The 144179-nt window shown below is 45.9% G+C and overlaps 1 protein-coding gene across 1 annotated transcript; it reads left to right on the forward strand.

The window, feature by feature from the left end:
• The first annotated feature begins 25196 nt into the window (after positions 1-25196).
• BRINP1 (BMP/retinoic acid inducible neural specific 1) lies at positions 25197-112522 on the forward strand. The gene is made up of 8 exons (XM_005527198.3): positions 25197-25555; positions 52829-53096; positions 85156-85346; positions 90646-90815; positions 92090-92195; positions 98901-99137; positions 104474-104696; positions 110138-112522. Exons 2-8 carry the CDS (start codon positions 52879-52881, stop codon positions 111276-111278), a joined length of 2286 nt encoding a protein of 761 aa, XP_005527255.1. The 5' UTR covers positions 25197-25555; positions 52829-52878; the 3' UTR covers positions 111279-112522.
• Positions 112523-144179: the final 31657 nt, after the last annotated feature.

The raw sequence follows: 144179 nt of genomic DNA on the forward strand, positions 1-144179 counted from the left end.
TGTTCCTGTTGATTCAGCCTCCATTAAATGGCTCTCATCATTGCCCAGGGTGAGCTGCTGGCACTGCCACCCCACTGCCATCAGGACAAGGAAGGGAAGGAAAGCAGAGACACCCAGTCCATCCCTCTCCCCAAACCTCATCCCTGAGCTTGTCCCGATCTGAAGGAGCTGTTCTGGGAGGTGCTGGGAGCCCTGTGGCTGAGCCATAAATCTCACTCAGTCAGAGGGGAAGATTTATGCTCCCAGCCTGGGAACGACGCCCGTGGCATTCGCGCACACACTCCAACACACACATGCATTCCCGCCCGGCAAACCCAGCAGCTCTGCCAGAACCGAGACTGAGGAGAAGGTGCAGTCCCAGGGACAGCTAAATTGCTTTCATGACTTTCCAGCAGCATTTGGAAGACAAATTGGGGGCTTGTGTTTTAAATGTATCCCAAATTTGCATTTTGATTGGCTAACAGGCCATGCAGCTTCCACGGTAAAGTACTGATCTGTCAAAGGCATCTGACAGTTTTCAACAATTGCTGAAATGGCTTTAAAACAGACCCGGGAGAGCTGGGGAGAGAAAAAAAAAAAGAAAATCAAAAAAACTCTGCCTGATGAGTGAGTTCTTTCATCTGCTAAAAGCTCTCCAAGCCCACAAGCCTGAGGCTGACTTTAAATAGAGTCAATGGAGAAATATCTTCTAGACAGGGAGATGATGAAGCTCTCCAATAGCTGTTCTCCCTTTCATCCCCTCTGTCCCTTTCTCTCCTACACCTATTTACCTTTGCTCTCTTCCTCCCTCCAGAAAAAGTCCTGTCCAGGCTGGTGCTGGGTGCCCCCACTTCTCATGGAAGTCAGAGACGAGTCTCACACTCAGGATCCCATGGGATTGAACCTCAGGATGGTCCTGTAACCACAGGGTCACAGGATCTTGTCCAGTTGTGAGTGACATGGATGGTTTAGGGTAATTTCTGTAATAATCAAAGGATTTGTCCACTTATGGTGTCTTTAAATGAGCCACAAGGGATTTTGCCAGTGGGTTGCTGTTCAGACACAACCTGTTTTTGGATTCAACCAAGAAACAAGATATTTTCTAAGGACATGTCCTAGGGAGGAATGAACAGCCCTGAAATAGCCCTTGGCAGTGAGAGATGGAGTCAGTTCCATTTACAAGAATGATGGATACTGAAAACTGGAGTTTCAAGCTATCAAGTCTCCAAACTGTTTCTGGCTCCAGAGATTAAAGATTTCACCCACTCCTTTTTCACGTGAAAGAAGTGAGCTCATCTTTGGGTGCCTTTTTATGGATCAGCCCGCTGACCTCTGCAGAGCCTTTGGGCCATCCCCATGCCGAGTGACATAATAATGATGGATAAGCATCATTTTACCATTTTGGGGGAGAGACAGAGAAAAACATCGATGTTTCCCAGGCCTGTCCCAAACTGTGGAGCCCGGCTCTGCATTGACCTGCCCCCTTTCCCAGAGCAGGGAGCAGCTTCTCCACCCTGCAGCACATTCCTGTCCCTGCCCTGCAGCTCAGCCCCAGTATCCCAGCACTTCTATCCTTTTGACCTCCTCAGCATTGCACAATCAGCCCATGAGCCTGTTCCTCCTTCTGCTTCAGCTCAGCCATGCAGCCTTAGGCAAAACTCAGCTGTGAAGAAATGATTTCGCCTTGAGGCTGCAAACCTTTGGAGACAGACATGTAGGCTCTGCAACCTCTAAAAGAAACATTAACCTGCTTGGTTTGCTTCTGCTGCTCTGAGGGGAGCTGACCTTGGCTGGACAACAGGTGACCACCAAGCCTCTCTACCACTCCTTTTCTCAGCAGGGTGGAGAAAGGGGGAAAATAAGATGGAAAAAGTCATGTCAAGGCAAAGGCAGTTTAATTAAACAAAAGCAAATGCCCCAAGCAGCAGCAAAGAAAAAGAAAAGATTTATTCTTTACTTTCCATCAGCAGAAAGTAGGGATTCAATACATGTAAAGGGTTCTCTGCAAGGCAAATATCATAGCAAATGCTTTCTCTAAGCTTTTATTGCTGAGCAGATGTCATATAATACAGACTATCCATTTGGTCCATTTGGGTCAGCTGTCCTGACTGTGATCCTCCCAAGATCTTGCCCATCCCCATCCTGCTGCTGTGGGGGAAATGTTGGAGAGGCTGCCTTGGTGCTCAGCAGAACCAACTCACCGGTGTGTTACCATCACCTTCCCAGTTAGCAGTACACAGCCCAGCACTGTGAGGGCTGCTGTGGGGAAAATGAACTCCATCTCAGCCAAACCGCACAAAACCCACACACTCCTACTGGTTTCAGGTGGGGTGGGCTCCCTCTGCAGGGTTCCTTGCACAAATCCTGCTGGATGCTTCTCTGTGTCATAATGTCTCAGGTTATCATGACATGCTGGCATGTGGAAAGAAGGTTGGCACTGAACCCACGTGGGCTGGGAGAGACCAGTGGATTAGCCATGATGAGGTAATTGGCTGTAGGACATCTCAAGGTGTGAATTACAGGCTGAGAGGACAACACATCGTTGGCAGCATGGTGTGAGCCCCAAGCGCTGCAGGACTTGGGCCCTCTGTGGTCGGTGTTCTCCTTCCATGCTTGTTCCAGGAGAGATATCCCAGGGTAAGGAGATAAATGAGCCTGGTGTGGAGGTGCAGAGGAGCAAGAGCTGCAGCCAAGGGCTCCATCCTAGAGCAGATATCCCCAAAGCAGCTGATTCCAGCCCAGCTCTGCATGATGACGTGTGGCTTTCCCAGCTTGTGTAAGCCTGGTATGAACAATGACTGATGAATCTCTGCAGCACTTGTCCTTGCATGCTCTGGATGAGGCCTGGGCAAATCACCCCAATCATCTACTTCTCCTACACATAGTTCTGGCTTCTCTGCATCTCCCTGGGCAGCTCTGCTCCTTTCCTGTTCAATAAATAGTCCTATCTTCCCTTTTCCACTCCTTCCCCTGGTGTTCTTTACTATCTAACTGAGGCTTACTATCTAATTAGGGACTTGCCCATCTATTTAATCCCTAGCTAAGGCCGTTGCAGTTCCATTCTTGAGAGAGGAAGGTGTTTTTCTCACTGCTTTCCCCCTTTCCCCAGGCCTCCCTCCAGAAGGATTTTGCTTTGACCCCAGCTAATAGAATAATCCAGATCAGTAACTGGGGAAAGCAGCCTCAGGACAAAGTTCAAGTGAGTCTTCTTCTCACCAGGCCCTCTGTGACAGTTCTTATTCAGCATTTAGCAGGTATTTATTATTAAATTCCCATCTCTGTGAGAGATGGATGATCTTGGGGCACATAGATGTTTTCCACTTGGGAGCAAACTGGACATCTCTGTAGGTAAAACACAAAGACGAGGAGGAGGTTGGCAGGAGAGCACGGTGTGACTCCTTTGTGCAACTCAGCAATTACAAATGGATCGTTCTTTTCTTGTTCTTTCCCATCCTCCCCTCGTGGCCTGCTATGGTCATTGTTAGCAATTTGTGTCATGGCATCCTGGGCTCCCAGATTCCTCAAATCCATCCATTATCCCCCCCAGAAACAAATCCCATCAAATCACCAGCTTATAAACTGCATTTCAGACATGTTACATGAGCACTGATTGCAAATCTGAAGACATTTCCATTTTGCCTGAGGCCAGGTTTTTTAATTTAAAAAAAAGAGTCCCATCAGGGTCTCTGCAAAGGCTCCTTAGATATTCCAACCAGCAGAGTTTATTTAAAAATTCAATAAGGCAATTTTCATGGCAGCAAGGAAATAGAAGCAGTGCTGGTATCTGCACACCCAGTGACGAGGAAGAGGCAGCCAGGATTTCATCTCCCAAATCCACTCAAGCCAGACTTTGCTGCTGCCTCATTCCAACAGCCAAAAACTGAGGAACCCTTCCTGCTTGACAATTAAATTTTCTCCAACAGCAGAACAAGGATTAAGGAGTGACGAGCAGGAATGGCCTTTTTAGAACAACCTGCTGCCCATCCCGTAGCTAACATAGAACAAGTGTTATCAGACCTGTTTGTGGACTCCACCAGAACATATCTTCCTCTCAAGGATCCTGGGATTTCCCCTCAGGCACCCCAGCAGATGGTCAAAGTCCTGTGTTTGGTGTGGTCAGTGTTAACAAGGTCCCAGTGCAATGCCTGCTCTCAGAGCAGCTCCTCTCAGGGTAGAAGGGAGCAGGAGACACAACCCCACAGTGGTGGTGAATTCTTCCCACAGCAACTGCAGCCTCCTTCCCCTGTGAATGGCAAGAGAGCAAAAAGCAGCTAGCAGCTGCCCCAGCCCCTTTACTCCTAGCTCAATCCTCGGGTATCTCTGCCCCTCCAAGAGAAACCTTCAGGTAAGAGGAGCACAGCCAAGAGCCCTCCTTCCCTGAGCTTGGCCACTTCTTTTGTCTCTCCTAAGTACCCAGTCCCTATTATCTCCTAGCCAGGCATATGGGAGAAAACTCCCTGAGAGAAAGAAACAGGAGGAAGAATCCAAAACCCCAACAGAAAGAGAGGGGTTAACTTTGCATAGACATAACCCTGGGGAGAGGACAGAAGGTAAGTAGGATGCATATCAAAAGTGGTTGTTCTCTGCTTTCTGTGAGCCATAAGGACTCCTTGGGAAGCAGAGACAAAACTGACTTGCTGTTTATAGAGCAGAGGTGAAAAAACATCCCTGACTGCTCTCGACCAGTAGCAAAGGCATTTCCTGCTGCCTTATGGCCATTGCTGTCTTCCAATCTGTCCTCAGCCGGGCACAGATAACCATGCCATCCCCTTTCCTTGGCATGGCATCAGGACACAGCTAAGTCCACACCCTGGAGGTTTGGAAGGTTCCCATCTCATGGAGAAAAGAGGCAGCCAGAAATTATCAGTGCTTAGAGGAGAACAGAGACTTCTGTCAGCCATCCAGTCCCTGGGAACCTCAGCCCCAAAACTCACCCCACCCCAGGAGCAGAGGCACCTCTGTGGCTTCCCCCACCTTGAGCATTCAGGTCTCAGCTCTCTGCCAGAGGAGCCAAAGGACTTTCTGAGCCTGCTGCTAAGGAGATCATTAAGGCAAACACATGAACCTTTCCAGTCAGAAGGATGAGGTGGAGTTTTAATTAAGGTAATTATACTCAGTCAGATGGACTATTTGCAGAGGCATTTAAAGTCTCTAGGAGGGTTTAAAGGCAATAGTGCTGATAGAACACAGGAAAGCTTCTGTTTGTGTGGACCCCTGGGCTGGGGCTGCCAGCACTGCTGGTGTCCTGCTTGAGAAACCTGGGGTTGCATTGAGGAGTCAGGTGATGCTTTGCCATTGGCAAAGTCAAAGATGTCCATTCTAGAGAGGACACAGCTCTCCCAGGTCAGGGGAGGGAGTTTTCAGAGCGTCAGCACCTTTTTCCTCTCAAAAGAGGACAAAAACTTGCAACTTCAGAAATGTGAGGGCAGTAATTTGTGGGGAGTGGCCGGTATCTTTGTCAGGTCAGTTGGCATTTTGTGCTTGAAACTGAGTGAATTGGGCTGGGTTTTTTCCCCCCTTAAACTCTTATAGTGCAGTGATTTACAATTTCTATATGAAAAGTCATTACAACTTGAAATTGGGAACTTGGCACTTTGATAGTGTCACACTTCTGACAATTCAAAACTTGTGAATTGTAGAAGGGTCAGAGCTGACCCTGGCCTGCAAAAAGCTGGGATTTTGACAAATCAATGCTTTCCTGTACAATCTTCCATGTAAATTTTCTAAACAGCCCTGACTGCATCCACTTAATTCTCTTTTTCACTCTTTCTGACTAAAAGTCACACCTATCACTCCTTGCTAGAAGCCTGTGCTGCTCTTCCTTTGTAGCAGCTTTGGGGGGCACTGGGGGTCCCCAAAGCTCATTCAATTCATTGCTTCCTCCTCCTCAGTGAGACAGAGTGGATCAATGTGACTTCCACTTCACCACTTCCCATTTGGTGCTGCCTCTCATTTTGTTCTCCTTTTAATACCATCTTTATTGCCAGGCTGTTCTAATGCTGCTGTTTATTTATGGCTATTACTGAGATGATGCTTTAATTGTCGGATCAGTGCCTCCAGTCCATCAGGCAAAGGAGCAGCTCTTTATAAACATCGTTTTTTCTTTAGCTCTGCCACACTCACACACACACACACACCACACACACAATTAGGAGCAACAATGATGCTATTCCAAATGAACCCTTGTGCAGCTCTTTGTGATTTTACCCCGTCTCAGAAAGGACAGCCTTTGAGCCTGTTTACTGTTCTTTCTGCACTGAGCATTTTGCTTTGTAGATCTGGAAAAAGGAAATTCAATTAGAGGAGTATTCAGGATGGTTTTTATATATATTTTCTACCAATTAGCATTTCATTAAGGCAGTTAAATTGCATTTGCCAGAGACAGACACAACCCATTGCAGAGCATTATTTTAAGATCCCATTTCTTTTTTTTTTTTTTTCATCTTGTAGGCTGAAAATGAAATCAGGGAATGATTGATTAATTATTAATTCATTACTGGTGATTGGGTTGAAGCTGGTCAGAAGGGGAAAGTGCTAAGACATAATCTTGGTTTGTGTTTTCAGACAACTTTGTCTTTCAGACAACAGGAGCTACCTGTGGTGGACAGATGTGCTGAGGCCAAGTGGACAAGTTGGGGTGCCTTGGATGCTTGGTACCATCTGCTTTTGAGGCCTGAATAGAACAGGAGAAACCTTTCACTAACAGCCTGGTCTAGTGGGAGGTGTCCCTGCCCATGGCAGGGGGGTTGGAGTTAGGTGGTCTTTTTGGTTTCTTTAAACCCACTCCATCCTATAATTCTCTGATCTCCTGATCCCGACCTCCCTGCAGGTTGGAGGAGGTTGATAGGGACTAGTGATTTCTCATCAGTATCACTCCAGAAATCTTTTGGGCAAGAACCATCCTAGTCCTTGGTTAATCCCCCTGCTCATGGTGATGCAGCTGGTGATGGAGGGCACAAGCTGGTGTGGCACAGGCTGCTGGCTCTCCCCAGCTGTCCAGCCTGCACCTTTGCCTGGCTCTAGGAGGTTAAACTCAGCTTTCCTTTTCATTCCTGCCTGCTCCAGGGGCCCCTCTCCATCACTCCCCCTGTTTGCAGTGTGGCTTTGTCTCTTCATTGCTCTCAAGGTCACCATTGATCAGATTGTGTGCACTTTACATCTGCAGCCTTGGACGGGCAGAGAGAGGAATTGATTGCAGTCAATTCAGCTGCAGATTGAACTGTATTGACTCTTCCCCTATTCATGCAGACGAGGAGCTTTGCTACCTTTTAATTACCAGGACCAGCCCTACCCTGCATCAATGGGGTGGGTGAGGGTGTGAATGGAGTGGGGGGATTACAGGGCCTTGAGAAAATCTTTTCAGGGGGGATGTGGGGAGGTTTTTCTCTCAGGACCGCAGGAGGACTCGTGCTGAGGGAGTCCTGGGGACACAAACTCTTCCTGGAGGAGTCTGTCACTGGAAGTGTTTTTGTTTTTCCATAGTGGGAGCCAACCATTTCCAAGAGATGGACACTGCTGAAGGACAGCAGCCCCAGGTGAGGTGAGGGTGCTGCTCCTTTGAGCAAGACACACTTGGCCAGGAAGGCAGATCTCAGCTGGCAGAGGCCACACGGGGAGGAACATTTTACCTGCCCTGTCCCTGAGTACAAAGAGGTGCTGCCACAAGCTCCCATTAATCTCTGGATGAGCCCCTCTCCTGTTTAGCCAAGTCCTTTGCCCAAATCCTGAGTCCTCTTGTGGAGGAGGAAGAGGTGTTTTTGTGATCCTTGCTTCTATCTAGGGATCAGAGGAGACTGGGGTGTCCGTGATTGATTTCCATGGAACAGCCCAGGCTCCCCAGCCTGGATTCTGCTGCTGGCTCTGTCCGTGGGCTCCAGGCTCTGCCTGCTCCAGCACAGTAATTCCCTGCTATCACAGAAACTGCAGTTGGCATTTCTGAAAGGTGTGGGATTGGCATCTTTAGAAGACTGAAATCCTCTGTTTGTCTGCTGAATTGATGCCAGTTGTACCAGCACTGGGAGTGAGGGAAGAGAAGAGATTCCAGCAGGGCTGGTGAATAACAGCTTTCTTAGCAAATTGAAAAGTAAAAAAAAAAAAAAAAAACACAACCAGAACAACAAAATGACTTCTATTTAGGGTCAGGGAAAGTATTGCACTTATTTTTTTACCAATGGAACTATTTTGAGTAAGACAACAACATTAAAGGAAATGTCAAAAAAGTAATTTTCAAACAGCAGCTAAAATCAACATTTTAAAGACAAGTAGGGAAAAAAAGGGTTTTGTTAATTTTTATTTTTTTTACTTATTGCTTCCTTTTTCCACTGTTTCTACAAAGAGATCAGAAATTATTTGCAATGTTCTGATGTGACCAAATACTTCATTTACCCTCCTCCCTGGGACTGACATCCAACACACTTCCTATCTCCAGGATTAAAGCCTAGACATGGCTCTTTTCGTAAGGATGCTGACCCCAGGATGGACTTCTGCAATTCCTACCCAGTCACAGGAAACTGAACTAAGACAAGCAATTAATTTTTACATGAACTATGAAAACACCATCAGCAGGTGACAAAGACAGGCACAGTTTCCCTCCAAGCCCAGACTGATGATCTGTAGGACACTTTCACCATGAAATGTGGGGTTTTTTGACTGAAAGGGTGTACATTCTGACTTTGCAGGCTCAGATGAAATAGGGAAAGGGGCTTCTCCTTTTCAATTACCTGACAAGAATAATAATCCTTTATTTTAACCTTGCAGCAGGCAAAGGTACTTAGATGAGATATTGAATGTGCATGACTGGTTTTAGTCCCTGCTTTCCAAATGGTGTTTGTATGGAAGCCATCCCTTGTCTTAACAAAAATCCCAAATCCTCTGGACATGGGCTCAGCCTTCCAGCTTCCATGCTGCAGAGATGAGGTTGTCATTGTTTGCAGACCAAGGATATCTCTCAACTATTGCAATCCAAATTTCAAGCTAACAGAGACAGCAGCTTTCAATCATAAAGCCCTTCTTCCTGCCCTTGTAAAGACCCTTCCTCTCTTCTTTGCAGCATCCCAAAGGGGAGAAGTGAATTCCAGCAGTTTACAACTCCCAGGGAGAGAATGTGCTGTGCTAATCTCCCCCAGTTTCTCGCTGTTAAAATAAATTCTTCCCATGTTAGTAAGAGTCCCCCGAGGCCTCGGCAGAACAGGTGCTCACTTGACCCAAGTGTCACCTGCACCTCATATATCACATCAGCCCCGGGGAGGGGAAAATGCAGCCAAGGCTCCCTCCCCACAGCCGCCCAGGGGAGGTCTGGCTCAGCACAAGCACAGATGGAGCCCTGGGTGTGTGCTGGGAGCTGCAGGGAATGCTCCTCTCCCAAGAGATGGGATTTGCTTGTTGTGCCACTTGGCCAGTTGTGTGCTGCCTGCCTACAGGGGTGGATGGCTCCTTGGGATGCTCCAAGGGACTGCACAAGGCTCCTGGCTGTGCAGTGGGATGTTTGAGGTGAGGCATCTGTACCAAATGCCCCCTTACCAGGTGGCTGTGCAGTGATTTTTGGAGAAGACCTCTGGATTCTCATGGCATTAGGCTGCGTAACTGATGCTGCTGGTCTTGGCCATGGAGATGAGCAGCTCCCTCTGGCTTTGGAGAATCAGTGTTTTCTTCTGCAGCTCTCTCAGAAATGGAAGGAAGTCAAAAACTGAACACTTCTATCCCTGGAAATGTCCAGGTTAGATGGGGGTTGGAGTCACCTGAGCTAGTGGAAGGTGTCCCTGCCCATGGCAGGTGGTCAAATGAGATGAGCTTTAAGGCCCCACCAACCCAAACCATTCTAAGCTGGAAAAATTTTCTTCAGGGAGTGCATTCCTTGTTGCAAAAATTCCCTCTGTCTTGTCCCACAGGAGCCATAAGGTGTAAAAGTATCCTGAACGATGATGCATCTGGAGAAAAACAGCTCTGTGAGGGAAATCACATCTTTCAGGCCCAAGATGTGATTCTGGAGGTGTGAGGAGGAATATTGTGATGAAAACGATGGGGAACATCCTCTGTCCATGTGCTCCTGGCTGCCCACCACTGGTTACTGGAGCTGGGTTTAAAGAAAAGTAAATCCTGCCTCTTCCACAGAAGTTCTTGGGGACAGAGATGTCATAAAAAGAAGTTAGGGGAGGTTGCCTCGGTATTAATTGACAGGGAAGGGTAGAAGTGAGAGAGATGTAATTTTATCTGAATAATATCAAGACCCACACTTCATCATTCCTACAGTTTTCCAAAGTCACCCAGCCAGCTTATGCAATGATGGCTTCATTGACATTCCAATGCTCACTACAACCCAAACTCCAGGAGCACATGTGCTTAGGCTCTCATTTTTGTCCATACCTAATTAGGTACGCTAATTATTTGACAGGTTATTAATTATTTTGCTAATTATTTAGACTCTGCGTGCGACTGGTCATTCCAAATGATGTACAACGTGGGTTGATTTCACACTTCATGCCGTGTTTATCCAAAAATCAAAAGGGTTTGTATTTTTATTCATGATCAGAGACACAATTGTGGAACACTTGTTCAATACAAGGATCTTGGGAAGTTCAGCTGGAATTTCTAAGGAGCCAGCTCTCATTGTGCTCCCTTCCAGGCTGTGTGAGGCTGAATGGTCCTGTTTTGCTGAATGAAATGTTGTATGAAAACTTGCATTTTGCTTTTTATGAGCCCCTAATTGCAAGTATTTGTGAGCCATCATCTAATACGGTTGAACAGGTTGAACAGGACCTTATGGTTTAAGTGACCAGTTCTGCCTGGTATTGATCAGCTCATGAACATTCCCGAGCATCTGTTAGGATGGGAGTCTGGATTGAGATCCTGATGGATTTGCACAGCAAAGATGCTTCAGAAAATTAAAATCTATTCATGGAATACTCTGGCAGCAGCAAAAAGAGTTTATATATGGCTTATAAATTCTTCACCGAGCTCTGAGAATAACTGAGTGCTTGCAGGAAAAAGGACTGGGGATGCTCACATGGAACATGAGTGAAGAGGAATCGCTGCATCAATTTGGGATGAAATGGTGAACATAAGAAGAAAATAAGAAATACACTGGTGCTTTCAAAAGGCTTCAGGACGCTTTTTCCGAGTGGCTGCTGGCAATTTACTTCTCTACCTCATTTCCCATGCCTTGGCTGATGTGGATGCTCAATTCAAGGATGGATGTGCAGTGGGATGGGTGGGGAAAGAGGAAGGACAGAAAAGGGAAGTAGCTTTGTATCTGCTCCGTGTCATAGTGCACACTGAGGCACTGGGGAAGGGAAGACAGCCAGCTGCAGAACATGGGTTGAAAAGTTATGGAAAAATGATTTTCCATGATTCTTATTTCACTCCCATTACTAAGGCACAGGAAAGACAGCCTCCTCTGTTGTGGAGCTAAAAGTCTGTGTGGTTTTTTTTTTTGGTTGGAGCAGCCTGGCAAACTTTTCCCGAGGGCCACCTGTCGGGCAAAACCTCTCCTCTGCAGCCACCCAGGAACCACTGGAGGCAGGCTCAGTATTGATATTATTTATTTCTCCCATTGCTGTAACCAATTAAACAAAAGCTTACTCAGTCCATAAAGAGCAACAGCCTGGGGAGAGTGGGAGGGAGAAGCATTCCAAACAGGCATTTTATCTCTGACACACACTCCTGGGCAGGGGATTGAAGGTCAGTGCATACACATCATCCTGGGCTGATTGCAGTGCTGACAGCCACTTGGTTTTATGAAATTATCAATTGATCTGTGATTGCAGAATCTAATCAAGGCTTGGGAAATACGGTCAGGTGGAGGAGCCAGTTGGGCTGGATTGTTCTCCTACCTCTGGTTCTGTGGGAGGGGCTCTCCAGGAGCCCTGAACAGGGGTTACTCCATAACCTTTGCTATCAGCTGCCTTCCTTACAGGTCACCCTGGCCTTTTCTGGTGGGTTTTTTTTGCTCACTGCTGAAATGACATAAAATTGTGACTGTATTCACGTGATGAGGACACTCACTGGGGTTTGGCTTCAGCTGAAAGGTTTGCATATCACGAAAGAAGTGTTTGGCAACATTTTGAAGTAATTAAAGATCAGTGGATATTGGTAATTCCTATCCCCAAGAAAACAGTGTTTGCTGGAGCCTGACAAGTGAGTCGGAGAGGAGGATGGAACATCAGCAAGGGAAAAATCTAAGAATTTGTATTACTTGAAAAAGGATGAAAAGTGCAAGGTTTATCACAAGTCATCCCTACAAAATAGGGAAAGAAGGATTTTGTCAGTGATGTTCACTGATATAATTTTAAGAGAGTTATTATAAATGTGATAATATCAATTGCTTTCAGAAAAAGACCCATATCCAGGTGCCATATTATAATTTGGATCAGTCATCTTCCAGCTACCTGCTTTAGGAATCAAGTTTTCAGGGCAGGAGGAAAAATAGAAAATATTGTTTGTGACCATTCCAAAGTATCAGAAAATAGTAGTAAAAATATCATTTTCTAAGTTAAATTTGTATTTTACAAAAAATAGTTTGCACAGAATCTAGAGAAAAAAAAGGTACAATTTTTAGTGCTTTAACTTAGCAGAACTGAGCAACATGTGTGGTATAAATTGATGGATTTTTTTTCCTGGAGCTTTCCCTTCTCAAGGCTGGACACGCCTGCTGTATCACCATCCTCTTTTCAGCAGGATTTGCTGTCCTTCTATGTTATTTTCTAATCTAAATGCACAGTTTTTTCCTTTCACCTCCTTTTCTCTACCACTGAATGTGCAGCAGCCAGGAGCTGGGGTCAGCATTGACCAACCATTAATTAAAAGAATAATGGCAAGGATGTTATTTCTACACTTCTGTAAACATTCCTGCATGCCTCAGCCCTACGAAGCTGGGGAGCTTGACAGGACCCAGTACTCCAGGTGGGGAGATATTGATATTTTTTCCTGCTCTCAGTAACCTTCAGAAGGCAGAAAGAATATCCATTAAAGCCTTAGGAACATTCTCCATGTTTATGTAGCAGCCAATGGAATTACTCCAGTGAAACATCAGGAAAAATCTACCATTAACTGCAAGAGAAGAGAAACTCAGGATTCTCGTGAAGATCAGGGCTCTGTCGTACCAGAAGACATTCAGACACATAAGTAAAGGCATATTTGTTCTGAGGAGCTTCCTGTCTGAAAGGCAAGAAGAGCCTTTGGAATCCAGAATGTCCTAAAATGAAGGGTCTGTTCTCAAAAGTAACAAAGTAACAATAATGATTGAAGAGTACAAGACTCTTACAGTCAATAACAGAGGAATTTGGAGCAGTGCAGTGTGCTGTGCTCTCTCTTTTGCTAAATAAGACAGATTTTTTTCCTGCTGGTGTAAGGAGCTATGAACAGAATATTTCCCCGTCTCTCTTTTATTTTTATTTTTATTTTTTTCCTCCTCTGAACAAAGGAAGAAAGAAAACAGCTGTATGGTTCACATCCCACCTCTTCATTTCCAGGACCATGGATCTACTCAGAAGGCAGCAGAGAGATGGGAGAGGTTATCCCTGATCTAGCTGAGGTGGCTCCAGCAAGCACATGTATTTCCTTTCCATGCTCCTTTTAAAATGCTTTACTGTTTAATAAAACAAAGTCAAACTGCAAAGGAACAAAATGATTTTAATAAACATTGCTGTGGGCCTAGGGGCCCTTTGGATAATAGAACTTTTATCTCTGTTTTTGAATCTTCAGGCTGCCCTAAATGCACACAATAACAGTAAGTCATTCCCAATATGCACATTCTCCCAGAATTACTGTATTAAACAACTGTGTTAAACAGGTGGGGAGGGAAGGTATATCTTGTTTTATTATCCCTGCACAGAGAAGCTGATTGGGAGGAGCTGGCCTTGCTGTCAGGGATGGCTCAGAGAAGATCTGAGCCTGTGGAGGTCAGCTCAGACACTCATCATTTACACTCAAAGGCTCTGTCCTGTGCTCACATAAAACTGCAGGTACAGGGATGGCAGTAAATCGTGATTTTGAGGAAGTTATCATGGGGGAAGGGGCTTTTTATTTTAAGGGTAGAGGTTTTTGCTAATAGGCTGCAAGAAAAACTGGTGAGTCCTTGGGATGAGGTTTCACTCTTGCTCGGAAATGCTGAAAGAGATCCTCCCTCAGCAGTCCCTGCACAGCCTGTTCTGTTTATAACTAAGGTCAGGCTTTGGCTAAGGCTGAAATGGTTTTTTTATCATCACAGCTGAGCCACAAAACTGGAGGGCACTGTGAGAACTGGTGAGGATGGGGTGGGACAATTGCCCTCAGAGCCTCTCCTCATCCTGGCTCAAGTTCCTAATGCAAGAGGCTGTGTGCAGGGAGAGGGGCTGTGGCTGCAGATGTGGATGCGCTCCAGGGGTGAAATGTGGGCATTCCTTGATGCCAGCCCCTGCTGGGGGTTTGTGATTCTGGGACAGAACCACCCTGCAGCCCCACTCCCTGCATCAGAACCCCCACAGGGTCACACAGGGACCCAAACTGGAGTCCCAGCCTCATCTCCTGCACATCTCAAGAGGCCAGACTGAAAGTTTCTTTGTCTTTGTTTTCAGTATAAGTAGAATCCTGTGATTGAGAAGTGTTATTGAAACAAAAGCCTTTTCCACGTAAAGTTTGGGGTCAAAATATTGATATTTTTAAATAAAACCCCATTCCATCAGGGAGTATATATCCATCTCTGCCCTGTAGATATTAGTCTCTGTGTTTAGAAGTCCTGCTGAGAAGGGACATCACATGCTGGAAATATTTCCTGCCACACTGAGAATTCTTTAGTAAATTTTGGTGGAAAATAATTTTTAATTCTTCCTTTTCACTTACAGTGTAAAACTTTTGCTAGCAGACCCTCAGAAAACAAAAAAAACCACCCAAAAAGCCCCAAGAACCACTGACAGAGCTGAGGCAAACTGAACAAGCAGTTATCTCCAGGGCCTCTTCCAGACTCCCTTTATACAGAAAGCCATGATAGTGAATTCTTCACTGATTTCTGGTGATATGAAATGAGGGGGTTTGAGGTACTGTGGACTGAAAGCTTCCATTAGAAGAAGGTTGATCCAAGGGTTAGGAAGCAGGGGTGATATTTTGAAAAGCAACAGTTAAATCTGCTGTCAGGACACATGTTTTCTATATTGCTTTACAGATAAGTGCCCTCAGTCTGTCAGGTTCTCATCTACAAAAATGATAAGAATATTTCCATCTTATCCTAAACATGTTAGGAAGCAAATCTAGAAGATTGAGGCTTTCTGTCTGTGTGAACACACATATCTACCTGCAGTTCCTCCTCCCTTCCCACAGAGACACAACTTCATTCTTACAGCAGATTCCCTGATTGCAAGAGGCAAAAAGTGCTGGCTTTTCCCTGAACCTCCTTTTTTCTCTGCTGTGCAAAATATCCTTCTAAAGATGGCACAAAATTCTGCCACCAGGCATCAAGATCATGGTTCTCTCTCTGGCTGGGGCATTGCCTGGCTGAATCTGACTGTGACTAAGATCAAAAGGGGAGTTTGTCTGTCCACGTTGTCTGGATCAAGTGGTGCACAGTGCTGCCATGTGGGTCACACATCCTTTCACTCTATTTATTGATTATGGCTATATATAATAGTAATGTATTATATTTAAGTTAATATTAATTATTAAATATATTAAATTTATATTAAATTTGGTTACAATTATATTATTTTATATATAATCTATAGTCCACATTATCTGTGTACTATTAATTATCAATTATAATTGCTATTTGAATCTGAAGAAAAATAATATATTTTGGTCTAAACAAAGGTGCTTTCTTCTTTTATTCTAGAACGAGTTGATATTTATTTCTACAAGGAGAACACAAAGCCTGAGATTGCAGAACTGAGCTGGGAAAGCTAAAATCTTTTCCAGTGATCTGTGGGGCAATTCTTATTAATGCTCTGGCAGGTCTTGCTTGAGTTTCCCTACCTGCTGAAGTGACACAGAAACAATGTCTCATAAGAGTGCAGCTAAATTTATGTTTAATTGCCGCCAGAACAGAGTTGTTTGGAGGTGCACAAGGAAAAGTGTGCATCTCTGCACATTCTGAGAGCCTGGAAGAGGCTGTAATAGGACACTTTGCCCAGTCAGAGGATTTGAAACCATCTCACCTTCAGCATCAGGGTTAGAACAAGGTCTCTTGTGCAAGGCTAGGGAGCATCTCACCCTGTCACCCTGGGGTGCTGTGGGGATATCAGCAGGCTCAGACCGTGTTTGGAGTTATCTTTTGCACAGTTAACCCCTTATCATTTTGCTGGTGAATGCACCAATCAGGGAATTTGTCTGTGATTAGAAACCCACTTGAAATCAATGGGAGTTTTTCCTTTCAGCAAGCAGAACCCGAGTGCAGGAGTTTGTGAGGCTGCTCGGGCCTCTCTGGATGAAAGGCACAGCACTGGAACACAATTCAAAAGAAGTTCCTTCTTCCGCACATTCCTATTTACAGGAATATACGTGCCTCCACTTACTTCTGCACATTGAAAGGAATCTGCTGCAAGAATAAAGCTTATCAAAGCCTAAGCACATCACAATCAGCCTTCTGTGTAGATGCAAAACCTTACAGAGCAGCAACAACACGAATTAAACCCAACAGAGGAAGACAGAGACTCGTTAAAAGGACTTATAACAAATCAGTTATCAGACATTTAAAGAATAAACTTGTTAGACTAAACCTGTTAAAGAAATCCCCAGCAAAGCTAATTAGGTCGGTGTTGCAGTGGCACAATGGTTCCCTTCTTCCACAGAAGACTTAATGGCAGCATAAGCCTGTTAAAGGCATACACTAAATATACAATAAGCCAGCTATTTATAGGATACCTCAGTCAGTTCATCCTCTAAAACTGACCTACCTACAAATTGCCCCTGGTGAGAGAGCTCTCCTGGGCTCCAAATGCCTATTGAAAACCCTGGGACATGTGAAAGAGACATCCATGGATGTGCCCCTTTTCCCAAACAAAGGGACTGGTGATGGCTGGGCAAGAGGGACATGATTGAGGGGGTTTTGTTTTCCTTTCTCTCCGTGTTGTACTCAAGGCACAGATTAACCAACAGAACCTATTCTCAGAGCTTTAATGACAATATTGATCGAGTATTGGTGAAGCAGCTAGGAAAGAAAGAGAGTAAAAATAATTACTTTGTCCCTATAGAGTGCTTTCTGTCAACATGTGTAGAGATGGATGCTTTGGAGATTACAGACATTTAACTGAGGTCTGGCACTGTGTTTTTTCCATGTTCTGCCTCTGGTTTTGTGCAAAACAGGATATTTTCCATTCTTGTCATGAGCAACAGAGTCAGTACTGCTTGCTTTTGACTTACTGAGGTTTGTGAGGCAAACCTTAGACCTTCCCTCAGGATGATCTGCAGAGCCCAGAGAGGCTCTGGCAGAGGGTGTTAGAATTCCCATGGTGGTTTAGTGCTACTGGTGTGGATAACTGCAAACCGTGGTGCTCTCAGTTGTAACATTGCCCATAAATACCTCAATAAATGTGATATATAATAATTTGTGCCTTTGTGTTGCGTAGGCAAAAAACTGGGTGGGCAACTGCAGTTAGCTCAGGCTGGCTTCCAGGTGGAAGTTACACAAGCACAAATAATCCTGACAAGAGTATTAGATCTGTGTTTTATCACTTGGATTGCACAGATGCAAGGAGAAGTGAGGAGGAGGAAAGAGATTCCCTTGAGAATATGTGTCTATCAGCAGCAGCAGAGCTAAAAATAGATCCCAGGTGTCCAAGTTGGTCCTGAACATTTCATACAATAGATCACTCCCTCCAGAGGTTGAGCTGGGTGATTTTCCTCAGGAAGCATTGGGAGAGTTAAATGCTGACTGGCTGGGAGGGAATTGGTCTATTACTAACAGGGAAATAAATGTTTATTCCTGGAGAAGGTGTCACAAGCGTAAGAAGAGCTTGAAAACAAGAATTGAGCATGACAAAAAGAAACACTTGACAGCCACAGCCCTTTCAGTTACCTTGAGTGTCTGTGTGCAGAATTTGTAGCTGGCATCCAAAAACCAGTGTCAGCTGCAGAGACTGAGCTCGGGGTGTGAACCTACTGTAACAGCTCTGGGACACTGGGGGTGACAATGCTCTCAAGGGGACATCTGGGCTGGTTCAGAGCTGCCACGGGATGCAGAGGGGAAAACAGAGGAAATAAGAACTTCTAGGATTCCCCAGACTGAATTTCTGCCTAATGTTTAACCCACAGAGGGTGAAGGGATTGGTATGGAAATCTGAACCCTGCTGGTAGCAGAGCACGTCTGGGCAGCAGGAAGTGAAGAAACATTGAGGCAAAGTTCCTGGTTAGGAATATCCCCTTTTCCATGGAAAGGCAGCAGCTGAGTTCAGGACTGCTCTGGGAGAGGTGTGCACACACAGAGTATATAGCAGTCTTTGCTTTGGGAAGCATCCAAATAAAATAAACGAACAGGAGTTTTTATACTGACTCTTTAACACGCTGCTTGGGAAACACTGCCATAAAAGCTGCATCTAAACAGCTGTGTTCCACACAAAGAGCTTGGTCCTAGACACCTGGATAGGGTACACACACCATGGCTCCTTCTTGCTTTCCCTGACCATGTTTCTGTAAATGAATTCCTGAATATTTTGATTTGTCCTTTCCTGCTCTGACCACTAACCAGAATAGCCCGAGGGGCTGCGTTTATGCAGAGTTTTTGTGAAGCACTTTCAACATAGCTCCAGAAAATCGATGGCATCACTTTGTCTTAACCAGATAAAAAGTCCCTTTTGTAGGTGAGAAATAATATTGCTCAAGGCATGTGGTTACTGTGAGGTAAGAACAGTTCCACTTCTCAGGGTGCTGGAATGCACCAGCCATCAACCTGGTGACTCACTGCATACTTGAGGCAAAATGCAGTTATCTCAGAGTAGCAGCATGCTCTAAGACATAGCATTCCTCACTGATTCAGATTTTCTCCCAAACAAATAACAAATAATACCCAGTGGTGAAAAAAATGGAAGTTACTTTTTTATTCCTCCTGCTGTGTTCAGTACTTGCCAGGTATATTGGTCCAAAGATAATGGTGGTCCATTCTGACCTGGACTTCTGTTGTTGAAAAAAAGTGCATTTAGGTTGCATGAATCTGTTGGAACATGCTGGGCTCCCTGTCCTGCAGATTTGGACCCTTAGGCTCCAGAAAACAGAGCTTCCCCACTGTGTTGTGTGGCAGAGAGCCAGGTGACTTGGCTGCTGTTTATAATCCAGGGAGAAAAAGACAAAGCCACCCCTTCCAGAGGCTGAAAACAACTGCCCAGACAGTTTGAAAGGCTCAGATCACTAGAACAGTCACACAGTGGGATGTGTGTTTGTGGCATGACTTGGGTTGCTGCTGGGGGTGGTACCACTATTCTGTGCTAACATCCAATGCAGGACCTTCCCTGCTGGATGGGGACATAGAACAGAAGCACAGACCCTCTCACTCTTGTCAGAATTAGCTTGGACTACTGGATGATAGTGGCTCTTCTTCAACTCTTTTAATCAAGCTAAACCCTCTTTTTCTCATGCCTGCTTCATAATATCCACTCCTCTTGCTTTGCCATCTCCTTTGCAGTGAGTTTTATGGGGGCTCTGTGAGATATGAAACAGTTACAAGGACACAGATATGTTGGAGTGAGGAATAAGAGAAAAAAATCCATTGAAGGTTCTAGTCCCTGCATTTGACAGCACATGGGTTTCATCTGCCAACATTTTTTATTTTTTTTTTTGAGTGGTCTGAAGTGCTGAGTGATTGCAGATAGAGGCAGAGTGAGGCTTGAAGCCTTCTGTGCAGCTCATGATGGGCCGGGAGTTACAAGTAGTTCCCTTTTGAAAGTCATAGTCCAAGTTCAGAAGGAAACTAAACTGCAGGTGATGAATACTGATGACTTGTGCTTGGTCCCACACAATAGCAACAATAGTGAATATGAAAGACTGCTAATAGAGAATATGGATTTGTGCCTAAATGGGAAAATCAGCAGATATAGGTTCATTTGCTTGCTCTTCCATGCACCACAGCAGGCTCTAAAGGAAAGTATTCAAATCCTCTGGCTTAATCCTTCTAAAATTTAGGAATTCATCTAAGCACTGATTTGGTTCCCTTTAGAGTCAACACAGAGAGAGACAATTTCAGAAGGAAATTCAAGCCATGTCAAAGACACTGTCTAAGATAACAGGAAGATTACACCTGTAGAGTTAAAATTACCACCTTCTGTTAACTGCAGAGAATGTTTAGATGAAAACCTGAAACCAAATGTCTGGCCTGTTCTAATTCCCACAAATCCAATGGATCAAATAATTAATTTGTATCATCTAGTCTTGGCCAGGAACTGTCATATCAATGACAGTTGGGAAACAGTCTTCAGAGCTGGGAAATAACCAATTCCCACTGTTCTTTCTGCCCACTGTATTTTCCTAGATTGGACTTTAAAGTGGTCGCTGCCTTAGTTTAAACCTCGATGAAAGACAAATCACTATTTACTTTCTTTCTCACAAGACATCTGCTAAGAAGCAGACCAGCAGGGAAAAAAAGTCAAAAAAAAGCTAATTAGAAAGCTGGATCTCAGGAAACTGAAAATCTCATTCTGTAAGCCCAGAAGCTCTCGGTGCTCAGAGCAAGTGTCCTGAAAGATGGGTGCCCAGGATAGCTGGAGTTTGATTCTGAAGTTATGGCATTTCTGCCTTTGTTAGTTTGAACCTGGGAAGGGATTTATGTAAACTGATAAATTTGGGATCTGTTAATTTAGGAACAATGCAAAGATGGGGAAGCCCCTATTTGGAAAGATTCATGAGTTCAGAGTTTTTAAGGTATCTAAGAACTGCACTGAGGACGAGAATTCAGTTTAGTGCAGTGGAACTCAGAAACTCCTTTTAGAAAAAAACCCAAGCATTTCCCTACTGCTTCTTCCCACTCTGTTTGGACCTGCCAGCATTTTGTCTTGGGCAGGGATTCCAGCCTTTCCCCAGCCACTGCTGAAGACTCAAACCTTTAATTCTGCATCTGGAGGTGATGGAAACAGGCTCTGCTCTTTGCCTCTTGGCTGGACCCTTGAGCCCATTCACAACCTTCTTGCTGCCATCCATTAGAACAGCCTGGGAGCTGTCTGGCCACAGAGCCCTTTGTGTCACCCATCCTGCTTGGGGAACACTCAGACACTCATCCAGGTGTTCAGGGATCCCAGCAGCAGATGAATCTGGTTGGTGCACAGGATATCTCTGCAGCCAGCAGCACAAAGAACACTCTGAGCAAGATCACTGCTTGCTGTGATATCGTTTGCAGAGGAGAAAGAGGAAATATATTTCACAAGAGACTGGGAGAGCACCAGAATATCAATACAATGCTCACAAAGCAAGTTTAATCCATTTTTAGCCTGTAATAAACAATGAAGTCTGCGAAACCTTGACAAGAATACATTGTGCATCCTCAAGGAGGACAACAGGATATGTGGGAAAGAAAAGTTTGCCAGTAGCACAAGAGGAACACAGAGTGGAGTCTGAATATCTTCACCAGCTCATGGGGCTCTGGAGTGAGTTTTGCTGTAGAATCACAGAGATGAAGAATTCGCTGTGTGCAGCTGGCACATACAGCTCCTTTTCCAAGAGATAATAATGGCCCTTTGTGCTGGCCTGCTTGGGGTAGAGTGAATTTCCCTTAGAGCAGCTCATAGGAGCCTGTTGTAGGTCTGTGACCAAAACATTTGTTGTTAATATGCTGATGATTTTGATCATGAACATCTTGCTCAGCAATGAAAATTGGAAAAAGAGTATTTTAGTTAGATTAGTCATCTTTTGTTTGGGATCCAGCTGGGTATTTGTCTACCTGTGGGATGTGGTGAATGGTTGCCTTTGTCTAACTTCTTTTCTTTTAGATATCTTCTACTGCTTCAATTTTGATTTTTTTTTCCTCTTGGCCACCAAGTTTTTCTTGTTTTTATTTGCCTTTTCCTCTTCCCCCAGGCCCCTGGAGTGAGGGCTGGAGGGCAGTGAGGGGATGACTGTGCTGTGTTGAGCTGAACACTGGGGTTAACCCACACCCACAGCACACCTGGAACACAACACACCACAGAAACATCTTGGTCCATCATTGTGGCAGCTGTTAAGTGATCAACATGGACACTTCTCTGCTTTCTAGGTCTCTCAGTTCCATGTGACTTCTTCCTAAACTTCTAATGAAGAGTCCAAATTACTGTTTCCCCATCCTTATCACTGCTGTAATTTTTTGTTTGTCCGGTGCATGCAAATTGGAGACTCTCTTCCCCCTGTGTGTTGTGAATTTCTGTTCTTCTTCATATCCTCCCCTGATAGACTGGTTTCTATTTTCATCATGGGAACAATATTATAGTTTGAAGAAGTCCAAATATTACTTTCAAGATATATGTGGAAAGAAGGGTGAAAAAAGTGAGGATTGAATGTGCTAAAATTGTTAAAAGCTCAAAAAAACACTCCTTACTGGAAGAAGAAATAGAAATCCTTGTTCAATGGAGCTTTGCTGGTTTGGGGTGAAGATCGAGGCTTTGTTCATTGTAGGAGAGAAGGTGAGTTGAAATACCCAAGACTAAAAAGAAGAGACCACTGAAAAGAGAAAGCTACTGAAGTGAAAAAATTTTGTTTTTAAAAATGACATCCAGAAACCTTATCTTTGACACATAAGAACAGACACATAGCTAAATATGCAGTAACCTGCTTAGGTTTCCAAAGCAGCAAATTAAACCAGTGGACTATGCAGTGAGTGTCCATTCAGATGAGCAAAGCTCATTGAACACAACAATACTGTAAGAGAACATGTTGAATACTCAATGCACCAAATAATCCGCTCTCAATACAGAGACAGTCACAGCTTTGGGAAATGAGGCAGCAACAGTGTGTGTGTGATTTGTGGGGGGAGACAGGGAAAACATTCTGGACAGGAAAATTATAAACAAAACTACTCTTTTTGCATTGTTTTATGTTTTCCTCTAATTATATTTTTATTATATTGAAGGAAAATCTTATTTCCTGGAGTTGGTTGACTTGGACTTTCTGGATGGAGGTGTTATTTTGTAGAGAGTTTTTATCACAGAATTACAGAATCTTGGAATACGCTGAGTTGGAAGAGACCCACAAAGATCATCAGTCCAGCTCCTGGCCCTGAACAGACACCCCAAAAAACACACCCTGTCCTTGTGAGCATTGTCCAAGCACTCCTGGAGCTCTGGCAGCTCTGGCCATGCCCCTTCCCTGCGGAGCCTGGGCAGTGCCAGCATCCTCTGGGACAAGAACCTTTTCCTGATCTGCAACCTAACCCTCCCCTGACACAGATCCAGCCCTTGGGTGAGGAAATGTTCCCGAGGCTTGTGAGACCCTGGATGCCTGAGGAGTATCATCTCACTTGTTTTCTCTCTCTTCCTCTTCACAGCAATATGAAATATCGTTCTGGGTGGTGCCAAATCCTGCTAGACCAAATCACAGAAGCCTTCTCAGGCACAGTGAGGAAAGACACCCAGAACTGCTGCATTGGTGGAGTTGGCAAATCCCATATGGCTGCACTGCAGGTTCATGGAGGCTTTGCTTTAATTTCAAACAGCCTCATGTAGGACACAAGGGTTCCCCTTCTATTTCTGGTAAATGTCAAGAACATCAGTGAAAGAACACATTGATGATAGCCCCAAGTGCCATTCATTTGTTTAAACAAGGGCTTTGACCTTGTTTGTCTGTTCTGTGTAAGACCCAATTCCTGAACTTTCCCTGCTGTGGAGTTTCCTCTGTGGCTTTGCACGGGGGGAATTTGTGAGAATAATTTCAGTCTTTGATTTGAACCAGTGTGACAGAATCCAAGGTGGCTCACCAGGAAGTGTGCTTTGTGGGTGAACAGTCACCTGGAAAAAGGCACACCTCGGGAGATTTGGGGACCCTGTAACAGATCAGCTAAGCTTCAGCCCTGCCAGAGCAGCTTGGAGTTTAACAAAACAGCTTCTAATTCTGCTTAGGAAAGATTTGCTGAAGATTTAGCAGAAGACAATGTTCTGTAGCCACAGGGGATGGGTGAGAGAAGGACAGAGTGTCCTTGCAGGCCAGAGAAGGGCTTGTCCTTGCAGGAAGGAGGGTGTCTCCCATTGCCCTCCTTGCCTCACATACCCTGCACGAGGTGGCTGATTTTTTCCCTCTATCAGCCCAGCCCAGCCCAGCCCAGCCCAGCCCAGCCCAGCCCAGCCCAGCCCAGCCCAGCCCAGGGGTAGTGTCTGGAAACCAAGGGGTCCCTGTCTGGAAACCTCAGATCACAGCGTTGTGAAGCTCTGCCCCTACCCCGGGCTGCCTTTGCTGATCTGCTGAGGTTTATCTGGGTGGGTCATGCCCTTAAATCTCCATTCCTCATCCCAAGCCATCTGCAAGCCCAGCGGCGGGACTTTCACACGGGGGGCACAGCCGGGCCGGGAGCGCAGCCGGCTGCCTCCAGTTAGTTCGGCTCGGTTCGGATCAGCCCATCCCGGCTCAGCTCGGCTCAGCCCGGCTCGGCTCAGCCCGGCTCATCTCAGCTCGGCTCAGCCCGGCTCAGCCCAGCTCGGCTCAGCCCGGCTCAGCTCAGCTCGGTTCAGCCCGGTTCAGCTCAGCTCGGTTCAGCCCGGTTCAAGCCCATCCCGGCTCTGCCCGGCCCGGCCCTGCTCTCCCGGCGCTGTCCGCGGTGCTGAACCGCGCTCTCCCGGGGATGGGGAGCCGCTCGTCCCCGGCCCAGCTCCTGGAGGAGAGGCGCGATCCCCACAGCGAGGCTGGGAGCATCCTGCTCTCCCATCATCATCCCGGAGCTGTCCGGGTCCGGGAGGAGAAAATTGACGGCTTGGGGGTGTAGAAAAAAAAATAATAAAAATATTAAATAGACGGGGTCTTCCTGGAATGGCAACCGGCCCCGCTGCAGCCTCCTCCCCAGTCCTCCTCGGATCCCTCCTCGGCAGACAAGTTTCCACCCCTCCCGCAGCCCCATCCCGCCGCCCTTCCCGGTCTCACCCTCCCTTCCCACGGCCTCTGTCTGGCCGGAGCCGAAGTCCCTCCTTTTTGCCCCCGGCCCCTCCTCTTCTCTAATTATGTACAAAACACTTCTTAGAATAAAATGGCCAAGCTGGGGCTCCGCCCTGCTTTCCTCTGCCCCATTCATCCTCTCCAGCCCGCTCCAAGCCCCTCCTCCGGTGGCAAGCCCAGCCTCTCGCTTCTCTCCTGGAGCTCTTTTCATTTTTATTTCTAACCGCCTCTCCATTCTCACTGCTGCCTCTGCTCTTTCCCCCGATGGCTACGAACTGAGCAGCAGAAGAGGGGGGGGCACAGGAAGAGGGGGGAAAAAAAAACAAGAAAAAGGAAAAGGAAGAAGGCGAGAAGCGGATTTTTTTTTCCTTGCCTCTGCCCTTAATGCCCGCGATCTGGATCAGGGAAGGGGATTTTCTGTCTGAGCATGAAAAGGACTGCTAGAGCCCCAGGATTTTCACGCCCGCAGTATCAGCCCCGCACCCAGTATGCGAGCTGGACAGAGAAGCTCTCCCACAAGTTCCTACCGAGCCGAATAAAAGCCACGGGCGAGCCGCTCTCCGCCACAGAGGGACATTAGCATCAGGTAAGGGAGCGCTGCCGTGCTGCGGCTGCGGCGCTGCCCCTGCCCGGGCCGGCTCCCCGCTCCTGCCCGCGTTGTGTAACGATCCCCCCGCCCTGGGCAGCGCCGAGGCTTCGGCACCGATGGACGGCCCGGTCCCGCAGCTCAGCAGCCGTTCTGCATGCGTGCTGCCGAGCCAGGGGCCGAGATTCGCGCACTGGGAGGGCTGGGAGCGCTGGTTTTACTGGGGCAGCCCCCCCTCCCCGGAGGATGCTCGGCAATTGGGGTTCAGCCCCGGCTCGGCTGGGCTGGTGGCGAGGCGCGGGTGGCGGCGGGGGTGGGAGGCAGCCAGGATCCATCTGTATTCCGGAGTATCGATACATCCCGGAGCAGGGGGGGACCGTCCCCAAGGAGATGGTGTCATCTCCACTTAATCCACTGCTCCGCTTTCGCAAGTGACAAGCAAATCGCGGAGGAAAAGGAAAGTCTGTCGCCTCGAATCCCACACTGGGCTGATTGCCCCTGCTTCCAGCGGGGATGGGAGACGGCGGCAGAGCCGGGGGAGGGTAGGGATGGCGGGGAGCTGCACCCCGCGGGGCTGGAGATGGGTTTTCCCCACATTCATTTCCCCATCCAGCGCTGCTGGCGAGGCTGGTGCGGAGCGTAACTTTGCCTTTTTGCATTCCTTGGGGAACGGCGGGACGGAGGGCATCTCCGTGCCATTGCATCATCCCCGAGGTCCGGCACAGCCTGGGGCTAAAACCCCCGGGGCGATCTGGACAGAGGAGGGGGGTTATAGGTGTGCGTGTTTTGGCTTTGGAGAGTTCCCCCGTGCTGGTTCCTGAGAACGCGGAAGGGGAGGAGGTGTCACTTCTTGGATGCAGTCTCCTCTTCATGGAGAGAACCCAGCAGCAGATGAAGTGCTGGCAGAATTGCTGTTTGAATTTAGCCGTGTGATTGATATCTGCACTGGGCAGGACAGAAGGGTCCTTCATGCTTTACTCTGGCTGCTCATCTGGCTGCATAATAATAATTGTTAAAGGCAGTAAATCTGCTTTTCCCAGGAGTTGTAGAGAAGTATTTGGGAGACATGAGTGAGAGGAGGAGGGAGCGAGTGAAGAGATGTGGCTTTGGTGTACGGAACATGAAAGGTTCTTGAAAAAAAATCCCTTCTAAAGGAAAAATATCGATCAGCTCTGCTTGTGAGTAGCAGACAGCAAGCCCTGGACTCTCTCCCTCCCACACACCCCAGACAAGCCCCCGTGGTCTCCCTGGAGCATGCACACGCCCAGCACACCCAGCACATGTTGTGGCACTCAGAGCCCTCCCCGTGCTCACACACAGCACCTCGGGCTCGCTCTGCCGTGGATGCAAACACCTCTCCAAGCTCTGCGGCCCCGCAGTTCCCGCACGCTCAGCCGCACAGCTGGGACCCACACACACCAGAACGTGCAGAAATAGCTGCATTGATATTCTTCTTATGGAAATCAAACCTTCAGAAGTTCGCATGAGCACACACATGCTTTCCTCTTTGCAGGGCTCGCAGAAGGTGGTTTGTTCCTCCAGTGTAGCTTTCTCTCGTAGTTGGCTCAAGGCATTGATTTGGGGTTTGTCTGACTCCAGAGCCCTTTGCAAGTCAGCAGAAAACCCTCTACATTTGGTGTGTCTATGTTTGTTTTATGGCTCTTTGCAGATTCCCAGGACTCGGGAATGATTTCACTACTGGAAAGGCAGATGATGGGCAGACAGGGAAGCAGGGAAATGGCTGGGGGAGTGGTGGCAATTCCATACTCATCATGTCTTCTCTGATCAAGAGCTGGAGTCTGGAAGTATGGGAAGAGCTCTGCTGGAGTTATGTAGCTTTTTAATGTCTGTGAGCAGAACCACACACACATCTACGGCTAAAACACACAATGCAAGGCTCCTCTTCGGAGGAGAGATTCAGAGAAAATCACCGTGGTTCAGAGAAAATCCCTCCCATCCCTCCCATCCCCAAGGGACAGGTGGTCTCTTTGCATGCCCCTTTGATCAGCAATGACACAGTGGGCACAGGGGAGATGATGTAATTGGTGTTAGAGGTGTTTAGCATTCCCCTCTGACCTTCTCCTCTTCCCCTCTTTCCATGGGGCCTAGTGAGGAAACAAGCCTCCAAGAGCAGGAATATAAAGAGGCTGACTAAAGTCTGTGTTAAAACTTTGGAGAGGAGGAACATATGGTCAATTGGCTGGTTTTAGGTAAAATGTGTCCCAAAAGAAATGGCACGGAATGTGCCTCTGTTCCCTCCTAACCGCCACTGTTTACTACACTGGAAGTATGCGTAAGGAGGATGCTAAACACTACGTGGGAATGGGTCTGCCAGCAGACAATAGTCACTGTTGTCTGTGTGACAGAAATAGTTCAAAGCCAAATCCTCCCGTCTTTGCTCAGGCAGGAGCCCCACCACCTTCTCCAGGTGCATTGCTCGGGAGAGCACGGCAGGAACTGACTCCAGAGCCAGGGACCTGCACCCAGCTCCCTGCCCACCTCCAGGAATGGATGTGGATTTCTAGACTTTATCCAGGACTTGCTATTTACAGCTGATGCAGAGATGTTGAAAAAGGAGGAAAAAATTGATCGGGGTGGAGGGTTGGGGAGTTGGGAAAAATCGCTGAAGAACATAAACGAGGGTGAGAAACCCCCTGAGCACCTCGGGATGCTCGTTTGGATGTGGGAAATCAGGGAGGAACTTCCCTGGGAAGGGAACACACCCCACTCAGCCCCACAAAACCCCGCTCAGCTCCGCTCAGCCCCGCACAGCTCCAGCCCCGCAAAACCCCGCAAAACCCCGCTCAGCCCCACTCAACCCCGCACAGCCCCGCAAAACCCCGCACAGCCCCGCCCCTCGCCCCAAAACCCCGCCCAGCCCCGCCCCGCCCCGCACAGCCCCACTCAACCCCGCACAGCCCCGCAAAACCCCGCACAGCCCCGCTCATCGCCCCAAAACCCCGCACAGCCCCGCTCAGCCCCGCAGCTCCAGCGCGGCGGGCAGGCGGTGCCGCCGGGCCCCAGGAGGGGGCGCTGTGGCTCCACGCAGCGCCGGGAGCGGAGCAGCGCGGAGCGGAGCGAGGCTCCCCCGCACCCCTGCCCGCAGCATCCCTGCTCCTTCATCCCTGCTGCTTCATCCCTGCCCGCTTCATCCCTGCCCGCATCATCCCTGCTGCTTCATCCCTGCCCGCTTCATCCCTGCTGCTTCATCCCTGCCCGCATCATCCCTGCTGCTTCATCCCTGCCCGCATCATCCCTGCTGCTTCATCCCTGCCTGCTTCATCCCTGCCCGCAGCATTCCTGCCCGCTTCATCCCTGCCTGCATCATCCCTTCCCGTATCATCCTTTCCCGTATCATCCTTTCCCGCATCATCCCTTCCCGCTTCACCCCTGCCCGCTTCATCCCTGCCCGCTTCACCCCTGCCCGCATTCCTTGGCATCATCCCCTGTCCGCATCCCTTCCTGCATCTCTGCCCGCATCCCTTCCATCCCTGCCCGCATCCCTGCCCGCATCCCTGCCCGCATCCCTGCCCGCATCCCTTCCATCCTTGCCCGCATCCCCCGCCCCCATCCCCAGCCGCGGGTAAGGCGGAGGGGCCGGGGGTGGGCGCTCGGTGCCGCCGGGGCTCGGCTCCTGGAGCCCAAGTGAGGCTGCACCGGTGCGGGCCCCGTCCTCCCACTACGGTGCCGCGGGGCGAGCGGAGCCTGCGGGGAGCCGGCCCGGTGCGTGCAGGGATCGTTCACCCGGTGATGAAATGCAGCTACTTCTGGGACAGAGCCCAGCAGCTTTTCCGTGCCAGCAAATACTACAGGGGAAGTGAAAAATCACTTCATGCATTGGAAGTGCAGAGATGAACTTAGTGAGGCAGAATATAAATTACCCAGAGCGAGGGAGCTTGTGCCCAGTTGTTTGATTTACACCATCCTGCTTGCAAAAGTATCATGAGATTTTTAACAACCATAAGGACCTTGGCCCATTTCCTTCCAGGCCACACAGAGCAGCTTTTCAGAAAAGGAGAATATCCACACACACAGAGATCTGGCCTCTGAATGGATCCATGGACTGGGATCTGGTGCTGTGGATCTCTCTGTTCCCTGGAAGATGGCTGCCAGAGCAGGATGCCGAGCTAGGGAATAGTGCTGAGCTGAGTCAGGGGAAAACATCTCCTGCCAGCAATGTGTGCCACTCCAGAGTGTTCTTGGATGCCAGGGAAGGTTTTTCCCTGCTTGCTCTGCCCCTGCATGGCCACATCCAGCTGATGTGCTGGGCCTGGAGCACGTCTGGCCAGAGCTGGAGCGGGCTTGTGGCTGCAGGTGGTGTGGAAAAGGGAAATGTTATCAAGGAGAGAGACCTGGGGAAGCAAACTGGATATATCTACTGGGTACTTCTGTCTGGAGAGAGGATGGGCAGAGATGGACCAGACAAATGAGATGACATTCCCAGGGTTGGGAGTAGGCACAGGACAGCTGTTGCTGGCTTGATGAGCTAAGCTATGCAGTGCCAGGGAAGGAAAAGTCCCGACTAGTGGGAGGGAGGAATGGAAGAAAGAACAAAAATCAGAGGAGCAGCTGATTTAGACAGAGCTAAAGGCTATTGAAGGACTTAAGTTTATTTCAGGAATGCTGGATCACGTCTCAAGCGGAGGTGGCATAAACACAAACATGTCATTTTGGAAAGAAAATACGAGTCAGGCCCAGGATTCCCCTGAGCCTGGGCTGGGGAGTTTCACACAACATTTACAGCCCCCTGCTCACAGAGCTGTTTTCTTGCAGCCTTGAGGCAGGACCTGCAAGCAGCTTCACGGGAGAAAGATGCTTATTTATTTTTGCTATTTGTTCTTCTGAAGTCATGTGTTCCACATCCATTTTATTGTTGCCTGCACGGCGCAGCTGGCAGAGTTCAGCTCTGCACAGAGCTGCTGCTGTGTCCCCTGCAGCGCTGCCTGAGTGGGATCCACGGTGGCACCAGTGGTGGTGGCACATTTTTGGGTGTTGGCAGAGCATTGCCCAGTGCCTGAACCCTCACACATGTGACTCCTGGCTCTTGTGCCAGCAAAACAACCAGTTGCACTGCTGATGGATCACCTCTTGCAGTGGCAATAGGAATAACAGTAAGTCATGGAGGAGTGAATAATCTAGAGAGGGTCACCTGCAGGGGAGGATGGAGCGAGTTGCCTTTGCCAGATGTGTGCTGTTCACTGGTGGAAATGCTGGGCACAGGTAGAAACTGATGTGCCAGAAGCACCAGCACAGCTTTGCAGCCCTAGAGCGATTCTGTGTGTGTGTGTGTTAGCAGAAGCACCATTCAGTGCAGAATTTCCATCACAGAGACCCTCCCAGAGAGTCAGGAATTACAGCAAAGTCAGCTCAGAGCTGACACACCAAGCTTACAAACCAAGCTAGGAGAGGTTCTAAGACATAAAAGAAGCTCCAGAAAACCAACAAAACCACAACAATTTTCTCCAGGACTTTTGGTTGGATATCAAAAGAGAATATAGGAGTAGAGGGAGCTTTCACTCCCATCAGCTCTCCATACTCCTAATTTCCAGTGGAGTAGCTCCAGATCCTGTAGTCTTTTCATGCCTGGGACCTGTCTCATTGCTACCCTGATAGGAAGTACATCCTTTATGCTGGTATTTAGAGAAGATACACCCTGAAGCCTTACAACAGGTCTTCTTACAGCCTGGACTTTTATATCTTTGCATGTTACAGCTGGAATATGTTGTACAGCGAGTTCCTGTGAGGAGCTCGCAGCCTCTTGCCATAAATCATCGCAGCCTGTTGAAGCCAGGGCTGTTAACTGGCTCAGTGGTGAGTGAGGATCTCTTTCTTAGGCTTTGATTTAGAGTGTGATTTAGAACCTGGCCTGTGCTCTGGACTCCACTGTGTCCATCACAGTTTTGGATGCAGTTTTGGCCAGAAGTCCTGAGTCGGCACAACCGACCCCATTTAGCCATTTCTTTACCCTGCCCTGCGTGTGTGGCTGTCAGACACATTGCTAACACTGGAGACCCCTGTGGTAATTTATCCTTGCAGCTGTGCATGCTGACTTGCTAAGCAGGGTGGAAGACAGGGAGGGTGAGCTTTAAAAGCATCACCTCGTGCAGGCAGCACGATCCAGGTGAGGCTGCGGGACCAGAAAAATAAATAAAAGGAGTTTGTGCAAAATTAACGGCAGCAACTGAAACTAAGCAGGGAAGAATGAACAGAAACGAGCTGCGAGCCCAGGGAGGAGGCTGGGGATTCAGAGCAGGCAGGAGGAGCAGGATGAGCAGGTGTGAATCCTTAGCTGGACTGCTGGGATCAGTGGAACAGGCACCAGCAAGGCAGGATGCGGGTGCTGGAGCAGCCGGGTTGCTCTTGGCGCGTGGCTGCTCTTCAGGCAGGTACAGATGGTGAGCGGGTAAGCAGAGCCCTCAGACATATGCTGGGGTACATATGTGGCTCTGGGTCCCTCCTGGCTCTGACCCCCTCCCTGCCTGGAACAGGAATGTTATTCCAGCCATTTCCCACACTGCTCTGTGCCGAGCGAGGTTTGCAGCCAGAATCAAAGGTGTGTTTGGAGGGAGCAGCGAGAGCTTAGGAGGTACAAGCTGAGACTGAAGAATGCCTAAGAAATACTGAGAAAGTCAAAGGGAAGAACTAACAAAGACAGCACAGGGTTTGTGCTAAAATTGTGAACAGAGAGAAGAAAGCAGCAACAAGGATCCCTATAACATAGCCTTAAGATGAGCAGCTATTTCTAGAATTGCTTATTGTCAAGTTGTCCAAATTCGGAGTTGCTTCTGCAAAACAACTCCAGGCTTTGCTGTTTGATGCTGGAGAATGCTGATAATGTGTTTATCTGCCATTTCCACTCTCCTAAAAGAGAGCTTTAAAGTATTTGAAAATGATGGACAATGTTTTAGGCCAGTGAATAGATAAATCTGGTCAACCAGGGAAAAGTGACCAATTAGGATTTTCCCACAATATTTACCTAAAGAAACCAAAGAGAGGAAATTTGAGTTCTATAAATATTTAGATAAAACCCTTTTTGTGCAATTAGAGATACATGTGCATCAATCCTTTTACTTGCTGCTTGGGGGGAAGAGTCAAGGTGAAAAGACTGATTGGAACTGGAAGTGTTGCTCAGGGAATTTGCTGAGGAATGAAGGAGGGATATATTTTGCAGATGAATCTGGATTGCACCTTGTTAAGACTGGAAAAAACTGAGAAGTGTTCTAACCACAACAGTAGGACACTAAAGGGACCAGAAAGAAGTGGATGAGCGCTGTCACTCCTGGGATAACCTTTCAGCTGTGTGGGGATGTGCAAAGTCAGTGGTTGTCTGAGGACTGTCATCTGCAGTGCCAGATGGAATATCCTGTGTGTGGAACCAATTTCTTTATTGGTTCCTTTCATGCTTTGTGTTTTCATAACATTCTGCAGTGATGGAGTAAGTTAGGAGCCATCTTTGGAAGCATTTTTTTGGGGGGAGGGTTTAGATCTGGTACCACGTAATTTCCTTGTGTGTCTCCCAGTTTTCTATGGGAAAGAGAAGGGGTGAATAATCATATCTCAATTCTCTCCCCTCTTTGTTTCTGGATAGATGTCAAAACCACTCCTCTTGTCTCAAAGGCCCTGCTGCTGCAGGATGTGTCACTGGGTGCCCAGATATTGCTCGAAGTTTATCAAATAAAGACCTTTTATTCACACCTGGGCTCAATTGCCACTGACCCAGAGCAATCAGAGCCACAAAGAGCCTGATCTTGCAATTAGAATCACACAGACAAATTTTAATTACAGCCCCATGGACATAATGAATCTGATTTCCAAGACCAAAGCCTAAGTAACAGCAAATCCATACACATGCCAAGTGCGGAGTGAATCATGTTTATGGTCCATCAGTGTTCAGCTTCTTTGTTCCAAAATGCTGGTCAGGAAGGCAGAAGAAATATTCCCTGGGATATTATAAAGACTAACATATCATCAGAGGGAGAATCAATGGAGATTGATGGCAAATTAGATGGACACTTGAGACATTAAAAGGAAGGATGGAAAATAGAAGTGGTATTATAATTGAACCATATTAATACATTTTAAATTGCTTTACAAATATTAACAAGTTAAATAAGGGAAGCCTGGAAATAATAGTCCATCTAGTCTGGGAAAGCTGGGAGTGAGGAGGGACATTCGGGTTCCAGTACAAAGGTATATGAAGGTTAAAATGAAAAGTGATCAGAAGTATTTTAACACTTTGATGATAGAAGAACAAGGGGACACATCAAAATTAAAGGGCATAACTCTTAAAGCAAATTAAAAGGAAATAGTCCTTTCTTCAGTGTATAGTGAAGGCACACAATTCCCTGCTGCAGGATGTCGCTGAGATGAAAGCCCGGATAGATTTGAAGTGTAAAAGGCTACGTAACTTTGTAGCAATTAATTGCATTTGCAGCCCTGCAATCTGGGACAATGGTAATCAGGTCTCAGACTTCAAAGCAAAGGATGACCATCTTTTGGGGTCAGGAAGGACATTTTCTCTCTGCATAAAAAGAACATAATATGGTTGGGCAGGTAATGTGACTGCCTATGGTCGATCCCGCTGGAAGCTAAGTCAGCAAGAGATTAGCAAATTGCTTCCGTGTGTGCTGGATTAAGGTATTATAAAAAGGTTTTCATCAATGCCAGACAGAGTATCAATCCAGCAATCTCTTCTTCTGTGTCAACTCCCACAAAAGTAATTTCAGTGATTAGAGCAGATATAGAAGTAGGACATAAAAGGGGTGGTTATAGGTGGCAGCAGTGACCCTGAGCTGCACAGCTCAGTTCCCTCTATCAGCTCCAGCATCTGTGGGGTGGCACAGAGCTGGGATGAGCCTGGAGTCTCCCAGCACCAGGTTCTGTAGGGATACAATCTCCCTGTCCCCAAGGACCTGCTGCCTGGACAGAGGAGGAGGAAAAGAAACAGGGAATGCTGTCACCTCTGCTCAGTACCAGAGAAAATGCAGCACAAGGCTCAGAGAACAATTCAAATCCTGCCAGTAGAAGCATTTCAGTTTGCAATTTTGCCTTGACAGATTTTGAAAGTAGTTGGTGGCAAAAGGTAGCAGAAAATTATAGAAAACAGGAACTTAAATACTGCCATGGGATATGGGGAACATTGGGAAAATCAGCCTCCAAGGTGTTTGTAAGATGTCACCTTAAAGAATCTGCCCAAGCTGATGCAGGGAGGCTGTGACAGAGATAAGTGGGTGCATGAAATCCTGGGACTTAGCCAAAGCAGCTTGGTAGGAGTGGCAGGGAGGACAGAGATCAGCTATGAAGCTGTGTCCTCTCCCATATTTTGCCCACAGTGCCAGCCCCCTGAGGGTCCCAGGGTGACTCTCCCTGTCTGCCTCGTGTTGGGCACAGTCCTGCCTCCTGCCCAGGGTCACCCACCATCACCGTGCTGCTGGAGGGATGAGGAATGTGACTTTTTCCATCACTTTCCTCTCCCATCAGCCACTCTGCTCCTGTTGCTGAAGACAGAGGTTGGGTGAAGAGACAATAAGGCTGTTGAGTACACACAGGGAAGCTAAGCTTCAGCAGGTGACACTTGTGGAGATGCCATGAGCATCTCCAGGTGAACAGAGACAAAACTGCTCTTCTCTGGTCAGGTAACAAAGCAGTGCTTCCTTCAGAAGGGTGGGAAGGATGGGCTGTGAGGAAAACACATCAATAGGTGGGATAAAGTTCTGACAGGTGTGTGACTGGGAGGAGGAAGGGGGGAGCTGGCTGGAGGGAACACAAAGTTCACTGGTTGGGCAGGTGTGAATGCTCAGCATCTGGACAAATGATTCCTTTGCTTCCTGGATGGCAAAACAGAGAGGGATGTGAGTGGCAGGTGCAAATCTGCCAGTGAGATGTTGTGGAGGTGTGATCATTACTGTGCTCATGGCTTGGGCTGGGAAGGATGGATGAGAGAGTTTTTGTGGTGCAAAATTCACCAGAAAGATGCATGAAAAAGATATAATAGCTACAAGATAGGGCTGCAATTTACCTGCATTATTGGAAGATTGATTTCTGATGGAAGGAGCAGAGAAAGAAGGGGAATAAAATTTTATGGATGGCAAGAATGGGGATCAGAGGTCTAAAATGGCAGCTGTTAGTATTCTTGAAGGATTGGTTCAAATGGGGCTGCAGAGACCAGTGCAAGCTTCTGATTTCCAACCATCTGCATTTAGAAAAGAGAGGGGGACCAGCAGGCTGGCCTTGGTGAAATTCTGCTGGATTTCTCCCGAGAATCAGAATTGTCCCTGCATTTAAAGTACCTGAAAGCCTTAAAACACTGACAAGGCTGAAAGGTGAGGTGAGGGTCGAAAGCGAGAAGGGCTGACAGGAATAAGTAGATTGTAGTCTAGGCTGGATAATTCAGGGATCTGTAATAAAACTGCCCAGTGACAGATAGTGAGTAAAAGACTACAGGTATATTATGGTTTACAGAGCACAGGACAGATGTGTCTCTAAGGAGGATGAGATAAGGAGAGGAAGGCAGCAGCGGCTGTTTTGGGATGCAGCAGCACTGTGTGAATAAAGCAGCGCTGTAGCAAGATAGTTCAATCATGGTGCTGTCACTGACATGTTATATACGACCTTGAGCAGGTCACTTAGGCTGGGAGCTTTGCAGAAGAGCTTTTTAAATGCATGTGTTTCCATGCACAGGAGCTGAATCCCTTCAGAGCTGTGGCTCTGAGCATCCAGCTCGCACAGCGGATGGGAACTGCCCAGGGAACTCGGATCCAAGTTTGGCATAAGGCAAAATCTGGATTTTTTAAAGAATTCAGCAACCCCTCATATATTTCCTCAGGAAATATGATCCCCCAAAGACTGGGAGTCAGCTGTGCTGACTCTTTCCATTTCCAGTGCTGGACAGAAGCAGTATTGGTTTGGCTCTCTCTCCCATCTCCACCCCAGTAAAATGGCTCCTTCTTCAGAAATCTGGCCTGAATTAATTTCTCTCCTCATCCCCTAAGATCACTGGCAGAGCTGGCCTCTTACTGGAGTAGATAAGGGAAGAACATGCTAATTGCATCTGTTTGCCTCCCTTGCACACAGAAATGAGTATTTTACATACATAAATACACTGCATAAAGTGAAGTTTGCACACACACACACACACCCCGAGACATGTGCATTGTGCTTTAAGAACGCTGAATCAAGGCTGCTGTTCCATATTAATCCTTTTACCAACTTCAGCATTTGCTGTAAATAGCAATTAATGATAAAGCTGCTTGCATTAAATAGAAGAGCAGAAGAGGCTGATAGGTCCTTCCTACCGCTGGATGCTCCTGCTCTCATTACTTTAAGTTTGAAGACAGAGATTCTGCCCGTGGCTGCACTTTTTTCCCTCACTGCTGCTCCTCTGAGGCAGCTCTTCTGTAAAGCCTTTTCACCAGGGCAGTGCAGTCCCCAGCCCTCGTGTGTCACATCACAGGGACAGGTGTTTGATGCTGTGACCTGCCTGGGGTGCTGTGGCAGTGGTGGATGGAAGGGCAGGGGAAAAACACACTCTGCTGCCCTTGCACAGTATCATTCTGGTCTCCAGACCTCCACCAGTAACATTTGGACTCAGGGAAAAGGAAATCAACAGGAGAGCTGAGACACACTCCAGATTTTATTTTTAGGTGTATGCTTAAAATTCCAGGCACTTGAAGGGATATGAGGATTGATTCCCAGCTCAATAACGCAGTATTTTTGTGTTCAGAGGCTCAGGATGCATTTTCCGTGCCACAGATGAGAGTGTTCAAGCATGCAGCATCTGCTGGGACTGTGATGCAGGACGGTGGAAGATGACAATAAACCATTGGAGGATTTGTGCTTGCTCATATTGCCTAACACTGATGTTAATAATGCAAAATATACCCAGAACTGGGTTACTTCTGAGGGGAAGATTGTTTCCTCCTGGAGAAACTCCAAGAGCAAGCTAACAGGGAGCTGAGATCTTTAGCAATGTGGAAACATCCAGAGATATCTACATACTCAGTTCCTACACACATACCTAATTTTCTTTAAATCCTCTGGATGCAGGGAGCTGAGCATCCCTAAACACCTCCAGGACCAAAGCTGCTGTGAGCAGGGTCCTGTGCTGGAGAAACCAGGCACAAAAACGGGTGCAGAGACTGCCTGAGGAGCAGGATCCCTGGAACAGGCTGTTCCCATCCCTGCCTGTCTCATTCCAAGCGCTCTTCAGGGCTTTGAGTAGGGATGGCTGGTGGAGGGAGCTCTGCTGCTTCTTGTTTTTTGGCTTGTCACAGGTGCTTGGACATCACACCTTCCAATTTTCTGTAGGGACTTTTGTGTCTGTTTGATTCTGTGGTGATTAAAAAAAAAGAAAAAAAAAAAGGAAAGCCAGGGGTAGTGAAAAGGAAGAATTCAGAGAAATAGAGAGTGAAAAGGGATGGTGTCACTGTCTTAAAATATACCAGCAGCATATGGCAATTTCTAATGGAAAAAGTAAATTCACTCTCAGATTATTTCCTGGGAACTTTTCACTCATTTTTGATACAGGGCTTTGCTCATCTATTGTGCTGTAAATCTAATTATTTCATTTTAAGTTCTCTGTTGAATGCAGGTTTAGACTAGAAGACAGCAAAGGACTCTGAAAGTCGTCAGCTTAAGGAATTCACAGAAACTCAGCCTTGCTGAGATCCCTCATGTTGTTATGAAGATCTGACAGACAGTTATTGGAATTCCTGGTAGGAATAGGTGAATAATGATTTCTCTCTCTTTTTTTTTTTTTTTTTCATCAGTTTAGTTCTGGAAGAAAAAATGAAGGGAAAAAATTACTTTTAGGTATTTAAATATAATTAGTGTGGTGGGGGAAGAATGAAAAGATTTTATATTTGAGACTAAAAGGAAAAGAGAATAGAAAATCACTTCAAAACTTAAATTTTGCATAAATGAATAACTTTCTTTTTCATAACCGTATTATTTTACTTTTGTCCCGTTTTGTTTTTCAACATTTCCTTCTAGATCCACTTTATAAACATCTCATTACGGAGCATTTACGTTAAGAAACAATGCAGTCATGTACTTTGGGTATTTTAAATTTTTCCCATCCCACTTTCTGACAGTAGCTATCTAATGAATTCAATCTGAATTAATAAACATTGGCAGACAATCCCCAAGCACTCTTCTGAGCCTAATTTTAGGACGTGTTAAAAACAATGTCTCGCAACCTTTAGTGCCGATGATTGCAGTTTCCTTTATGCTGCACACAGTTAAAGACAATTCCTACCTCAAATAACAGATACTCAAAAGGGTCCAGAATGATGGGAGATAAAAGGAGGAAGTAAAAAGATCTGTCTGAAGTAAATCAGGAGCAGAGCCGTATAGAGAAGAGGATGGTTTTGACTCCATTCCCTGCTTTCTCACCAGCCTGGGGATTAATTATAAATCTCTTTCTCACCCATTAGATTTTTCTCATACTCCTTCTACTCCTGCACTTTCTCATTCACACCTTCAAGTCTTTGCTACTCTTCCTTTAATCCAACTTTCCTGATTCTCCAATTTTTGCACACTTTCCTCTTTTCTCGTCTGCTCCTCCTGGAGAAGATTGCTAACTAAGTGGCAAGTGTTAATAACATGTCTTGGCTGTGCCTGCTGCGAGGAGAAAGGAGGAGCAAGCTGAGTGAAGGAAAGCTGCAAAGAAGGAGGAAGGGGATGATCTGAACTGATTTCAGACTCTGCACAAAGGTGCAGGAAGGCAGAGGAAGCCCCTGCACGCTCAGAAACCTCACTGCAATGGGAGCAGAGTCTGAGCTGAGTGTCCCAGGAGGAGATCATCAACATATCTGCAAGGTGGGACTTGTTTTCTCAGGGATACAGGGGCCAGAGCAAAGACTTGCAGGGCTGGGAGATGTGTGAGGGGAGCCAGCAGACCCTGTGCTGTGACAGGAGCTCAGACAAGGGCACACTTGGTTGGTGTGGCTGGGTTTGTGCACAGGCACTTGTGGCACTGGGGTAACACCAGCTGTGGGTGTGAGATGGGGGTGACACTGCTCCCTGTGCTGGCAGGGCTCCCTCTGCCACCTGTTCTGGGCCACAGGGCCCCACCTGAGCCCGGGATGTCACCACACCTCCTGCCAGCTTCCTCGCTCCTGCAGGAGCCCCTGTTGGTCACTGCAGCCTCTGCTGTGGTCACTGGGAAAATGTGGGCAGAACCTGTGGGTTTAGGGGACTGAAGTGTTTAAGGGGGACACAGGAGAGCCCCTGGATTGGGCTGGCAGCTGCAGCTCCCTGAGGAGCACAGGCTCAGCCCACAACTCTGTTGGTGCTATGGGAAGAAAGATGTTGTCTAGTCTGCAGGAGGAGGGACAAAACAGAGGTGTAAATTAGAGGGAAGTCTCCTTGAGCTGCCCTGGTCTGAGAATAATATACCAGGAATAAAATGTCCAAGAATAGCTGTCTGTCATTGTAAACAGTAATATAAGCATGATAGATAACTTCAGGCTATGTCTTCATGACCACAGCACACTCTAAATACTCTTCTTTCTTTGGAAACTCCTTCCCAACACCTTTGATTTCACAGGGATAAACCAGTTCTGCATTCCTGTTCTGCATTTAATTTAACACTCATACAAAATTATGTATCTGGAAAGCTATTTATTATCTAATTCGATGTCTGCAGTTGAGCAAAGACTCTATCCTTTCCCACAGCAGTGTCTCTTTGTCTGCCAGCTCTGACTAGCTGCTAGGTGCCCTGGGGAATGTCAAGGCAGAATTTATTAATCATGACCAGCCATGGAGGTGTTTTTCAGATTTGGATTTGGCCAGCTGATCGCACAGGATCTTTCTGAGAGTCAGGCTGTTGAAGACACAAATGTGATGCTTGCTCTGGATTGCTTTCAAAGTCACTTTGGGAAACTGCAAAGGCATGCAGGATCCTTCCAGGGTGAGGAGTTCCAGCAGGAGAATGTGTGCAGGATGCTGGAGGGGTCTGCTCACTCTCTTTGGCAGAACACCGTGCCAGGGAAACTTTAAACTACCTCTCAGCATGTCCTGTCCTTCCCCCAGCCCACAAAGGTGTGAATCTCTCAGCATTGCCGTGGAAGCCTTGTAGGCATTCATTCTTAATGTCTCCCTTGGAGCAGGAGGAGCTGTGATGGCACCTGGCACTTGCCAAGCTTGAAGTCACCCCTGGGCCTGCCCACGAGTGATGGCAGCGCCGGCCAACTGCACAGGTTGTGCTGAAACCGCAGGGTTTGTTTCACAAACAGCTCTCAACTCTTCCAGAGCTTCTTGCCTCCCTTTGTAGAGCCTGGGTGAGCATGTGCTGCTCTTCCTGGTCAGTGATTTCCTCCTGGCTCTGAGGAAAGGTCAAGTGTCCACGCCAATTCTTTTGGGACTGTCAGCAGCCCTCAGACCCTCTGGCGATGAAGGGCGAATGATTTGCAGTGTCTGGCACGGATGGGCAATATCTCCCTGCAGGAGTGTTCCTCCTTTCCAAAAGACACTCCACAGTGTAACTTGGAGTAATGAAGCATTTCCCTCCAGGACTCTTCCAGGGGGTAATTCCACGCTCAGTTGTACTGCTGCTGTCAGAGGGATGGGGCTCCAATACTACAGATGTGCTGGTGACAAGGGGTAAGGTCAACTTTCAAGTAAATTATCCACAGTTTTCAAAATTGATCATCCTCAAACCTCCTTTCCTGCCTTTGACTTGTTCCATTGTTGCCTAACATGGAGACAAATTGAGGCACTTTGCTCCTTCCCCACCCCAGAGATGAGGCCATACACACAGAAACGTCAGCTGGGATGGGATGGAGCCATTTGTGGGGTGGGGAGGTGGAAACATCGGCTTTTAATGGAAGTCTCAGACTCCAGCAGTGCTCACTATTAGCCAGGAGCTGTAATCCATAGTGACAGGCCAGCTGGAGCACGAGGATGCTTCCAGGCAGATCTGCATTCAGAGGTGCACTCCCGGCAGCTGCGTGGGGGAATTCAGATTTCCTGCCACAGAGCCTGGCACACCAGACATGTCCCATTCGGAGGAAAACAGACAGAAAAACCCCTCTTCCACTGCAAATAAATCTCCTAAAGTTGGGGATGCTTCTTTTTATTCAAACACAGGTCTCCCTAGGAGAGGAGGTGAGGGCTGATCCCTCTCTCTGAGGCTTCCTTAGGAAGGAGCAGCCCCTGGTGTGTATTGGGGCTTCCTTTAAGGCTGGTGAAAGGGAGGAGAGGGAAGGAGAATGGTCCTGCATGGCTGTGCTCTGCTCTCTCCCCATCACCAGCAGCCTCTCTGTTCTCCTGCCCCTCTCCACCTTTGAATGGGCTCTGTGTCCTCCAGCACTGTCTCCATCTCTCACCCAGCCTGTGGCTGCACAGGGGACCTTGGGGACGTTTTCCTCCCCAAAATGAGGAATCAATGGATTGTCACAGGCTCAGCTCCAGCTCTTGCCCTCCCTTTTGCTGCTTGCTTTGCCCTTCTCTTCAACCCACTTTTCCCACCACTTACACGGATGGAAACTCACAGGGAGCAATTCCCCTCTGCGACGTGCAGGGGAGCAGAAATGTGGTTTAAAACAAGCAAAAAAAAAAAAATAAAATAAAATCAGGTAGATTTCCGAGAAGGAGGTGGAATATATCTTTTAAAAGTACGTAAGTGGTTTGGAAGGCAGAGGTCCCAGGGGGTCAATGGTATTCAGACTTTTAAATCCCTGATGCTCATGAAAACATTGCATACAAATTCTACTCTGGGAAGATCTGCATTTTCTTCTTCTTCTTCTTTTTATTTTTTTTCCCTTAACAAGTAGAGGAGTTGGTTTTTTGGTGTTCAAAGGGGAAAGGAGCTGTATTTTGCTGTCATTGAGCTGACAGAACTGCTTGGAAAATGGACAATTTCCTCGGGAAATTCCTGCCTTTTGATATGTGGTTGGTTTTTTTTAAACTTCAGTGTGAAGGAGAACCATGATCCCACAAGGCTCTTATGACCTAAAAATTTAAAAGCAATAATAATTTGAGATCATTGTTATCTTCTGTTCCTGTGGTGCTGAAGCACTAAGATGCTGTGGGAAATATTTAGCACTGTATGATAATACATAAAATAAACAGCACCAAATATTTTATGCAATATATAATGAATTCTAAACATACATCAATACAATACACAATATGTAAGAATGTCAAAACAAATTAATTGAAACAAAACATAAATAATGTGTTTATTTCCTCAAAATTAAACACTTCACTATGACTGAAATGAAGAGAGAAAATCCACATGACTTGTTTTGACACTTTGAACATGAAAAAAGTTTGTCAGAACTGACATGTTCCCATGCAACGTTTAAATTTTGAGGGAACTGCTTTTTCCTGAGAAAAACTGTTCTGTCAAAATTTTTTGACCAGCTCTACATACAGTCTATCTAAAAAGACAAGCATCACAGCCAAGACTCTCAAACGCTCCAGGTGGTCAGGAGATGGATTAAGCACAGAGCAGAACAGTCTCAGAGAAGGAAATAAATAAAGCTCACAGATAGAGGTGGCCTCAAATGTGGGTAAAAAAGGCCTGCAATGTTTGAGAAGCCCAGACCTGAGTGGTGTTGAACTTTAATCCCAGAAAGGACTGAATGCCTTCAGTTTTTAATTTTTTTAGCATATCTGTGTTGCAGAAGTGCTGCACTGATGGGAGAGGGTGTTTGTGATGCCTGTGCAGATCCTCAGTATCCTCTGGGATTTTCTGGTTCTTGGCTTTGGTTGGGGTCTAGCTGCCACCAGCCTTCTGTGCTTGCAAGATGAATACTGATAAGGATGAGATGGCTTTATTTTCCACACATCCTTCTGTCCCAGTGGAAATCCCAGGCTGAGGGCTCAGGGAATAGGTGGAAATGCAGTGCTGCAGGTAGATTGGCTCTGGGATTCAAAGCTTCTGAGAGCAGCTTTGGGTAGGAGTTCTCCCACCTTCATGATACACAGATTTTAAATCTTCTCATTATATAAATGCAGTTCCAGGTTAATGTGAGCTTCTAATTTAATATGCTGTTCCAAATTAACAGTTAATATGGTATTTGATTATCTTTTTGCAATGAGATCCAACCCAAGGCTCATTGACTTCAATAGACTTTCCAGGAGAAGCTACAATGGCAGAGCCTGAGCTCCGGATTTCTGACTTCTGCTGCAGAAGCTGCCCATGAAATGCTGTTGTTTGGGGCTAACACTCATTCTGGCTCACATTTCCAGCCTGAGTTGAAGTGCAGTGTGTCTAACTTCTGCTCTGTGGGGTGGCAGGGCTGCAGAAGGGGCTGAGCCTGGGTGTTTTCAGCCTCAGCACAGTTCCCTGCGTTCCAGGAGCAGTGATTTGTGTAAGCCACCTCTAAATCCTCCCCCAGGGAGTTGCAGGGCTATGGAGCCCACGTCAGGGGCCAGCTGGGCTCACCCTGCAGCTCTGTTCCCCCACAGAAACCTGAGGCAGGCCATCCTCAGGAGGTCCCAGAGTGCCCTGGCAGGGCTCTGAGGCAGTGGCTGCAGGAACCAGGGGGGTCTCAGTGCACGGAGAGCTTTATGGCCACTGCAAATTCCTGATCCACTCAGTGGGAGAAGGAAGGTGGAGCTGCCCAAGGCTGGAATTTGCAAAGCTCAGAGACCCTTTTCTCTGCCCTCTTCAGCTGCCCCTGCTTCCCTTGGCTCCATCCAGCTGAGTGGTGCCCAGAGGAAGCTCTGGTGGTGCTTCTCATCCTGGCAGGCAGGCTGGCATTATCCAGGCAGCAGGAGCTGTTCCAGAAGGAATGGCCTGGGGATTTTAACCCCTTTTCTCCTCCAATAACAATGGAAAAACACAATAACCCAGCCAAAGACTAAGCTCCTTTTAGAAGGACAAGACAAATGGGAAGATAAACCATTTTCAAGGATTAGATAACCTCAGCTTCTTTCACTGAAATAATCAGTGGTAGTTTGCATTTCCCAAGCCTTGTGGAGCAGGATCACTCCATGTGGGGCTTAGGTGACAAAATCTCTTCCCAGGAATGAACTTCAGAACAGAAATATTGCACAGACTGTCGGGTGTGGGATATGAGTTGACTTTGTTGGACTGATTCCCCCATTATTCCCCCATTATTGCCCTCCAGAGGAGTTTTGCCATCACTCTTTTTTTCCTTCAGCCTCTCAGCTCACAAGTTCCAATTGTTGCAATTGAATATGTTAGAAAGGCAAGACTGGCACCAGGATGGAACAGTCATGAAAGCAGAAACCAGGATTTCTGGACTGTAGCACAGGTCTCATTAAACTGAGAATTCAGATTACTTTTTCCTAAGTTTCCAGCAAAAAATTGCAGGGAATAATACTATTTTTGTTCAGTTTATTGTGTCTGGTTTGCAGGTGTTTCTTTTTCCAAACTGTAAGAAAAGTATTAAATGAATTTGGATATTTCCTCTTGTGCATAAATTACAAAATCTATTTCAGCTCAGTCAAAACACAGCTTAAGAAAACACTTGATTTTGATTTTGAATGTATGTTACTCAACATGTAATGAAAAACAAAACACAATCTTGAACCGATCCCTTCCAAACTGAACACTCAACACATTCTGTTCCAAAGAAAAGCTGACTTTATCAAAACGCCTATTTTTTTCCCCCCCTTAAATCAACAAATTTCTACAAAGTGTTTTGCCTCTGATGAATTGGCATTTTCCTGACATGAAATGAGCAATCCAAAATAATTCTAAGCAGCTCTGTGGCAAGTCCCAGCTAATTCTGGAATAGTAGCATGAAGGTGCGTGGGAAGGGTACTGCAAGGAGACGGAGCACTGAGCTGAGACGTAAGAGATTTGGGTTGAATTCCTGAAGCAGTTATAAAATGATCTGGGACAAGCCATTAATCTACCCCGTGTCTCTATTCCCATCCTGCTGAATGGGAAAAAAGCATTGTTTCCCCATCTCCTAAAGATGCTGCAAGAATAAAAATCTATTAACACTTGTAAGATTACTGGACTTTGATATGAGGTGTATAAATACTGAGGAAGATAGAGGATAGAGCTGCATTTTTGTGTAACTTAGAAGGAAATTATGAGGAAGTGGACTAGCTAGGACAACACTTTAATAATAGTAGGAATAATTTCAAGTTCAGGGCACTGCTTAATAGAAATCACTGCTCAACACCCGCCATATTTTTTTCTTTTTTAATAAGCAGCTCAGAAAAGTGCAATTTATCATTATTATTATCATCATCTACATTCATTCTATCTCTGCCACTTCACAAATGAGAGGAGTTCCTCACAAACATCGACAAAAGCGAGCTCATTATCCAGTCTCCCTATTTTTAACTCTCATTTGTGACAATAGCTATCAAACTCTTGCCAACAGTTGGGCTGCTGGTGTGCTGACACCGCTGCTCTTCAGCCCGCTGAGCGGGATTAGCTCACTGTTCCCTCGCGTTCCCCCATCTGTGCCCGGCCATCTGCTGTCCTTGCTCTCCTGAATAGATTGAGAGCTTTTTGGGGCATGGACTGCCTTGCTGGTCTGTGCAGCACCCACTGTTCCAGTCTGGGATTCAGCAGGATTGGCTTCGGAATCACGGAGCTGTGGATTGTCTTGGGTGGGAAGGGACCCACAAGGAGCAGAGTCCAGCTCTTGCCCAGACCCCCCAACATCCCACCCTGGGCATCCCTGGAGCTCTGGCAGCCTTGGGGCCGTGCCCATTCCCTGGGGAGCCTGGGCAGTGCCAGCAGCCTCTGGGGGAAGGACCTTGCCCTGATGTGCAGCCTGAGCCTGGCCTGGCCCAGCTCCAGCTGCTCCCTCTGATCCCATCACTGGTCACAGAGACATCAGAGCCTCCCCTTCCACCTCCCCTTGTGAAGAACCTGAATGCCACAACTTCTCCTGAGCCCCCTCTTCTCTAGGCTGGACAAACCTCAGCAGCTTCTCCTATGGCTTCTCCTCTAGACCTTCACCATCTTCCTAACCCTGTGACACTTCACCATAAACCTGTGCATGCACAAGCAGAAGTTCCTTTCAGTTGTTTTCCCAGCCCATGGAGCACTGTGAGAAGGATCTGCTTTCCCCACAGAGCCCTGACCCAAGTGCCTGTGGAGCCTGGAATTCAGAGCAGAGCCTTTGGCACCATGGCCAGCAGATTCATGGTCAGGACTTTTGGGGTTTGACCCCCTCTGTCCAGCACCACCTGATTTTGTGACTTGGTGGAGCCACCTGCTACTCTTGCTTGGTTTGAAGCCACCTCTCATCCTCCTCATCATCACACCAGGGTTTATAATTAGCTGAAGTGTGGGGACAAATGAGCTGAGAGCAGGTACAGAGCTGTTACCACTGCGATTCTCACCTCCTTACAGGCAAGGAGTAATTGGAGTTTCTGCACAAAAACAGGTCCCTTTTGGCTGCTGGTTGAACTGCATTAATAAAAGAGGGTTTGTGGCGTGGTTTTGGTTCACTGAATATTCTGACAAGTAAGCAAAGTGTTGATAAACTGAAAAGAAGAAAAAAATCTTTTCTCCTACAAGTCATTTGGGGCCAAAAGTGATATTTTTACCACTGTTCCATCTTAACGGGGTGGAAAGATAAATCAAAAGGAGAAAAAGCTCCAGTACTTTCAAATAGAGATTTGGAAATCTTTCCCCTTGGAGCTCTCACAACTCAGACACTGACATCTCCCAATCATTATTTTTTTCAGCATGAGCAATTTGGCAAAAGTGAAGTGAATTTGTGGGCTCTGTTGGTATTTATGGAGAGGTGTTTCTCATCTTCTCTCCTTGCCTTTCCTCACCCAAAAACATTTTGGCTGACGAATATCCTGCAGGTTTACCCACTCATGCATATTTAAAACTAGAGTGGTTAAAGAATAAAACAAATTTAGACACTGATCAGAGCAGAATTACTGAGATTTGGGGATGGATTAGCCAATCACTTCCTGAAATAGTGAAATCCCACTTCCCTAAGGAAATGGCTTTCCAACCATTCGGGATTTTACGATGTTGTATGCCACAGTCACCCAGAGACTCAGAGCCACTGCTGAGCTGCAGCTCCAGCCCTGACTCAGTCAGATATCAGTGTCTGCAGTCTGAGCTATAAAGACATCTAGGTCAGAAGTGCCCAAATTCTGTTTTCCCAGAGCTGAGGTTTATCCACAGCACTTCATATGACTTTAACTCTGACAGATTGGTTTCCCTTTCCCTCCACATTGCCTGTATTCCTCTGGCCTTGACAGAGGAGAGGTGCCCCCAGCTTGGTTGGGTTGCTGGGCAGGGATTCCAAAGGACAAGCAGAGCTGCTCCTGGGTGTTGTCTTTCCAATATTTTCATAGGCCGTCTCTCAGTTAAGGACAGAGATGTTACTGCTCCACAGGTTAAATCCTAAAGGTGTGGGGCAGTAATTAGCTGTCCAGGAGTCTGAGTGCACAAACTCGAAGCAGGCATAGCTGAATAAAATCTAGAGTAGCACATCCTGTACTTAAAATTAAGGGTACACTTAATCTGTTCACTGAAATGAGGTCAGACATTCGTCACTTTCCAGGGTTGAGCTCTAAACTAACATAAGCTGTTTCATCTCTCCCCTGACACTTCAGTCTCTTACTAATTTATCAGCATCCTAAAGCCGTGTGTGAAGTTGCTGAAGAGCAGAAGTGTTTCAGATACAAATAGCAATTGTTAGCCTCTTCCCTCTGGTAAATGGCAGCAGGCAGAAACCTCTCTCAACCTGCCAAGAACCAAATGTGGGACACAAGGAAGAATTATTGGTGCATGAAGCTTAAAGAGATAGGGGACTTATTCCTGTACTGCAAATAACATGTTCGGTAATTTCTCTTTCCTGAGTCTGTATTTCTGATGGAAACAGTTCACAACAACGAGCATGGGAAAACAGAGGGGATGTGTGTGAGATCAATTTGGATCTAATGGAAGGGATAAATGAAAGGTACAGGGGTTAGGGGAAAGGTAGAAAATCCCAGGAGGCAGAGAAATGTTCACAGCAAGCGATGGAGAGTCAGAGCACCTGCATCCTGTCTGCCTGCTTATAGCAGGGATCTGGGGCTGCACAGCCCCCCTTGCATGAAACAGACCTTGCAATATAATTTTGTGCAAAATCTATCACTCTGAGCTCTCCCACTGTATAAAAATTACATTTTAAGTGGCTAAGTAGACATCCAGCTCTATTCTTTTCTTCTTATTTCAAGAAACAATGGGAGTAACAGCACTTGCCTGCCTTACTAGAGTGCTGAGAGCTTTAATTAATGTCTCTAATTCAATTTGAACTCCTTGGATAAAAGGCACTGCCTTGTGACAGCAAAGGTATTGCCGAAAATAGAATATAATTAACACACAGATATCAATCACAAAGAAATTAAGTGTACATTCAAATACAACTTGCACTTTACAGAAAATACTTGCCTATTTTTCCTCCAATAATCCTGAAGACTCATAAGATAAGGAACATTTAATGTTCCAGGCTGAATTGGTATTAGAAAAAGGGCATCTTAAGCCACCTAACAAACTCCAAGGGGCTTTAAGAGGGATCTCCATGTGCACTGGGGGATGTGTCTCCATGCTGGATGGTGCTGGAAAATGACTGTACCATGACTCAGAGTCAGCACATCCAACATTTTCTTCTCCCACTGCTTGTTTGCTGTGAACTGGAGCCGTGTCCTGGCTCACCCACGGATCATGTTTATTAACAGATGTGATGATTGCATGCTCGTGTTTGTTGACATGAGCCAGAAGGACCCAGCTCACTCGCTGCTCCGCTGTGCTTCTCAGTGGAAATGGGCTTTATAACTGGATTTTAGCTGCTGCATTGCGAAACTGGCTAAAATGGTTCATTCCTGTAGGACAGAAACACCTCAGGAGTCACAGTGGGCAGCAGGTTTGTGTTTTTGGGGATGCTACAGCCCGATTCTGGCCTCTCCAACAAGTCCATGGTCTAAATAGTCACACAAATACCATTGTGACTCCATGTTGATAATTGGGAAGTGAGGCCAAGACCCCACACATAAGGGCACTGCCCAAGGTCATAGGGAGAGTTTGGGGCAGAGTTGAGCAAAACACTGGATTCTTGGATCAAAACTCAGTGTCTGGCTCCCCCAAGCCTTCTCTTTTGTCCACAGATTGCTTCTGTGCCAGATTTAGCTGTTAATTAGCCTTGGGTCTCCCACCCAAGGGCTCAGGACTTGGAGGCATCCCCTCCCTGCTTCTTCCCTGGCTCCTTCTGCCAAATCCACAGAACCTACTTCACATCAGTGGAGCCCCATAAAGACACCTGAAAAATTAATTTCAGATTCAAGCTTGTTAGGAGGTAGATTGAATGCACCTCACAATATTGTCTTAGACACAAGATAATCCCACTTTAGTAAGCTTTATAGCTTCCATGGGGACCAGCCCTGTGGAATGGATTAATCTTTAATGTGAAACAACATCTCTACAGCAGCTACAGGGGGGAAAAAGATACTACTAAAAAATTAAAGTTGATGGTGTAATAGTAGTCTGGACCCAGTTGTGCTCCACCATCCTCCATTGCCTCAGGCACCATTCCCTGCTCTCAGAACTGATCCAGGCAGCTTCCAGGCTGGAGATTTGATCATTTCTTCAGTGGTCTCAAGGTGTATTCTCCCCATATCTTACGTCCTGGATAGGAACATCACAGCCCCAACCATCCTGACTCCAATTGTGCCTCAAAGGAAAGGAAGAGAGGATGGAGAGCTGTGTGTGGGGAATTAGGGACAATCTCTTTCACAAGCTGCTATTTCCCCAATGTGTGATATTCACATGTAGGATACACTGGGGTTTCTCTGAGGCCCATTTTGTTTGGCCCTTCTCATATTTCAGTTCTTACTTGCACTGTGCTGGAAACTGGAGGGGCCTCTCCCTGCCTGGGTACATCAGAGCTCCCCTCCTCTCTTTGCACTAGAAATCCAACAGACAGTGAAATATTTAAGGGGAAACTGATCCAGCCTGGCAGATGAGGAGAATAGCTGAGTGTAATGATCAGACAACCAAGGAAGCTGGGACAACTTGGACAGAGCAGCTGATTGTTACCTGCTCACCCAGCTCATGGCAAATGCTGAGTTTGCAGCTGCTCACCTTGAAGGGACAACAGCCTGGGTGGAGAAGCAGTAGAAATACACTTCTGAGCTGGAATTTGGAGAACCTGAGGGTGGGATGTAGCTGGGAGCATTCCCCAGTGATCGCCTTGGGCTCATGAGTGAGTGGAAGCAGAGATGTTCTGCTGCCCTCTCTTGCCCTACAAAACTCCCATTTTGAGCTGGTCCTTGTGTGATGTGAGGGACTAAGCCCTGAGAACTCCTGTGTAACAGGAGCCAGTGGTGAAAGCTGATGTTAAAAACATGTCTCCAGAAAAAGAACAACCTGCTCAGTCAGGAGCTGCAGGTACCATGTTTAATAACAGTAATATTCCATCTGCAATTAGAAAGATGTTATGTGGGACCAACAGAAAAATCAAACATTGACTGACTTTCCCATATTTGATTATTTCCTCCCCATTTCTTCCTGTAATGCAACAGCTGAGTGTCATCTTTAACCAGACTTACACAACTCGGTTCTGTGGAGTGCTGCAGCTCCTGGAACATGTGCTGTGCACACGTGCAGGCTCCCACACACTCTGGCACACTGAGAGGGCTCCTGAGCTCCCCAGCACATCCAGGGCTCCAGCCCACCTGCACAGCAGCCTCACACACTCACTGCCATGGGATCAGCCCTGCCACTCTCCAGGGGAGGCTCCTGGAGCAGAGGAGATGTCTTTGTACATCTCCAGACAACCTTCTGGTTTTGAGCCTGAGTCCTCTGTGAGCACTCTAAAAGTTTGTAATTGCCAGAAAGAAAAGATTTTGCTGAGTGTAGGAAGGTGTGCTGGAGGTGTGCCACATTCCCAGTGCTGTGTGTGAGCCTTGGCTGGTGTGAGCAGCAGAGCACAGAGCAGAGACCATCGCTGCTGGTGGCCAGCATGAAATCTCACTGTGGCAGAGCTCTGAGCAGCCTCATTTCTCCTGCATTAAAAAGTATCTGTGCACTGTACTTTGCAGAAACAGATGGGTATCACCTGTCCTGAGGACAGTTTGTGCTCCCAGAGTTGGGGGAGCAGCCTTAAGGTCACAGCCAGCCCACAGTGTTGGCATTCCCTCCACAAAGCCCAGAAGGCTGGAGGAGGAACCAGTTGTGAGCGTGGAGAGGGCTTTTTCCAAGCAAATCCCTGGTGTGAGGAGCACAACCCAACAGGCTGAGCTGTTGCAGCAGCCACCTTGTGCTGTGGGAGCAGGAGGGACCATCCTGGGCGTGGGGTGACAGCTCAGCAGGCCCCTCACCTGTCACCTGGGGCACAGTGCCAGCAGCCTGATGGCTGAGGAGCTGGGGATGGGAGTCAGGAGAGCAGGGCTCCCTTCCAGCTGTATCCATGGCTTGCTGTGTAACCTTTGGCAAGGCACCTTACCCCCTGATTACCTTCCCACTCATCATATGTCCTGTCACATGCCTGGGAGAGGAGCTGGCTCTGCACAGGGCTGTCCCCAGCCTGGCTCTGCTGCTCTCCTTCGCTGGATATGCATGTTCAGAGTGTCACCCTGCAGAGCCTCGAGATCCCAGCATCACTGAAATAACAAGAGACCCCATCCCCTGCACCACACACACCTCCCCAACACCCCGGCAGGAAAGCAGGGTGAGGATGTTTTTATCTGTCAGAATTTGGCAGGATTTCACAGCTGAGTGTGTCTCTGTGTGTGTGTGTGTGTGCCTGCGTGTCCGTGTGTGCTCGTCGCCAAAGCCTGGGTAATTATTTTGTTTTATTTCTTTTTTTGGCAGCACTTGAAAGTAAGAGCTGGGTCTTTATAGATTGCTCAGGTTGCACAGAGTATGGATTACAGATCATCAGAGAGACATGAAAGCAGGAGACACGTTTCTCTGGCACAGCATTAAAGGGACAATAAAGGGGTAGTTGTAGCCTGGGGTGCAGCCACCTCCTGCGCCCGGCCTTCACTCGCCTTTGCAGCACTCTGGAGAACTTCACGAGGGAAATGATGGAGAAGCTGGGGTGAGGATGTCTCAGGTCAGGACCTGGTTATTTCAAAGGTGATATATGCTCAGGAGGTTAAAAGCACCACTTAAATACATGAATAAAACACTGCCAAATGCTCTAAGCTGTAACACAGGCAAACCGAAGTATTTTAAAACTTGATTTTTCACATCTGTTTTCACCCTGAGAGAAAGTTGTCAAAGGATCAGAGCATTTTTAATCTCTCTCTTTCTCTCTCTCCTCCCCTCCATTTCTCTTTCTCTCTCCCCTTCCTCCTGTCCCCTCTCTCTTCCAACAGGACTCCACAGAATGGAGCAAGAATGAGAGGAAAAAGGCAGACAGAAAAGCATGAACTGGAGGCTTGTTGAGTTCCTCTACCTCCTGTTTATATGGGACCATATACTCATACAGCCCTCCCACCAGGACCCAGCTGCTACCAACCAACATGTCTCCAAGGAGTTTGATTGGCTTATTTCAGACAGGGGGCCTTTCCACCACTCACGGAGCTACTTATCCTTTGTGGAAAGACATCGTCAAGGATTTACAACCAGATATAAAATATACAGGTATGTCGGCTTCCAGAGGCTCAGGGGGGATTTTAGGTGGTGGGAGCTCGTTCCCACGGGCTCCAGGCTGGGAGTGGATGGGAGATGCACCATTGTCCCTACTCCACCTGGAAATGCTGCTTTGGTTCCCCGTGGCCCTCAGCTGGCAATGCAAATCGCTTCAAAGGCTGGCGTGGGGTGCTCTGGTAGTGAGATGAAGGCGCTGCGGTGTCATGGCAATGTGCACAGCGCAGAGTGAGATGAAAAGGAGCTGGGGGGGTGGGTGTTCTTCACTCGTGGTGACAGACAGTTCACAGGCAGGTTCCCAAGCAGCTTTTTCAAATCAATGGAGCTCTGGACAGCCCAAGCCTCTGTACCAAACTCATACATGTGAACTGCCAATAGCTGCAGGTTCACATAAAGATGTCACCACGCACATCACAGTGACAGCTCTCACACTGCTGTGTAGGAGCCTTGGCTGTGTGCTGCCTACCACACATCCTTGAGGATTTATCTCCATGTATAAGTTGGACTTGGCCCCAGAACTGCGATCTTGGTTTAAAAAACTGCAGAGAGTTTAAAACACCTACGGACAATAGGCAGAATTTGGATTTCATTTTGCCTTCTAGGTTTTTAATCCTTAGTTGTTGCTTATTTCAATCTCTTCTTGTCAGCTGTGCTAGCTAGAACAACACTTTTTCCTCTTCATTTTAATCTGAAAAGCTGGGGTGCTCACATGAACATCCTATTAAAGCAGCAAGCACTTTGGAGTGAACGGGAATAAGCCAGCAAGTGTCAGGAGATTGGTGCTGAAACCCAAAGAGACTGAAAAACTCTCCCAGCCATGTGTGCATTTACATAATTATATGGTCCTGTTGTGCTTCAGAGAGACACTTGCACACACAGCCATGCAAAGTGGTGGGCAGGGAAATGCTGGGGAACAGTCCATGGCACTGGGCTTGTGGAGACATGGATGTGGGGATGGGGGAGCAGGGAGTGACAGAGAGTCACAGGGAGTGACGGGGAGTCATAGGGAGTCACAGGGAGTCACAGGGAATCACCTGTGTGCAGGGAGTGCTGTCCCGTGGGCACGGAGCCAGAGGCAGAGTAACAGAGATGTGTGAGGCATCAGCTCTGAGTGGGGAAGAAAAATGAGTTGTTCTTGTCCTGTGGCCTCCAGGGAGAGCAGAACCCCCTCCCCTTGCAGCAGCAAAGGCAGGTTAAAAATATTGTCCTGACTTGTCCCCTCCAAAACAGCTCAGGGGGAAGACAGCCCAAAAAAGTAAAAACTGTTCTGCCTTGCTTCCACTGGTGAGGTCTCACTGCCTGTGCACACAGCAGCAGAGGAGATGCCTTTTCCCAAAAGCCTTTTTCCCTGGCTGTGCTCTGCCCAGCTCCCCTGCTGCCCTGCCTGCCAAGGCACACAGTGACCCAGCCTGCAGATCCCTGCCCTGCTCCTGCCTCTGGCACCGGCTCTGCCCTTTGCTAAAGAGCTGTGCAGCCCAGGCTGCCACCACAGAGTCTGCAGGGGCTGGGGGGAGAGAGCCACACAATGGATGTGTTCAGACATAGCTACGAACTGTCACGGTGGGTCAGGCCACAGATCCATCAAGCCTGGGATCCTGTCTCTAAGCATCACGGAGAAACGGGTCTGGAAGGACCTTGAGAGGTCATTTACTCCGTGCCTCTTCCCCAAGGCACGCTCAGACATACCTGTGTCACGTCTGACAGAGGTTTGTGGGGAGCCTGCAAGGTCTCCTGTGATGGAGGATTCACACCCTGAGCAGGCAGCCTGTGCCACGGCTTTACCTCCTCCACTTTTATAAAGGAGCCAAAACCTGGTTTGCATGTGATGCCTGTGATTTTTTGTTTTACCTGTCAGGGGGAAAGGAATAAATTCCCTTTTGGTTTGTAGGGAGCTAATATGGATTTGTAGTCTTACCTCAGTTCAGGATGAACTTTATGTATGGGAAGTGGAAAGATTTCCTCTGTTTCTGCTGAGTATTGCATTTATGAAAGACACATGGAGAAGGTGGAGAGCACAACACCCTCCTTCCAGCATGGGAGAAAACAGGCATCAGCATTCTGTGTGCATGGGAGGTGTTCTCATGGCATCTCATGGCCAAACAGCACCCACTGAGCTGAAGGAGGGAGTGAGTGCTTGGGGAATGCCAGTCATGTGTGTGGTGGTTGCAGTGCTGGGAGCTGAGCACTTTGGAAAGACAGATCTGGGACAAACCTGCTCCCACCGTGGTCAGCTGAGGAGGAGGGGAAAGCCTCATGTGCCTCAGTAGGGCTGATGGAACCATCAGGTGGGAGTCTGGCTGGGAGCTGGAGGGCTGTTTGTTTTTAATGTCTGGCCCTGTTGGCAGAATTGGTCACTTAAAAACTGAGCCCATGCATTTTTGAAGGGATATCAGACTCAGTCTGGCCATGGAGAATTAGTGGAGCCACAGCCAATTCTCACAGTTAAGAGCTAAACTGTGCCCACACTCCCCCAGAACATTCAGTTTTACTGAAACCCACAGGGGTAAAATCTCATTTTGTGGGCTCCTTAAATTGACTTCGAGAATTTGTAAAGCTGTTGAGATTTTGTCAACTGTTTAATTCCAGCATAGAAGCCTCTTTCCTACCAAAAGATGCCTCTCAATTGCTCTTTGCACTGCAGTAGCCCAAGGGAGGCACATATCCTGCATTAAGGATATCACTCCTTTCCTTAGAAAAGCAGCTGATATGGAGCATGGGAATTTTCTGTGCAATCTTCTCCCTCAATGCCCCTTTCCTCCCATACTTTTTTAGGTTGGCTGGTTTTTAGTTTGTTGCTCTGTCAGGCAGTTCCTTGGGGCACTTGTGATTTTGCTGAGTGAAGTTTGGCCTGAGCCCTGCTCTTCTCCCAAGGCCGATGGCAGCAGATCTCAAACCAGCCACAGCAACCCAGGGTTTGGAGATGATGTGAAATCAGTCCAGAGGACTTCACCCATCCCTAATTGAAACACTGTTGGCCATTTAATGGTGATTTCCCTGGTGCCCTGCTGTGTGGGAGCACGGACACATCGCATTAGGATTGTGTCATTTACACTGGAAAACCACCAAGGCAAAGACACTGCTGGTGCTAAGAGCAGCACAGGGCAAAATGCAGAATTTTCTCCTTTTTGCAGGTGATGCTGAAAAGGAAGCAACATAAAATCATGGAGGAGTCCTCATTCCATCACTCCTGAAGTCCAGAGCTTGTCAGCAGCAAGCACAGAGCCTGTTGCAGTGAGCAGGGCTATTTTATATTCTGCATAAGCAGGATTGCTGTAGAACCTCAGAGCTGATATTATCTTTCACGGGAAGCCTGGATCCAAGTCTAGCATCCTAGCATGGAAAGCCAGTTCACTGTTACAGCCTCTGAAGGCTTGTTCCCTCCTTTCATGCATTTCATTTCCCTGGATTTTAGGTCTCTTTCTTGTAAAACTTGGATCACTGATTTTCCTGGTACCCTCAGTCAAGGCTCACACCTTGCATGTGGCATTAGGAGGAAGGCAAGCAAAGGGGGAGATGTTATATATTAAATCATGAACAGAAAGAGTGGATACAATTGCATTAGGGAAGCACATTAGTCAGCATTGATTCATACTAATAAGGGTGCTTTAGGGGGGCCTCTGGCAGGAAAATGCTGCTTTGATCATTATCTGTGCACACTGGTACTAATGCAGATAGGATGGCAGATGCTGAGAGTGGTTTGTGGGATGTCTGAATATTCATTATCACCCTCCTTGTTGTTATTCCTAGTCATGAGAGCCTTGGGTACGAGGTACTGCAGGAAGGCTGGAAAACAGATGAAGCTCAGCTTGGCTTTGGGACTGGGGTCCTGCTCAGACCAGAAAACATCCCCGTTACCACTGAACAGTTAGCAGCTTCAGCCCACTGCTTTGAAGTATGTTGTCATGTTGTCCTTTTTTTTCCCTTCTCTCAGAAGTTATTTAGCTACAAGGCAAAGCAAAAAGTGGGCTGAGCACTGGAATGCTCCATGCAAATTGCCAGGCAGAGGCACTGACAGAGGAATTTCCCTGATGATGCTGCTCAGCTGAAGCAAGTTCTAGAAAAAGCAACAAGAGAAAAACCCAACAAAAAACCCACACCCAAAAACAACAACAAAAAAAGAACAAAACCAAAAAAATTTCCTAAAAAAAACAAAACAAGAGGCTTTTTGTGCAGTGTCAGAGGTGGGAGGCAAAGAGGGGCAAGGTGAGATGGGCTCATCCAGCTGAGCAGAGAGGCTGCCACTGCCAGCTCTATGGAAAACAGGGACAGGACACAGTGCCTTGGAAAGAGGAGCCCACAGGTAGAGAGGCAGAGGGTTGACACAGGCAGGATCTGGATTTTTTTGCTCTGGGCTCGTGGTGTGGCTGTGGGTGAGCTCATTTCTGCATGCCTCAATTCCCTCCCCACCCCCTGAGAAGGGGAGATGAGGAGATGACAGCACTTGCCTGCTCTGCATTGCTGGGCAGACTTAATTAAAAGCTGCAAGATGTTTGGACATAAGGGACAACAGCAATATAAAATGGATGATCACACGGGGCTGCAAGTGGAATGTGCATGTGCAAGAAGAAGTGAGTATTTTCCATGCGTGGGAGTTTGTCATTTCAGAAAATGGAATTAGTGGGGACAGGGAAATCTGGCTCTCTGTATAAGAGAGCAGGGAAACCCTGGGGTATAAAAAGGAGATCTGCCTTGTAACTTCTCCTGCAGTGGGACCAGTTAGAGGCTGCCTAATTTCATGAAACCTGCAAATAGAGAATCCTTCTGAGACCTCTGTCAGGTCTGCTTAAAATTCACCAGCAGATTCAAAACTTAGTGAGGGAGGTGACAGCAAAGCAGCCAGTCCTGCCCCATCCCTCTGCAGAGTGACAGGACAGAGCCAGCCATAAACTCAGTACAGACAGATAAAAAGGAAAAGGAGCTTCTGAGACAGGAAAGGTTGGGAGTAACTGGCTGCACAAGCTGGGCGGAAATTGGTTGGGATACTGCCTAAGGAAAAAGGACTGCTTATGTTTGTTTTTTTTTCTCTCCCAAAATGTTGTTCCTCAGGAGAGCAGTGCAGGTCTAGGAAAAGTCAGTGGAGAGGTGTCTCCATCCTTGGTGGTTTTCAAGGCTTGTCTGGACAAAGCCTCAGCTGATGTGCTCAAGAGCTGGTCCTGCTTCAAGTGGGAGGTTGGATTAGGGACCCCCAGGGTTCCATCTAACCAACATTTCTCTTATTTCCCTGTTTCTCCAGTTCAGAGTGGACACTAAACTCTGTGCTCATAAAGGGATTTGCACTGGTGAATGTGTTCAGCTGCACTAGAGAATTTTATTTAGTCCTAGAAAACCCACAAATCTGAGCAGCTACATGCTCCCTAAATGTGTCACTCCCTCAGTGAAGAGGAAGAGGAGGATCCTGAAGCCAGGATCTTTGCTGTACACGTAGCAAGGGCTACAACAGACTTAGAAATGCATATGCTGTTCTGCTGCTTGAATTTTCCCTTAGAGGAAAAAAAAAATAAAGAAAGGAGGAAAAAAGATTGGTCTCACAAAACTGTCTCACAAAACTTTCAAAGCTTTATGGCACCACAAATTAAAAACAATGAGCCAGATTCTCTGTGACATAAATACGTGAAACTGTTGACTTCAAGGTAAATTCACCAATTTATTGGCTGGAGAATGTGTTCCAGCACATCCAGCAGTGCCCAGAGCTGCACACACAGCACCAGGGTTTGTGTGGCTGCCTGCTCTGGCTGGGAGCACAGAGAGCTTTTACTGGTTCTGAGCAAAAGCAAAATGTGACTCTTACATCAGGCACTGGGCCTGGCCGAGCTGGTCAGTGATTGTGAGGGTTTTATGGCTGCTTTTATAGCAGAATCACAGATCACAGAATTGTTTGGGCTGGAAAGGAATTCCAAGATTGAGTCCAAGCTGTGCCTGATCCCCACCTTGTCCCCAGCCCAGAGCTCTGAGTGCCACGTCCAGGCTTTCCTTGGACACCAAACCTCCCTGGGCAGCCCCTGCCAAGGCCTGAACACCCTTTCCATAACAAAAAAAATATTCTTCCTGATATTCAACCTAAAGCTCCCCTGGCACAGCTTTAGGTAATTTCCTCTTGTCACTCCTCACTCCTGTCAGGGAGCTGTGGACAGCAAGAAGGTCCCCACAAGCCTCCTTTTCTCCAGGCTGAAGTTTGCTCCAACCTACAGAAGCTTGGCTTTTCCTGGCTGGAACTTCCAGGCAGATTTCATACAAACCTGTGATTTCCAGAGCTGAGGAACTGATCTGGCAGAAAAACAGCCTGACAGGTAAAAAAAAGAAAAAAATTAAGAAAAAGGAAAAAAAAAGTTAATTTTTAACTAGATCACTTTCTGCTCTCACTCATTCTGTTGTCAGGGGATAGCAAAGGGACAGGACTGTGCTGATGGAGGGTGACAGAGGGACTGGTGAGGAGGCTCTTTTCAGCAGCAATGTGCATGAAAGTTCTTTCAGAGGGCTTGTGAAGTTGTTTGGTTGTGCTAAGTTTTGGCACAGACAAAATCTATTAGAGCTGCTTTCATCATCTTTTCAGGGTGTTCTTCTCTCCATTCCTCATTGACTGTTTTTGCTTTCTCTTTATTGCATTGAATTTAATCCACTGGTCACTCGAGCAGTACAAAGAATTGATTTTGTGGTTCACTGGTTGTACAGAACAAAAATAACATTAAAAATGGGCTGATATGAAATGGATGTTTGTTCAACTTTTCAGTAAAATGAAAAAATTAAAACCTTTCATTTCAGGCTCAGTGAAAGTTTTTAGCTTTGCTCTTTATTTTCACTTTATTAATCCAGTGGGGGTTTTTAAATTTTTTTTTTTTTTGCAATTTTTAAGGCACTAAAGTTCATCTCAAGACATGAAGTCAAGCAGTGCCACTTCAAAAATGTCAGAAGAGGAACATTTTGGATTTGAGTGTTTTGTGTTTAGCTGTTTGTTCTTCAGTTTGAATTTGCAAGGAGTTTTTATAACCTTGAGTTAGGGAAGGACTGAAAAAAATCCCAAAAAAACAAGACTGACTGTCTTTATTCACTCTGTGACTTTGAAATCTTGAAACTCCCCAGGCTCCAGCTTTGATTTTCCCTGGGTTCAGCATCTTAGAATAAAGAAGAAAAACAATAATAATTTCCCCAGCACGTCTGGGCAAAGGAGTGAGAGCCAAGAAGGGCAGCAGGAATGCAGCTGTGCCTGGGGAGGCTCATGGTGCTCCCCAAATCCAGGCTGGGTGCTGGGACCTGGCTGCTGTGACAATGACAAACTGCATGCCAGGCTGCACTCACAGATCCTCTCTCACACATCCTGGCAGCTTCACAGTCCTGTTCCACTTGACTGGGTGTTTGAAGCATCCAAGAAAGCACCGTGAACGTTCCTCTCAAGCAGCATCAAGGTGATGCTTAGCTCAGGTATGAATTGATGGGCACTGTTAGGCCTTTTAATCTTCGCTTGGGCTTTTTTAGTTGTGCTGAAGTTCCTCTGACAAGGTTTTCTTATTAGGGTTTTATGCCATGTGTTTAAAGGGGACATCAAGTTCTTTGTTTTCCAGTCAGAGGCAAGGATTTTTAGCAGTTGAAGGACAGAGGGAGCTGAGATGAAAGCAGGTTCTTTTCTCTGTGTGGGATGAGCAATGGAAATCCATACAGGCAAAAATACGGAATCTCCCTGGTTTATATTATGCCTGTAAACGAGTGATGTACATTGGTTTGTAATCAGTAAATGCCGTGTAAATAAATGTGTGTAAACCAAAACCTGAAATCCATTTCCATAGTGCATGTAAACAATGAAGCCTCCTAGTGCTGTCTTCAATGTAAATGCTCATCCAAAAATGACATTACTACGCGTTTATGCAACTTTACGAAAGCCACAATTTACATTCCTGTCTCAGCATCTCTAAAAGCAGTTGGCAAACAGGATCCATTCAGTAATGGGCATTAAACCAGACAATTCCATCACCCAGCATCTCCTTCAGCCCCAGCCTTCATTCTTCATGCAGTGCAGGGACTGCTGCTGTTGCCTCCCCTGCATAATGCAACTCCCTGCAAATGTGCAGCTTCTCGTGGGTTTGCATAAGCAGAGAAAAGGCAGGAGTAGGGGCTGGCAGGGAATGGCTGAGCTGTGCAGAGCTTTGTCCTGGGGTGTCTGAGCAGGCACAGGACTTGGCCCTGCTCAGGCTGGAGGAGCAGCTGCTCTGGCTGTCTTTGGATTCGTATGGTGACGGCTTGGGAACATCCCTGGCAGCTGCAGGGCTTGAGATGAGGACACACCTCTCCTTCTCTTTGATACTCTGGAGAACAAGGGTGAGAGGAAGGATAAGTGGCACCAGCCCTTGATATACCTGGAGCTGCTGAAAAATGTGAGCAGGAAATCTGTCCAGGCTCGGGGAAGTGCTGCGTCTGAAGGCGGCAGCGCACGCCCAGCCCACGGGGACGGCGTGGAGGCAAAGCAGTTGATAGTTCACATTCTGATGATGCTCCTGTTGTTAGGACACACCAGTTCCTCTGGAGAAAAGCTCTCCTGTGAGCTGTGTGCCTGGAAAGGCGGATCAGTGCCTGCCTGCCCTGCCTGCTGATCCAGGGAAGCTCTAAGCTGGATCGGCTGGGCATCAGCACAGATCTCCAGAGCTGCATCTTCCAGCAGGAAAAGTCCCCTTCTCCATCCATAATGAAATATTTTGATCCTCCTCCCAGTGAATCCCAGAAGCAGCACAGAAATATTTTAGTCACTGAACCTTTCCAAAGAGATCTGCATCCTGCTGGGCTTGGACAAGGATGTCCACATGCTGTCCCATTGGAGACCTCCTGCATGGTGGGGGAGTGTTCCTCTCCACATGTCAAGTGGAAGTTGTGCCCAGCAGGGCTGCTCCCAGCATGCTGTGACAGCAATGACTCTGCACATTTATCTCAGATTTCTCCAGAGCAGCAGACTATGGTCCAGTGGCTTGGGAACATATTTTAAAGGCTAACAAGGCAAAGAGAAGCTTTAACTCTCTTTCTTAATACATATATATTTTTAGCTGTTTTTATTTCTTTATTATTTTTTGAGTAATCTTATTAATTCTGTTTTCAAACCAGGCAGATGCTTATTTCAGCAGAGAAGCTGTTACATTAAAATAAAAAAGTCATCCTGTTAGATAGACAGAATAATTTTGTTCTGGCACAAGTAGCACTGGGAGAAGGAATTATAGGTTTGGGTTTTTTTTTTTTGTTGTTGTTTTTTATTTTTTTTTTTATTTCTGGATCCTGCCAATGTTTCCCTTGGGTTCCAGAAAGTATATTTTTTTCCCTTTCTTTTTTGCTGATTGCTTCCCACCAGGCTCTGTAAATGGAACAAGATGTGTCCCACCAGGGCAGCCGGAGCCATCCAGGCAGCTTTCCTGGGCTAAGCTGCTAAGAGCAGGTACAGAACCCAAGGACACAAAGAAACCCTGGAATCAGCTTTGCCTGCAGCAGGGTTTGGGTCAGCCCTTTGTGCCAGGATCTCCTCTGCAGGCAGTGTGATATCAAATATTCCTGTGCAGAGCCAGCGCTTCCTTTGTGCCGCTGCCCACGTGTGCCCGGCAAGGAGCTGACACAGCAGCCAGGTGTGCTGGCACAGCCCAGCTTCCCTCAGGACAGCCCTGGGCAGGTGGGACCTGCTTTGCCCCAAGGCACGGGGCTGGTGGAGGCAGCATTTTGCTGCCAGGGCTGTGCACCAGGCTCTGTTTGCTGGTGGCCAAGCCTGGGAGCTCTTGTGACCAAACCCATTTCACACCTGCAGATTTTCACTCTTCCAGCACTGGCACGGTGGCCACAAAATATTTACAGGAAGCTGCCATGAGCTTTTTTGCTCATGGAATTATTTTTTTCCTGGTTAAATACATCCCATCAAGTGAAAAACACGGAGAGAGGGAGGAAAGGGGATGGGTAGGGAGGGTTTTACACCCACCCAGCGCTCTGGGCTGAGGCACTGCAGTGCAGGCTGCTGGCAGCCGCTGCCTCCCCCTCCTCCTCTTCCTCCTCTCCCTCCCTGCCAGACTCCTCGCAGCTGTCTGGTTCTGGAAACACTATTCCAAGAAGATGCTCCCATCCCCATGCTCTGTGGCGTGAGAAAGCCTCTGACCTGCTCCAGCACCTGCCTGAGAGGGAGCCTTGAGGTCTGGCACTGGCAGCAGCCAGCAGGGCCAGGTTGGGGCTTCCAGAGGGATGGGATCCTCTGAAGGATCTGTGATGCTTCTAAATCAAAGTCCACTGACAACACAGAGCACTAATGCCTGCCTGGGGATCTGCCCCTGCAGTCATGTGACGACATCAGAATTTAAGCTTTAATTAAGAAATGAGTGCAGGCAGGGAGGGAAGAGCCTCTAGTCCTTATGGCTACAAAAGAAAGCTTGGAAACATGACCTGAGTGCAACCAACATCTGCTTTAATGTGCAGATGGCTCCCAGCAGAGGGGTGAGCAGCGGGGAGAGGAAGCCATTCCATCAAATTCTCAATCAGGTCAGGCCAGCTTGTGCTTCTGCTTGCAATGAAAGAGCTTTTTCGGAGAGAGATTCCATAAAAGCTGTGCTATGACAGAATTAAATAGAATCATGGAAGCCTAGAAAGGCTTGGGTTGGAAGGGACTTTTAAGATCATCTAGTCCAGGCACCCTTTCATGGGCATGAGATCAAGTTACTCAGGGCTGTCCTGCAGCTTTTCAGGGCCAGGTTTCACACTGACACAGCCCCTGCTCAGGAAAAACATCTGGAGGTGTGAGAGCTGCCTAGCTGAACCTGCCAGTGGTGTGCAGCACTTTTTAGGCAGCAGCATGGAGATTCTCTGCTCTGGGATTGAGGCAGGAGGTGTTTTTTGCCTCCTGGAGTTCCTTAGCCCAAACTGAAGGGATGCCTTTAGTGTACCCTTGTGTCTTGCTGGCCCAGAACCCCACACTGTGCTTTCTCCTGCCAGTTTTAGCAGGGGTGAGGAGCAACCAGGCATTTTGGAGGCCAGTTAAGGAAAAGTCTTTGGATACTCTCCATCTCCCAGGGATTCAGAAGGCTTGTTGAAAGAGAAGCCTGTTTGATGGCTATGCTCTCACCAGGGTCTGGAGATTCTGAAATGCCTGATATTGCAACAACCTCTCATTGCCCTGAGTGAGTGTCATGGAGAAGCCACTGGAAGAGCTCCGTGTTACAGCTGGGACCAGTCTGGGGACTCTGACTCAGTGAAGCGTCCTGACACCTGGAGCTTGTCATTCCTGCAGCAAAAGTGCCTTTTTGCAAGCTGCAAGCACAGCTTCCATGGGCTGGTAGTGACTGGCAGCTCTGCTGGAGCATGGGCTGGGTTTGAGTAATGATTTGAGATCTGAACATCACAGAGCACTTGGGGCATTCACACTGGGTGAGGATGCACTGAGCAGTGAGGGACACTTCCACCCCACAGCAACCTGCAGGTGGAAGAAGCTGTATTATGTCAGGAGAGCAAAGGTTCTTTATGCCTGTGCATCCCTGAAAGGTGTTTTCATTGCCCATGCACCCCCACCCAACCTCACTCTGCTTTTCCTTCCCTTTCTCTCATACTGGTTATTTCCTTTCCAGCAAAGGCAAACCTGCCCAGTGAGTATTCAGCATTAAATATTTCAGTGTTAGCTTCCAGCTGGAGTGAAAAGCCCAGAAAGAATATTACTTTTAACTCCCCTCCAAATATCTGGGGCTGTCCCTGGGGAGAGCAGGTGCACAGCCAGGGTTAGGCTAATCAGAGAGCTTGGTACACAGGGAAAAGCGTGTGTTGCATGGTTAAGAGCAAGCAGGAAATATAGGAATAAGACAAGAAGTTTTTTAGCTTCATCTCTGATTAAAGAGAAATGAATAGTCCCACACTCCTTGTTCTCCTTGTTTTCCTTCCCCTGTTTTCCTCCCCTTCTCCCCCATTCATGTGCAGACTGTGAAAGTGTCAGATTTCCCACTCCCACCCATAAAAGGCTCCTCTCTGTTCCTTGGGAGTATTTGATATTTGGAGTCTGTGCTGTGCTGTTCAGCAGTGAGTGTTGCCAAGTCACATGATGAACTGTATCTCAAGACTATTTAATGTCTCTTCAAAGCCCACACTTTCAGAGTCCTGTGATTATGTAAATGTCTCAACTCAATTTTTAAAGTAACTTTACGGCCCTCATAATTGCAGAGGAAAACTTGATAATACTACTCCTACATACTCAGAAAGCAGAAGGCAAAAAAAAAAGAAGAAAAGAACCCCTGAAGTTTATCAGATTTTAAAAGTCTCATGAATTTTAAAATCAATCTCTTAATTCTTTTTTTGAGCTTGACTCATGATTTTCAAACTGTCACCAGTGTGGCTGTAGGGATTGTAAGGCTGGTTTGTTATCTTATTAGGTAACTTACATAAAATATCCAAGCCCATGGAGACTCCGAGATGGAGTATTGCATTTCAGTGCTCATCTGGAGACAATGGTGTCTTTTCTTCTGTGGAGTTGCTGAGGATCTCCTCTTAATCCAGGTCTCCAGTCACTGCTGCAGCATAAATATTTTCCCAAATTATATTAATGTTAATCATATGAATGAGAATAGTCATAATATTGATCTTCATAATACTTAGGTTATTAAATTTGAGTTTGAAGGTAGTTTTGTGGTGCGATTCATAACAGCAAATCTCCTCAGCATGCATAAGCAGGGAGAGCAGGCCACAGAGCAATAGCACTGCAAACCCAGAGAGTAATATATTCCAGAATCTTCCATCCCACCACAGCACTGCACAGGGAACAGACACTTGTGGCTAAGTTAGCAATGCCACAACTGCAGTTTTGCTAATTGTTTGGTGATCTCAGATGAACTGGATTGATCTGAAGGGAGGAAAAAAAAGCCTTTGAGTGTTGAAATGAATAGTTCCAATATTTCTATGGGTATGCACACCACCCATGGGCTCTTTATTCATCACAGAATCACAGAATGCTTTGGGTTGGAAGGGATCTTAAAAAATAAAACAGTTCCAACCCCTTGCCATGGGCAGGGCCACCTTCCACTAGACCAGGCTGTTCCAAGCTTGGCCTTGGACACTCCCAGGGGTGTGGCATCCACAACAATACTGCTGAGATGTTTGCAGACACAAAAGCAGGGATGCTGGTGTGATAAAGAGGGATCAGCACTGTCACTTGCCTTCCCCAAGCAGGTTTACTCAGCCTGTGTCGTTTTGTTTAGGAGCCAGACCCAGACAGAGCAAACAGGGCTCTGCTGGTCACTCAGAAATGGCTCTGTGCCTGCAGAACCATTGATATTTGAGGTGCACGCAGCATTGAGGTGTCTGCAGCATCTTGCACAGCCTACAGTGGATTAAATGAAATCTGAGAATGCTTCCCTGTGAAATGACTCTGTAATAAGGGACAGAAATTACCAGCTCTTCCAGCATGTAAAAATAGAGGAACCAAGAGTGTGCAAGAGGCTGAATGCTGCTATATAATAAGCTTACAGGATAATTGCCAACTGTACTTGGACTTAATTTTCTCCTGCAGAAGAGTCATAAAAATAAGTTTATTGTTTTCACTCTGGGGAGCTGAGATATTTGGATCAGGTCTTTAAAAAAGACAGTACTTTATCTCCCCCTTGAATATATCAGCTCTGTTGGTGACCATCTCCTGCACAATTGTGAGTGAGCATCCAAAGGAAAAGATTTTCTATGCACAGTGGCAGTCTGTGAGCTGGCACAGAAGGATCTCAGCTCACTGTCAAGGTCTTGCAAGTGTTTGTAACACTGAAGTAGGATTTTCACTCATAGTGGTAGGGATTGTGCACCAAAGAGAAGCAGAACTGATGAAATTCTACGAGGGTGGAGGAAAACAAATAATAGAATGAGAAGTCTTTGTATTTTAGGCTCAATAAAATTGTCTTGATGAGGCAGAAAAACATTTTCTTCACAGTAAGGTTTTGTCAAAATGCTTTATTTTGTTAGCAGTAGAGTGTTTCAGGCTGATGAATTGGGTTCAACATATTTTTGATATCGTAGCCTCTCTGGTCACCAGTGACTATGGTGAGAGCAAGAGATCTAAGAAACAAGCTATTTTGACAAAATTTTGTCTAGTGAAAACATTACAAGCTGTTCCAGATTCTTCCAGCATGGAACAAAGCCAGATTCTGCAGGCCTGAGAGTAGCTACTAAAAGGAATCCTCTCCTGGGCAGCTCCAGCCACAGCTGAAGCTGGAGCTCTCCCAAACGTGAGCGATTTTAGCTTTGTCTGGAGACACAGAACTGGAGACCTTACCAATTACAGATGAGTTATCCTCAGGTGCCACGGGGAGAGTGCACAGGGACTGAGGAGTAAAGGATTAGCCAGCGCACACAGAAATATTGAGCAACTCGCTCCTACCTCCTATTGTGCTCGTGCCAGTGGAAATCCTTCTCGGAACGGCATATTTTATTCAATTTTTAAGAGCTCTCAATTTTTCATTTAGGAAGGGAAGCTGGAACAGCCTCTGATCCGTAATCAATCAGCCCGCCCTCACAGGAAAGCTCCGAGGAAGAGCTCTTGCTCTTTGGTCCTTTATCTTCTCTGAGAACTCACAGAAATTGTATTTCTGAATGGGATTGAGAGCGAGGGAGAGGGAAAAGCACAGCCAGGGAAATCCTCAACTAAATCTCACAGACTTCTGTCCTGTAGTAAATATCCTGTAGTGACTAACCCTGGGGACAGTATCCCAAACAACATTTCCCCACTCAGAATGTTACAGATAAGCTTGGCCCAGATTTAAAAAAAAGGTATTTAAACACATCATGTGGGTAAATAACTGCCTAAGTACCAAATTCCTGTAGATTTTAGGGGGCATTGCAAAATCAGGAATTTTTAAACAGGATCTGCTGCAATCTGAAATGAGGCCATCCATAACATAAGCCAAGAATTTATTCTCCCTGGTAATAAATCACTAGAAATACACAATGATAAAAGGAGGAATAATAGACACAGCTCATCCAGGGATCTCAAAGCTCTTTGCAACCATTAGAGTTCTTTAGGATAGTGGAGGAAAAAAAAAGGCTGGGCTTTGTTTGTTTGTTTGGAATGAATAAATTAATCATTAGTAAAATATTATGCAGTTCATCAGATATATTATTCACTAGCTATTTGTCAAAATAACAGCTCAGTCATATATCATCAGAACTAAACATTTATAATGTATGTATATCTAGTCCTGAGTTGATTTATTCAGGTTTATGTTGTTTTAGTTATTGACCAGTTAAAGCTCCATTCCCTTGGGAGGCAGAGATGTGGAAGGTTGGGAGCTCTTGGTGAACTTGGACCATCTCTTCTTGCTGTGGTTTTATTCAGGACCTGAAAAAAGCAGAATATTTCATCTGGGTTTCCTTTTGGCACTGCCTCAATAGATCAGCCTTAATTCTGATTATCTCCAGCCAATGCTAGGTCCACCTCAGGTAGGAAAATCCATCCACTTACCCAAAATCAAGCTGTGATCTGAGTTCTCTGAGTTGTTGCAGGGCCAGTGTCTGACCCCAGCACCCAAGGTCCTCATCCCTTCTGAGTGATCTCAGCTGTATAATGTCTCCCCACCTCGCAGCTGCTGCACAAGAGGGTTTAGGGCTCCCAGCTCACTGCTCCATGTGATAAATCACACGATTTCAGAAATACTGGGGGAAAACAGAGCAGTCTTTTACCAGGTCCCTCCCAGCTCCCTCTCCTGTGCCAGCGAGCTGGACTCTTTCCAAAAGTGCCTCAGCAGAGCGAAGCGACGTGACTGACACTCCCTGACTCCCCTTGTCATTCATGACCAGCATCCCAGAAGGTTGCAGCTCCTTCCAGGCCTTTATTGGAGTCAAACATCGCAGCCTCTCCCCTGGGTTTTATTAGGGAAGCTGGTGCCAAATCACTCAGCTCCCTCCTACTCAATAAAAAATGTTTATAACCCAGTAAATCCTAACATATCAGCAGCTTGTTATGGAAGAAAAAGGTCACTGGGAGAGAAAGGGGAAAAAAAAAGTTACCCTTCCATTGGAAACGCTGGCTGGGTACAGGCGAAAGAGTCAGCACCAGGAAAATATCTTTTGATATGATAAAGTCTCATAATAGAAAATGTTGCTGCAATACAGGCCTCGTTTCTTCAGATAAATATTTAATATAGATCACTAAAGATTAATCGAGTACAGAAAAGTGTCTCTCCCATGGTTGGTGTAAAGAAAACATCTTCTCGTTAATTTATTATGGAGCCTAAAGTGAGAAAAATCCTATGGAGAGAAAGGCAGGGTACGGTTTCCATAGAGAAGCAGAACACCACACCAGAATTTATTTAGTGTGTGGGCAGAAGACTTCCCAGAGCCAGCTGCAGCGTGGCGTTCGTGTGATAAAAAATCCCAGTGTAGGAAGGGACCTCACAGAGACACTCGTTGTGTCCTGCTGCTCTGAATGCTGCATATCCCAGGGGCTCCTGAAAGCCTCAGGTGAGACCTGTGGCCATTCCAGAGCCTGGATGGAGGCTGTACAACGGCAGGTGTGACATCCCAGCTCAGGAATGGGCATTCAGTCCTTCTGGAGTAAGGTGGTGCCCCAAGCTCGCTGTGAGGAGTGAGCTCACTCCTCATCCTGGAGGCTCCTTGCTTTGGTTTCCCGATTCAGGATAATCAGGATTGCTGATAACCATGGCCCTTGATGGCTCCAAGGCACTGTGGAGTTTCACAGTACTGGGCAGTAAGGAATTCAGGGTGCTGCTGTGGGATTTCCATCTCCTGCAATGCTGGGACATGTTCAGTCAGTTCCTCTGTGATGGGTAAAGGACAGGATCCCTCTGCGTCCTTCCACTGTCCACTGAAATCATCATCCCAACCATTTTGCAGCATTAAATAAGTCAGCAACCGAGAATAAATCATAAATAGCAGCAGATACAGTAAGAGGGGGAAAATAAGAGTCCCAGGCAAGGGAGGAGAGATAAAAGATCCAATTTCAGATGAGGCTGAAATGGAACAGAGTCAATGAGATGGAGAGATACACGGGGTGTCTTCCAGATGGCCAGCTCCACTGACATGGAGCCTCTGGCACCACCAGCATCTTGTGATCAACTTGTGAACAAGGGGACACCTCTTGTTTTTAGCTGAAGTGGGCAGGAAAATCCAGCAGTTCTGTCTATGCTCAGGAAATAGAGGAGCTCCCTCCTAAAATGCATATTCTAGAGAGTAGAAACAACTCTGGAGAGGAGGCTGGAACATTTTTCCACCTCTCCAAGAAGCTCATTGCACCATGTCTAGTTGTTTCTCCGGAGGCAAGACTTCCTTTTCCTCCTTGATCTTTCTCTGTGGACACCTTCCCTGTTTTGGCCAAGCAATTGGCAAAATGTGAGTATGCATGTTTAGTTGTCCCCAGGAGAGAGGTTGAGGGGGGGAAGGTTGAATGCCACCAGTCCTACCCCCTGAGCATGGCTGGGAGGTGAGCAGGGAATGGAGATGGGAGGAACACGGCAAACCCATGGCTGGAAGGGATGGTCACCTCCATTTCTGTGCCATGTGCAGCTCCAAGGATGTCTTCTGGCTGAATCACAGGACACCGTGAAATTCTAAACCTCTGGGACGCTGGGGATGCTCTCTTTGCACTCTGCATCTCCCAAGTCTTGACTGCTCCCAGAACACAAGGAACAACCAAAATCCTAAATAATAATTTTCTCTGGTTCTATCACTGGCTGTTGGACTCTGTACAGGTACAAACGAACAGCAGCTCTAAGCTGGGACTATCTAGAAGAAAGACCAACAGATTTTTAATAGCAGTGGGGACTGTTGCAGTCATTTAGCATGAAACTATTCTGTGTTTAGAACATTTTCTTCTGGTGTGTGGCATGGACCTGGCCAGGAGAATCACAACAGTTGATTATTAACAGATATCCCATCCATCCCACCCCCAGGATAACCCATGGCTGACCAAGGGGGTCATGTTTAGTCCCCTGCAAGCGCCACGACTGCACTGCAGCTCAGTCCCTGTCACCTTGCTCTCCCACTCTGCCTGTTGTGCTCCGCACTCCCGCTGCAGTGAGCCACAGATATAATCTATGGAACACAAATACGATTTTATAATTAGTTTTCTATGCAGGCAGGATAAAATGCCAAACAGAATCAGAAAACAATCAGTCAGTGAAACTCGGCCTCGGCGATGAGTGCGCCGCTGGGCACGGTCCAGTGCCCAGGAAGATTGAGGCTTTAAATACAGGCACCACCTGCCCTTCCAGAGACTGGGACAAGTGGGGCAGGGAGGGATGGGCAGGGGTGTGGGAATACCCAGTGCACCTCCTGTTGGGACAAAGTTAAATCAGGAAGAGTATCAGAGCTGCACAAAGACTGCTCCGTACGGGATCGCTTCTCCCTGTACGTGGGGATGGGATCCAGCAGCAGCTGGGCTTTGGCAGTGCCAGTGGAAGGAGCAGGGGCAGGCTGGGCTGGTGCAGGGACAGATCTTACTGAGATAAACATGCACTTGTTGTGGAGGCCTCTGGGTGCTGCTCTTGCACAGAGCCGGATAATTAATTCCTCTCACAGTTTTAGGAGTCTCCCTGCCCTCCATCAGGTTTTCAGGTTGGGATAAGTTTAAATCAGGTTCTATGTCCTGCTAAAGAATATGGTGTGTAGGAGCCTGTGTCTGTCCTGCTCTGCACACTGCAGGAACTGGGGGAGAAAACGGAAAGGAAGGCTGGCAATCATGAGGAGGGGAAGGAACTCCACCAAAAAAGCAGGGGAAAGGAGAAAGCTGGACACTTCAGTGTGGAGGGACGTGCTGAAACACATCTCATGGGCTGGAGCATCACTCTGCTACTCTGGGGATTTATCCTAGTCCAAAGAGGGCAGAGCTGCATCCCAGGGATAATGACCTAGACCACAGCAAAGAAGCAGCTGTTCTCCTGTCCCCCTTCCTCCTGGCACTCGCTCAGGCACTGGGGATTGTGAGGTTTCCAGACAGTAGGAGAAAAGATCAGGACCCCCTCTTTACCAGACCATAAAGATATTGCTTTTTATTTTCTGTTCCATTTGTGAGAGTTGGGGGATTCACATTAGCTTTTTTCCTGTCTTCTTTAAACACTCCAGGCTTGAGTCATATAATTGTATAACTCACAACTTCCATTTAAAAAACAAGAATAGGCTGTCTTTTAAGATTGCAGGCGAAAGCCAGAAAATACAAGTATTTAAATCTCAAAACACAGAAGGCAAATAAAAAGCTTTGCAGATATTGTTGTTTTGCTCAGTAGATAAATATATACATATGCATGTGCCTCTAAATTCTGGGGTTCAGTTCATTCTTTGGGAGCAGAGGCTCAGATGTGCAATAGCACATAATCCCTAACTCAGGTGTGTGTGCATCTTGAGTTAGAATATGAGCTGATAATTTAACTTTGCCCAATCCTCCCCTCCTGAAAAAGCCATGAGGGGAGGTTTTTCATTGAATGCTGGAATGGTTTGGGTTGGAAGAGCCCTTAAAAATCACCTAGTTCCAATTCTCTGCCACAAGCAGGGACGCCTTGGGGTCTCTCCTCAGCTTTTCTGCAGCATCTGATACTCTCAGACTGAATTTTCATCCTCAGAAGGATCCTGTATTTTAACTCAACACAAACCAAGAAATCTGCCATGACAGAGAGCAGCACAGGAGAGAGGGGAAGAACCAGGAGTTCCTACCCAGCACCCAGTAAAGGATTCCCACCCCACCATGTTGGAGATGAGTGCCAGGGGTGTCCACCTGATCCCTTCTCACTTTTGGTATCGGTCAGGCCCAGCTCCCTCCCTGTGGCATGACTCCAGCTTGCACTTGGCTTTTGTGTCCTCCATGAAGGGCTGGGATTTGGGAATCAGTGCAGTTGTGGTTTTTGATAGCAGTATTTCTGACAGGACAGGAGGAAATGGCCTCAAGCTGGACCAGGGGAGGTTTTAGGTATTAGAAATTGTGGAACAGCAGGCATTGGAAGGGCTGCTCAGGAAAGTGGTGGAGTTACCATTCCTGGAAGGGTTAAAAAACCGTGGGGATAGTTTTTTCCACTTGAGGGCATGGGTTTTTTTCCACTTAAGGACATTTTTTTCCATTTGTTTTCCAAGTTTTTTCCCCACTTAAGGACATGTTTTAATGGTGAACGTGGTAGCACCACATTGCTGGTTGATTGTTGGACTGGATGATTTCGGAGGTCTTTACCAAATTCAATGATTTAATGATTCTAGCCATGTTTCTGTTCTCTGTAGCTGATGTTGGGTTGTGTTTGCACATCATCAGCACCCTGAGTGAGATGGGGAGACAGAGATGAGCTGAGCCCTGGGCAGGCAAAACAGGGCAGCAACTTCAGCCATGACCCCACCATCACTTTAGTCCTTGCTGGTGAAATACTTTGTCCTTTCTCTGAATCTGTGTGGATTTTCTTCATGGTTGTGCTACATTCTGGATCTCTTCCTTGGAAAAGTTGTTCATCTCCTGCTGCTTTAGCTTCTCCGTCTACAGTGACACATTTGTTTAAAGGTGCTTTGAGATCCACATATCAAAGTCACAAATAACAGCTAAAGAAAACATGACTCATGATGGGGAAATTGCCAAGCATGTGCCTGAATAACCAAGTGCCTCAGAGCTTCGCAAACAGATCCCAGGAAACAAAAGCATTTGCATTCACAAGTCCCTGTTCACTGGCTAGGACAGGACAAAAATAAAGCTTTTTCTTTATGAAGTGTTGCATAAAAAGCATGGTTATCTTTTCATTGCAGGCCGCTTTGCAGCATGCAAAGAGATTGCCTTTCTTCAAGAGTTTGTGAATTTTTATTTTATTGCAGTCTTTTTATTTCCTCCATCAAAACATGCCTGAGTTTGAAATGGCATGACTAGGAATGAAAATTAAATACATCAAAACTGATTTTTGTAGAAATGAGATTTTGGAGCAACCAGGGAATATTCAAGGCTTTCTCACAGCTTGTGCTCAGTTTTTTTGCTAAAGAGGGATGTAGTCTGAGGAAATGGGTCACCTTTTTCCTAGAGAAAATTTCTTCAGTTTTACTGTAATTCTGAAATGTCATAGGCTTTTGGAGACTTTTTTTTCTTTTTTAATCTCGAGCAAAGCACAAATGTCTCTGATTATGTATGAGTTGAATTTTGCTGCAGCTATACTCTGCAGCCTAATTTTTTTTAGCCCTTAACCTCTTATCTTACGCTATTTGCTAGTAATTTCAGACCCAGTCACTATCTGAATCCTATACTGAGAGGGGACATCCTCTGCATACAGCCACTGTGGATATTCCTGCTTGCTGGATGCCACTGCTTGAAATTCAACCCTTGGCCAGTGGCCTGAGTGGAACAGCACAGCTTGGAAATCTGAGAGATGTGGAACCCCAGCACAGAACTGAGTGTCCTGAGGAACCATGAGGAGGAACCACTGTTTACTGCTAAACCACCTCCGAGGAAATAATGTCCCAACACTATGGAAATTAAGTGGCAAGGATCAAAGTGGGAAGGAAGTGTGGCTTTGTTTTACTATTTTAACACAGTTTTTGTTCACTTGCTCTCTCCTACCTGTGCCACATACTCCCAGAAGCTTCCTGCAAGACCCCTTGCAATGGCTGAGATGATGGAGGATATGAATCCCTATCCCATCCCCTGTGCCATTCTGAGGGTGGTGCCCACCTGGTGGATCTGGGTGTGCCTTTGCAGTCTGCCTGTCCTGTTGCATCCCTGCAAGTTGTCTTCCCTGCGGATCCTCCTCGTGCAGCCTGGAGCACACCCTTCCATCTGAAGGACGGCAGGGAAAGGGCTGCACCCTCCTCATTTCACTTCATCTAGGCAAAACCCCCCTCAGCTGCCCTGCAGCCAAGGATCCCTGGTGGGAACAGGTGATTTTGCCAACTGGTTGCCTTTAGGCATCCCAGCCACCCACCAGCTCCTGCCTTGAGTGCTCAGTGGTGTCTCCATCAGCTGAGGATGACTCAGGGCCGAGGGGTGGGCGACAGGGGACAGTCTCACATCACTGCCTGCTCTGCCCACAAGCCTGCCAGCTGTGCCCAAGTGGCTCTGCAAGGACTGCCTGGAGGGCTCAGCTGGGTAGAGGAGGCAGGAGCAGCTTTGTATTTAAACATCATTTTTTGTTCTTTTTTCTCCCCCCTTTTAAATCAGTGAATTTGAGCCTTTGCCAAGTGAGGAACACAACTGACCAGAGGAGGGGTGATGGCTTCATTTTCTAACAACAGCTTGAGTTTTGAAACATGGTTGCATGCTGTGCTGGAGAAAAATCGGTGCTTTTTTTTGAGAAAAAGGGCAATCAAGGCTAAATTTCTGATATTACTTTCCCAGTATTGACAAACGCTGTGCTTAAGCTGCCGGCAGTGCAGCAGCCAGGTACCCTCGCCTGCAACGTGAGGAATTAAGGTTCAAGGCAACATTTCTCAGCTTTTTCATCTGAGCAAACTGTGAATCATGATAAGTATAGAGCAAACTTTGGGGCTGTGGTGTCACAGGCTGAGGTTATCAGCTTGCTACAGCTAAAATTAGGAAAAAAGCCTGTGGTTCGCATGCACCTCTATCTTCAGGAAAAGAAACAAGTGCAATTTAATGAAATGATTTGTTCCAAACTGTGTTCTTGTTACAGCCTTTGACTGGTGCCATTGTGAGCACAGGCAGGCTCTGAATCCTCATGGTGAATTTTGGGGCAGGGTAGGCACCTCTGACAGGGTCCATGGGGTAACAAGGGCTCACCAGGACTTAACCTGTGCCAGTCACCCCTGGGGGATTTGTTATCTGCTCTATAAATTCAACTCTCCCTGTTTGTCTTCCACTGCAAACTTGGTTACAAAAGATTTAAATATTCTCATGTACTACGTAGCCACAAGAGGAGGGACTTCATCAAGGTTGTAATCCTCTAACCTACTGCAGTCCCAATAAACACATCAGTGTGAAAAGGTCTAATTTGTTGGGTGTTTCTTTGTGGATTTATTGTTTGTTTTGGGGTTTGGGGTTTTTTGGTTGGGTTATTTTTGTGTGCTGTGTTTGTTTCATTGGTTTGGTTTGTTTGTGCACAAGATTGCATGGTTTGGGGTTTTTTTTTCTGTCTATGCCACATGTTCCTGTACAGCCTGATTTTTCTCAGCATCCTGTGTCTTGGCTTCCCTTCCAGCCTGTTGGCTGATGTCTGCCCTCATCCCCTGACCAAGATTGTGTGCAAACGAGTGTCCAAGAAGGGAATTGACAGAAGTGTGGAGAAGAGAACCTACAACCATGCCAGCTATCCCAGCTTTCCTCAATAATACCTAAAATTCCTTAAATAACTCAGGTGTTTCCATCCATTGCTTCAAAAGTGCTGTTCTCTGAAAGCTTCTTCTTCTTGACAGCTCCTTGACATTCCAGGATCAGCTTGATTGTGAATTCTGGGTCAGTCTTGCAGAAACAGAAATCCAGGAGGCCCTGCTATGAAAAAATAATATCTGTGTCATTGTATTGATAACCAGAGCACTCAAATTGCCTGATTCACAGATGGGTTGCTCTAGGCTCTGTCAGGTATTTTAGTGGGAGAGCTGTTCCATCCCATGATTTTTATCCTAATTCACAGTGAAGGACTGGGTGTCTCTGTGTTGTCCATCCCAGTGCTCGGAGCACAGGACCCTGCAGCCTGTTGGAACAGCTTCCCCAGTAGCTTAATAAACCATGTCTGGTCTGGGTGAGCTTTCAGGGAGGAAACAGCCCCAGAGCAGAATGTTTGCTATTATTAATAATGCTATTATTGATAATGTTTGTTAAGCTGTGGCAGCACGAACAGCGCTGGGAGCTCTTGGAGAGATGTCACTGCTGTTTCCAGCAGCTCCCTTCAACCTGATGGGAGTTGCAGAGGCTCAGAAGTGCCATCAGCCCAGTGTGGGAACGGCTGAGATGGGGTTTGCAGTCATGGGAACCAGCAGTGATGGAGGCTGGTGTTGGGAAGGGGCTGGGCAGTGCTCGAGGTGTGGGATTTGCGCAGGGAAATCTGCACAAACAACGCTACAGGGAGATCTGGGGGAATAAATGTCCACAGGCTGTTTGCACTGGAACTGGTGGGTGAGATGGAAGGGCACTGGAAGAAGGCTCTGGTGGGATATGGGAACAGATCCACACAGGACTGTTGAAGGCAGATATGTGGAAGAAGTTCAGATGTTACTGTGTGTTACTGAGAAAGCAGAAATCCATGACCTGGAGGTGGTCCCAAGCAGCTGAAAGGGGAGAAACCTATTATGCCATGTTTTCATGTGTTTGGATTTGAAGTCAGAGTTAAGAATTACAGTCACATCCTGGCCATGATCACATTTAATAATAAACAAACTTAATAATGATCAAATTTGATGACCTGTCTTTCAATTTGTTCTTACCTATGCTGAATCACTCTGCTTTGAGTCTCTAATAATAAATTTATTTCAGTTTTTTTCTAAATAAATCAATCTTTTGGACACCCAAAATTCCATATTGCTTCCAAAGAGACCCAAATGCTGTCCTATCCTAAGAGAGATCACAAGATTTGTAGTCATGTTTGTCTGACTGGATTTTAATTCAGTGCTGGGACAAGCTGTTTACCAAGGGGCTTTCAAGGTCACATGAAATTCTTCTGACTTTGGAGTAATTTTATTTCATTTTGATTCTTGCAATTGTCATGTGGCTCTGGACCTCTTTTTTACCTTCTCTCCCCCCCCCAAAAAAAAAAATCCACAGCAACCTCAGAGCTTTCAACTCTGGAACAATTTAATATCTTTAAGAAAATAGAGAGTTGAAAACAAAACTCTGGAGCTGACTGAACTGCTTGCCCATAAAAGGGGGAGTGTATGAGGTTTCAGAGCCCTCAGCCAGCATCAAGCACAAGGTCAAAGGACAGAGCAGGAGGAAAAGCAGCAGGAGAGTCTTCCTTTGACCTTTGGAGCCAGGTGGAGGAGGAAGTAGTCCAACAGCTTTGCTTAATTTCTGCCATAGGACTCTGCTGAATGACTGAAACTCTGATTGTCCTCCCCTTGCTTCAGCCCTATCCAGGTAAATGCCCTTATAGCAATAAAGCAGCTGCAGAAAGCACAGCATTTATCAATAGATCAATAGTCAATTTATTTATCTCATTCACCTGCCAGCTGTCATAAGTGAGCCTGTCTGTTTGCCTGGCTGTTATGCAAAATGCTGTTGGACTTTTAGCTTAAGTGATTTCTTTTTCATACTTCTCTAGAATTAAATTTTTAGGGTCCTTTTTTTTTTTCTCTCTTTTTCATGGCAGAGTTTCAGCCTCTGTCTAATTTGGAACTAGTTTAAATCTACAGACTGGAGGTTTTTTAAATAGATTAGGGGGGACGAGTGCCAAACCCTCGCAGGAAACTAATTCTTGCAGGTCCTTTGAAAAGCTCAGCTTTGAAGAGTGACTTCTTCATGCTGGCCTAGATAGGGAAGAGGCCAAGCTGCAGAGGGAAGTGCTAAAGGAATATTGCACTGCTCAGCCTGGGGCTGTCTGGCATTTTGAGGGCACAGACTGGAAATGAAACATCACTGACCCCACCATAATCACAGATGCCCCGCACAGGCTGGTGTAAAGGCTGATCTGGCAGAACAAGATAAGCATTATAGCGCTGTTGTCGTGCTCAGACCCTGTCCCTGGGCATTGTTTGCAGGATCCAGGGCTCGCAGCAACCTGGAAGAGCCATCATGCTGAGGGCTGGAGATAACCAGCACTTTGTGCAGCCAGTGGCTGGGACAATTGGGCTGAAAAAAGGAAAAGCAAAGCAAAACAAAACCTCCAAACCAACAACTCTGTTGTAGGAGCATCTGGAAGGATTCTGGAAGATTTAGGCCTAACACAGAACTTATTTCTTACCCAGACAAGGCCTAAAATCTGTCTGGTTTGGTTCACACTCATTCTGACAGATGCTAATATTTGTCTGCAGCACACACAGACATGTCCAAAAATGTCTCTCTTAATGATGGTGAAGTGCTTGAAGGAAAACAGGGGCAGAGACACCAAAATCCCAGGGAACATCTCTCTGACATCAGGGAGTCCTGATGATATCACAGTCAATTATGTGGGCAATATGCCAAGGAGAGGGCATGAAATAATGTTTGTGTCCTGCTGTTACTGAAGAGTGTGTTGCCCTCCACAAGGCCCATCACCTTTGGGAGCAGCTGATGACTTTCAAGATAAATTTCATTTAGAAAGTAAAGAGCCATTGAGCAGAATGAGCTAGTGCCTTGTCCTTGGCCAGTTCCCAGGGAGGGGTGGGATCCTGAAGGATGCACATGCAGCACCAGGAGGGGCTGGGGTGCTCTAGGCTTTGTTCAGTGCCTTCCTCCTCTGCTATTTTATTTTTTCCCTTTTTAAAACTGTCTGTCATGATCACTATTTAATGCATTTAATTTCTTTTTTGTTTCAAGCACCAGCCCCCAAGGTCTGTGCTGAACTTGTTTCCTCACTTACACGCTTTGGCTGCCCTGGCCATTTGGAGATGGGGAATTTAATTTGCTCTGATGGCCCCTCTCCCTCAGACTTCCCTCCCTGGGTAGAGCTGCCCCTGCCCTTGGATCCTGCTGTGCTTTCTGATGGTGCAGACTGGGGTCTGCATGAGGCATCTATTCCACTCTCTTGACTTTTCCTCCCTCTTCAGTAGCTTTTTCCCTGTTTTTCTGTTTCCCTGGAGGGGTCATAGTGCTAATGAGCACTGAGACATTCCTAGTGGCTCCTTCTGCCCCTGACATGCTGGCCTTGATGGAAGCTCATTAATGCAGACTTGAAGGGGTAGAATTTTCTCATCCTCAGCCAGATTCAAATAAAGTGTGTCCCTTGCTGTTACAGGGAGGACAGCCTCCAATGTGTGCATGTGCCTCCCTGAGGCAGTGCTTCACCCCTCTTCTCTCCCACCTCCCTTCCTTCTCCAGCATCTCCTACCCCTTCCAGCCCTTGAAGAAGCTCCTCTGTATTTTCTCTAGAGGGAAACTGCCCTGTGCTGTGGAAGGTATTTCCTGGCACAGCCCAGATTCCCTTGGGCTCTCAGCCCTGTTGAGACAGAGCAACAAGTGCTTCTCTCCCTCTGCTCAGACCTTGGGTCAGAGTTTCTCCTTATCCCAGCTCTGCCTCAGGGATACTGACCCTTCTTCCTCCTTGCCAGGAGGTTTCTCATCTTTCCAAAGCCATTCAAAGCTTCCCTGCTGGCAGAAATTCAGGTTCTTGCTTGGGGTTTCCCCTGAGGGTCAGAAGACCCTGTACTAATCCCAATTTACCAACCTTAGCTGTACCATGTGCTAATCCTGGTAGAGTCTTTGCAACTTCTTCACCTGGAAAAGAAGTGATGCACAGGGCAATATTTCACTTTTTAAGTACTTGTAGAGGCCTCTCCTCTGTGCTCCTGCTGCTGGCACAGAGACCCTGGTGCTCAGGGAAGTAAAGAGTGTAAGACAGCCAGGATGGTTTTGTGACGAAAGGTTTCAGTCCCCTTTTGCACCTGTTATCCACCAATCCAAGGCCTTGGTAAACCCTCCCAAGATTCACAGGTAAAAGGATTCAGCGGTGACAAACAGACAAGAGTATTGTTTACCTAACCCAGCACCCTAAATTCATTTTGGCTGATTTTCTGCTTCTGCAGAAAATGCAATTAAATCTAGAGCTGAAAGCTAATAGAAAACCTGTTCTTGGAGGTGTTTCTTCAGCGACTTCAGGAGTTTCAGGCTGGAACATTCCCTAAGGCTGGATCTATGCTGTTCCCCGCAAATATAATTTTTTTTTTTTTATGACCCCAATAATTCTAAATTATTTCAGTAGCCATTTCTATTAATGTTAAGTTTATTTTCCAAAACTGTACCATAATCTTGGCCTCAGGTGCATCTTGCAGCAGAGGGTTCTGTAGGTTGCATGGAAGATCTCTGGAATTAGAGGTTTGCTTTCCATGTAAAATATTGGAATTCAGTGAGCCAAGTTTAAAATATATATTTTTGGACATTAAAATGGAAGCTTAACAAGACCACATCATTTGCTTGACCATTGAGGTTGGAGCAGATGACCCCAATGGTGTTCCCTTCCAAATTTAAACCTTCTTTGATTCCAACCCCAATGAATCAACAGCACACAAAGAAATAAGGCAGTCAAATGCTATGTAAAACCTATAAAAAACTTGAAAAATGTCACAAAGTAAATTCAAATAATGCATAACTTAGAGGGAATTGCAACTGGTTCATGGATATTCTATGAGCAGAAGATAAACATCTAAGTTAGTTGCATAAATTATTCATTATAACATATTTGCTCAGCTTTTCTTGTCAGCTGGGAAAGCCACACATCCAAGCATAGGGAGAGTGCAGCAGAACTGGGCTTTCACCTCCCTGCTGTGCCCTGGGAGCAGGGAGCCCTGGGGAGGGATGGCATCAATAACAATTGGGTGGGAGAAGTCTCCTTTACCATGGTGCCCTAGAGGTGGATCCTGCTCAGGGCTCATCTGCTGCATGACTGGGGGCTGGGATTGTCCCTTGGCAGCACGAAAGGCTGAAGATATGACAGTGTTTCCTTTTAAACTCCTGCTTTTGCCTCCTGCCAGTGGTGTCACAAGGTGATGTTGGAGCTGACGTGAAAAATGGACCCACTTTCCCTTTGGATGCATCGTTTATCAAAATGTCATTCTCCTTTCTGCCTTCTCCTGCCTTCATTGCCCATCCCTTCCCAGTTTGCCCTGTCCATCTCCACCCCCTGAATGGAGACACTCCAGGCCCTGGGTGTTGATGTGTCATGGAATCCTCGAGTGGTTTGAGTCAGAAAGGAGCTTAAATCCCATCTCATCCCATCCCTGCCATGGCAGGGACATCTCCCACTGTCCCAGGCTGCCCCAAGCCCCATCCAGCCTGGCCTTGGGAACTGCCAGGGATCCAGGGTCATCCCCAGCTTCTGTGAAGGAGAATAAGGATCAATACTTGACCAGCTGCATGTTTCAACTTGATGATCTTTGCTGCTAAATTATCAATTACAAAACAGCAAAACCAAACTCTGTGCTTTATTGGGAACATGAAACATTCCCTCAGCCCTTTCTGGAAACCTGCAGGCTCTGGAGTGCTCTGGTCCCTCCTGACTTTATGGATACTGCAGGAAGCAGGAATCTGAATGTGTGCTTGAGTTTTACAGGAAGCAATAATTGTCTCTTTGGAGAGGAAGCACAGATGGCATTCTTCCTATGCTTGCTAGTTATGATTTTTCTGATGAGAACATGGGAATCTCTATTTATTATAAAACTTTGCCTGTCTTTGAGCATCCAGCTCTGCCTCTTCCCATGAAGTGCAACTGCTGAAGGGACCATTCCTTCCTCAAAGGGAATTTCCTTCTGTGGCAAGGTCTGGGATTGAAACTAATTTGGAATCATTAGAGAAACCTCTCCATAGTGTCAGAGAGAAGTTGTTTGTCTTTATTTTTAAAGTTTTATCTATCATTAAAATCAACTTTTACACAATTCTGGGACAGCAGAGAACACCCTCTGCTCCATAAAGGGATTACATTGGTGGTGTATTTATCTGCAGACAACTTGGGAGCCAATGATCTGTTTCAGTCACTCCTCATGTTAGGAGCCTGTTGTATGGGGGGGCTTTTTTTGCCTTTTGACTGAGGTTTTTCTAGGAAAGATGGATGTTTCTTCAGATTGCAACGTTTGACACTAATGACTCTTGTAGCATAGCAAGAGGTGTGTTTTGTTTTGGCATTTTCACTTGGCTTGTGAAAGCAAGGAACTACAGAGGGGGCATTAGCTCAGGTGTAAGGAGATATTTTGAAGTAAATAGCTGGCACTTTTCTATTTTGATAAATGTAACTGCTGTCAGGCAGCGTGGAGTGTTGTGAAGGGGCACAATCAAATAAATGCCTGCATAATTACATTAAGTCAAATAACCTAACACACACAGAGTGGACTGAGCACAGAATCAGCGTGGGCAGGAAAGATCTGGTTTGTGATCCTGGCTTTGCCACTGAGCCTCCTGAATCTGCCTCTGTGTCAGGGTCTCTGCCAGCCACATGGGCTTGTTGTGCTGGGGAACACTGTGATGGGAAGTGCTGCCTCAGGGCCAGGTGTCATTCCTGGTTTGGATGTTATGGATTATTCCACACCAGCCACAGAGACAGATTTGACCTCAGGATCCTGCTAGGAATGCCAAGTCTGCCTGAGGGTTTCCAATTAGTTTTTCCTGGGTTATAATTTGAGCTGGGTGCCTGCAGAGAGGATCCCTGTCCCAGTTCATGCTTCAGAATTATACCTGTGCCATCTAATTACCCAATCCTCAAATCCAACCCCAAAGCCTTAATTCTGATCAGTGGTCCCTTAGCTTCTTATCATTTTTTACCAGTCACTGGGCTGGCCTTCTTCTGAAGTTACTTCATTCTCTTGAAAGAGTCTCCTTGGTCCTTATCTTCATTCCACTTGTTTCTGCTGAATTCAGCTCGTTCCTTGCTAGCAGCATTAATTTTCTCAAAGAAGTTTACCCTTGATCAGCTCTTGCACGTGTGAGGGCTTCCTCTGCTGCTGCTGAGCTGCACTAATGCTAAACAAGACTATTCCCAGAAAACACCATTATTAAATTTCCTCTGTTGCACTGGGATAAAGTTAATTTTTTTTCCACAGAGGCTGGTGTGGGGCTGTGTTTCGGATTTTTCTGGAAGGGGGCTGTGTTTTAGATTTGCTGATAGCACAGGTGTGGTGCTGAGCAGAATGTGCACAGGTCAGGGATTTTCTGCCTCTCTCCTAGCCCACCAGTGCCGAGGCTGCACAAGGAGCAGCAGGGGGATAAAACCTGGACAGCTGATCCCAGCTGACCCCAGGGATAACCCACAGCACAGCACATCAGGCTCAGCTTGCAGAGCTGAGGAAAGGGGGATGTGCAGTGTGAGGACATTTCTCCTCCCCAGTCACTCTGATGGAGTCCTGGGGATGGCTGAACTCCAGACCTTGATGGGAAGTGGGGAGTGAATTCCTTGTTTTGCTTTGCTTGCCTGTGCAGCTTTTGCTTTATCTGCTAAACTCTTTATCACAACTCACGAGTCCTCTCACTTTCACCCTCCTGACTCTTCCTCTCTAGGAGGAGTGAGTGGCTGTGTGGGGCTGGGATTAAACCACAACACCTATAATCTAAATAAAATGTTTGTCTTAAGCCCAAATTACAGGAATAGGTGAAGGAAAAGTGACAGAGAAGCCTGTGAGCTGATGGTCTGGGAGATAGCTTAAGACACAGCAGGTGCTTTGTAGGAGAATGGGTATAAATAACATCCTCTCCTTTAAGGAAAGCTTTGCTCAATATTTTTTGAAAGACATTAATAGGTTTCTCATTTTTCAGGTGCTCAGCTGGTGATGTTTCAGAGGCCTGATTTTTAGATTGCAGGTGTGCAGGCTTTTCTCTAGGCATTTCTCTCTGTGTCATTTCAAAATGGATACCTGCAATAAAGAACTGCTTTTGCAAACATTAACTTCATTTTTTTCCCAGTTGCTCTCAGTTTAAAAGCACAGATTTGAGAATTACTTTGGGGTTTTTTTTCCCTAAAACATGAACAAAATCTCTGCTTTCACCCTGGACTCTGCTTAGATCTGGGTCCATCCTTCTACATGGTAAACCAAAAATTGCTTTCTGTAATGCTCTTTTGCCATACTCATGCTGCTGAAAGATGAAGATGTTCGAAGAAAATGTATTTTCTTCAGCTTTGCTTTGCTTTGTGAAGTGTGCTAGGAGGACTTGTGGGCAGCAGGGATATAACAGTGATCAGTTTGGGCTGGATCTGTGGTCTAGACCATTTGCTGACAGAGACCAGAGTTTGCTGCTTTATGGAGAAGTGCAAGGTCTCAAAGCATGGGAGGGTGGAAGGACCAGCGTGGTTTTGTTTTAGGGGAGTCCAGCTCTCTGGCAGACCCCAAGGGCACCTCCTCACCAGCCTGATCCCCGTAGTGTACGGTTATTGTGCAGTAATGTGTCATTTCTCCTCTTCCCCCCTTCCCCTCTGTCCAGCCTTGTGGCCTCATGTGTGTATCCATGTGGGGGTGTCCGACAGGATTGACCCCTTCTCCATCCTCCTGTCCCACCCCCGGTGACTGTCCCTGCCCCTCCAGACTGGGAGCCTGACCCCTGTTGTGTTCCTGTGTTGTGGCACAGGGAGTTTGCCCGTTGGAAGGTGAGGAACACAGCCATCGAGAGGAGGGACCTGCTCCACAACCCCCTGCCCCTGATGCCTGAGTTCCAGAGGAGCATCCGCCTGCTGGGCAGGAGACCCACCACGCAGCAGTTCATCGACACCATCATCAAAAAGTACGGCACCCACCTTCTCATCTCTGCCACCCTGGGAGGTAGGTGGCACCCTGTCTGGCTCCTGCTGAGGGGGGCTGGAGGGTGAGGAAGGCACTGAGCAGTGCTGGAAATGTGCCCAGTTTGGAATGCAGCTCCTGGAGCGAGTGCTGAGGGAGAAGGGGATCTGTGCTGAGGGAGAACTGGGGGAGCTGGGGCTGGGCAGTCTCCAGAGACCTCATTCATGAGGATAATTATCTAAAGGGTATGGACCCTTTTAGGGCCCTTTAGGCATGGACATAATTATCCTAGAGCATGGACCAGGCTCATCTTGGTGGTGCCAGCCACAGGGACAAGAGGAACAGGCAGAAAATGATGCCCAGGAAGTTCCAGCTGAACTTGAGGAAGAGTTTCTTGGGATCATTGGAACAGATTGCCTGGGGAGGGTGTGGAGTTTCCCTCATAGAAAATATTCCAGAGCCAGCTGGGTGCAGTCCTGTGCTCTGGGATGACCCTGCTAGAGCAAATACCTCACTGTGGTCCTTTCCTCTGTGACTCTGAAACCAGTGGGGGCACAGGCCAGGCTGCAGCTGCCCCTCCCAAAGCCCAGATGTGCCCCCAGAGCAGCAGGATGAATTTGGAGTGAGAGGTGGGAGCTGTGTCCCTGTGCTGCTCTGAGCTCTGTGTGTGTCACATAGCTGGGGGACTGTCCTGCCAGCCCTGCACCCCTGCCCTCAGCTTCACAGCAGAACGTGTTCACCCCTCTTTTTTCACAGGATGAAAACAAACACAGGGGGAAAAGCATCCTTTCTTGCTGGAACTGGAGGAATTTTAAAGAGCTGCAGGAAAAGGGAGTTCAAGGAGCTGGGCAGGGAGCGTGAGCAGAGGGGAAGAGATGGCCAGGAGGCTGAATGCATTAACATGGAGCAGAGTTGTGGAAAAACAGCAGTTCAGTGAAATTCAAAATGTGTATGCAAGGGCTGCAGAGAGGTCTGTGTGTGCACAGAATGTGTCAGGGATGACATCAGAGAGAGCCCTGTAGGGCCATGAACTCCTGAGCAGGCGCTGCTGGTGGTGCTGCAGGAACATTTTGAGTAGTTACTGTTGAACACTGGAGGCTGAAAATCAGCAGCTCCTATTGATATTTACTCCTGGGTTTTTTTCCCCCCTCTGTATTATTTTCACGGTTCTTTTCCCCCTTTGGGGTGTGCCTTTCTTTCATTTAAATGCTTTTCTTGCAAGAGCAACTATCTGGGAGAAGGATTCTGCAGTAGTAAAGGCTCAGTTTTACTTCAGAATTTGTTGTTGTTGCTCCTTCTAATGCACCTCACCTCCAGCCTTGCCACATTGCCGTGTTTGTAGTGAACTTTGAGGAATTTCTGGCCATCTGTCTGTTCCCAAAGCATTCTGCAGACACTGGGATGAGATTAGATAGATGTGTGCATATGATTCATGCACAAATTAGGTGGTAGGTAAATTGGCACAGTTCCCCTGAAGTCAAATGGCCTCTGGTGTAGCAATGTCCTTCAAAGATCCTTGGGCTGCTCTTCCAGTCCAGACACCCAAACAGATCCATTCCATCAGCAAGAATTGTGAGAGAAAGAAAGTTTTCAAGCATGGAAGAGCACAAGTGACTGCTTTTTCAGCTCTTAATGAAGTCTGGTAAAGATAAACTGCTTTATATCAGGTCCTTTTTTTCAGGACTATGTTTTACAGAGCCCAAGACAGCCAAGTAAAGTCAGATTTTTTTTATAATTTTTTTTTTTTTTTTTTTTTTTTTGGTGTGGGTTTACTTTCTTCCCATTGACATTCCTCTTTTTCTTGCCACTCACATCCATGGAAATTCAAAATAAGAAAGACTTTTGATGGTAAAATATATTTTTAATTTTGCCTGGGTGAGGTTGTAAATTATTCACAGGGGCTTGTTTCTTCTCCTGATTTTACAACACAACAACTTGAAATATGCAGAGACTTGTAATGAGAAGTGGTATTGGAGGGGAGAGCTAAAAGCCCCAGCAGCCCCGAGCGTGGTGAGCAATGGCAGGCAGAAAAAGAGGATTTATCTTGGCAATGGCAGTCCCAGGGAAAATGCAGATGGAGCTGGGCATGCATTATGCACGGAGGACACGCTCTGCTTGCAGTCTGTGGGCTGAACAAGAGCTCTGGGACATGAAAGCAGACATGGCCTGGCTCTCCCAGGACCTGGTGATCCTCAGCAGAGCCACAGCAGCTCTGGCCTGGGTTACAGCTGTGTCAGGGAGGGTGGCAGACACTGACGAGCACACTGGAAATGCTCTGGCTCTGAAACAGCCCCCAGCAGGGTGGGACATGGAGCAGCACCTGGACACAGAAATTTTCACACCTGGCCACAGGAGGAACAGCTCTGGTGCCGTTCAACCTGCACAGCAGCCAGGTGCACTGAGAACCCAGAAAAACCCAGCTCTGCTCCAGCCTGGTTCTCACAAAGGCAGTGGTGAAGGGTCACTTTGAGGGCATCCAGGCTCTGGGATGGAGCACACAGAGCTGAGAGCCAATTTTCAGGAAAATCCCTCGAGGAAAAACAACTTTGAACATATCATTCACTTAATAAAGGAGAAATTAAGACTTAATAATGCAGCAAAATTCTGTTAACCTCTCCTGATCCAAGAGTTGCTTTCCCATGCGACCCCTCCATGGGGATGCTGTGCTTTTCCAGCTCTGCACAGAGCTACACAAAATAGGTTCCCAGCAGCAGTGTCCCTGCTCAGCTCCCCTCAATCCTAGGGACAGCACTGGTCCTGCAGGAAAAAGCTTCATCGCTCATGGACTTTGTTTCCTCCCTTTGGAGGAAAAAATATTTCTGTTTTCTTCCTTTGGAGGAAAAAATGACAACTTTTATGGGGAAATCACTGATCCCCACTGCCCCAGAGCACAGATTTCTCTTCTCTGCTGTGTTTCTTCGTGCCTGGTTCGTGTTGTGCAGGGACCAAACCCAAGAGGAGATCTGCTGGAGATCTGCCACCAGTGCTGCTACCTGATGTGATTTGACCCAGGCTTCCTGCCTGCCCTCTGGCCATGGCGTTCCAGCCTCAGCATCCCTCTAGTGAAAATGAGCTAGGCTGTAATGAACAAGTCCTGACTTTTGTTGGCTATTAATATGAGGCATGATATTTTTTCCAGGAAAAAGTTTTTTTCCCAGTTATTGGTGCAATTGATGAAGAGTTGATGGCTGTGAATTACAGTTAAAAGGAGAATTATTCCAGATCTTCCTTCTCCTACCACAGCCTCACAAAATGGTGGCAAAGCATCATTTCTCATTTCTCTCTGCTACATCTCCTTGCAGTTAAATGCTTCTGTTACATGGGAGATCCAGAATTCTGGCTCCAAATACACTTTCCCACTGATCCAGCCTCTTCAGTGGCAAATGAGTTGACTCATGAAGACTGACAAAATTCCTTCAAATCCCCCTGAAAAACACCAAGAGATGAAACTTGAAAATGCACTGAGAGTGCTCATTGCAGTGCCCACTGTTCCTCACACTAATCACAGACATTTTATTACCTGTGCCCTGCTGGCTGTTTGTTGTGTTCACCTGTTGTGTCTCATGTGATACAGGGGGTTGATTCCCCTGGAAGATGGATTGTTTTTTTTTGTGTGGACAGAGCCTTGATCCCTGCCAAGGCCTCCTCACAAGCTCAACACATAAAAATGGTAATGGTAATAAAGGAAATCAAAGCAGGTCATTTTGCAGGGAAACTGTTTTTCTGAGAGGTAACAATGATGGCATTGTTACTACCACAGCTTTGATCGTGGTGGAAGGCTAGCCTGTTATTTTTAACAAAATAAAGACAAAGTTTTACATGCCTAGCTTCTCCACTTAGATCCTGCAAAGCTAATTAAAAGATTTCAACTGATCAATTCTTTTGATGAAAAGTACCTCCTTTCCATAAAAATATGGTCCATTTTTCATCTCAAAGCCAGAGGCTGAATCCTCAACACAACTATTGCATAAAAAAATGAAATCTAATAAAAATATTTTGATTTTCAGCCAGAATATTTTTGGTTTCTTTTCAGGCATTTGGCTTTCAGATAAAAGCTGGAAAATTTCCAGGAAAAGTGAGGGGGAGAGCTTACTGGGATTTTGGGTTATTTTTTTCATATATGCAACAAAAGAAATAATTTGTATGAATTGAATTATTTTAACTAATAAGAATTTTAAAGAAAAGTAAGTCCTTGTTCTCTTGAAGAAAATATGCAAAGATGATGAAGAATTAAATTTTTTTGGCCTTGAAAGCAGTGGTACATATTTTTTGGACCATGCTGTCACTGCCAGAGGCAGTGTATTCATCAGTGGCTCATCTATCAAATCAGAACAAGCACCATTCTTCTCATTAGGAGAGTTATGTAGAACTGGCACATTCCTCCTCTAGTTGTGTCTTCTCTTCATTTGTTAAAATCCAAGTTTCATGTGTTAAGGATCCAGGATGGCATTCCACCTTTTTAGACCTCTGACAGCTCCAGCACTGTGTTAAGAGTGAACTGGATTTTCATGTGCCTCACCCATCACAAATTGAACTGTTAGGTAAATATTCCATCTCAGCTTCATGTCCTTTTCAGACATCTTTTGTTACATTCAGGTGTCTGCTGATGTTTATCAGTTCTTAACTGCTTCATTCCCAGATTCTCTCTGGTTACCATTTGAAAATCACCTGCTTTTGTCCCCTATCTTCTATGATATTTTTACTCTCTGCTTATATTCCCTGAATGAGATTCTGAGAGAGGAAAGAAGACAGCAAAGGTGGTTAGTTCAAATTAACTTTGTTATTTGCTCTTTCCTGAATTAATTCTCTTTAGTCATCCCCTTTCCCCTCCCCTTTTGCAAGGCTGCTGGAAGCTGAAGAGGCCCAGCTAGCATCTGTTTGTCCACTGTACCTGCCTACACACTGTGTTCTATTTGCAATCATCATCTATTCCTTCTAGAAATCAGGTCAGACAGAGACTTGCTTAAAGTGGGATCTTCTCCTGTCAGGTGTGCATCACTCTAGAGCACTGCCTACAGAGAGAATGGTCCTCGAGTGGGACAGATGTGCTCAATCCTCTCCAACAGTTGTGGCAAAGCTCTGCTGGCTAAAAAATGTCCAAAACCTTGTCTACTCAATTCATCAGAGCTGCTTTACTTGTCTGGTGGACTTGGCTTTGCTGTCTAAATAAAGAAGTTTCTGTAAATCCTGGGGATCCTGGTGCTCGTGAGGAAGAGTGGATTCCTCCAGGAGTGCTTTAGGTGTAGGATTTTCTTTCTTTAGGTGCAGTAGATGTCACCATTTGCTCCTGTTAAGATGGCCCTGCCTGGCAGCCTGAAATCTCCTTTTCTTTCTGCTGCAGGAGAGGAGGCCTTGACCATGTACATGGACAAAAGCCGCCTCGACAGAAAGTCAGGAAACGCCACCCAGAGCGTTGAAGCTTTGCACCAGCTCGCGTCCTCCTACTTTGTAGACCGTGATGGCACCATGAGGAGACTCCATGAGATCCAGATCTCTACCGGAGCAATCAAGGTACCACATATTGCCTTAGGAAGAGGAAAAAGATTTTCTGCCTTACATGGATTCTCTAGGGATTTGGGGCAGGACTTTGCCAGTCTGATGTCCTCTTTGATTGCAAGTTGTTTTGTTCCCAGGGTTAGTTTTTCTCTTATTCAACTGAAGAATTGATTTCCCCAGGACCACTAATGTCTGGAAAGAGGTGGAAATCCAGTGTGGCAGTTGTGTAGGGTAGGATCTTTCACTAAAAGTGACAGTGACTTCTGGAAGGGAGAGAGGGAGCAGAGGACCCAGATCAGTGACAGAGGTTGGAAGGGAAAGACTGGTCTGTGAAATGAACAGCCCTGTGCCATGCAGGAGTATTTATCTCCTGGGGGTGTAAGGCTGCAAAACATCTCTCAGCTGAATTTGCTACAAGAAAAGGTGAAAAACTCAGTGTGGCATTACTGAGGCATCTGGAATGAAACGGACTGAGAGACAGCTTGGGGGTTGCAGCAGGAAGGAAGGGAAGCTGCTCAGAGAATACAAAATAGGGAAAATGGCTCTGCAAAGGCTGCCTTCTCTGAAAGCAATCATCCTACAGTGGGCATGGATTTTATTGTTGCTGAGTTCACTCCAGGGAAGGTGATGTGGATGGAGTCGTCATTGTTAGCCATTTCTGAAAGGTTTCAGCTCTCGTTATTTTTCTGTGCTGTCTCATGGCTGAGTCTGTTCCCTTCTGGATGGGAAATTGTATTGAGATATTGAAACAGTGACAGCAGATAATCACCCGTGGTGAATTCCAGAAGGGCAGCCCTCCTCCATGGCTGGAAACCAACAGCAGCAGCAGCACTGCAGGTCATCTGTGCCTCCATCCTTCCTCAGCACAGGGCTGGTGTTCACATCTGTCGTGGGAGCACCAGGCACCACTGTGGCCTGGCAATCCATCTCTGTTTCTTGCTTTCCAATAAGAGAAGCCAGGGAATAATTCCTCTACAGGCTTCTGATGTTCTCCAGAGGAGATCCTCTGTAAGAAACATCAATCTGCAGGATCCCATTGCTAAGCCAGAATAACCTAAGGTACCCTAAAGAAAACAGCCACAATTCATTCTGATTTTTCAGCTCGTGGCTGCACCAAACATTAGCAATGTCTGTGCAGGGTGGGGCATTTTTTCCCAACTAGGGAAGATGTGCTTTGAGTTATATCAACTGGTGACAAGGAGTCCTTGAATTAAAAGAATTAAAAAGCCTGGGGAAGGTGTGGTGCTGCAGTCCAAGGGAACATTCTCTCTTTTCTACATCCTCTGTAGGTAACAGAAACTCGGACCGGCCCCCTGGGCTGTAACAGCTACGACAATCTGGACTCTGTGAGTTCTGTCCTTCTGCAAAGCACTGAGAGCAAACTCCACCTGCAAGGTAGGGCCCAGGAGCCAGGGAAGGGGGTGGAAATGGGACAGGGTTGCCCTTTTCCCTTCTCTTTGCTGTGATTCTGCTGTGTCTGGAAATCCCCTGAAGCTTCTGGTGGCTTCACATGAGGCTCAGCTGAGCAGAGCTAGGGTTGGCCCCAGCGAAGTGCCCTCTACCTCTGAATTTTGGTGGACTTCTGTGTATGACACTCACACCAACATAAAAAATGTGACCTCTTCCATCAGTGTTGAAGGAGAATTCTGCCCACATCTCTCTGCCCCTCCCGAACTGCTGATTTGTGTAAGAGGTTTGCAGATCAGCTTTTGGGGCTCTCTAATGACCATAATCTTTGGGAAAAGTCACAGAGGTTTTATTTGGATGCTAGAAGCCATGGCTTCAGTCCCAGATGGGGAGCTAGTCCAGAAGTCAACAGATAGAGGTCATGGCTGAATTAATAAATAAATACATGCTGGTTAGCAAGAAGTCAACTTGAGTAGAAGGAGGAAATTCACTGGCCATGTAATTTACAAAGGTTATTCCCAAGTTTTTGACAAAATAAGGAAATGTGGGATTTAATTGCTCATTTGCCCAGATGGTTTTATTTCTCGAATCCTTGTACTTGCACAAATTTTAATTTTTCAGATGAATGGGCTACATTACATCTTCTGCTTTGAGTATAATTTGGCAAGTGCTGTTTTAATCTTTGGTTTCACAGAAACTGGGTTTCATTTACCAAGTAATGTTGTGGATATAATATTATTGTTGTTATTATTTGCCTTTAAAAATAATAGGCAGGTTGTTTTCACTGTGCTGGTGATTATCCAAATCACTGAGTTCTGGTTCTTACCTAATTAACAATAAGCAGTTTGAGGGGTTTTTTACACTGTGATGATAGCTGCTGGTAATGAAAACCAAAGGATGACACATGAGATAAGTGGGGAAGCAGCTAAATCAGCAGGCAGCTTGGGTTATAGGCAGACTAGTGGGTAAATCAATAGACCTGTATTGGTTATCTGATCCTACAAGAGAGGAGATAAACCAAGGGAGCAGGGAGGAGGTGGAGGAAGAGGGAAAAATTAGGAGAGAGAGAGGGGATGAGGCTGTGATCTCTGATGGGAGCAGAGAGAGGCCAGCCACAGGTGGGTTTCATGGAGCTCCATGGCTGAGCCCAGGGCAGGGGGAGGCTGGAGCCAGGCCAAAGGAGATAGCAAGGGAAGGGAGGAAGGCAGGAGCTCTTCCTCATAGAACAGAGTGACCTTTAAAGCTCCACCTGAGTTTTCTACCTAATCTGGAGAGTGGTTCTTGGGATAATTACCCAGGATCCTTGCTCGGCTCTGAGAGGCCTCATTACAAATTAGTCACAGGGCTGCAGCAGGTAATGGATCGTGACCAAGTCTCCTCTGATCTGATTAGCAGCCGAACATGGGCTGCTGACAGAAATCCATGTTCCTGCCTTTGTGTCACTCCAGCTCTGAGCCTGGCTCAATAAAAGAGCCACTTCTTCGTGACAAGGAGAATTTCTCTGTCTCAACTTGCAGCTGCCCAGCCCCAGGAGAGGAGGTTTCAAAGCTGTGCCTCTCAGGAGAGACAGTGGGTGCCCTGGTCTGGTTGACAAGGTGGTGATCAGTCAAAGTTTGGACTCCATGACCTTGGTGGTCTTTTCCAGCCTGAATGATTCCATGAACCCACGTAGGGGGTGGGCAGGTTGATTTCGGGAGGATGGTGCAGGGTGTCTGGGGCTGGGCTTGTGGTCACTGGAACAATAAAGAATTACTAATTTATAAACCATTATCCTTGTGGGCCCAGTATACACTGGGATATATATATACACACATATATAAGTATGTAAAATATTGTGTATATATATGTACACATATTTATCACAGAAGGTCTCCCTTTTTCCCAGCACTCCCTGGAGCAGGATCCCTGTGGTGATGCAGGGCAGGATGCCAGAAGCTCTACAGCAGCCCATTGGGAAAGGAGAATCTGTGTTCCCTGGACAAGTGTCCTGGGCAGAAATTGGAAATTTTGACTGAGAAAAAAAGCAACACTTTAAAAAATTTCAGGAAATCCAAATTTCAGAGGCATGTTGAGTTATATCAATACAATAATTGACAGTATATGTCAATATTGGAGCACTGCAATATTTCAGTGAGGTACAATCCCTCTGTGATGCTCTAAACTGTGCAACAATAAACAGAAAATGTTGCATATCAGGTCATTTGCTACATCAAATATGGTCATATATTATAATACTATACATAATGCATGTTATACACAATACTTATATAATATTAACTATACTTTATTTCAATATTTAATATTATATTGTTGTATATGTGTAAATACCCTTATATATTATACTTACGTAATGACATCATATACATACATGGTACATATGATAGTATAACATTTGAATTTACATTACAATTACTATTAAAGCTTTTTCCAGGATGGGCAGAAAATTAATGGCAAGACAAAACATTTCAGCTTTTCAGTGCAGTGAAATGAGGGAGTATGAAAAAATACATTTAGAAAGTCAAAAGTGCTTTTGGAGTCAACATGCTCTCACAAAATGCTTCAATGGAAACTGCATTTTCAACAGAGAACTCTTCTGTGAAAAATGTTTCAAATAGCTCTAATTTAGAGCTGGGGAAATTTACCTCTTTTAATGCAGGAAGCCTTTTATATACAGTCTAAAGCCAAACATCTCTCTCTAATAGTTTTTCTCGGTGAATTAAGGACATGTTCCCTTGTCAGATACTTCATACTCTACCTGTAGTTATCAGAGATAAACCTATACCAAATCTGTGCTGCTCTTCATTTTTAAAGTGGAATTACATGCTTTACAAAGTGGCAGAATTCCTCCTCTGATCAATAAGTTACCTTCAAAACTAAGATATTCAAGACAGCAGCAGTCTCACCTTGTGCTTCTGTTACCAGCTCCCATTCCCTGGGCCCCTGGCTTGGAATGAGGGATCCTCCCCGTGGAAAAGGTCCAAATATCCCAGTTTTTAAGACCAGCTTGCCCCTCTTCTTGGCTGCTGACATGAGGTTGTTTCATCAGTAGACAACAGTGAAAAACTGAATATATATATATATATATATGTATTTTTTTTAAATGTTCCCAATATCCAAATAAATTTCTTAGACAACACCACAGCACTTGTGATGTTTTATTAGGGTTGTGGCTGGCAGCAGGGCTTTCCCAGCTAACCCAAGCTGCTCAGTGGGGCTGTTTTATTCCTTGGGATCGCAGCTTTCCTGCCTTACAGGGATCTGAAGCACCCAGAGCAGTGGTCTCGAAAGATTAATGCCACCTGTGCTTTACTGACAGCCATAACCCACTGAATTCCAGCAATATTTAGTCCCTGGGCATGGACAGAAGTACACATGAAAGAGAAGATGCCAGGACTGGGTGAGGCGCAAAATCTCTTGCTGAGATCTGATCACAGAGATGCTCAAAACTAAAGCAAAAAGAAAAAATTGGTATGAATCTGCCCCTGTCTGGGGATGATGAGGAATCTGTGAATATTTATGTGTGCATACATAAAAGTACTTCTGTGGAAATAGGCACAGCTGTATTTCAGTAGCACTGATTTCTTCCACAAGGAAATTCCTGGCTGGAAGATGTGAGGCAGATGTGATCCCAACAGCCTGTTTGAGATCAGGCTGTTGTTTTTGGAGAGCACACACTGGTGCTCTGATGAGTGGCTGGATTTGGGGGTCACTTGAGCAAACACAGCTCTGAGGGTGTGCTTCTTGTCAAATGCTTCAGGCAACTGATGGGTTCCAGCAAAACTGCTTTCCTGATGAAAGTTAAGTATTTATATAAGTGCTTTGTTGAGTTGGTGCTATGTGTGCAGAGGTCTGATTGCCCCATAAACATGATATTATTTCTTACAAGAGGAGGTTATCCTGGAAATGTTATTTTTTTTTTCAGAAACCACGAGTTTTATCAGCAAAAAGAGAGTATCCATGTGAAGCACTGCAGTGCTAAAATATGTTGTGTTTTGGAGATTACAGGGTATTCATGTTTCATCTGCTGGGGTGCACAGTGGATGTTCCTTGCAATGGCAGGTGCTTTCCTTGAAACTTCAGTTTCTTTTTTCACACCTATTCCCTCTAGGAAAAAAGAAAAGAAAAGGAATATTTTATTTTAATATTTATAAAAGAAATAAAAGAAATAAAATATACTATTACTACTACTACTAAAATAATAATAATAATAGTAATAATAATAATAATAATAGTAATAAAAATAAATGAAATAAAAATCTCCAAAGCCAGGATAATTTTTAGCTGGGACCAAGCCGCTTGTTGTGCTTTATCCAAGTTAAAAGAGAAACTATGGAGAACTTAAGAGCCTGAGGTAATTTGATCATATTCAAAGAGCCAGAGCAGGTTGCTCCTCCATGAAGCAGAGTGGAAAATGTATTCATGGGACTTGGACCATGAATGAAGAGTCAATGCACATCAAGAAGTCCAGCTCTGCTCTCATGTGAGCTTCAAAGCTCAGTGAGTACAGCTGCCTTCGGGCTCCCCAGTTCCCTTTGTGAATCAGTTCTCTGTTAGCACTGCACTTCCATTCCATCCTGAAGGAAAGTTTGGGATCTGGCAGGTGGGACCATCACCAGTATCAGTGTGAGGATTTGACAAGGGACAGCCCCTCTGTAGTGGTTCTTTCAGATAAATCATAGAGTCCCTGAGTGGGATTAGAAGGGATCTTAAAGCTCATCCCATTCCACCACCCTGCCTTGGACAGGGACACCTCCCACTGTCCCAGGCTGCTCCCAGCCCTGTCCAGCCTGGCCTTGGACACTGCCAGGGATCCAGGGGCAGCCCCAGCTCCTCTGGACACCCTGTGCCAGGCCCTCACTGCCCTCACAGGGAAGAATTCCTTCCTAATGTCAAAGCTAAACGTACTCTGTTTAAAGCCATTCCCCCTTGTCCTATCGTTACAAGAGGCTGAGCTTCAGGACTTGCTGAATGCAGCAGGAAGAAATCTGAACTTCTTTTGAGACACATCTCAGAAAAGACCAAAGGGACCTCAAAATGATGATCCTCTTCAGGCCAGTTTTGAGATGATTGCAGGGATGCTGTACTGCTCAGCTCTTTGTGTGTTCCTTCCACTCCCCTGTAGCAATGCAGAAAAGGCAGCAAGATCTATGCAAGAATAGTGTCTCTGAACGCCAGCCTGGAAATCCTTCCCTCTGCAGGTACCACAAACGTATTCCCAGCTGGAGGGTGCTCCAAGCTCATCCTGTCTGGAGGCTGCCAGTGGGGCCAGGCAGAGAGGCAGCTTGCTGCCACCAGGCATGGTACTCAGCAGACCAGGGGGAGAGGAAACAGGGCTCCCTGGGCCTTCCACTGCCTCCTGAGCCCCCAAACCTGCTCTTCCAGAGGGACCTCATTACGACTGAGGTGCTTCTCTGGATCCAAAAGCAAAAGGGTAATGGGGTCCCAGGGTCACCACCTGCTGTTTTTCTCTTGTCTGAGGTGGACACAACCCATCAGAGATGGGCCTGCACGCCTGAAAGGGGTCACAACCCTTTTTGCCATTCCTGCACACTCTCATCCTCTGAATTATTGTCTGATTTTCATTCCACTCCAGTGAGCTGTCAGGCACGGATCTGGTAATTCAGCGCAGCAGAAACACAAACAGATGGGTAATTGACCCTCGTGCCTTCATTACACCGGGGTCCATAAACTCCTCCCGCTGCCACTCCAAAGTCCCCGGCCTTTCCCAAGTGGGGTCCCCTGAAAATCTCGCTCAGAGTCACCGTCCTCTGCCTCGTGCACCACAGACACTGACAGGGGCTGACAGGCAGGACTTGCCAGGTAGAGGCAAACAGCTGTGAATCCTCAGGGACATCCGCAGGGAGCGGGGAGGAGGACGGGGTGGAAACCACGTGCGCCGCGCAAACACTTAAACTGCCATTACATCCTGAGCAAGGCTGCACTTCCACTGGTGCCTGCACAGATGGATGGATACACAAACACTTGCCATGAAGAAAGGGACAAGGGGATAGATCTCCCTGCTAATGTAAGTCTGCCAAGCAACACTGAAATCATCGGCACTAAATCCATTTGCACTTTTATAGGATTTGGCAAGTGGCCTTCCTAGCAGGGAGCAAGCTGCGAAGGCTCAGGTGCCCAACTCCTGTACTTATGCTCTGGGAACTGGGCACTTAACGCTGCAAGGGTCTTTTATAAATCCCCTCTCATGTTATTTTCCTTTCTTCTGTTTTCTGTTCCTTCTTATTTTTCCTTTCAGGGTGTATTTTCCTTTTTTCTGTGGTACCAAACCCATTTAGTGGCTCAAAACAGGTCAGAGCAGCATAATGCTCATTGCTTCTGAACTAGCACTTGGTTTCAGCAGACAAAAACCACCACACCTGGGAATAAAGGAGGCTTTGCATTCAGGGCCTTTGTACTGTGCTGGGATCTGGGAACGGGATGAAGGGCTTTTGGGGAAGGAAGTTTCTTGTCACCCTTCTCCCACAGAGGAGATAGGCTCTGCTCTCAACTAAATCACTATTTGCCCTGGAGGGATGCATTTGTACCTTCCTTATTCACGACAGCTTTTAATTCTTTACCACAACTTTCCCAAACTGTTAATGAAACAGGTTTTGAAAAGAGGAACAAATACCCAAAATTACTTTTTTTAATCACTTTTTTTCCCCTCCTATAACCCTGTTGTTCTCTCTCCAGGTCTCCAGATCATCTTCCCTCAGTATTTACAAGAGAAGTTTGTCCAGTCTGCCTTGAGTTACATCATGTGCAATGGGGAGGGCGAGTACATCTGCCGGGACAGCCAGTGCGGCTGCCAGTGCTCCGAGGAGTTCCCGCAGTGCAACTGCCCCATCACTGACATCCAGATCATGGAGTACACCCTGGCAAACATGGCCAAGACCTGGACAGAAGCCTATAAAGATCTGGAGAACTCAGGTAACTGAGCAAAACTCGCTTTTTCAATTCGTGGCTGGTCGTAAAATCTTTTATTCCCTCGGTATAATGCTCTAATTTGGCTAAAAAATAGAGGATATTGAACCCAACCCCAGGATCTCAGTGCTGAGGGCATACCTTTTCTTCCTCTATTAAACACACAGACAGGAACACACACCACACATGAATTATGTGTACAGGGATATTTTCCTGCATATGTTTGGTTAAAAATCTGATTTTTTTTCATACCAAACCATCTCCAAATCTCTTTTAATAGTTCTGTGGAGAAGCTTGCACAATATGAATGATGCAGAAATTGCTTTTCAGATTTGCATGAATGCTTTATTCTGCTTTGGTGAAAGCATTTCAGAGGGAGAGGAACACACAGGCCAGATGACACCTCCTTTGAGGCAGGGAGGAGAAGGGAAATGTCTTCTCTCTCCTGCAGGGCAGTGTCTGCTGCTGGGAACATTTCTCTTTTCCACTTTCTTCCCAGGTGAGGCTGGGGGTGTCAGTGGAGTTTGTTCCATGTTGATACTGGTAGTGGGAGTAGTTTACCCAGAGTGGATGTGTTGTACTCACAGGATACACACTCCTGAGGGCTTGAGGTAGGAAAGAGCAACTCTTGCAGTGAATTCTATCCTTTAGCAAGTGGTCTGCCTGCCCTGAAACCACACAGGCACTAAAGCAGAACTCCATCAGGAACTTGTCCTTGTGCTGACTCTCATCTTTCAGTCTTAACCAGCCACTTTCCAACACATTTTCTTCAATGACTATTATCACAGCTACCCAGATCTCCATGTCAGGAAAGAAAACTGTTGAGAAAGGAACCATCTAGCTCAATTCAAGAAGAGTTCTTCATAAGTTCTCTTACTTCATGCTGAAGGTCACCTTAATCCCTTTAAAGGCTGAAATGCAGTAGCCTGTGATGTTTCCATGAAGGGCTGTTGAGGATTTGCTCATACTTCAACACGTGGCCCCTGCTGGTGTTTGTGCTGCTGCACAGATCCTTCTGTCCCACTCCTGCTGTCACCCTGGTGCTCAGCTGAGCAGCCAGAGTGGGAGTTCGTGGCCCAAGGCTAATGACCATCCTGACCAGACCCCCCATGCACCCTGGGGAGCCTGGGCTGGCTTCCAGCAGCAGGTCACCAGCTAACGAGGTCAGATGCTTTCTGTGTTTCTATGGGTTCATGGATAGGGTGGAGAACACCAGGGCAAACTGGAAGTGTGGATTTTGGGAGCTTTTGCCAGCTCAGCACTACACAAGTTTACAAGGATTACTGGTGGTGCCTGCCAGCACAGCTCTGCCACTGGTTATGTGTTACCAGTTAGTTCTGGCACAGGATATTCACAAAAGGTGGTCAAGAGCCACAGGTTGGTGTCATCAAACCCTTCCCCTTCCCAGGGGATCTAACCCAGGCACTGAGAAAGTGGGAGCCCTGTGGAGAGGGGAGTTCCAGTCCCACATTCTGTCCTTGCTGCAATCTATCCAAGCACAGGCTGGGGTAGATAATTACACTCAGGCTCCCTTCCCTTGAGATTTGAATGGGGGAAGGTGTTTTTCATTTGCCATGTTAAAGTGACATATTGCAATGCAATTTCTGCCATATTCCACCCAGGGCTGGAGGCTTTTCAGGGCTAGATGGAGTGATTATCTTTATGTCTAAAGCTGCTGCATCTGATTCATCATTTTGATGCATCATGCGTGAACTTATCCTTTGAGATGGAAGTTGCTATCACAAAAGACTGCAGTATTAGTGTTTTGCTTCTTTGTTTTAATAAATATTCCCAGTGACTAGAGGATTTTCTTCATTATGAACAGCAGAGGAGAAATCTCTGATGACATCTGAAGGCTTTTCCAATAAAGTGGACTGAAAGGCACAAGAGTGCTCTGAAAGCAAATACCATTTTGCACAGGAAGCTACTGAAAGTCCAAAACATTTGTATTCTGCTTCTGGTCTGTGCTGGATCCTCTGTTAATTTGAAAAAATCCTGCAGGGCGAATCAAGAGTTGCTGTGATTTGGAATAGTATCTTCAGTCAAGGAGGCTGCAGTGAACTGAGGCTGCTTTGAATCGGCTCAGGAGGTTTTTTAGCCCTGTGCTTCACTGCTTGTGGGTAAATTGAGAAAAATAACACTGCCTTATTCTTGGCATTTTAGAATGGCTGGTCAAAAAAAATCTGTGATTGTGGATTAAAAAAGCCACAACTTTTAATTAAGTAATTTGGTGGAGTTTTATCTGTTAATTTGTTTGTTTATTCAAGATTATTGCTTTCTGATGTAAATGGATTTTTTTTTTCCTTTTTAACACTGGCAAAAGGAAGATTTCATCTGTGAAAGAGATGTCTGACCTGTCAATTCCCTGTGGTGCCACTTGTGCTGCTGAGTCATTGCCATGGGACTGCCTTAGGGATGGGATGACTCCGCAGAAAGAGGGACCAAGCTGCATCACGGGAGGTGTAGTTCCAGCCATCAGCAAGGTTTGCTGTGCAGAGGAATAAAACAACAACAAATGCAAACAGACTTGTTAATTAATTGGAAATTCTCAGAGTTAAGAATGAACAATTCCCAGAAACAGGGAATATTCCCATCCATGCCACCGGTTTCCAGGCAGAGTTATAAAAAAAATATAAATAATGAAGAAACTATGTTGGTTTTAAAGTACTTTTTACATTTTTTTTCCCTTCATCACCCTAATTTTAAACAACCACATCCAGCTTTTATTTTGCCAGATTTGCTGCTCATTTGTTTTTCCCCCAACGTTGCACTGCGGTAGCAAAATGTGCACACTGCACCGAAATTCCTGCCTTGCCCGTCTCGATGAAAAATGTAGCACATTCATCATCAGAGGGAAAAGAGCTTGGGCTCCTGCACAAAAAGGCTTTTGAGGAAATTGATTTATAAGGGGCGGGAAGCAAACGCAAGGCTTTTACTGCTGAAAGGTACCCGGAGTAATCAGCATGGTCAACAGAAGCAATTATTCGTGATGGAGGTTGCACAGCCCCGCGGAAAAGCACAGAGCTGGGTTTGGGGAGGAGAAGGGCGCTGGAAGCAACATTAAAAACAGAGTGAAAACCTGAGAGATGACTAAAAAAATATCTCTTGGTTATCTTAGTGGGGGAGGAAGGAGACGAGCAGATGTCCCACGGATGTTGGTAGGGCAGTGATGATGATTATTTTTATTTTGGTAGGGCAGTGATGATGATTATTTTTATTTTGGTAGTGCAGTGATGATGATTATTTTTTGGTTACATCGTGTGATGAGTAGGATGTGAACATCTATTTGCCATCCATGTCAAGATGAGACTGACTAATATACAGATATCCTTTGTTAGGCAGTTAAGAATGAACTGGAAGTTGATGAATAATAGAAAATCTGTTATGCAAATATCTTTAACTTGGTACCATGGGATGTAAATTATCTGGTCTGATTTTCTCCACTAATTCTATGGATTATTTCTTTATATTTGAAAAGATATTAGCCTTTACAAGCTCTCATTTTTCTTCTGAAAATAGGATGAAGGAATTTAAAAAAAAAAAAAAAAGGTTTGGGAAGGGTCAGAAATAATGGAGATAATGTAGAGGAAAAGATGGCTATACTTGTTGGCTTGTTTGGGAAGTTTATGGCAGGGTTCTAGTCCAGTCCCCCTCTACAAGCAGGACCACAACCAGAACTAGGTCAGGTCAGCCTTGGTTTTGTCTAAAATGAGAGATTTTTATACATCTCTGATCATGTTCCAGTGCTGCATTACCTCCAAGTGATGAAGTTTTTCAGTAAATCGTTTTAATTTCTCAAGCTGCTAACTTGTTGTACTGCTAACTTGTCTTCCTCCTTGTTATAGCAACGGTCTCTCAAAAGAGGAGTTTTTTTCATATCTGTGAGCACCTTTTGAGCAGTTGCTGCTGTAATTAAATATCCCTTGGCCTCTTCTTTAAACCAGTGCAGCTCCCCACACCTGACTTTGCAGAACTTGTGCTCAGGCCCTGGAGCACCTTGGTGTCCCTGAGCTCTGCCCTCCCAGCCTGTTCATCCCTTTTAGGTGGGTGCCCTGGGTGGAGCAGTACCAAGAAAAGGTGCATTTCAGCTTCCCCAGCCAGCTGGATTCAGCCAAGTATGAAGTTTTTTTCTAGTGAGAACAGGATGTTGACCCAGCTCAGCCCCCAGGACCTTCCTCAGCTGATTGTGCCCAAGCCTGTGCTGACACGTGGGGCTTTTCTCTCCTGGTACAAAACATGGCTCTTGTCATTATTGCATTTTATGGAGTTCTTATTGTCCTACTCATTGCATTTCTCAAGGTCTCACTGTGTCAAATATGGTTTACTAACATCAAAAATTGAGTTATTTTCCCCTGAGAAAGTTGGAATCATCTCTTTTTTCCCAACTGAGGATGTCCCAGCCTGGTAATCAGAGTCTGAACAAACCACCCTTCTCAGGTAGGAAGGGCTGACCATAAACAGAAACAGCATCAGGATTTCTGATTGTGATGAAAAATTACCTCTCAAACAAACCCTGCATAACAGTGGGTTTTTTTTCATTAGCAAACAAAATAAAATGGAAATAAAGTGATCAAAAAACAACAAACAGAACAAATAGCAACACTGAGCAATGTATTTTTTGATCAATTGGATTTGTACCCTTTGGCTAAAATTGACACCTTTTGTTCTCACCCAAAACCTGCAAACTATTCTATTTTATTTTCCTCATTACAAAATACAACTCATTTAACTTCAAATGGAGTTAAATGAGAGGTAAGAATCAGTATGCTCTTTTTAAAAAATGCGAAAGCAGGACATTTTAACAACATCCATACCTTTCCTCTGGGGAATTTTTAAAGCTTTGTTTTTCCCCTCTTTTTTTTAATTAAGCAACAAAATGCTTTGCCTTCAACAACAAACAGCATTTCAGGAGCAGCTGAAAAACAATATAAATGAGAACTCTTTAACTGACAATGATTACAACTCCCAGCTTTTTGTTTACAGCCCTTAGACTATAACCTCATATTCCAGGGAATTTCTCTCTTTTTTTTTTACTTCTCCACCCTGTACACTTCAACTTTGTTGTTTCACCTTGATGTTATAAACCATATATAAACATATAAACCACAGGGGTTTTTTTTCCTAAATGGGAGCAGCAACAGCCATGGAATTTGTGGTTTCCTGGGGCAGAATGACAGACCAGTTACTAATTTACCTTTAACTAATGGACATCACCTTCCCCTGGCAGAGCTGAAGAACTCTCATTCCTCACAGCTCCTTCTCCACCCTGCTAATGAAAATCTTTGTAACTGTTACCGCTCGGAAACCGCCGTATTTCTCCCCATTTCTTCTGTGTGTTGCAGATGAGTTTAAATCCTTCATGAAAAGGCTACCTAGCAACCACTTCCTGACCATTGGGAGCATCCACCAGCACTGGGGGAATGACTGGGACCTGCAGAACCGCTACAAGATGCTGCAGAGCTCGCTGGAAGCCCAGCGCCAGAAGATCCAGCGCACTGCCCGCAAACTCTTTGGCCTCAGTGTCCGGTGTCGGCACAATCCTAACCACCAGCTGCCTAGGGAAAGGTACCTCCATCCTTCCTTGGGCATGGGGGAGCTGGGCTGGGGGGCTGGTGGAGCTGAGCTCGGGCCCAATCCCAGCAGTGTTTTGTAGGGTGTGTTGGCATGGACATTTGGGGAAACAGTCAAATCTGAAATTCCTGGAGGTGTAGGTAACTTTTGTCACATTCCTGATTATACTCACGTCCCTTCTGTGTGGTTTTACCTATCCAGGGGGAGGGCATCACTTGTTCCCTGTTCCCAGCATTGCCAGGGGACCCCGTGTCCAGTGAGCAACAGTCAGAAAACACTGTAAAGGAATTCTCACTCAGGGCTTGGCCTGTACATCATGCTTATTTTCACTTTAGAATCATGGAATCACTGAGGTTGGAAAAGACCTCCAAGATCATCAGGAATATCAAGAACACGTTTAGTCTGTTCTGCAGACTAAGCTGCTTTTTTGTGGTTTTCCCTCAAGATCCACAGCTGAGTTTTCAGCCTCCACTTGCTCCACTTGTGGAGCACAAGGTGCTTCAGCCCATTTTTGGATGGTGCTCCTCAATATCTCCAGAGTGAAAGGAGAAGCTTTAGTTTCACTTGGAATGCATCACATTTCTGCTGTCAGATGCAGCGTGAACCTGTAAAACCTCACTGAGCAGAAGCCTTGCAAGGTTATTACAGGTGGAGAGAGCAGATTTTCCATTACTGCTACAGCAACTATTGATATCTAATAATCCACTCCTGCTGGCTCCTTTCAGCCCTAACCTGTAGCTGGGTTTGCTTCAAGTCATTTTTGGAGACTTGCATTTCTGGATTTTAATAAACATCTCTTGCTGTGCCTTTCTACATTGTCTGGACTGAAGCAATACTGAAAATCCTGGGGGAAAAAAATAATAATGAGTCTGAGTGCCTTTTCTTCCATGCTTCCTTTGGAAGGGTCAGGTCATGTTAATATTTGAAGAGAAACTGTTTATCCACTTCCTTCCTTTAGGTAATCCTAAATATTCATTTTCAAGACAAAATTGACAGACTGACTGCTGTCTACTGCTCTCATCCAGCTCCTTGGCTGCTGAACACGCTGACTTTTCATTTCATCGCTGTGCAGCTCAGAAAACTCTTCCAGGGCTTAACACCTCTTTAATTACCAAGGAATCTCATGTTTCTAGACAAAGATTTGATGGACTTACTAGGGATGAGGAGAAATATCTATTAAATGTAAGAGATTATGAAATAAAGTCTTTGGAGATCTTCCTAAACCTGGTCCATCCCTGCCAACTGGCTGAGCTGTCCTGACCAGGTGGAGAGCTGGAGGAGCCACAGGCATGCCCAAGGTGGAATTTTTTTAATTGTGCCATAGCAACAGCTACAATAACAACAAAGTGAAGCAGCAGTGAGGAAATCTCCATCCAATCACGTTGCTCCAAAACATTCAGACAAATATGTCTTCAGCATTTATCATCTATTTTAAAAACACAGCCAAGCAGAAAGGGAGCCTCCAACTACTACAATGAAATCTGGGGGAAGGGGGGTGGAATGGATGATGGCAGATGGGTTTTTAACTGACTGATGTGCTTGATTTGTTTAAGTCAACATCAGCAGGCATATTATCATTTCTTTTCTTGTTTGTCATTCTGCATCTGCAGCTAGGCAGGGGAGCAGTGTGGTAGGAGCTCTGTAGTGGAAGAGGTGCAGCCCATCTTTCTCCTCACAGAGCTGGGAAATACTCTCATTTTCTAATTGTTGCTGTACAGAATGACAGAGGATTATCAAGCATGCCAGTGGCTTTGAAAGGATTTCATGGTTCTATTAAGAGCAAGCCTCTCTTTAATACACATAATTGTAAGCCTGCATTATACATTCAAAGGCAATGTAAAAAAAAAAGAAATGAGATTGCTGTTGATTGTCCTCAGGGAAAGAAAGAGGTGGTGTTTCCAAAATGAAGATAAGAAAGGAAGAGTAGGGATCCTGGCAATTAGGCTGATTCTCCATGACCCTTTGCTTTGGCTAGAAATATTGATTTCTATATATCTAAACTATATATCTATATATCTATATACCTATATATATATATATATATTTCCTATAGATATATAGATAAAGGTATAGATATATATAGATATACAGATATATAGATATATAGATATATAGCTATATAGATATATAGGTACTGATATATTTGGTCTGTACCTCTTTTGTCAAAACCCAGGAAGGTTTAAAGTTTAAAACAAAGTCAAGTCTGTTGGTTCAAAAAGGAGACCACTCCTCAGTTAATAAATCTGTGGTGTAGAATGCTTACCTGTAGTTTTATTTTAAAGCACTGGATGTAAAATAGAAATAACATTCAATGGAGACAGGGGTTATACATGTTCTGGCTTTCAGCCAAAATACATCTCACAGCTGCTGAGAATAAAAATAGCATTTTTTACTTCACTGTTCTGTACAGAAAATGCAAAAGTACCCCCAGAGCAACTAGCACTGATTGGAAAGGTGAGTTTGCAAAGGAAATTTTTTAACTGCCTGCCTTTTTTCCTTGCAAATAAAAGCCAAAAATCTGTCTGGCTCCCTGTTCCCAGCATTGCCAGGGAACCCCATGTCCAGTGAGCAACAGTCAGAAAACACTGTAAAGTAATTCTCACTCAGGGCTTGGCTTGCATGTCATATTTATTTTCACTTTAGAATCATGGAATCATTGAGGTTGGAAAAGACCTCCAAGATCAGTGAGTCCAGCCTGTGCTTGGTCCTCATCTTGTCACCCCAACCAGAGCAGTGAGTGCCACATCCAGGAGTTCCTTGGACACCTCCAGGGCGGGGATTCCCACCACCTCCCTGGGAATATTTTAAATTAAAATCAATGGCTACTCTGGTACTGATTTTCAGCTGTTAAACAGTGGATCTTTCCAGCATCCTCCTGCTCTGACACCTCTTAGGTACAATGAGCCTGAGCCATCAGAGGGGTGTGTTTTAAAAATTTACCTCTTGTCAGCTGAAGGGTTCTGCCTGGTCCTCTGTATATTCTTAACCTGCCCCAGTTGCAAGAAAAAATGGGGTAATTTATACCACTTTACTTCTCTCTCACTCTCTCACACTTCCCATTGTCATGTTTGCAGTTGATGCCCAGCTCTGCCCTGGATTTTGCATTTTTATTCAATTACATCCTTTATTGCTGCCATCAGCAGATCGTGGGTATCTCCTGTTTCATTTTCTTCTTGTTTTTTTTTAATCCTACTTGTGTCTTTGCTGAAAGCTAAGATACACACAGAGCAAAATCAACCTCCCATCCATCCTCCACGAAGTTCATCTGGGGAACAGGAAATTTACTGGTGTCCATGGCAAGATATCAGCTGAGGTTTCTTTCCCATTTTGTTCTGCTGGCTGTTAGTATAAAGAAGTACAGAACTATCTAGTGATTTTTTTTCCTAAGACAGAACACACCCAAAATGGTCAGAATGTGATCACCTCACTCTGATTTGTACTGTGTCCCTTGCTATGGCCTGGCAGTTCTTGGCCCAGGAACTCAGGGGCATTATCAACACCTAAAACCTGTGTGAAGCATCAATCCGGCACTGTACAAATCCAGGTGCATTTGACTGCCTTTCCAAACAGGAAGCACAAGGCCTCAGATGGGTGAAAACATATTTGTCTTGTTGAAAAGTGAGCAAAAAATTCACCTGTGAGCAGAAGGCAGCCTCAGCCCCCTGGGCTGGTTTGGAAGTGCTTGCTGCTGGCAGCTTGTGGCTGTGTTTTGCAGCCACACTGCGCTGTGCTGTCCCCTCTCTGCCCAGGCAGAGCTGTCCCAGGAATTAAGAGGAGCCCTGTGCACATTTTTGAGGGGCCAGGGCTGTCACTGTCTCCCTCCACAGCAGATATTTATGGAGGTCATTGCCTTGCTCCCAAGCTTCCCAGCCAACCTTGTCCTTTCTGCCAGCAAAAGAGCTCATCTCGGCTGGGAATAGGGGAAAGAGACGCTGGCAGCCCTGTAGCGCAGGGAGAATGTGAAAATTATGTTTCCACACCCAACACTTCAGAATTTTTCTTCTAATGCCCTTCCTTTTTTCCTCATCCTGTCTGTTTAACTAATTTTCTTCCTGCTTTTCATTCCTACCTGTTCTCTCAGTTGCTGCTGTTGCAGTTTTTCCCTTTCCTTACTCATTACTCCTGCCCACTGTATTTCTCTCTCATTTTTCCTTTTACCTGCACATTTTCTTCTCTTTCTTCCCCAATCTTTCTGCTTCTGCTCCTTGATTATTTCTTTCCTTCCAGTGCTTTCTTCTGTTTTACACTCTCATCCCTCCACTCGCTCCCTCCCCCCAGTCATCTTGCTGTTCTTTGCTGCTGTATCTTTTAATGCCTTCTTTGATACAGCCTACAGCTTAATGATTATTCGGAGGTCAGGCGATGCAGGTGCCATGAATTTCACTAATCCAGCTCTGAGAGCCTCTGTCCATAATCACTCCCTTCGTTCTACAGGGGCTGAATCCTAATTTGTCATTAGCCAGTCCTCTCACTGCAGCACTACCAAGAACTTTTTGCCCAGAGGAGACAATGAAGTATTCATTAGCCAGGGGGGAGGCGGAGGGGAGGGAGCAGCGGCTGCACAGAGGGTTCTGCTGAGAAAGAAGTCGCTGTACCCAGCTTTCCTGGGGCAGTGGGAAGGGGGAAAAGCGGGAAACCAGGCAACAGGGCAAGTGGGCTGTGCAAAAAGTGAATGTGGGTTGAGGTGTCGTTTTCTAGGAGTCGTTCCAGTGCTGCAGGATGTGGAGTTGAAGGTGCTGATACAGCAGCCGTGGGAGTGATGGGGCTCAGGGGTGGGTGAGTGGGGCTGATTTTAAGGGAGAGACTCCAAGAGGTGGTTAATTTGCAGCAGTCTTTTGGGGTTTTTTTAAGGAGGAATAGTTTTAGCAGCTTTGTCTCCATGCATCCTGGCTTCCACCCTCTTTTCTACTGTTCTGAGCTCTGCACCATGAGCAGAAGCTGCTGCTTGCTTTACCTTGTCCTGTTATGGGTCTGTTTTTTAGAGGGTGGGGTCAATTGCCAATGACCTGAAGAGTTGTTTTCTCCTGCTAGCCTGGGAGTTCTGCTGACCTTGTGATGTCTGATAGCCCCACAGCCTCTGGCATGGCTTTATCAGCTCCATTCCCATATCACTGTGGCACTGCTGGGATCCTTGGCAGGACACAGTGCCGCTCTCAGCTCCTAGTGCAGAGTGAAGAGAGAGAGCTCAGATGAGCATTTCTAACTGGTAGCAATTTCTTAGAAGTCTTTTTCTCATCACCAAAGGAGTAAACATCAGATGAAAGATTCCATCTAGAAATAGACTGGAATAGCTCCCAGATGCCATGGCAGGGCATCGATGTTCCAAGAGCTCTGCCTCAGACACATCCCTGAAAACACTGTAGCTCCAGCAAGATGTCAACACGGAGTCCCTGTGAGGCCTTACAGTGCTAATTCTTCCTTCTCCCCACCTGCAGGACGATACAGGAATGGCTTACCCGAGTCCAGTCCCTGCTGTACTGCAATGAGAATGGGTTCTGGGGGACCTTTCTGGAAAGCCAGAGGAGCTGCGTTTGCCACGGTGGTACCAGTCTGTGCCAGCGCCCCATCCCCTGCATCATTGGGGGCAACAACAGCTGTGCCATGTGCAGCCTTGCCAACATCTCCCTCTGCGGCTCGTGCAACAAGGGCTATAAGCTTTACCGAGGCCGCTGCGAGCCCCAGAACGTGGACTCGGAGCGGAGCGAGCAGTTCATCAGCTTTGAGACGGACTTGGACTTCCAGGACCTGGAGCTGAAGTACCTGCTGCAGAAGATGGACTCTCGCCTGTACGTGCACACCACTTTCATCAGCAACGAGATCCGCCTGGACACCTTCTTTGACCCTCGGTGGCGCAAACGCATGTCCCTCACCTTGAAGAGCAACAAGAACCGGATGGACTTCATCCACATGGTGATCGGGATCTCCATGCGCATCTGCCAGATGCGCAACAGCAGCCTAGACCCCATGTTCTTTGTCTACGTCAACCCGTTCAGCGGGAGCCACTCGGAGGGCTGGAACATGCCTTTCGGGGAGTACGGCTACCCGCGCTGGGAGAAAATCCGCCTCCAAAACAGCCAGTGCTACAACTGGACCCTGCTGCTGGGCAACCGGTGGAAAACCTTTTTTGAGACCGTCCACATCTACCTACGCAGCCGGACTCGGCTGCCCTCCCTCCTGCGCAACGAGACTGGCCAAGGGCCCGTGGACCTTTCCGACCCCACCAAGCGCCAGTTCTACATCAAGATCTCAGACGTGCAGGTCTACGGCTACAGCCTGCGCTTCAACGCTGACCTCCTGCGCAGCGCGGTGCAGCAGGTCAACCAGTCCTACACGCAGGGCGGGCAGTTCTACTCCTCCTCCTCCGTCATGCTCTTGCTGCTGGATATTCGGGACCGAATCAACCGCCTGGCGCCTCCGGTGGCCCCGGGGAAGCCGCAGCTGGATCTGTTCTCTTGTATGCTCAAGCACCGCCTGAAGCTCACCAACAGCGAGATCATCCGAGTGAACCACGCACTGGACCTGTACAACACCGAGATCCTCAAACAGTCCGACCAGATGACAGCCAAACTCTGCTAACCCTGGACTTAGCAATGGACACCTTGGTGATCGATCCTTTTGCTGTATAAAAAAAAAATAAAATAAAACACACACAAAAAAAATACCCAACAAAACCAAAAAAAAAAAGAAAAAAAAAAGAAAAAAAGAAAAAATAAAAAGAAAGAGAAAAAAAAGTAAAAAGGAAGAAGGAAAAGTAGGGGGAAAGGAAAGAAAAGAAAAAGGGGAAAAATAAGATTTGTAAAATGTAATTAATATACAAAAGAGGAAAAAAAAAGAGGAAATTCTTCATTTGTTGAAAACTAAACCCGTTCTAGCAGCTGTATAAAACTGTCAGGCATGTTTGTTATTTCTATAATCCGTCATAAAAGGGTAACACCGTACTCTCTCTTGACCTTGGGGGTGTTGCTTGTGAGTCCTCAGGGGCAGCAGAGGAAATAAAGGGAGGAGCAGAGAGAGGGAAAAACTTCTGTACTGAACTGTCGAGTTTTCTGCTATGCAGGTGCCAAGACAAAGAGACATACAAAAAAAAAATCAAAAAGTCAAAGCAAACAGAGTTATATGTAAATGTAAAAGAGCTACCATTATTCCTATAGTGGGAGTAAATGGTTAAAGATAAAAGATATTTCTTCTGTTGAGATTTATGCCAGCTTTATGTTGAGTTATTCCCGCAGCCTGTGCTGAGCTTTGCTGGAGGACAGGAGGGGATGGCAGCCCTTGGGGAGTAAAAACGATCCCTGGTGAGACCACACAGAAAAGGTGGAGGGTGGGTGCAGGGCTCAGGTGTCCTCCCTTTGGGATTTCCACCTTGGAAGACGTTTCACCAGAGGCAGAGGCTCAGCAGATGCTGGAAAATGGGAAGTGTTGGGTTGTTTAGCTTGACCTGCAGTGTGTGCCCTGCACTGGGCTGGTGCTGCCTTCAGTGGTGCCAGAGGAGGAGCAGCACCTGTAAATCTTCACTCACTCATCTTCCAGGCCCTTCTACGTAGTCCCTAAAGCAGAGAAAGCCAAAATCATAAAGGCAAAGCTGAGTTTGTGTTTCTGCCTCAGGTGCTGGGTTTTCCAGTAGCGCTGGGTAACCCTCATCACCACAAAAACTAAAGCACAATGCAAGGGAATACATTTCCAAGGAAACCTGGAGACACTGAAGGGTACATAGGTCATTTCTGTTCACTGGGAAAGGAAAAAAAAAAAATCCTTTTTACTTTCTTATGTTTCTGTGGCTGTGAATAATATCCTTGTCTCACTTAACACTTTGTCCACAAAAAAAAAAAAAAATACAGCAAATATATGAGAACATTTTATTAAAATATATGCAAAATTAGTAAAAGGGAGGGGTGGGTGGGAAGAGCACAACAACCACACCTATCCTGAGTTTGCAAGGATAAAGCCAAATTAAAAAGAAATTGAGTTATCAAAAAAAATACTAAAATAACCAAAAGGTGGGTAGAATTTTTTGGAATGTGTGTGGACATGTGTTTGGATTTAAACAAAAAATAGGATGTTGAATGGAGTGTGTGAATGAAGGATCAGCTGAGCTGGGTGATGAAGCCTGAACACTGTGGGAGGTGAGTAGTGAGGTGTTTCTCTTAATTTCACTGTTTTTTTAGTTGAAGTTGATTGAGAAGTGCTAGTGAGAGACTGGAATTCCCGCCCTCCAGAAGGGGAGAAATAAATCTCTGATCCTGATGCCTTCCAGAGCTGGAGGAGCATCCTGGGGAAAACAGGTCTGAGCAAGGGGCACAGTCCTGATCCAAAAAACAAGATTCAAGTTTGGCTCAAGATTTAACATGTTGATTCAACCGAGCTCAAAATAATCTTGTAGGAATTTTCACTTTATTTCAAGACTTTGGCTGAGATTCTGAGAGTAACATCCGTTCTGGAAAGACCTGGATGCATTTTGGTGTCGGTCATATGGCACCAGGGACTTGGACCACTAAGGCTGGTTTCAGGTTTAATTCATATGATTGAGGTTCTCATCCAAATTTCCTGAGAAGGAACTGATACCTTTGGGAAAATATCCATTCACTGAACTCTCCTGATGAGCTACCAATTGAGGGCATGAGAGAAGCAACTTGGGTAATCAGTAAAACCCCAAAAAGGGGGTTTAGTCACAAAAGGAATGGGTATCAGAGAAAGAGCTGGGTGAATTAAACAGCAAGGGTGTTCTTAGGGACATTTCCTTTAGTAATACCTTTTTTCCCCCTACCTTGTATCAAGATCTCTCTCTCCCCTGGTCAGTCCACACAAGAGGCCTCAGGTTGCCCATTTTTCCCAGTGTTTGTTTTTCATTTGCTTGGTCTTTGCTTTGTGTAGCAGAAAATCGTATTAGACCTCACCGTTCCAAGAGTGTTCTTTATAGATGTGACATTTCTGCCTCAGCTTTCTGATAAGAGAACATTTGGCAGCAATCGTATGCATGGAGGTGAGTTTTAAGCAAATAGTAGAGAGTATTCATGGGAAATGAATGTCAAATTTGTAATTATCAGTAGAAATAATGTTCCTGACAGTTACATCCATCTAAGCAGGGAATAGGAATGTACTGTTTAAATTACATGTATGACCCAAAGAGCTGACACTTGAAAGAGCTATGGTTATAGCTCTAAAAATACTGATTGCTGCTTCTGAGCAGCCTGAGCTGCAGCCTGCATGCAATGATGGGATTTGCACATGGCTTGGAATAGTGACCGTGCCAACAAGGGGTGAAATTAATTCGATAAATTCTTTCCTTTGAGATAAGAATCCAGGTCTAGTGAGCAGAAGCCAAAGAAGCTGCAATTAAATCTCAGATCTCATGGGTAGCTAGCAGCACATTACCTAAATCTCGCCCTGTGTTTGTGGCACTGGTGGGGATCAAATCAATTGCCCTCACGTATCTTTAACAATGCCTTGGGATGAGCAGCCCCCAGCTTTTACTGCCCTCAGCAATGGGGGAATGCCATAAACATTAAGCAAGGTTTTGGGTGCCAACAGAACATTAAATCCTGGCTGGCCCATCCCGAACCGAGTGGATGGTGTGGAGCTGAGAGAGGCACGTGAGGCAATGTTCCCATCGTGGCTGGGAAAGGACAAGCCAGAGTGTGAGGAGAGGGAAGGAATTTTGGCATAGACATGCTGTCAGCATGTGGAACTCACCTTGGGAGTACCTGATGGTGCACCTGGATATGATGGCACATCAACACCACAAAGTGGAGCCACGTTCCAACGTGGCTACATAAAATATTGTGAAGGAATGCAGCAAAAATGTCAAGCATAAACTCCCCACGTCCTTCAAGGTAGGGAGGATGAAGTCATTTGACATCTCAGCCACCATTTTGGGCTCACTGAGAAAATGGGAAAAACCCCAAAGAAGCCAATCAAATGTGGATGATTGCTTTTGATGCTAGGAAATAAATTAAACCGAGCACATGCTCTGCTTCCACTGCTCAGTCCCAAAAGCCCTTCCCCAGGTAAGGGCAGGCTGTGACAGCCAGATCCAGAAACATCCCCCAGGTTTGGTTTAGGGAATTTGTTCCGCAGGCAGCTGGAGATGTGGAGGCATCTGAGGCCACACCAGTGCCACAGTGGGGTTAAAGGGCTCCTGAGGAAATGATGGTCATAAAAATGTGTTTGACAAGACAATGACTGGAATGGAGGGTAATTAACACAGCAGAATTAGGCAGGACACAGAGAACCCCTTCACCATAAAACTCAACCCACTAACCTGCATGATCAGTGGGTATTGGAGAGTTTAATGATAAAAGGGATGTTTGTACTCTCAAGTCAGGGTAACCATTCTCTGACTGTGTCAGAACAAAACCCAGCTTCCCCCCTTGGCATGAGGAGGAGTTAGGGAGAAACCCATCAGATTGTCCAGCTCAGCTAATAGAGATGCTCCTACCAATTCAGGACAGATACTTTCATTAAATTAGGGACTACATGAAAGCTGGAGCTTCCAAATAACCCAGAAAAAAGAAAAAAGCAAAGTAAATTCCAGGTGTCCCAAAGCCAAAGCATGGAAAAAACAGCAGGTAGGGCAGAATCCTGCTTCCTTTCAGATGCAGAAGACTTCTGGGACCATTTTCCTTCAGTCACAGGAATTCATTGGGAGCTTCCTAAGAAATCTGCTCTTTTTAAATTATTCAAATTTAGACTCACCAGCCGGTGTGGCAGAAAGCAAAAGACGTCAGCAAGTCTTATTAACATGCTGATGCTATGGCTTCAGGAGTGTGCAGAATGTCCATTTGGATCAGGGCTAAGAGCACGGCATGAGGTTGCCATGGAAACGTGGGGAGGCCATTAATTAGCTATCACATGGAATCGTCAGAAAGAATCTGGACCTCAGCAGCTTCGGCCTCCTCAGAGGCAAAGGGCACAGCCCCAGAGACCACCCCAGTCAGGCCCAGTGACCCCTGCACAGCTCCAAAAACAGCCACGTTCCAGAGCAGAAATGTCCTCCTGAGGGGCTGAGAAGTAGGTGGACAAGAAAGAGGAGGGGACAACAAGCAGAGAAATAGATAAAGAATGGAGACAACTTCCCTTTTTCTTGCCCCTTCCCTTCCCAGGAGGCCTGGCTGCTCTTGCACAGAAGAACATGAGATCTGCTGCTTTTTGAGCTGGCAAGGCTTATGCCAAGTGACCTCAAAGAAGTGAAGAGCAGCCCCAAGGCCCTGGAAAATCAAATTAATGGAGTTTGCATCTTCTTGGGTGGGCTGCACCTGGGATGAGGGAACTCCAGTGCTCCCTAAAGCCATCTCAGGCCATGCTAAACCAGGAATCCCTTTCCCCAGAGTGAAACATGGGCAAGTAAGAGAGGCTTCTTGGCCACTTGCCCAGCCTCCCTTCAGAGCCAGAATCCTGTAAGCAAGCTGTGATGGACTTCAGCTGCCATGGATGGGATGTTCTTTTTAGCTCTTTAGCCCACTTGCTAAAACATGGCTCAGGAGGGCATTTGGCAGATGGTGCCTCCTGCACAGGGGTGTAGCAAGATCCCCAGCCTGGCTGCTCAGTCCCAGCACTGCAGGAGACACGCTGGGTGCCAATCCCAGCTCTGTACTCCATCTCCTAAAGCACTTTCCTTCAGGAATTTACCCTCACTGAAAGGAAGAAATGGCACAAGGAGAAGGTGCTGCATGTCTGAGAGCAGAGACACAGGAGGATGGTCTGTGGTGTGTGTTTTGGGGAGAGGCTGAAGGGAGACACGGCAGACAAGGCATGAGGAGGTCATGGGGGAGACATTTCCATTTTCCTTCTACCTTGGAAAATTTGAAATCATAGATTAATCCTGTTGGAGGCAGTCAGATTATAGACTTCTTGTCCAAGAATGCACATGTCAATTATCTCACCCTCACAATTTCTTTGCCTTAATCTAAATCTTCTCCTAATGTCACCAGAATTATTATTCATCTGTGAGTTAAATAAATATGGAAATCAATGAGGACTAAAATACTATATAAAAACCTTGTTGGACACTTCAGTCCTTCCTCCTGAATCTTTTACTGGAACAAGGTGGGTGCTTTGTACAAATACATTGTTCAACCAAAGTTTCCTTCAGTGTTACAAGAGAAAAAGGCAAATTATCCAAGTCTCTACCCCTTGGGTATAAAAGTCATCTCCAGGAACAGCCCCAGGTACTGTTACCCATCTTTGTGTCCCCATCCTGAGTGTTTATCTGCAGAGCAGTGCAGTCTCCAAGTGGCTCCTGTCCACCTCCAGCACTTGTTTGTAAGACAAGAAGGAAATTTGACCTTGTGTAGAGACCTTAAAAACACAGGCCATGGGTTCCTACCCAGGAAAACTACAAAAGGTATAGCTGGAAAAATCACCAGAGCAGCAGAATCTGTGGAGGAGTGAGATCTGGTGAGGTGACCCTGAAGAGATACAGGCAGGCACAAAAGAAATTGGAATACTGACCTCAGTGCTCAGGGAGGACTCCCTGGCCCATTGTGTCTCTCATCACCTCCTCGATTCCTTTTGGCTCAGTGATGAACAAAACCAGCCCATTAGATATTAAAATAAAAATAAAATAATAATTTATCTATATATAATATAGATTATAGACATATATATTTAATATAATATATATTAAATATTAATATATTTAGATAAAATTATATATCTATATATCTATATATCTATATATCTATATATCTATATATCTATATATATATGTCAGGCATCATGCAAGCACAGCTTAAAATAATATTTTAATGATGAAAAAGTCAATAAATCAAACTGAACAAAAAAAACCCCAAAATAAAATGGGAAAAGCACACCAACTCATTTTGTTTATTAGGGATGTTTTAGCCAGTGATAAATCATTGTGAAATCCCTTAATTTTTAACTACACAAGAGCTTCCAGTAGAAAATGTCCAACTGAATCATTTTGGCTGAAATTTTAGGTATAAAAAAATAGTTTAAAGCCTGACAAAGTCTGACTGACAAATGTGGGAGGGGAATTATGTTTTGAGAATCTGACTTAGCCCTATGTTTTAATGCTGTCAGTCATGTTGTCTAGAACATAGATTTGTCTAAATAGGAAAGAGAAGTTCAACTGGGGTGATTTTCCAAGGTGCTCACACATCTCAAACAGGGTGTGCCAAGGGGAGCTGAAGGTCAGGAGTTCTCAAAGCTGCTGCCAGGAACAGAGGGAAGAACTCCTGGACGATGGTGCTGCTGAATTCAAGTGAGGGAGCCAAGAGACTGATGTCAGAAGGACAGAAACACAATTACACCTTTTGTGTTTCTATATCCAGGTTTTCATAAAGTTTTGATATATGTATATTATTGATCTTTTAGCTTATTAACAGGCATCTATTAATTTATCTATTAATCTAGATTTTGAGGGCTCCGTGGCAATCCAAGTCTCATTTTGCTTATTCCTGGGTGTACACTGAATTAATACAAGGGTGCCAGTTACACAGACATGGTCAGTTTAGGACTGCTCTGCTTTTATAGGTGAGAAAAAGGAGTCTGAAACGGACAGAGAGTGACTTGCTATGGCAAAGACTGCACAGAGCTGTGACCAGGGTCTCTCTGGAGAGCCTGACCTTTGTATGAAGATGAGGAGAATGTCAGTGTGGGAATGGTTATTCCAGGTGTGTTTCGTTCCCATAGCCGGTTCCTGGTGTCTGACTGCCACACCCACACAGGCATTGACAGTGACCTTGAGAAAGATGTACAACACTGTCCTGCCACGGTGTGGGTTTTGTTTCAGACTTCTGACATCCCAAATGCTCAGGTCCAGCCTGAAAGAAAAATCTTCACCTGATTTTGGAGTAAAGTGACCCCCATAACAGAAATTAAGCAATCATTCAGCCTATTTTCTGGAGCAGGCTCCTTGACCTCATTCAGCATCTCCCTCTTTGTGGGCTTGTGCTGTAGTTTAGGACTGAATCTTATTCTGCCATGTGGTGACAGGATCCTATTCTACAAATGTCAGGCATTTGAGGGCCGAGATCTGGCTTTCAAACTTCCCTAAGACATTTAGACTCAAGGTTCTGTTAAGATTCTTTCCAGAATGAGAAAGAAAAACCTGGATATTGCCTGAATTGGATTTAGACACTAATTCTGACCTTTTGTGTTTTTACAAGCTACTCAATTAAGGTAGATCACTCCTGCCTCACTCCAGGATACTTGTGAACTATCTCCAGACTTTCATTCCCTCTTGATGTGAAAATCTAATCATGTTCATTGCTCAAAATCAACTCTGGTTGAAGACTAATGCAAAAAGGCTCAGCTTAAGCAAGCAGCTTGTTCAGGAAATGTAGATAAGAAACCCTGGCGGGTTGCTTTGAAAGTCAATAGACTTGGATTTAGGAGGATTAGTGAAGGGCTCAGTCCTGCAAGGTGCTGAGCTCGATGGGTTGCAGCACTGAGGGTCTGAACGTGTGTGGCAGATGCATGAAAGTCAAAGGGACTGTTCAGACCCCTCCGAGATGAGATAATGCCCATATATTATTTTGGAATTCAGAGTTCTCAATAACTGGTAATGTGCAAGGAGAATCCCAGATCTGAGGGCTGGAAAGGCCCTGGAGTCCCAAGATCAAAAACCCAACTTGCCAGCGTGAATTGATTTGTTGATCTCAGCAGCTGGTTGGGTGAGGTGAGCGTGGGCAGATGTGATGGAAGGTGAAGCATAAGAGTGCAGCCAGCAGCCAGCCACAGGGGCACAGCACGTGTCCAAATGAGCACTGATTGCATCATTTCTTAATGAGAATTAATATCTCTGATGTAGCACTGAGGGACCTCAGTCGCACACCAAGACCCCAGAGGAGCTGGCATTTTACTGAGATGTAAGAAAAAGGAGATCTGGTGTCACAAAGTCTCTCAGAAGAGCACTAATTAAGAGGAAGATGCATGTGGCACCATCTGAAGTTCCCAGCGGGTTTTCAAGGGTCAGTCCCATGAAGGACCAGTCCTTCATCTGATTTTTAGGGTGGTTTTTTGCTGCCCCTGGAAATGTTGGACAGGAGCCATTGCTTTTACCATTTCAGTATAATTCCATTCAGAAAGTGTTTTTATATGCCTCTGATATCTTTATAGAGTGAGCAGCGTTTCCTTCAGGTCAGCATTACTTGTACATTTATTACAGGATCCAGTTAATAAAAATAAAGGCCGACAAATTCAGAACAAGAAATAACATAAAAGCCAACCAGATGACATGGACAGGACAAACTCATGCTCTAAAAAGAATTTGTTTAAAAGAAGAAAGAGGCAGAGGAGATATTGAAAGAGTTGCCCATGGCCACAGAATTAGGCACTGACAGTGGGAAAGGAAAGAAAATATAAAAACTGATCTTGTGCAGACAGCTCTGATTGTACCCATCCCATGTGGTTTTCAAAGTTTGTACCTAAAGCTGCAACAGTTAGCTGGGAAATTTAGGCTTTGTTGCCAGGGTGAAGGGAGCTAAGGAGCCAAAACCACATCTAGTGTGTGACTAGTTGTGGAATGGCTCACCAGTTGTGGAACAGCTCCAATTTATTTGAAATATCAGGCATTGGCCAGAGGCAAGGTATTTCAGACCAGGGCACCCAGCTGTTCTAATGGCCCTGGCATATTCCAGCTCTCTGTGCTCTCCTGTAAAGCAATAATGCCATTTCTGCCATCGTTACGCATCACAAATCAATCTGGCTGCTCATGAACAGCTCTGACCTGAATCTGTCATTTTACAGCAACCTCCTGTAGGATTCCAGGTTTACTGCCATATAAGTGCTTTATTAGACATGGAAGGCTGTAATAAGCTGATTAAGAAACCTTTCTTTTCTTTTTTTTTAAAAGACTTAACATATACTTTTCTGTCATCAGATAAGTACGAAATAAACCTGAAGCTTCACCCAAAATACATTATGCAAAGAAATCTGTCACTATAAAAAGCCTGAACCACGCAGGACTCCCTGTACCAACTCCTCTCTGCACCGCCTTGGCTGCATAAGAGGGAGTCCTGTTGTGGAAACTGTTAATTCTTTAAAAGCCTTGAGTCAAACCATCCTTTCTGTGATTCAGCTGCTGCAAGACACATTTTCTCCCTAGAAATGCAGCTTTTTGGAGCAATAGTTTCATTCCAAAAAGGAAAGTTCTAAAGTTAAATGGAAAGCAGCATTCTCAAAGTTTTGGGTAAAAGGCAACCTTCCATCTTATTTCGTCTCAGGAATCTCAGGACAGACTCCTTGAAGGGAAACTTTGGTGAATGATTTAAGAGGCAAGGGCTTCTCTGCTGGGTTTTGATTACTTCACACCAGATGAGACAGAACCAGCCAAACGTTAAACTGGAAATGAAGTGTTTCAATAATTTCCCATTACAAATGTCAACAAAAATTATATTTTGCTGAATTTGCATTTCTGTGAGAGAAAACTGTTCAGCTGGGGAAAATTGAATTGGTCAGCTCTGTCAGCAGAGAGCGAGTTGAAAAGTGAAGTTCATCCCATCTGGGCTAATGGGGTGTGAAATCTTGGCCTCACTGAGTACATGTAGACATTTCTTAGTGCTCCTGAGAGGCTTCGGGGGAAGGAGTGATCCTTGATTGCTCTGTCTCCTTCTACACAGCTGCAATGTGCTGCTCCAGACAGGGATAGGGGGTGAAAACCCCATGGGGATGCTTTCTATTTTCCAACTCCCACCCTGGTAATCAGGCAGTCTGCAAGAGCTGCTCTCCATCACACACTTCCATGGCTAATGCTCCAGAAAGGGAATTAGCCATGAGGGCAATACATCACACCTCACCCGAACTGGCTCTTGCCCTCGGGCTTCCACTGCTCTTGAAAATGATTCTGGGTGTGTATTTCTTCACCTGAGTGCAGGCAGCAGGGCTGTGTCCCAGCCCTGCTGGCACAGCACAGAGGACACGTCTCGGGGATGGCTGGTTGTGGTGGGAAGGAAGGAGCACAGTCTGTTCTGATAGTGGGGAAGAACTGTCCTGGATAGAGAGAACCAAACCTGGCAGACATATGGGTATCCAAAATAGACCTAGCAGCAAAATTTTCTGTAAACTACAGCAGTGTGGAACGTGGAGGGAACAAGGTGGCTGCTCCAAAAGGAGCTGGCTACTGTGTGGGATGTGCTGGCTCTGGATGTAGGGCCTGAGAGCAGGATGGTGGCACATATGGCCAAGAACAGTGTTTTTGCAAAACAGAAGACAGCATTGTGAGGATCGTCTGTAATATTTTAAAGCACGACTCGACAAGTTGGAGCCCAGCTTGAAAGGTAGAGAAGGTATTTTGAGTGTCACATTAGAGCCACTGATGGTGGCAAGGTTTTGCAGTGTGTGCTCTGCAATCAGGGCACAAAAGCCCCGGATATTTCTGGTAATCAAAGCCCATCTTTTAAATCAGTTATTGAGTTTTTCCTCTTGTCGCAATCACTGCCCAGCACAAGCTGAATTACAGTGTTCTTTATTAACCAGCACTGCTTGCTTCACCTTAATTAGTGCAGACCACTGGAGTTAAGGTGAATGAGGTGAACATTAGATGCAATTTTATCACTGATGTTGAAAAGACAACCAAACCTCAACTCTTCTCTCTGTGAGTACCTGCCTTGCCTTTGTGAGATGATCAATAGCCCTTACACTGGAGGGGGGTGGGCAAAGCACCTTTCAGAACCGATAATTGTACAGGATCCAAGTGTTTTCTAATAAAATCTTTGAAAACCTTCACAAAATTTCCACTGAAGGCCAGATTTCCTGGGACACCTATAATTATTCAGAGCATAAAAGAGAAGAGATGAGAGTTATCGGCCTGTTTCACCTAAAGAGGCCCAATTCAAACAAGGGACCAGAAAGACCAGGACATGGATAATCAAAAGAAAGTGAAAAGAAAATTATAATAATAAATAATAATAAAAGAACAAGGATCAATATCTTGAAGAAAAAGAAAAAAAAACATTTAATTTTATACAAACCATAAAGTGTACACACAGTCTGTGATTTCCCAGAGGTCTCCTAACTGATTCTATTTTCTTGTAAAACACACATCTTTACACACCGCATCCCCAGCTCCTGTCTTTGCAATACAAATGTACATCCAGACTGCAGGACACCCTGGGAGATTTATTCCCATGATGCTGCTCTTCCTCTTGTCTTCTTTCATACTTCAAAGTCAAATATTTATTTTTTGGCATCTTCTGTGCTTTACTTTGGTCCCTGAAAGAGAGAAAATTCCTTTTCCTTGTCCTGACTCTGGAAAACCATGAAGGCAGAGGCACCGTGGCTCTCTGTGAAGTGGCCAGCAGGATGCAAGAAGACAATCAAATTCACACAGCAGATGGGAAAATGGCTCCAAAATTATTGTTTTCCCCAAACTGTGGCAACATGTCAACATATTGACACATTCAAAAGCTTGTCATCCTGGCAGGAAAAATGCTAATTCAGGTTGAGGAAGACACTGGGACATCTTCCCTTACCTTCGAAAAGATCTGTTTTCAATTCACAGCTAACACGTTATGGCACAGCGTGGTTTATGCTGAATTATTTTGAAGATCTGGTCCTTTCTAGAAGAGTGGAGAACTAAAAAAAGTATTTTATACCCAGTATAGTTAGTGCATCCCAGGCTTTTGCCTGCAGCTTTAGGGAGGAATGTCTGTGTGAGGCCTGTCCTAAATTTATTCTGATTCAAAGCTGTTTTCCTACACCTATATTTTCTTGGACTGTTGTTCAGACTGAAAAATGATGGCATTGGTCCCACCTCCTTGATGACAAGGCATGACATAGATAATTGGTGATGCCAGGTGGCAGAGTGTGCAAAAAGAAAATTAAAAACCTGGTGATGTCCCCCTCTCCCACCACTGGCAAACACACCCAGGCCCCTCAGGCAGCTCTGCCTGGGGCTCCTGCCTCCAGAGGGGAGGTTGGTGGCCCAGGGCACTGATGGAGCCACGGCTCCTGCCCCACAAGTGACCCCCTGTCCAAGATGTTCCAGCCAAAGCTGTGTCCTCCTGGCCCCAGGGAGGTCAGCCTCTGGTTTCTTTTCCAACTTGCTGGCCTGGGGAAGCTTGGCTTGTTATCCTTCCATCTCCTGTGAAGGGGAGAGGAGACCAAAAAAAAGAGAAAATAATTAAAAACAAATCAAAGAGGAGGGAAAATAGCCACTTAGCAACAACTGGAGATGTCCTCAAATGTCCATACAAGCACCAGACTTTCTGAGGTGCCTCTGTGGGAGCAGGAAGGATTGGAGGTGGGAGAAAAAGGGAAAGAAAAAGTTGTTACATTGAAAACTCACTTTAAGGAAGCCAGGGAAGGTGGGTCTGAGCCAGGCTGCAGTGCTGATTCGAGCTGTGCTTATCACTCTGTGTAGTTCAGGGAGCTTTCAGGTGATTGCTCTAAAAATACCTTATCTGCAACGGTTAAAAATAATTTCCTCCTTTCTATTTATTGACCTCCCTCTTCACTTTTATGACCTCCCATTTCCAAACATCTTCCAAGGATTTAAAAATACCAATCTGTCTTTCTTCCTCCCCACCTAATTTGATTAATGTACATAGCTCTGTTTAACTGGGTGTGTGAGGAAAATGAAGACCTGAAAGAGGAGCATTGCGTCACTGGTCTGACCTCCCAGAGGAGTGAACAACACTCCCAGCACTCTGTCCCTGCGTAATTCAGTGAATTTTGGGTGATCCAAATATGAACTGCTGTCCTCTGAGCTGCTGCTTTGTTGGTCTGAGGAAGAGGGAAAGGGAGACCTTCCAGATGGAGAGGAGAGCAGAGAGAGCAGCAAGCCACAACCACTTGCTTTGTACGTGGATTAATGGCTGTGGTTTATTCCAGGTGCAGTTTTCCTGGCTGTGGTTTATTCCAGGTGCAGTTTTCCTGGCTGTGGTTTATTCCAGGTGCAGATTTTCCTGGCTGTACTTTATTCCAGGTGCAGATTTTCCTGACTGTGGTTTATTTCCTGGCTGTGCCTTCTCTGGCTCTGTGCATGGCCCAGTGTCTTCACAGAATGGGTCAGGCTGGAAGGGATCACGGTGGAGTCACCTGGCCCAAGTTCCCTGCTCAAGCAGGGTCATCCTAGAGGTCTTCTCAGACCTTGTTTAATTCTTGCCTCTAATGCTGTGAGTGGCATTTACCTCTTCTTGTTGGTCTTCTGGCAGCAACAGGAAGAAATCTTTAGCTCCTCAGAGAGGAGGAATTCCACAACGCTGCCACTTCAGACTGAATTATCTCTTTAAGGCACCAGAGATCTCGTCAGGCACTGAGTTACATAAGGGAGGAGGCTGTGCCTGTGGGAGCCCTCAGGTGCAGGCATGGAAGGAAGGGCTGTGCAGAATGTCTGTCCCGGCTGGATTTGGAAGGACAATTCAGAATTACACTGTTCAGCCTTTGCTAGACACAGGGTATTATTTAGCAAGAAATAGTATCAAACACAGGGGGAAAAGAGTCCGGCACAATGGATACAGATGCACTTCATTTAATTTAGTACTTTCTTGCTCCCCGCTCGGAGAACAGCAGCCACTTCATGCTGCAAGCACAGCTTTTTATAAGGACTTTGCAGTACCTTCTGCCCTATTAACACTTGCTGTATTCTACTCCCAGGCTTAATTATTCATTTTATACCCAAAAGTGCAGCAATGATTAAACTGAAGAGCAGTTAGGCATTTTCAAATTGAAGTAATGCTGCAGTGGTGGAGAGACGCGTGTTTCAAGGGTACGAGTTTGTCCCTCTCTCCGTGCCCAGATCTCCTCTCCACTGAGCTCTGCATCTGTGCTCCTCCTCTCCTCAGCCTTTAAAGCACCTCTCTTTGTTCCCCTTTCTCCCCTCATCTCACAATTATGTCTTTTAGCTCTCTCATGCCATTACCTTTCCCCTCTGTTGATTTGCGTCTGCAGCTGAATTTCCTCTATTGCTCTCTCTGCAGGCTTGGATCAAAGCCCATTGAAAACAACAGAAATTTTCTTACTGACTGTTGGGAGATATTGTTGAAAGAAGAAAACATTAAGAATAACAAAACTGAACTGCAGTCTTCTGTCTGTGGATTAGGGATGGGTCAAGTGACTTTCTGTTTCCAGCAGCCTTTAATTTCTCTGATTCCATGAAGCTTGAGCAAACCTTTTCAGCACCATTTTTGAAGGGCAAAGATGTGCAGATTCCAAGAGAAAGCACAAAATGGTCCTTTGAAGTGCCATCAACTGAGAAGGAAGCCTTCTCACCTCGCTCTAACTTGTGAAAATAACTTGAGACAAATGCTGGTGACACTGAAGATGGCTAACTTCTGCCACCACGAAGTCAGGCTTTCAGTTTAACTAGTCTTTTAAGCCAGAAAGAGACTGCTACCTTTGGAGAATGACTCATCCCACCCACTTCAGACACTGTACATGAGAAGAGGTGACTCATGCTCTGGAGATTCCTCCCTTTCTCCTCACAGCCTGTACAAGGGCTGGATCACTTGCTTAGACATTTAAACTTTTACAAGACTAAAATTGGGTAAAATTAATCCTCCCTTAGCTGAAGAAAGGCAGCTATTTCTGTGCTTCTGTGCACACAAGCACCAGACCCTGCACATGGAGCTGCAGGATGGACCTCCTGTCTTGCCCTAAGCAAGTCTGAAGTAATGGATGCCCAACCAGCAGTCAGCTCAAGTTCAAGCTAAATCCTGCTGGGACACAGCAGGAATTCCTTCTGTGCTCCCTCCTACAAAGCAGTAGGTGGACATCCAGTGTCCACCTTGATTTCAAAAATTTCTTCCCTCTCTTTTGCTGCCCCACTTGGACATTGCGGCCTGTGCTGCCTTCATTTCATTGATCTCATCCTTTGTCACCTCCTGCTATGCTGATGGCTCTAACAGGATTGGCTTCATGTCCCTGACTTATCTGGGACATCCCAAGGTCCTGGGGCAGGTGGGAACGATGCAAGCCCTGGTTTTGCTTTCCAGATGTCCCCCCCAGCTGGGCTGTGGTCACACTCCCTGTGTCTGAGTGGAAGGATCCAGTCCAGCACTGGGGCACAGCCAGTCCTCTGGCGAGAGAGCATGAGAGCAGTGTCCAGACTTCTCATTTCCACAAAACCACACAGTGAGAACTAAGTTAGGACTTGCTCCCGCTCTCCCTTGCTCACAGTTTCTCCCGTGCATTTTTGTTGAGGGCTGCATCAGTATTTTCATTTATAGAACTGACCCGAAGACAAATGCACACAAGCTTTTCTTGCCTTCCCACTGCAATCCTGGAGGAGAGGCTCCAGTTTTTAACCATATGACACAGCAAGATAAGCCTTATAATAAAAAGCAAACAATGCCAGGCCAGCCCTGGGCGCCCAAGCCGCGATCTCTGTTTGTTCAGCGTTTTCCCAGGAGGTTGTGGGAGATACCTGGGAGAGAGGCTGGATGCAGAGAGCCAACTTTGCTGAAGCAAAGAGCACAGCATTCTGGGTTATTAAACCATTTGTCTTCCAGCCCTGGGGAAAAGGAGTTTGCCACAGAAAGTCACAAATGGGCTGAGTTTGTGTATCCCAAGCCTGCTTCTCCTCATCCCGCTGCATCCCCCAGCGAGGCACCGTGGCAGCACGAGCACCAGCTCGGGTGAGAAGGGAGCAGGGACTGGGAAAGGCAAAAAGAAGGATGTGCCTGACAGTTTTTGAAACTGTCTCTGGCTCTTGTCTGCCTTATCTCCAGATCTCCTCTCAACAGTGTTTTTTCATCGCTCATGATAGGTTGAGGGGTTTTTTTTCAACACAGACTTATAAGAAGAGTTAATACTGTCAAAAAATTCACTTTTGGAGTAAACTATATTCTCCATGGCATGATAATACAATATGCTGTTAAATTCTTTTACTCAGGAGGGAATAAAGGATATTTGAGCATAAATGCGTTATCCACAATCCACAATAGCAGTCTATACCCCTGTGGATAATGCTATTAGTGCTACATTTCAAATTAAAAAGCATATGCTGTTCTTTCAAAAACAAGGGAGTGCTGCCCACTGCCTTCACTTGACTAAGAACAAAAGCTTTTAAAGTGATAAAACAGCATTCATTTGACAAAAACAACCATCTGTATCTGATTTAGATAAGTGTTCGTATTTGAAGACAAATTGCTGTTTTGGGAAAATTAAATACAAGTGGGAAGGTTGACTTGATCTGACCACAAATTGGAGTTTGCTGTCCCCAGCAGCACTAACCCAAATCCTGACACCCAACCCCGACCTCGAACAGCAAGTCTTGTGCAAGGGCTCCTTAAATAATTTTCTTAAAACCCTTCAAGTAAACACGTTCCCAAGATCACCCTCTGCCTTCCCAACTTATTAGTCTGTATTAGTTAAAGTGGGCTGCTTATTAAGGTTTTTTTTATATCTTCAGAATAATTTGGAAAGACACCAAGCTCTTAATGTACCAGATTCTCATAATGCAATGTGATATTAACAAACATCAAACTCCATCAATGATCTGTGCAGCAGGCACCCTTAAAGCATGTAATTAAGATAACAGGAGATAACATCAGCCACGAGAAAAAGAGAGCGGAGGAGGGAACACAAATGGAGTTTTTCTGAGGAGGCTGCATTGAGCGTGACCCTTTGAGGTCAGGACACAGCAGGGACATGGGAACACTGAAAATGGTGTTGTGATAGTGTCCCAAGCTGAGATGGGCACGGTGATCACCCTCAGAACCACTGCAAGAAGCTCAGCCAGGGTAGGAAATGAATATTCACATACACGTGTCCTCTTGGAAATGGTTGTGCAGGCTCTTGAGGAAAAGACCTCAAGTGTTATAAAGCTTTCCTTGATTTTTAAATTGGTGATGAATATAACAAAGACAACAGGAGCCACCTGTTGGTGCTTTTATCAGGAGGCCTTACAGGCTGTGCAGAGGGGGTCAGTGTTATGAATTCCACACAAGTTATCTCCACTGCTTGATTTCCTCTGCCTCTCTGCTGGCCACTCCCAAAGGAGGATGTGCCCATGGAGGGGGTACAGCTGGAGGGCAGGGCAGTGCTGGCAAAACACAGTGAAACCAAATTCAATGTTAATATCACTTTGTGCTGCCAAGAATCACCCAGAATCCCCCACCTGCTGGGCTATTTCTGCTCGCTCTAGAAGGAGAGAAGTGGGAACAGTACTTTCTTTCCAAAATGTTCCCATAGGTTTGGAGAAATGTTTGTGGCTGTGCACACCTCCTAATCTATTTTCTCTGGTAAATGGCTGGATATTTTTGTGCTGGAAAGTGTGGATGTATGTGCTGTTCCTTTCCCTAACATAAGTGAATACATCCATACACAACTGAACATTTATATTTAGCTATAAAATTAAAAAAATAAAAAAAATTAAAAATCCCAGTATAGCACGGTAACAAGTTTATTTCCAACCAGAAGCTTCCATCCTTTTGGGCAAAACTCACTGCATTTCAAGGCAGTAAAAGACAAGGCCAAATACATATTTTAAATAACATCACAGAAGAGAGTTTACACAGCATATTTCAGATGCATAAGTCCAGGCTAATAAACCCCCTTTCCCCACACAGAACCCCCAGTGTCAGGCAGAAAAGTAAACCAATTTGTCACTGCTGCTGCCTGGTGCCAGGATAAAAGTGTGTGCTATTCCCATCCCTTTGCCAGAGGTCACTGGATGCAGCGCCTTGAAGCCTGCCTGACGGAAAACAAATGAGCACAAACGTTATAAATTGAACAGAAGGAGCTCTGTGGTGGTTGGGGGAAAGGCAGGGGGATGATATCTTTGGGGGGAGAGGGAAGAAAAGAGCTGTGCATGGTTCATGTGGCACAAGAGTGCTGTAATCACTGCGCAGGGGGACGGCTGCTTCCAAGGACAAATGGATAATACGTGTTTTGCTGGGGCGATGGTGAGATAGTGAGGAGCTTTGAAGGCACTGATACAGCAATTAAGTGAACTCCTGTCCTTGGGCAGCTGCTGAGGTTTCTTAAAAATGCAGTTTTAGACAGGACTTCAAGTCTTTCCTCAGCAGCAGTGGTGCTGCACAGAAAATGTGCTCCTGTGTGTGCTGGCAGGAGCAGGACATCTGTCCAGGGACACCATTCCCTCCTCCAGGGATATAGTCAGGAACCAGAGAGCCCTGAACTGGCACATTCCCTACTCTAACCTGCCCCTTCTGAGGGTTAGATTGGATCAGAGGAAGAAATTCTTCCCTGGGAGGGTGGGGAGGCCCTGGCACAGGGTGCTCAGAGCAGCTGTGGCTGCCCCTGGGTCCCTGGAAGTGTCCAAGGCAGGGTTGGATGGGGCTTGGAGCAGCCTGGGATAGTGGAAGGTGTCCCTGCCCATAGCAGGAGCTGGTATGAGATGATCTCTAAGGTTTCCTCCAACCCAAAACATTGTGTGATTCTGGGATTCACAGAGGAAGAGGGAGGGACACATCGATGCTGATCCCATGTCAAATACAGAGGTGCTTTCCAGTGTTATGTGATAGCAAGAAAAAACATGAATGTTTTCACTCTGGAGCTGTTGCCTGTAGGATAAATTAATCCACAGAAACATGCAACTGGGCTTGCTTTCCTGTGCAGCTTGGACAAATTTGTTTTATGCTCTTATAGAGCTAGATCCTTCTTTTTATATCCTAAAATGCACAGGGATGAGTCCAGCACTGCTTCAACCAGCAGTGCTAGCACAGCAGATCTCTGACAGTCTCCAGAGGAACAACAGCACAACAGATGCCATTTTGGCTGACCACAGAATCTGGGAAAAGAGCCCTGCAAAGCTGGAAACCTTACAAAGCCTCACAGCATGTTCTACAAAGGCAGTGTCGTTCTCCTAGCAGGAACGGACGGGTACACACGGACACGGCTGTGAGCAGGGGGCTGGGAGAGCTTTTTTGTCCAGACTGATGCATCCCCACTGAGTCACTCTCTGTACCCAGCATCACCCCGAGGGAAGTGACACTCAACCTGGCCACTGCACTGATTAACTTTTAGCCACAGGTTTATCAGGCTAATTTTGCTTTGTAAATTCTTTCTAATTTACTTGACTCGTTTTGCCTTTCTGCGAGTTATCTTCCTACATGGGAATAATTCTTTGCATTTATTTGCCAAACATTTTTTTAGTGGAATTATTTTTTCTGTGTCATAACTTGGTTGAATTGTAATGTTCTGCAGGTTGCCTTTTTTTTGTTCTGTTTGTAGTCCATCCAGCACTTTGAGTGGGGGCACACTGTCCCTCTGGGAGATATATCTATGTATATATATAGATATATATATATATATATAAAATAGGCATTACATTGTTATTACTCTGCATCCCATGCTCAGGTTGTGCTAGTTGGTTCTGACACAACCCAGAGTTCCCATGCTGAGTATCAGCCACCTGATTTCATACACATTTCTCCATCAAAGCAGGCTGCTAAGGCTAAATCTGAGAAACAAAGTCAAGTTCCTTCTAATTCCCCAGCAGTCATTTCCAAGCACAGGAAAAGGAAGTTCAGCCACTGAGCAAACAATAGCTGTATTAATTAGGCTGCTATATCTGGAAAATATTTTGAGGTATTTTCTCACTGTTATTTTGTTCCCTTTTGTGGAATGCCTGTGCCTCGTGACCCCACCTGACACTCTCACCACCATCCTTGCTCTTTCAAGGTATCTTTTATGGCCAGACAAAGGGAGAAATATCTATTTGAATGTGGCACCAGATAGGCCATTCCTAACATCTCTACAACAGAAAAAAGTCCTGCAGAATAAAGCCAGCCTTGGTATTATCAGGAAGCCAGGTGAGGGCTGGGAGGACGGAGGTGTTGTCACACGTGTCAAGGATTAAAGGTTGCCAGCCCTGGCTTTGGCCACACTAGGGGGATTCTCAGCTGGTGTAAACTTCCAAGAAACAAAACCCATATTGAACTGTGTCTGTTATACCCCATGGTTTCACTGGAATTGCAGGGAGCACGTGATGGAAAGAGTCCTCAAAGGTCAGAGCATCCAGTCCCTGCTATCTTGGGCAACAGTTCCACGCAAACCCACTCGAAAGCTGATGATAAAAGCTTCATCATAAAACCCATCAGGCTGCTGCCTGCCACCCACTCCTCTTGCTGAAGGCTGTCCCAGAGCTTCCCTCCTCTGCTGGCTGCAAACCTTCCAGCTTTCAAACAGAATTTATTACATGGAATCCATCCCGGCTCACTTTCCGAATGCACAATTTTAATCCAGCTGGGGGAGAAAGCAGAGGATGGTGGGGCTTCTTTGCATTCTTTTTATTGCACAAATCTGGGAGAACATTCCCCTGGTGTGGGGAGCCTCCTGCATGGATGAAAGGTGGGGCTCAGCTTTCAGTTCCTTCATTTCCTCATCTATTTGCAGCTAACTCACTGCACTACTGAGTTTTCTGCCATTCCATTGCAGCCTTTCCTTCACAAATCTCTTATTTCTTTTGTAGGCAGAGCTATTTCCTTATAGCAAGATTTATCTCTGGACAATTAGCTGCAAGGAGACAATATCTATGCCAGTTTGTCCAAAATCCTAGATTCACCACAGGCAGTTCACTCACCACAGGATCACCAGGACAAACTTGAGCATGATTAAATGTGAGCTCCAATGGGAGGAGAAAGGTGGGTTCCTTCTGCCTCATGCCCTCTGAGTGAGTTATCACCCTTTTAACGTGCAGAGTAAATCACAATTTATTCATCCAGGTTCATTTAACTATGATATTTCATATTGGGTGCACCATAATTTTGACCAGCTGGGAACATGGAACAACTTTAACACCATCAGGAGCATAAAAGTCCTCTCAGTCCTAACAGGTTAAAGCCTGATCCACCAAAACAACCTGAGAACATTGTGGTTATGTTTAGCCAAGAAGTCCCCAAAGCTTGGACACACATTGCTTCTCTCTCTCTGCATAGAAGTAAACCATTTTTGACTAGCATTTTCACCTTGCTGAATGTGGAAAATATCAAAGGAAATGTGCTTTTTATAGGTGAAAAAATCAGCTCAACGAGAAAGATTTCTCCAGAGGGATGTGATTAGAAGGAGAAATTCACTGCTGGACCTCCATTTGTCTGTAGAAATTATACCTTTGTTTTTGCTAGGTTTTTATGACTAAAATTACAGTAATTAAGAGATTCATTTAGTAACTTCTGCTTCTGCCTTTCAGGTACACTCTCCCTGAAGGAGCTAAATTGAAAATCCAAGGAGGCTTCTGAGGGTGGGGAGCTCAGAGGAGGTGTGGAGAACATATTTCAGCAGTGAATTTCTGAGAGGTGGCAGGTAGCGATTTCAAGGGAGGAAGCAGAGCAGGTTGGAGTCTCTGATCAACCCTGGCTGGCTTCCAGCTCTCAGGAATGGATGTAACCATGGACCAAATTCTGCTAAAAGAAGAAATTCCTCTCTGTGAGGCTGGTGAGGCCCAGGCAGAGGGTGCCCAGAGAAGCTGTGGCTGCCCCATCCCTGGAAGTGTCCAAGGCCAGGCTGGACAGAGCTTGGAGCAACCTGGGACAGTGGGAAGTGAAAAAGAAAAGCCTTTAAATCACAGCCCCAAAATGTTAAGTCACAATCTGGACCCAGCAGCTACAGGAGGAAAAAGTACAAACTCTTTTTGCTATACTTCTTCTCATTTCTTTGTCTTCCTCAGACTAATTCTTCATTTATTTATTTATTTATTCATTTATTATTCTTTCTTCTTTTTGCCTTCTCTCTTTTCTCCTTCCCATAAACATTTCTTTGTCCAGCTCTATCTCCTGCAGCACAATTTTATATTAACACCATCTCATACTCCTGTTCTTCTGTCCTACCCTTTTCTGTCCTGGTCTGATGTGGCAAATCCCATTCTCCTGCCAAACTCTTACTTTCACTCTTTATTCTTAATCCAGCTCCAGTCTTTACCCCTCCTGCTTGCCTCTCACAGATTTCTCTGCCTCTACCTTGCAGGTGACCCTGCCCAAGGTGTCCATCATTAAGCCAGGCAGAGGTGTAATAATGTATTTGTATTTCATTATTTTATGGCCACATGGAGGTATTTTAGATTATAAAATAATATCAGAGCAGGGGGTGTACATAATAACTCGCAACAAAAAGCAACACCGCTGGAAGATTTCCCCTTATAGGTTTATTTTGTCAAGTATTGTTCCACATTTACATTTTTCCTCTTAAACTAAGAAACAGATCCTCCCTCTGTATTGTGAACAGCACCTTTTGAAGACAAGAAAGAAAGAGTGGGAATAAAATAGCAAAACATAAAATAAACCCTGGAGCCCATGTCTCTACTGCCAGGTAGGAGGGGGTATCAAAGGGAAGCATTTGTGATTTCGATTTCTGAGCAGCAATGCAGAGCAGCCCCACCACTGACTGCTTCCTGCTGGAGATGCTGAGGCTGTGCTCCTGATGCTGGTGGTGACAGAAGATTTGGGAATAAGCCTGAGAACAGCAACCCAAACCCCTTCAGCTACTGAGCCACAGGAATTCTGCAAAGTCACTCTGTGACTCAGATCAGGGCTGTCTCAGCCTGGCTCCCCTCCACATCCCTGCACATCCCCTGGAGATGCCAAATCCTGATCCAGTGAGGAAACTGCCTCAAGCTGCCACTGCCACCCGCCTAAAAGGACCTGTTGCTGTGGCAGACAGCTGGATGTTAATGCTTTTCCTACAGCACACTGCAGAGGGGCACAGCAGAGCCTGGGGGGATGCCTGGAGCACACCCAGGTCCCCCAGGATGGGTTTTGCCAGGAGAAAAGGGATTTGAGCAACATCTCAGGGCCCAGCAGCTGGACACCCATGGCATGTGACATGGCACTGGGATTTTGCTCTGCTGCAGCTGCAGATGGCACTTGCTGTGCCCCTTCCTCACTGGGCTGTGCTCTGGAGGCATTTCTGCTGCTTCCAAGCTTGATTTTGGACTTCAGAGGGGTAATTTAATTTTGCTGTAGCTCAGTGATCCTTTATCTTCTCAGATAGTGACACAGGGAATTTCCACCTCCCAACTCTGTCACTGCCAAGGGCCACTGGCCTTACTGTGCTCCATGAAAAGCCCTCAGTCAGCACAGCAAGGTGAACCCAAGTCTCTGGTTTTAATTTGGATGAGAAATTAATTGCAATGAGATCCCTATCACCACAAGCAACCCCCTACAGCTCGGAGATATTTGAGTGAGAGAGGTACTGAACAAGGGGAAAATACAACAGGGGCCTGGATGGATGCTCTCCACCTGCTCACCCCACAAGTGTTTATTAAAGGTGAATTCCTGAGGGTGTTTGGAATCCACCTTCGACTCACAAAGAAAATAACACTGAAAGCCTTGATGAGTGGTCTGAGCTTCCAAATTTCTGAATCTGTATGAGTTTTTGAACTCCTGAGGAGTTAATATATGCAGGTGAGAGAGAGGACAACTAACCTAACCTGGTGTATCAACCACCCACACCACTACAGCTGGAGTTTCAGGAGATGATGTGGATCACAGGGTACCCCTTTCCCAGTCCTTGGGCTCCCTCAAGCCCTTCTGCAGCCCCAGTTCAGAGGTGGAAGTAGCAGCAGCAGATGTGGGTGTGCTCTGGGGTGCCCTCCACCATCTCCTCCTGCCTTTGGGGGAGCAGAGCTGCAGTCTCTCACCCTGTCCTCAGTACTTTGGGGACAGATTTCTGCAGTACCGGGGCAGGGGCTTGGTCCACACCATCAGTGCCAAGTTTAAAGACACATCATTTGAAACTGGGGACCATTGAAAGTGGCTTTATCTCACAAAAGGACCCTCCTGTGGCTGCTTCCTTCTCAATCACCCTAATCCAAATATCTTCTTAATGCCATTACCATCACCATATCATCTTTTCCTAGACTTTTGCTGTCCCATTTCTGCTCCCTTTGCTTGAACTCCTGGTTGGCAGGACCTCCCCAAACTGGTGAAGGTGTGTGCTGTCACAAGGTTTGTCATTTTTCCTTGTGCACCTTTGCTCTTATACAATGAGATCCAGGCTGTATTTGAAGTCTTCACCAAACTTTATATAAATATCAAAAAAGCCAGGGAGTTATATCTGAAATAATCTGTGTAAACATCTTCTGAAAGTGCGCTCTCCAGTCACAAATATACCACAGCCTAACAAATATGATCTCCCTTGGGTTTGAGGAAGTGACAGAAGTTCTTTATCTTAAACTTCAGAAGCTTTTTCCATTCTGACTCAAGCAATTTCCAAAGTGTAAAGGGTAAAAATCTTCACCTATGGACAATAGGAAGGATGAAGGTTTGGAGCAGAGGGATCAGAAATTAACAAGCTGAAGAACACAAGGGTCCTGAGAACACCCAAGGTGAAGAGATGCTTTCCCCCTCTCCATTATTTTGTCATCCTTTATGGTCTGAGATGAAAAGAAATGGGAAAATTGTTTCACAGTTTAATTTAAAATTGGGAAGTTACACAACTAGAGCCATAATGAGAACGCTGCCTGGACACACAAGGACAAGAACCTCCTGGGTCTGACATGCTGAGAACACAAGTAGACCAGCTCATGCAGAAGCAGGACAGAGGGAGGGACCTCACCAGCTGTTCCTCACACAAACCTTGTGCAGTTAAGAGGTGCTGTAAATGAAGCAAAGCCAACATGACAGTCACAGCTGCACTGGCTTCCTTGCTGAGCTCTGTCTCCTGACCAAGCGCAGGCATCGGCATCCTTCCCCTTTCTGGGGCGTCTCTGAAAGCCCCTGAGCAGCCCAGCTCAAGCCTGGCCTCTTTTTGCTTCCCAGCCTCCTGAAAAAACTCACAGCTCTGCCCATTTGGGGTGACCTTTGCTGAGCCACTCTGGCAATAGGACCCAACAGCTTCTGCTGACCCTGGGAGATGGATTCTCCTTTCCAGTCCTGGTTTTGTTCTCTGCTGCTGCACAGCCCCTTTAAAGTCAAGCAGAAAAAAAAATGGATCATGTGGGAATGCAGGGAAATGAACTCACAGGTTATTATGATGGAAATAGTTTAATTTCATTCAACTTTATCATTAAGCCCCTTTCAGAATCTGTGGTGTCTGGGGCCCCTCCTTGACGAGTGGGGTAGTTCTCTATTTCTGTGGCTGTCCTTCCCTTAGCAGGAGCTGATGGTCTCTGGGCAGTGAAGGGATGATCCATGTGTCTGAATTTGACCCTCAGTGAGACTGAAGCTTCACAGGGACACAGGGGATGCACAGCCTTGGAGAGGGAAACAAAAAACCAAAGTGACAAACTGCATTTGGGACAAGCAATTAAGGGCTCAGAGGTGGATAGTGAAGGCAAAAACTGAAGTTTGGGTTCTTCAGTACAGCCCCCATCCATGCTGATTACATTTCCATGCTTTCCTGCTTCCCCCTGATCTACCCCACAAAGCCTGCACATGTCCCCTGAGTTGCCAGCCCGGCAGCCCCTGATGATTGGCTGCAGATCCCACGAACTGCAGAGCTCCTGAGCCCTTTCCCCTCCGTTCGAAACACATCCCTTGGCTCTGGATGATGCAGGGAGCTTCTCAGGCATCTCTCAGTTGCCTGGTTACCAGGTTAAGGCTGGTGACAAATGCTGGGTGACAGTTTGCTTAACACAGCTTCCTCCATGACCTGGGGTCCAGCCCTCTTCCTCCCCAGCCTCCTGTGGTGTCAAGTCTTCAGATGCTCTTGCTCACACCCTCTTTTTGGTAACTTAACTCCTGCATCCTCTGTTTGGTCTGCTCTGTCCTGTAATCTCCAATGTCCTGCAATTGAATGTTCTCCTCCCGGACCAACATCCCCAGGATCTCTCTGATTTAATGCCTCCATTCTCAAGTAGGCTGTTGCAGGAAAGATCAATATTTTTTTCTCTCTTCCTGCACTAGAAAGGAGATAAATCCATATATCATTGATCCCATACCTTATAAACCCCCAGCCTCGAGGTGTCTATTTGACACGTTCACTTGTGACCTCATACAACAGGATACAGTCTCACTTGCAACTGTGATAAAGGAATAATGTTAATATAATAGTAATGCACAGAACCACCAACATCTCCTTACATCACTCATATGCACATGATGCCCTTTAAAACAAGGCCACCTCTCCTTCCTTTATTTATAGAGTTGGGTACAATGTGGATGTTACATGTTCCTGCAATGTAAATAGACATGGAGTAGTGACAGGACAAGGAGGGATGGTGTTAAACTGACAGAGAGAAGGTTTAGATTCAGTATTAGGAAGAAATTCTTCCCTGTGAGGCCAGTGAGGCCCTGGCAGAGGTTGCCCAGAGAAGTTGTGACATCCCTGGAAATGTCCAAGGTCAGGTTGGACAGGGCTTGGAGCAACCTGGGGTAGTGGAAGGTGTCCCATAGGACTTTAAGACCCCTTTCAACCAAAATTTTGCCATGATTCTATGAAATAAAAGATGCCCTGAAACCCACATTTCCTTCTATCTCTAAAATTTGGAAGGGTTTTCATATTCCTTGATTTCTTGCTGTGTTTTTGTCTTTTGTGACACCATTGGAGATGCTGAATGAATGCATCTGCTTTTCCAACTCCAGAATTCAGAAAAGACAACTCCAGCCATTAAGTTCTTCCCCGTCCTGGCCCAGTGAGATCCTACCTCCAACTCTTCAGAGCATCTTCTTCCTCTAAAATGGGACATCCATCACCTCAGACCCAAAATCACTCTACAAATGAGTGAGCTGCTGCAGAGAGGTGTTTCAGGCACTGTGAAAGAGGCATTTGTCCAGCTGCAACCAGAGTGACCAGAATACATTCTATTCTTCCCCTGTTGAAGCCCAGAGCTTTTGGATGAATCTGAGCTTAACTATTTATAATTGACCTTTGCACAAAAGAACATGAAATTTTTATAGTCTAAATCCTCATTTATTAACTTTACTGGAGTGTAAAATATTGCTGTTTGCTATAAATTTGTACCAGGACAAACAATATATATGCTAATTAGTGGCTGTGCAGCCTTTTGGGGGCATCTGTGCTCACCAGTCCTTTCCACCAGGCAACAGAGAAGAATGGAGCAGACAAACAACAATTGAGAGGTTTGATGCTCTCTGTTCAAACAGTGGAATCTGAAGAGGTGAATTAATGGTGTTCATTATAATGAGTCCATTTCCTTTTCATTTCCTTTATAAATTAGCCCAGGTGCCACGCTGTGTCCCTGAGAGAGCCCATCAGAGACATCCTGCTGAGATGCACCTGCAAACCCATCACTCTGGAGTTCTTTCATCACTCCTTACCCAGCTTTCCCCTTCCTTTGCCTTTCTTCAGCCCACCCATTCATCTTCTCCATTCTGGCTCCTCCATCTTCACTCTGTCCTTTTAGACATTTCCCTATTTTCATTTTGCATTACTTAATTTTTTTGCCTGTCCTTCTTCTCCTATTTCCTCTTTTTTCCCCCACTTTCCTTTATATTTTCTCCTGCTTGGTTTTCCTCACCAAACATTATCCTACTACTGCTTTGATGATCTCATTGTTATTTTATAAACTTTGGATCATCCAAGGGCACGTATCTGTAAGGCTCATCAAAACTCAACGTGAAATAGAACCATCCAGGGAGGGAAATAGAGTGAGATGTGTTCAGTTTCTCATGGCTGAAGCAGCTATTTCAAGGTTAGTTGGCTTTTTGGTGCCAAAAAAATGAGGTGGTGGGTGATAATAAAAGGAGCCTGTTGGAAACATCTCAGATTTTCCAGGATCTGCAGCTGCATCTGATTTCCTGTTTCCATGTTTGCCACAGGAGTACCAGCAAATACAGGCTGGAAAAAGCAATCTGCTAGGAATGAACAACAGTGACCCAGGGATGGGGAAACGGGAGGCAAAAGCCTTTTTGGGGTCACAGGATTCTGACATGGATCTGAGATGATGCTCCTCAAAATCCATCCTTCCTCTCCTGTTTCCCTGCACCTCTCCAGTTCATTGTCTGCAGGATGCAACAGGACACCCAAAGGAGCAGCATCCAAAATTGTAATAAAGCCCAGTCATCTGTGGGAACAGCACAAATCAGAGGGGCCGTGACCAAGGAAGATCCAGATGTAATAAACCCAATAAAAATGTGTGCATAAATCCCCTGGAGACAGATTCTGGATGCTGGTTTTCACGGAATTTAGACCGTGCAAGGAATCTAATTGAGTTCATTGAATTGTGGGAAATTGCTAGGGATTTTCCATCAAAATATTTGCAAAGTGATAGTTGGTTTCTATTTGTTATAAATGCAAAGGCAAATTTGGGTTAAATAAAAGAACAATTTATTATAAAACAATTTTTATAATAAAAATAAACAATGAGGAAAAACCACAATAAAATGAACAGCGCAGCACTGGGTGGACAGGGGTCTATACCCAAAGGTATAGGTGTTCCCAAATCCACGAAGGAGGGTAGACTGTCCGGGGTTTTTATAGGGATTTTGTGTCCTGAGGCCAAATTCCAGGCAGGCACCATTCACCAAGGGTCCTTGATTGTTGTATGAATTGATTTCCTGGCGTTGGAGAATAGAGTCAAATAGACGTCCGGGCAGAGTCTCCTCATATGTAAAGAAGTTCTGAGTGTTCCTTGATTTCATTTTGGTTCAGGCCATCTGGATGGGATGGTTGGATCCGGGTTGGAGATGATGGATATCTCGGCTGGACTTTTTTTTCCCTTTGTCTGCCTGATTGCTTCCCCAACAGTGGCCTGCAAGGCGGGGTGTTCAGGTCCGGTGATGAGTATCTCGTCCGAGCCCTTCCCTGTCAGCCTGATGGCCCATGTCCTGTTCATTCTTTTCCGTTGATGGGCGCCGGCTAGGATCGTTAGTGGGAATTCGCGAATAGATCTGGGAAGGACTTGTGGGCCACACTGTACTTTATATTTTATATTATTATCGCTACAAATATATTTATTTAGCTCTCTACGAATTTTTATAAGTTCATTTATCACATATTAAAATAAAAAATTTTAAAAAAATATCTGAAAAATACCAGCGTCACAGAAATTGCTTCAGCATTTCCTTTGAAGGAGGCAGGTACATGCCCTGCTCTGAAGATTGTGGGAGAGAAAAATGTGCCCCAAAATATCATTATCATGAGCCAAAATTACATACCTGAAGGATTTTTAACTAAAAATTTATATATTTTTTTTATTTTCAAACTACCTTTTTTTTTTCTTGCAGCAAAGTTGCATTTCTGTTTAACTTTTTCTGCTATCAGTCCTATGGATACATTGAAATACTTTAGTGGGGCAAAATTTGGCATGTGAATCAGGTCTGTGGTCTAGGGAAATGTTTTTATTTATCATTAGACCCACAAGCTTTCTGTTTCCTAGGGAGTAATATAAACCCTGCTGCAAAGCTGTCCTTGGGTGTTTGTAAAGGTAAATAAACAACAAAATACTTCATTACCAGAATGTTTGTGTAGAAAAAAAAAACAAAATCAGTTCATCAATCTGTTTGAGTTTATACATATTGAAGTAAAAAATCTTTCTGTAATGATTTTTGTTTTCTTATTTTTCCCCATTAATTTTAACAAATTTTAAATGAGCACAACAATGTACCAGAAGCTCCAGGGTTTTTAATACTAACAGAAAGGCTGAAACCACAGCTTTTATTTCCTTCTCAATTAAAGACAGGCTTCCACCTAAAGCATAAGGTTTAAGGAGAAAAATATTTCAATGAGTGTGAGATGGGGTTTGGGGTTGAAATCTGTATTGTTGTAATTGATATTTTAAGTGCAGGTGTCCCCTCCATAGCTCAGTTCAGCCATAGAAGAGGGAGGATGTGACACACCTGAAGCAGACACAGCTTTGGGTGGATTTTCTTTCGGTGCCATTGGTTTGGGAAGTGTGTTCTGGGTGGTTTGACAAGGAGGAGGGACAATCCATCTCCAGGGATTGCCAAGGCTCCAAGCAGCCTGCAGGGAGGGAGGGAACAGTGGTCAAACACCCACTGCCTTCAGAGATTATGTTTTAAATTGCTGGTCATGAGAAAAATGATGGGCCAAATTATCTGCTGATGTAGCTCATCTCAACTCCAGCAGAGTTCTAGCAGGAGAGATGTCAGCTGCAGCCAGAGTGTGCCCAGTTTTCCGTGTTCAAACAGCATGAGAATGGCTAAAAAATGCATTAGGTTTTTACAGGCGTGTTTTGAATTCCCATTTATGTGTCTTGTCTATTTTAAATCTTTAGGATATGCTGGGATCATGGCAGTGGGGAGCTGTGAGTTGGATTTTTTTCCCAGCTGCATACACAGAAAAAAGAAGCAGCTCATGCTTTGCTGACCAAAAAGAGCAAAATAAGTATTCCTTAATATACATCGTTAAGAACAGGGGATTCATCTGAAAAAACAAAGCCAGCTGGGATCATTGGGCAGTGGTATGAAGGAGGAGATGTCTGGGATTGCTGTGTGTATTAAAGTACATTCCTGTTAATCTCAGTGTCATGGACACTCTCCCTAGTTTCCTCTCACTCTGATTTACATGAAAGCAACCTGGAGATCTCCGTGATCACAGAACAGTTTGGGCTTAAAGGGATTTTAAAGATCATCTAATTCCAACCCCCTTGCCGTGATGATCTTATTGGCTCTTCTTTTCACAGTCTCAGCAGGGAGATGAATTGTTAATGACTCAAATTATCACCCTCAAGTATTGCACTGGCCCAAATCACAGATGTGGCCCTGGCAACTTCAGTCCCTTCATTTTGTCATTGACTTGGTGTTAGCTGCTACATTAAATTCATCAATAAAGAATTTAAAAGATCTTCCTTCCACCCTTTTTTATTGTCATATAGGATCTGCATTATTCACATGTCTGGATGCTTAAGCATAACCTGAGTTTTATGATCACTTTCATTCCATTTTTTTAAGGCAAACAATATATCAGTGAAGGCATCATCATAAAAATATTGACCCTGATCATACCTGGCATAAAATGCCATTGATTTCAGTAGGGCTGTGGGATTTGGCTCACTCCCATAAGCATTTCCCATGAAGTCCTATTCAACAAAGTACCTGCAAACCCTCCTTACTCGTGCCTTACATAACCATGGTGCAGCAGCAAAGCCATCAGGACATTTTCCTGTGCTGGAGAAGCTGCTGATTCCAACCTTTCCCCAGCTTTATGCAGCTCTCTGCTTCATGTCTTCCTGGGATGATGTACTGGAGCCAGGGGAGAGCTGGATGCAGCAAACGTGGGCATGGGAAGGCTCCTTCTGCCCAGCTCCCTGCTCCCACACAGCTCTGCCTCACTCCCCCCTACAACTGAGGCAGATGAATGTCATGCCAAGTGCATTCCCACTTGCTTTCAGATGTGGAAAGCGGCATTTAAATGTAGTTTTTCCCCCAGTCAAATCAATAATGGGTAAGATTGGTGCTCAGGCAGCCTCCGAGCTGGACAGGATTTCTGGAGCATGTTCAGCACCTGACAGGCCTGGCAACAGAGCCCAGGTCTGAGTGCTGTGAGTGAAGGCACTGCTTGCCTTGATTTGTCCCACACAATGGCTTTGCTGCCACTGCTAATATTTGAACAATGTGTTTGCCAATTAATAATAGGAACAAGACCCCTGGAGCCCCAGGAAAAGGCTGAGCGAGCCCAGAGCAGAAGAGATGCTGCTGCTCTGGCTGCTCTGCAGACACTCTGCTGCAAGGCACGGAAAAGGCAGAGTTTTCTGTCAGATCCCCATCTCTATGGACAAATCCAGCAGGAATGATGCTCCTCTTTTCCAAGGACATTGTGTTTCCAGCTCCTTTTCACTTCGGATCGAGCCTGAGAGCACTGCAGCCCTTCCAGCTTCAGAGCACACACTCACATCCACAGGCACATCCTGACGTGGGAAATCGGCACAGACCTTCTCACTGCTGTTCTTGTGCAACACAAAATACTGCACAGCTGGTTCCATGGCATTTAAAACTCCCATTTGGAGCCATCCAGGAGCTCAGCCTCACTATTACAGATGTGCTCATAAAGCTGTCATCACAGTGCCCAGGTAGCATCTCCAGGAAGGAGAAGGCCACTTTCACCTGGGCTCCATCTGGAGATGTTGTTAACATCCTTTTTAATCCCTGAGACAGCGCTCCTGGCTTCTTCAAAGCAGCAGGAAATCCTCCTGCTATACCAAATTTCATGGTCTCCCTGCTCTTGTTTCAGGTCCAAACACACATCCATCTCCAGCCATTTCCTAAATTACTCCCAAGCAGCTTCCATTTGTTTCCTTCTGAAGCTGCCCAAAAATTGTGGATTTAAAAGTTCATCTTTAATCTGGCCATCATTGGCTTTGCTTCCATTTAGGAGAATCTGGGAGCAAGAGGAGCAGAGAGGGGCAAGTGAGAGTCCAGAGAAGGAGTAAACAAATTAAATGCCAGCAGAGCTCTGAAAGGTATTTTCAAGCCCAAATAAAAAACACATCTTGCCATTTCAGTTTAGATAAGAAATAGGTAGTTATTGTGTTTCTTTTTTTCATTTTTTTCTTTTTGTCCTCTTTAAATGAGTCATCCTTAAGGTAGTTGTGGAGATGGAGGTGAAATTACAGCAAAGTGACAAACTAAAATGAAGAGAGTACCAAGATCTGGCAGGCTGTTCCTGTCCATGGCATTACTTCTCCCTCAAATTAATTCTTCTTGCCAGTGTTTCCCCTTGGCTGTTCTCCTCTCTCAGGCTTTCCTCTCTCCATAA

This window comes from Pseudopodoces humilis, chromosome 22, assembly GCF_049639895.1.
Source record: "Pseudopodoces humilis isolate 2021_Gansu_Grassland_sample_001 chromosome 22, ASM4963989v1, whole genome shotgun sequence".
NCBI classification, from domain to species: domain Eukaryota; kingdom Metazoa; phylum Chordata; class Aves; order Passeriformes; family Paridae; genus Pseudopodoces; species Pseudopodoces humilis.

What these genes read in the sequence shown, in the direction of transcription:
- BRINP1 (XM_005527198.3), top strand. Translation starts at nt 52,879, where the DNA reads ATGAACTGGAGGCTTGTTGAGTTCCTCTACCTCCTGTTTATATGGGAC. An exon ending in TCTCTACCGGAGCAATCAAG is followed by an intron (nt 90,816 to 92,089) that starts GTACCACATATT and finishes CATCCTCTGTAG; the next exon opens with GTAACAGAAACTCGGACCGG. An exon ending in GAGCAAACTCCACCTGCAAG is followed by an intron (nt 92,196 to 98,900) that starts GTAGGGCCCAGG and finishes TTCTCTCTCCAG; the next exon opens with GTCTCCAGATCATCTTCCCT.